Here is a 128,829-nt window from a genome sequence, read left to right as displayed (position 1 = left end):
AACAGTGTCTATTGAGGAATTAGTTTGTGATGTCTGCAGCAGTAGTGCTTATTGTAGTCCCTTTAACAGTGTCTATTGAGGAATTTGTTTGTGATGTCTGCAGCAGTAGTGCTCTCTAGATTCATTAAAGAGAAACAAAATTCATTGTCCCACTTAGAAGTTGTTTCTGTTGTTGTTGTTGCTGCTGATGTTGTTTCTGTTGTTGTTGTTGCTGAAGTTGTTGCTGTTGTTGTTGTTGCTGCTGCTGTTGTTGCTGTTGTTGTTGCTGTTGTTGCTGTTGTTGTTGTTGCTGCTGATGTTGTTGCTGTTGTTGTTGTTGTTGCTGCTGTTGTTGCTGCTGTTGCTGTTGTTGTTGCTGTTGTTGCTACTGTTGTTGGTGTTGCTGTTGTTGTTGTTGCTTTGTTGTTGTTGTTGTTGTTGCTACTGTTGTTGTTGTTGTTGTTGCTGCTGTTGTTGTTGTTGCTGCTGTTGTTGTTAATTTTGTCGTTGTTGTTGTTGTAGTTTTGTTGCTGTAAAGGAAAGTCTGCAATATATATGATGTGTTAAAATATGTATCAAAGAAACCAAGTGGAACTTTGTTGTTTAATTACAAATCCCCGTATTAGCTTGCAGACTCTTCATGGTTGAAGTTGAATTTCGAAAACGGCTCTGTTTTCCTAGAAATTGAATGAATAAATAGACGAACATATTGCGCATCGTCCTATGTAGAAATGAGCTGGACTGTACTAGAAGAACTTGATTGTGCAATGCTCACTGGAAAGATTTCTTGCAACATTGTGCTATAGTACTATACGGTTATTTTGGCCAATCAGCATCCAAAAGGTTTGGCGATAAAGGTATTCATTTTTATCCAATTGGCTACTAGGCATATATATACATCGGGTGGAAGTAGGAAAACAGGTATTCAAACAAAAACAAAAAAGAAAAAAACAAAAAAACAAAACAAAACACGGGAGTATTATTTTTTCGTTATTTATTTTGAAATGTTTCTTTTAACCCGTGGTATAACCCTTCCTCAAAAGTCAGATCTGCGAACGTCAAGGGACAACTGTAGCTCCTATCGCACACCTTGTTCTTAAAGAGACAACTGTAGCTCCTATCTCACACCTTGTTCTTAAAGAGACAACTGTAGCTCCTATCTCACACCTTGTTCTTAAAGAGACAACTGTAGCTCCTATCGCACACTTTGTTCTTAAAGAGACAACTGTAGCTCCTATCGCACACTTTGTTTTTAAAGAGACAACTGTAGCTCCTATCGCACACCTTGTTTTTAAAGAACAACTGTAGCTCCTATCGCACACCTTGTTTTTAAAGAGACAACTGTAGCTCCTATCGCACACTTTGTTCTTAAAGAGACAACTGTAGCTCCTATCGCACACTTTGTTCTTAAAGAGACAACTGTAGCTCCTATCGCACACTTTGTTCTTAAAGAGACAACTGTAGCTCCTATCGCACACTTTGTTCTTAAAGAGACAACTGTAGCTCCTATCGCACACTTTGTTTTTAAAGAGACAACTGTAGCTCCTATCGCACACTTTGTTTTTAAAGAGACAACTGTAGCTCCTATCGCACACCTTGTTTTTAAAGAACAACTGTAGCTCCTATCGCACACCTTGTTTTTAAAGAGACAACTGTAGCTCCTATCGCACACCTTGTTCTTAAAGAGACAACTGTAGCTCCTATCGCACACCTTGTTTTTAAAGAGACAACTGTAGCTCCTATCGCACACCTTGTTTTTAAAGAGACAACTGTAGCTCCTATCGCACACCTTGTTCTTAAAGAGACAACTGTAGCTCCTATCGCACACTTTGTTCTTAAAGAGACAACTGTAGCTCCTATCGCACACCTTGTTTTTAAAGAGACAACTGTAGCTCCTATCGCACACCTTGTTTTTAAAGAGACAACTGTAGCTCCTATCGCACACCTTGTTTTGAAAGAGACAACTGTAGCTCCTATCGCACACCTTGTTCTTAAAGAGACAACTGTAGCTCCTATCGCACACCTTGTTCTTAAAGAGACAACTGTAGCTCCTATCACACACCTTGTTTTGAAAGAGACAACTGTAGCTCCTATCGCACACCTTGTTCTTAAAGAGACAACTGTAGCTCCTATCACACACTTTGTTCTTAAAGAGACAATTGTAGCTCCTATCACACACCTTGTTCTTAAAGAGACAACTGTAGCTCCTATCGCACACTTTGTTCTTAAAGAGACTACTGTAGCTCCTATCTCACACCTTGTTCTTAAAGAGACAACTGTAGCTCCTATCTCACACCTTGTTCTTAAAGAGACAACTGTAGCTCCTATCGCACACCTTGTTCTTAAAGAGACAACTGTAGCTCCTATCGCACACCTTGTTCTTAAAGAGACAACTGTAGCTCCTATCGCACACCTTGTTCTTAAAGAGACAACTGTAGCTCCTATCGCACACTTTGTTCTTAAAGAGACAACTGTAGCTCCTATCGCACACTTTGTTCTTAAAGAAACAACTGTAGCTCCTATCGCACACCTTGTTCTTAAAGAGACAACTGTAGCTCCTATCGCACACCTTGTTCTTAAAGAGACAACTGTAGCTCCTATCACACACTTTGTTCTTAAAGAGACAACTGTAGCTCCTATCGCACACTTTGTTCTTAAAGAGACAACTGTAGCTCCTATCGCACACTTTGTTCTTAAAGAGACAACTGTAGCTCCTATCACACACCTTGTTCTGAAAGAGACAACTGTAGCTCCTATCTCACACCTTGTTCTTAAAGAGACAACTGTAGCTCCTATCACACACCTTGTTCTTAAAGAGACAACTGTAGCTCCTATCACACACTTTGTTCTTAAAGAGACAACTGTAGCTCCTATCACACACTTTGTTCTTAAAGAGACAACTGTAGCTCCTATCGCACACCTTGTTTTTAAAGAGACAACTGTAGCTCCTATCTCACACCTTGTTCTTAAAGAGACAACTGTAGCTCCTATCTCACACCTTGTTCTTAAAGAGACAACTGTAGCTCCTATCGCACACCTTGTTCTTAAAGAGACAACTGTAGCTCCTATCGCACACCTTGTTCTTAAAGAGACAACTGTAGCTCCTATCGCACACCTTGTTCTTAAAGAGACAACTGTAGCTCCTATCGCACACCTTGTTCTTAAAGAGACAACTGTAGCTCCTATCGCACAACTTCTTCTTAAAGAGACAACTGTAGCTCCTATCGCACACTTTGTTCTTAAAGAGACAACTGTAGCTCCTATCACACACCTTGTTTTTAAAGAGACAACTGTAGCTCCTATCGCACACCTTGTTCTTAAAGAGACAACTGTAGCTCCTATCTCACACCTTGTTCTTAAAGAGACAACTGTAGCTCCTATCACACACCTTGTTTTTAAAGAGGCAATTGTAGCTCCTATCACACACCTTGTTTTTAAAGAGACAACTGTAGCTCCTATCGCACAACTTCTTCTTAAAGAGACAACTGTAGCTCCTATCACACACCTTGTTCTTAAAGAGACAACTGTAGCTCCTATCACACATCTTGTTCTTAAAGAGATAACTGTAGCTCCTATCGCACACTTTGTTCTTAAAGAGACAACTGTAGCTCCTATCGCACACCTTGTTCTTAAAGAGACAACTGTAGCTCCTATCGCACACTTTGTTCTTAAAGAGACAACTGTAGCTCCTATCTCACACCTTGTTCTTAAAGAGACAACTGTAGCTCCTATCTCACACCTTGTTCTTAAAGAGACAACTGTAGCTCCTATCGCACACCTTGTTCTTAAAGAGACAACTGTAGCTCCTATCGCACACCTTGTTCTTAAAGAGACAACTGTAGCTCCTATCGCACACTTTGTTCTTAAAGAGACAACTGTAGCTCCTATCGCACACCTTGTTCTTAAAGAGACAACTGTAGCTCCTATCGCACACTTTGTTCTTAAAGAGACAACTGTAGCTCCTATCGCACACTTTGTTCTTAAAGAGACAACTGTAGCTCCTATCACACACTTTGTTCTTAAAGAGACAACTGTAGCTCCTATCGCACACTTTGTTCTTAAAGAGACAACTGTAGCTCCTATCACACACTTTGTTCTTAAAGAGACAACTGTAGCTCCTATCACACACTTTGTTCTTAAAGAGACAATTGTAGCTCCTATCGCACACCTTGTTCTTAAAGAGACAACTGTAGCTCCTATCGCACACCTTGTTCTTAAAGAGACAACTGTAGCTCCTATCACACACTTTGTTCTTAAAGAGACAACTGTAGCTCCTATCACACACCTTGTTCTTAAAGAGACAACTGTAACTCCTATCGCACACCTTGTTCTTAAAGAGACAACTGTAGCTCCTATCGCACACCTTGTTCTTAAAGAGACAACTGTAGCTCCTATCGCACACCTTGTTCTTAAAGAGACAACTGTAGCTCCTATCGCACACCTTGTTCTTAAAGAGACAACTGTAGCTCCTATCGCACAACTTCTTCTTAAAGAGACAACTGTAGCTCCTATCACACACCTTGTTCTTAAAGAGGCAACTGTAGCTCCTATCACACACCTTGTTCTTAAAGAGACAACTGTAGCTCCTATCGCACACTTTGTTCTTAAAGAGACAACTGTAGCTCCTATCTCACACCTTGTTCTTAAAAAGACAACTGTAGCTCCTATCTCACACATTGTTCTTAAAGAGACAACTGTAGCTCCTATCTCACACCTTGTTCTTAAAGAGACAACTGTAGCTCCTATCGCACACCTTGTTCTTAAAGAGACAACTGTAGCTCCTATCTCACACTTTGTTCTTAAAGAGACAACTGTAGCTCCTATCACACACCTTGTTCTTAAAGAGACAACTGCAGCTCCTATCGCACACCTTGTTCTTAAAGAGACAACTGTAGCTCCTATCTCACACTTTGTTCTTAAAGAGATAACTGTAGCTCCTATCACACACCTTGTTCTTAAAGAGACAACTGTAGCTCCTATCGCACAACTTCTTCTTAAAGAACACCCATTTGGCTTCGGCATTCGGACCGCGCGTCGGGAGAGAAGATACATTCTATTATTATCAGTGCGACAACTAACTTAATCAAGTCAGGAAAGTTCCGTGACTGAATTCTGTGACCGTCTAAGAAACTATTTGGTTTTTGAAAGTGTTCTGGTTCTCCTCCGTAATAAGTACTTTCTGACTCCATAGAGCTCAGCAGAAATTACTATTAGGCCTATCTAGTGGGTTGATTTTTCATGCAAAATGTTTCTGAATCATTAGTTACATTTACGAACCTTAAAAGTCGAAATCTTTCAATTACAATAAAGTGTGTAATTAGTGAAAGGTCTAGAGTACAGTACCTACGTAAGGTACTATATTTAGAAGCGCAAATGTTAGTGGCGGCCGAGCCCGTTAGCATGATGTGGTACGGTATGTATAGGCTCAGGACACTCGCCCAGGGCCCCGCGTTCTGCTAAGGCCTCCTCTGACAGACAGAATCACAGATAGAAAGACACAAAGACAGGCTGAAAAAATGAAACGCCTCTCTCCCTGTATGGAAAAGCCAGCATTCCTTTGAAACATTGCATATTTTTTGGCATCCTGCAATAGAAAGCCCTCAATCCCAACAACAAACTTTTAGGCCGACCCTCTTTTTTTGGCCTCCCTCAAATGAAAGGCCAGTAAAGAGCAGCTTTAAACAAAGCATAGGGCCTACACGTCTTTGAATCCTCCGCTACACCCTGGCATATAATAATGCACTCCGCACTTCATATATTTTTACCCGCAAATTAAATCTCTCATCTCATTGGTCCCTTGACTTTTGTCGTAGGGGTGCTGTGACAGTTCACATAACAAAATCCCTACTGATAAATACTGTTTTGGAGATTTCTCTTTTCGCGGAACAATTTGAAAGGAATATTATTATTGGCAACTTAGTCCACTGATTACACATAGTTTTATTTTATTTAGATCTAAAGACGTGCATGATTTAGAACATCTCTACAAAACGTATCACACACTCCTCAAAACACACAAACACAAGCACACTTTTAATAGGCATCTTTATTCAGTGACTATTTTTAGGACTTAAATTTTTTTTTATTTGGATTAGAGTCCTACTCGTAAAATGATGCTTCAAATTATCGTTAACCACAGTCGCACACAAACACTCGCGCGCGCACGCTTGCGCTTTTATACATACAGATGTATCGTGTTCTTTGTAAAAATACATTTGAAAATCAAACACTGATCTCAATAAAATCCTTCACATTCACAAATTATTTAGATCTAGAGGAGAATTAGATTGAAGATCTAGATCTAGATCATTGAATAAATAGACATGAGTTGAAAAAAAAAACAACTGGAGCAGAAGAAAGTTAGGCACCAGAAAATAGTTTTCTAAGGGCCTAAAGAGAAAGGAAGGATTGGTTTGTACTGAACACATTGATATGTGGACTTTTAACATCATATTATGATGAAATTGCGAATAAAAATTGTTTCTGGTAAAATTAATAAAAAATTTCTATCTTGAAAAGTCTTAAGCGTTCTAAGATTTAGTTATGTAATAACAGGTTAAATTTTTGTATCGTATCGTCCACGGGAAGTAGGACAATTAGAGATAATCAGTCATCGGGCAGAAGAATTTTATATTGTAGATAATTTGTGTTAAATCAATTTTTTTTTATATAATTAATTTTTTTTTTATTTGACATAAATAAATGTCGTAGATTAATTGTGCAAAATAGATTCATAATTCATGAGCTACATATTTTCATTTCCGCTGTTTCTATTGCACTCAGAGATCATTATGATGAGAGATAGAGAGAGAGAGAGAGAGAGAGAGAGAGAGAGAGAGAGAGAGAGAGAGAGAGAAAGATTTAAATTTAAAATAGAAAGTCATTCGTAATCTAGGCTACACGTTATCAAAAAACACACACACACACACACAAACATTCACAAACAGACATTGTAGGCGTATTTTAACTTTGTAATCTAATTGTTTACTTTCGAAAATTAATACTAAAAAAAAAAAGAATCAAATATTTGAACATTTGTGAGTTTAATCATATTTAATGATTTGGCCTTGCATAGACAAGTAAGGACAGCTGCACTGACCCCAATACACCCACGACATTCTGACATAATAGAAACTGGAATATTAATTTGATTTATTCCATAGTATCTCAAGTGGATACAAACATTCCTGGCAACATATTTGGCTAGCATTAAAATTGCTAATCATATCAAATGTCTTGTTCATAATGTTGAAACGGAAGATATTCCTAAATGGCGGCTAAGCTATAAATAGCTTTCATTTTTTTTTGTATTTGGTGGGATTGTTGATAAGCAGAGGCGTAGTGAGCGGGGGCAAGGGGGCACGATGCCCCGGGCGCCCCCCTCAGGGAGGAACCACACTCAGTCTATATTTCTATGTGATTTTCAAGGAAAATCGTTTGTGTGTGTGTGTGTGGGGGGGCGCCAATAAAGTACCTTGGCCCGGGCGCACGTTTTGCTAACTACGCCTCTGTTGCTAAGCAACGTATTTCAAAAAGTACATGTAAGTTTGTGTGCACATGAAATCACTGCAGAATCAAATTTCTAATTTCCTGCCACTTGTGTCACGGCCTATTGTTTAACGATAAATGGGTTCCCGACATTCGGTACAGCACAATTCGCCATGTGAAACATTGGTCGAGAACGCAGTGTCGTGAAACCAGTTGTATATGAGTCACTTGCTATGGAAAACCTGCCAACTCTTGTAAACAATGCTTTCATATTACTTTTAAATTACCAACTGCTTTCTTTTTTTAAAGTTATCAATAACGAATGACTTCTTCTAGTTTTAAGGAGTATATCAGCAGTTTATTATATAGTCATGTTTCTTTTATTACTATATTTATTAATCACTATAGTAACTTCCTCATGGGCGCCCGCAGGATTTTTCGCAGGGGGGTGCAAGTCGCCACTCATGGCTTAAAGTCGTAACTGCAACTTTTTTAGGACAAAGAATATTAAAGACAAGAACTAGTGCACCACGCCACCCCCCATATCTATGCGATATTAAGTTCACTGTAAATACTTGGTTCATGAACGTAAACAAACAACTAACACGTGAACAACAACCAACTATTGACTGTCCACTTTGGTCACTTTACCCGTGCGGTCCGTGCATCCCAACGGTTGATCAAATAAAAAATGCAAACGCTGCCAAAACTGTCAATAACTTTACTATTGAATTGCTTCTCGTCGCAATGGACAAGTCGACGATGAATGTTTATCTGCAGTGCTGATATTCTTCATAATGTTGCAGCTATTGTATCATATTAGGATGTAGACAAAACAAGTTGAACTGAGCATTATAATTGCTTGAAATGCGAAGCGTTAATGAAGAAACTAACGAACAACCTGCTATGCTATTTTATATTATTGAGCGCCAACACTGACCGCAACTCCGCAAGACGTAAACACATTTACCAAGATAACTGCACTCTTCAATCTTGTTTAAAGAAACTTTCACATTTATCAAATCAAAAGACAGCTGGCAAGGTTTTTTTTATTCCAAGGCAAAAAATAAAAATACTTTTAGCATATTCTAGGTCTTTACTAAATATAATGATAACTATAATTTATATGCAAATAAAAACAAATCGTTACGACTAACGTGCTATAGAATATTGAGTTGCAGGCAAACATGGTCAGACATGAACTACAGATGAGCTTGTTACAGTTTATTACAATAATAGATCATCCTTATTAACTTTATTTTAATGCTAAGCTGCTTCCTAGAAGAAGTTAATTGATTAGAAGTTGTAAAAAACTGGCTAAAAGTTGGCTACCCAGAATTCAGAGGGCGCACATGAATGTTCAGCCATCAGTGCACCATAGGCCTAGGCTAGTCTACTACAACTGTACTTCAGTCATCAGTGCACCATAGGCCTAGGCTAGTCTACTACAACTGTACTTCAGTCATCAGTGCACCATAGGCCTAGGCTAGTCTACTACAACTGTACTTCAGTCATCAGTGCACCATAGGCCTAGGCTAGTCTACTACAACTGTACTTCAGTCATCAGTGCACCATAGGCCTAGGATAGTCTACTACAACTGTACTTCAGTCATCAGTGCACCATAGGCCTAGGCCAGGGGTCGGCAACCTTTTGAGTTCGAAGAGCCAAAAATTAGAATTTACAAAATTTTAAAGTTTTTAAAGAGCCACAACATTTACATTTTTTTCTTACCAACAATAAATAGTACTCACACAATATTTAATGGAAAAAAAAAGAATATATTTATTCATATATTATTGGTGTTTTCACAACAAATTCTATAATATACATATGGCATTATTAGATAATTATTTTTTTTATTTCGGTAGTAACTAAAGAAGTTAAACATTTACTTACAACACTAAATTGTACTTCACTAACAAACAAGTGAGCGAACAAATTCATGGGGGAGGGGTGTGGTGAAAAGTGAGTAAAAGTGGCCCAGAGATAAAATCGGCACCTAATTTTCGTTAAATGATTCAAAACTATTTTTAAAAATGTTTCGATAAAATAAATAATATTTGCGTATAGAACTTAAGAGCCGCAGCTTCACACCCAAAGAGCCGCACGTGGCTCGCGAGCCGCAGGTTGCAGACCCCGGGCCTAGGCTAGTCTACTACAACTGTACTTCAGTCATCAGTGCACCATAGGCTTAGGCTAGTCTACTACAACTGTACTTCAGTCACCAGTGCACTGGCGGATCCAGGGGGGGGGGCGGTAGGGGCGATCGCCCCCCCCCCACTCGGCCGACCCCCCCCCCCCGAAGGGGGCGGACGAATTTTAGTATAGAATTCACACAATTTGTATACGAATTTATTACTTATGTTAATAATATATACTAATTATTTATATTTCAAACTATTTTTTAGATTATTTCGCCCCCCCCCCTCTAGTATGTTGGCCGATTTGGTGGGGTCGGGAGGGGGCGATGGTATCAATCCCGCCCCCCCCCACCCATACACTTTCGAGTGGGGGGGGGCGGTCCAATTTATTTGTAGAAATCACAGCTTGCTAACAGAAACAATTAAATATATATATATATATATAGGCCTATATGATTAAAACTTGTTATTAATATTTTAACCGATCTTTATATTATGTCGTTCCCTGTTTGCCGATTGGGGGAGGGGGGGGGCGAATACCTCTACTGCCTAAACCCTTTGAGTGGGGGGGGGGGCGGTCCTACTTTTATGGAGAAATCATAGTTTGTGAACAAAATTAATTCAATTAATATATAAATTTTATATTATGTCAATCCCCTTCTGGTATCTTGGCCGATTCGGTGGAGTTGGGGGGAGAGTGATTGCGTGTACTGCCCTCCCACTCTAGCCCTCTGAGTGGGGGGGGGGGCGGTCCTATTTTTATGGAGAATCATAGTTTGTAAACAATATTAGTTGAGTCGCCCCACTCCTATTCTTTAATGCCAAATGCAATCTTTAGCAGAAATTATTAAAGGAGCGAGGATTAATCGTTTTCACTCTACCGCTCTCTCATTTCCAGACAAATTTTATGTAATTTCACATGAATTTATCATAATTATTTTAAGAAAGTTAGAATTCAAACGAAAATTTTAGTATAAGAGTCATGATTGAGAAGTTCTAAACTCAAATAATGTGAAACATAGTCGCCTTTTCCCAACCTTTACTCAATCTGAAATTTTTCTAGTTAAATAAATTTGAGACTATAATTCACAATTTATACTTTAATTTTATTGAATATTATTTATCGAATAATTCTTTTTTCGGCGGCGATCCTCAAAGCCAAATCTAAATATGTGGGGTATCATATCTTCTCAAGGAACAAATCGGTTTTATTTGCAATGTATTAAGGGCCTATAAATTCATATTAGAATATTTTTCAAGTACAACATTATTCGAAAGGTCCTTTTTTAATAGTATGAAAAATGAGCTTTAGGTCAGGAGAATGCGTTTCTTCAATGAAGTATGCAAGAAAAGGTTTTTGGCGTCGGAACCCCACTTATGAATAATGAGCTGTAGTTGTCGGGAGAATGCGTTTCTGCAGTGAAGAAAACGCTTTTGACGAACTCCATTGATAAATAATGAGCTGTAGATGTCAGGAGAATGGGTTTCTGCATTGAAGAATGCAAGAAAACGCTTTTGACGAACTCCATTGATGAATAATGAGCTGTAGATGTCAGGAGAATGGGTTTCTGCATTGAAGAATGCAAGAAAACGCTTTTGGCGTCGGGGCTTCGCCCCGAATTCTTTTTATGAATAATGAGCTCTATATGTCAGGAGAATTCGTTTCTGCATTGAAGAATGCAAAAAATACGCTTTTGGCGACGGGGCTTCGCCCCGAACTCCATTGATAAATAATGAGCTGTATATGTCAGGAGAATGCGTTTCTGCATTGAAGAATGCAAGAAAACGCTTTTGCATTCTTTTTTTAATAATGAGCTGTATATGTCAGGAGAATGCATTTCTTCAGTGAAAAAAGCAAGAAAACGCTTTTGGCGTCGGAGCTTTGCCCCGAAACCAACTATGGAACCTTATAGCGCTGCCCCAGTTGTTTTGTTTTTCGCCGAAGGTTGAGAAATGCTGCGCTTTTTATATATATATATGCTGTACGCACGTTTATGCATAGGGTTAGGGTTTACTGGGCTTTAGGGTTGGGGTTTGGAAAAAAATCGCCCCCCCCCACTCCAAAGTTCTGGATCCGCTAGTGCACCAGTGGATGCACTACTTGTTCAGTTGCTACTTAGATTTTAATTGACCTGATGGTGTAAGAAAGTGGCTAGAATTTGGCTACTCAGAATCTAGGGGGGGGGGTGCACTTGCGGGCGCCCATAAAATTTCTATATTACAACTATCTATATTTCTCTATCTACCAAAAATGTTACCAAAGTAACAGCAACAAACTACACAGGCCTACTTTGTTGCTAAGGTCAATCGGCTATACCAGTTATCTGATAAAAATAGGTTGCTTTATAAATCTTAGCTTTCCTATGCTATTTTTGTTTGTATGCTATAAGATATAGCAGGGATCAATGCTTGATCCGCCTACACAACCCACAAGATTTCGTCACATACATACTAGCAAGACTGAAGCCCTCACCAGCACTGACCTATTAATTAGTCATTGAGATATGAACGCAGGAGTGGTCAACAGTCTCATCTAGATCATATTAAAACGATTGTCAATAGCCAGAAGTTATGAATATTACATGAGTCTAGGGCTATTCAAACGTCTGCGGCTATTCTAAGACACACGCTCGATCAGATCAGAACGGAATCATTCCCTTACGTCGAGCATAGGTTGTCAACTTTTATAGACTTGAGGGCCACTTAGAAACTTTCTGTGCCAGCTGCGGACCAAAACAAACATTACAACTATTCACACAAACAATAGTTCTAGCTATGGCTTTGTAAACCTCCTAGCTTATAAGTTCAAATTTATATTTATCGTTGTTTATTTATGTAGATATGTGAGCTCATGCTTTCCTATAGGTCTCAATTGAAAACGAATCAAAGAGACTTTTAGTTTACAATTCGTACCATTACACTTTCTTCATGCTAAAAAAAAAGGTTAAGTTAGTTGGAAGCTCAAGTGCACAGCGTGGTGTGAATGTGGAATGGTGTGAATGCGTGTTGAATCATTTTATTACAACTATTAAGGTATATTTAAAGTAGATCTACGTGTATGATCTATTATGTTCATTAATTATATTTAAAAGTACATAAGTACACACTCCACCTAGCCCAAGTATTTTTCTTCTGTAAAAAAAAAAAAAAAAGTGCAAAATAGCTAGTTGTAAATAAAAATGTATAAAATCTGATAATCTGGGTATATTTAAAACTTGAATATAGATTTAGGCATTTTTGTTATCGAATATTGATCTACAGTGTTTACAATCAATCTAGATGCCTATTCTACACTGTCGTAATATATAAACGTAGTAATAATCAAACGATTATAGACTTAGATAAGAAAAACTTATAGAAGACAAACACTATAATTCACTAAAAATACATTCTATTTGTTTATCTTTGATTTCCTGGAGGGAATGTCCCATTAGGAACTACTGCATATACTTTAGACATCCTCACGCGTCATGTCTTTATTCTCTGATGTCCTCCCAATTTCAATTATTTTATCATGACAGGGACGGATTTACGGTAGTGCAGAAATGGCACATACCAGGACCTTACCTTAAAAGTGGACCTCCCCTCAAGCTAAAAAAATACACAATTAAAAATATGCATTATTATTATAGCTTTTATATAGCGCTACTTTCATGTTTATAGCATGCTCAGAGCACTAGCGGATCCAGAACTTTGGAGTGGGGGGGGGGGCGATTTTTTTCCAAACCCTAACCCTAAAGCCCAGTAAACCCTAACCCTATGCATAAACGTGCGTACAGCATATATATATATATATATATATATATATATATATATATATATATATATGAGATAAAAAGCGCAGCATTTCTCAACATTCGGCGAAAAACAAAACAACTGGGGCAGCGCTATAAGGTTCCATAGTTGGTTTCGGGGCAAAGCTCCGACGCCAAAAGCGTTTTCTTGCTTTTTTCACTGAAGAAACGCATTCTCCTGACATATACAGCTCATTATTTATCAATGGAGTTCGGGGCGAAGCCCCGTCGCCAAAAGCTTATTTTTTTCATTCTTCAATGCAGAAACGCATTCTCCTGACATATAGAGCTCATTATTCATAAAAAGAATTCGGGGCGAAGCCCCGACGCCAAAAGCGTTTTCTTGCTTTTTTCACTGAAGAAACGCATTCTCCTGACATATACAGCTCATTATTAAAAAAAGAATGCAAAAGCGTTTTCTTGCATTCTTCAATGCAGAAACGCATTCTCCTGACATATACAGCTCATTATTGATCAATGGAGTTCGGGGCGAAGCCCCGTCGCCAAAAGCGTATTTTTTGCATTCTTCAATGCAGAAACGAATTCTCCTGACATATAGAGCTCATTATTCATAAAAAGAATTCGGGGCGAAGCCCCGACGCCAAAAGCGTTTTCTTGCATTCTTCAATGCAGAAACCCATTCTCCTGACATCTACAGCTCATTATTCATCAATGGAGTTCGTCAAAAGCGTTTTCTTGCATTCTTCAATGCAGAAACCCATTCTCCTGACATCTACAGCTCATTATTTATCAATGGAGTTCGTCAAAAGCGTTTTCTTCACTGCAGAAACGCATTCTCCCGACAACTACAGCTCATTATTCATAAGTGGGGTTCCGACGCCAAAAACCTTTTCTTGCATACTTCATTGAAGAAACGCATTCTCCTGACCTAAAGCTCATTTTTCATACTATTAAAAAAGGACCTTTCGAATAATGTTGTACTTGAAAAATATTCTAATATGAATTTATAGGCCCTTAATACATTGCAAATAAAACCGATTTGTTCCTTGAGAAGATATGATACCCCACATATTTAGATTTGGCTTTGAGGATCGCCGCCGAAAAAAGAATTATTCGATAAATAATATTCAATAAAATTAAAGTATAAATTGTGAATTATAGTCTCAAATTTATTTAACTAGAAAAATTTCAGATTGAGTAAAGGTTGGGAAAAGGCGACTATGTTTCACATTATTTGAGTTTAGAACTTCTCAATCATGACTCTTATACTAAAAATTTCGTTTGAATTCTAACTTTCTTAAAATAATTATGATAAATTCATGTGAAATTACATAAAATTTGTCTGGAAATGAGAGAGCGGTAGAGTGAAAACGATTAATCCTCGCTCCTTTAATAATTTCTGCTACAGATTGCATTTGGCATTAAAGAATAGGAGTGGGGCGACTCAACTAATATTGTTTACAAACTATGATTCTCCATAAAAATAGGACCGCCCCCCCCCCACTCAGAGGGCTAGAGTGGGAGGGCAGTACACGCAATCACTCTCCCCCCAACTCCACCGAATCGGCCAAGATACCAGAAGGGGATTGACATAATATAAAATTTATATATTAATTGAATTAATTTTGTTCACAAACTATGATTTCTCCATAAAAGTAGGACCGCCCCCCCCCCACTCAAAGGGTTTAGGCAGTAGAGGTATTCGCCCCCCCCCTCCCCCAATCGGCAAACAGGGAACGACATAATATAAAGATCGGTTAAAATATTAATAAAAAGTTTTAATCATATAGGCCTATATATATATATATATATATTTAATTGTTTCTGTTAGCAAGCTGTGATTTCTACAAATAAATTGGACCGCCCCCCCCACTCGAAAGTGTATGGGTGGGGGGGGGGGGCGGGATTGATACCATCGCCCCCTCCCGACCCCACCAATTCGGCCAACATACTAGAGGGGGGGGCGAAATAATCTAAAAAATAGGTTGAAATATAAATAATTAGTATATATTATTAACATAAGTAATAAATTCGTATACAAATTGTGTGAATTCTATACTAAAATTCGTCCGCCCCCTTCGGGGGGGGGGGCTGCCTTTAGGCGCTCAGTAAACGCAACTCTGGCCGAGTCGGGTGTCTAACCTCGAGCCCCCTTCTAGGTAGCCAAGCCAAATTAAGTTAAAGCGCACTTGGCCTCTCGACCACGCTTCCCACCATAATATATATGCATAATATATCTACTTCATATTTCTAAGTTACCACTGACTGACTGACTGATTGATCAAGAAATCTCCTTAACTGTCGTACGGATTCGCATGAAATTTCGTACACAGATTCCTTTTATCTTTTAACAATAATAATAATCTTTATTATCCACAAGGACACAAAACCAAAAATAAATGTAGTGTGGGAAACGGGAATGGAGCATTCAATTAGGGCCTTCGAAAAACGACTTTATTTCTCTAGGCCTGAAACTGATGGTCTCAAGAAATGTTTGCGGTGTCTAATACTGTACATTGCTAACTAACCAAAGGTAATATGCATAGAAATCAAAATCAGAAAAGAGTGTGGTGAAGGGGAGATCAGCGTTAGGGGTTACCGGAGGGCTGGGGGTGGGGCGCTCATTAGTGATAGAATTACTAAAGTTTACGGACTAAAAGCGTGTGTGCGTGTGTGTTACATGTTGTGGGGGGGGGGGAGCGATATGAAGCGGGTCGTTCCAAATCAAGTCAAAATGTAGGGGGAGAAAAACAAAAAAGGGGCTTCTGAAAGAGAGAGAGAGAGAGAAAGAGAGAGAGAGAGAGAGAGAGAGATAAAGAGAGAGAGAGAGGGGGGGGGCGTTTCATTTCATTGTAAAAGATACACTAATTCACATCAACGTTTGTCAGGGGATGTGGCCTGTTTATTGAAATAAAAAAAAAAGGAGAGGACGCTATGTACATAATAAACAATATTAAACCTGATTACAAACCAACGGCCATAGCCAGTGTGTACTGCTAGTATTTATATATAAGAAAAGAAAAAATATATTAAAGGTATAAATACTTTATTCCATTTTTCAGAAATAGGAAATGCTTTTAGATTAATATTATCAAGTGCATTTGTTTTATTGAAGAATTTGAAAGAGATAGAGGCCTCCCCCAAAAAACCTGCACTTCACTTACTTAAATCCGGCCCTGTTATCATCTCCAGAATTTCTTTTCTCTTTTCCTTTTTTTTTAAAAAGTCTACCTTGCAAGACACATTCTTACATCGTTGTGAAATCACTTAACCAGATTAGCTTCAGATTGTTGAGTAGATTGTAGATTATACATTCTTCCTCATTAGTTAATTAAAGTTCCTACAAAATCACAGAATAATATCATCTATGCTCTAAAGTTTTGGGTATTTGTAACATTAAATCTGCTTCCTACATCCCATCATTCCCCCTCAAAAATGTATAAAGTAATTTGGTTCGTAATTCAGAGGCAAGTAAGCTGACTTTTCAAAGAAGTCTATCAATGCGTTATTAATTATTTCGTTTGTTGCAAGTTATGGGTGTTTACAGTAATCACGTGTCAGCATCAAATATTTCTGTGAGTAACATTAATGTATGCATTACATAATCCGAAAGCGTTGGTGCATTCGTGTGGAAGACCAGTACTGAATCTATTGCACTGTAATGTGCATGTGTTTGTAGGTTTCTCTAAGTGTAAAAAAAAAATGTGATGCAATGTGGCCTATAATATTTACGTATCACTGTCAAGCTACCAGGCAGATGATTATTTTTTACACTCTCCAGATGTGTGTGGGATGATAACATGTATAGGGGAGATAATTCTAAATCTATACGTCTTCGCCCACAAGGAAAAAAAAAGTTCCTAAAAATGTCTTTTTTTCCCCCGCTGACAAAATCACCTTTATGTTGACATGAGATCAAGTTTTTTGTGTTCTTTTTTTTTTCTGAAACTCTTGCTTGTCATTGACCTCATCATTGGTGAAGGTGTTCTCTGACTCCATTAGTGCCATTACTTCAGTTTGATTTGATCAAAGTCGAACTCAATCCTTCTTTTCTACTTCAACTGCTATCCTTGAAACAAGAAGTAGATCTACGTCCTAAAGAATGAACGAAACAAATTGAAACAAAACAGGGTTATACATAGACTTAGATCTACTACTAGACTGGAAACCGGAAATACATTCTTATCCGCGACTGATCGGTCGTGCACATTTTGTAGAAAGTTGGATCAAGGCGTTGTTTTGTCAAGTAGTTCAAAGAAGTAGAGTTTTTTTTTTTTTTTTTTTTTTTCAACCCTAACCTATGTAACATATAATTTCATTTTTTAGATCTAGATCTAGTAATTGTATATATATACAGAGAGAGAGAGAGACAGAGAGAGAGAGAAAGAGAGAGAGAGAGAGAGTTTAGCAATAATAAAGAATTGTCTGAAACTTGTTCCATTTGTTTCACACGCAGACTTCAAATAGGTTAACAAACGTATAGAGATATATGACCAATGTGTTAGTAACAAACTTATAGGAATGTATGACTAATGTGTTAGTAACAAACTTATAGAAATGTATGACCCATGTGTTAGTAACAAAGTTATAGAAATGTATGACTAATGTGTTAGTAACAAACTTATAGAAATGTATGACTAATGTGTTAGTAACAAACTTATAGAAATATATGACTAATGTGTTAGTAACAAACTTATAGAAATGTATGACTAATGTGTTAGTAACAAACTTATAGAAATATATGACTAATGTGTTAGTAACATTATCTTTCTAAATGCCTTTTGTATTTGTTTTGCATTTGCCATTTCTAATCTAGCTATTCAGATTTCATTACTATTTTCTTTTTAGATTTTCTGCTAAAATCTAAATTTATTAATTAAAGAGTAAAAATCCAAAACGTTCTTTTGGTCAAAGAGGCGAGTATATTTTTGTAACCATGTTCATGTGAATTGAAGGCTATTTCCTTTTCTCTGACCGGATCGAATCACCCAGTCCCTATTCGCAGCAAACATATGTTATTAAGCATTAATATAAAAGAAGCAATCCATCTGTCTTTCATATTACTTGTCTGTGCATGTTTCAATCGAGTGAAATAGAATGCTCTAACTATAGGAAGAATTTTTGGCAACTCTCGAAGACCCTCTGGGCTCTGTGTTTACATATATTGTGCTGGTGTCGGCTTGTAGCCCGCCGTTCCTTTGCTCTAGTGTTTACAGAACTGGACATAGAATGTAGAGATTGATCTAAAAATGGCGCACACCGCCCCCATCTTCAGAACCTACATGCAGATTTAATCTAAGCTAGATAACTTTGAACAGATTTTTTCAGCTCACATATTTCTCGGCCAGAGTTCGCTCCCACGAGGCCCAGTGCGCTTGTATATACATGTTTCTTTCCCTGCAATTCGACGGCCTCTTTGTTATGCACAGAACAAATGAACTCTCTAAACTTATGTTTTCAAATATTTTTTTTTATTTACTTTTGCTGTGTAAACAAAATAATTACGAGTATCTCAAAAAAAGTACCGACAAAAATGTGTTTATTTAAATAATGAGTCTATGTTTATTTGTGTAGGATACGTAAATAGATGACGTCATCAACACATTCCATGGTCTATAAAAGAAAGGGGGAAAAAAAAGGTTGGTTCATTGATAAGGAAAAAGCAGGCCTGGTCCAGAATGCCAGGTTATCTTTTGTCATAAACAAAGTTAGATGGTAGGTGCAGGGAAAGATACGCATCTTTGATGTACAGTATTTATGTGTTTGTAGAGCTCGGCAGAAATGAGTAAAAGCTTTTGTTTTCTTGGCTTATACATCGGGACAATGAAATAATGGAAGTCATCACTGGATGAACGATTGAGTTGAGCAGAAAATAAATCAAATCATCTTGTTAAATTTGTTTTGGATAGTCTAAAGTAGCCAATATCACTTCAGCATGTGTTTGCCCATTATGGTCCATTGAGTTAGTGACGCTTCATCAGACTCCCTATATAGGTTCATACACTATCCATCACTATATAACTATTCATGTTTACTGTTAAATAAGTTAGGAAGAATGTGACTATTCTTGAACGAGAAAGACCCACTTTTGAATGTATCCTAATTATTAAGAAACATATCAAAGGTTTGTTCTGTATGTGTTCTTATTGGACATCGTATAAGCACGAGATCATTTTTGAATACGAAGACACAGAAAAGGTCTCAAAGAATGCATCGATTTCTTGTTTAATGACAAGGTTCATAGATTTTTTTTTAAAGGGAGGTAACGAAGTACCCCAGTTGTTAAAAGATTAATTTAAATGATTAGATTGACCATATTCCAAGATAGAGTTATGCTAGCATGTCTGTGTCACGCATGCCTGTGTCACCCTTGTCAGTGTGATAAATATTAGTGTCACAATTGTCTGAATCACACTTGCCAGTAGTGCCATACATGCCAGTGTTATCCATCTCAGTGTTACCTATATCAGTGTCAGCCATGTCATTAGAACCATGTCAATATCATCTAACTCATACTTTTGAATGTCAATGTCAGTCATGTCAGTGTTATTGTCATCAATATAATAATTCCACTCATGTCAGCGTCATTTATAAAGAAGCTTTTTTTTTGTTTTTAATATATCAACATCTTTTTAGACTCTCCGTTATTTCTCCCTTATAAGTGAACAAACCAAGATATAATTATGCTATATTAGAATTGTGAACATTGTTACGTCTTATTATGTGATGAGACACTTTGGCGGTAAACCAACACCAAAACGACCAAATCATAGTTTAGAAATACTTTAATCTTCATGAACACTGTCAAAACTATTTGGTTTCTATTCCTCCATTTTGGTTTCCTTCTCCTTTCAACACTCATGCGCACCATCCCACATTTACACTAAGATGCGCTCGTAACACTTATGAAATGTAGACGTTACTTCCAAAAAGAAGATGATTGCATCCTACGCGTGCTCCTAGGTCAATCTAGTCTTGCATGTTAATCAATGACTTAAACTCTGCCAAGTCGTTAGTTTTCCTGGTTGAATTAAATAACAACAAAAATAAATTATAAAAAACATTATAGTTATTACAAATTATGTCCAAGAACCAATATCAATTTTTTTTTTAAATTAATAAAATACAAAAATATGTAGGCCTTCAAATAAATGAAACGAAAATGCATGTACCAGAAATAAAACAAGAATAATTGAAATAATAAAAACCACCATTTGCTAAACTTGTACAATGGTACTTTTCAAATATTAATAAATATTATATTATAAAAAGAAAATGGATTGGCAAGCTGAAAAGAGGAATTGTTAAAAAAAAATAAAACACAAAAAACATGTACCAGATTTTTCAACAGAAAACAAATACCATACAATCTGCCTTCTTTATAAAAATAGTCTTTCCGAGAACATTTTCCTGCCATAGAAATAGCAAAACCTAGTTTTGTTCTGGTCACGTCAGAAGTCAGAAGTTTTGTTTTCTTCATCTCATTAATGGATTAAATGCAGGAAGCGAAGGGATTTGTAGAAGTATACGCCCACATCCAAACAAAAAGGTTATGCTATTTATCAAAAACTGCTTCTCGTGTATGTTAACGAAACTAATCACATTAACCGCCCTCGCATAAGATCAAACAGTGTCAGGTCAAGAGAGAGGTTCAGGAAAAAATATAAAACTCTTATCTAGGTTTGAAAAAAAAAAGTTTAATGCACAGATTGGATTTGGAAGCCACCCCCTCCCGAGTCCCACATACTCCTATAATTTTAAACTTTAAAAGAAAAGGTTGAAGCCCGGAAGTAACAAAGATTTGCAATTTTAGCTAAGTAGCAAACCATCAAAAAAATGTGTTCAAATAAGAATAATGGCATCTCAAATGTAACAATTTTTTTTTTAAATGTCTGACAATTCAAATGATTTTCTAGTTAATTGAACATTTCCCTAGTTAATCGAAACATTTCCCTACTTAATTGAAACATTTCCCTAGTTAATTGAAACATTTCCCTAGTTAATTGAAACATTTCCCTAGTTAACTGAAACATTTCCCTAGTTAATTGAAACATTTCCCTAGTTAATTGAAACATTTCCCTAGTTACTTGAAACATTTCCCTAGTTAATTGAAACATTTCCCTACTTAATTGAAACACTTCCCTAGTTAATTGAAACATTTCCCTAGTTAATTGAAACATTTCCCTAGTTAATTGAAACATTTCCCTAGTTACTTGAAACATTTCCCTAGTTAATTGAAACATTTCCCTAGTTAATTGAAACATTTCCCTAGTTAATTGAAACATTTCCCTAGTTACTTGAAACATTTTGGTTGAATTGTTATCATTTAATCATTTTCTTTCTTTTACCTTTTTTTTCCCCATCAAAGTGTGTATGCAATTAAATCCGCAGGCTGACGTCATAGAGAGTCCGAGCTCAATGTTACATAGGGTGATACTTACTAACACATCTCATACATGTCTATGCAATGGGTAAACTAGGGTAAACCTTGTCCTTTATGATTTCAAGTTACCAGATCTAAAAGCAAATGTTTTCAGTGTGTATGACTTCAGAATGCCGCCTTGGCTGCATTTGTGGACGCCTCTTCTTTGGGTAGGATGTATTAACGTCCGTAGCTGATTTTTTTATTGATCTTAAAAAGTTGTTTATACTTGGAAAAAAAACAAAAACAAAACAACAAATAAAAACAAAACAAAAAGCAAGCGTAAATGTTTTTTTCTCACCAGTGTCTCTTATCTTGTCACATAGTATATCTTAAAATATCTTTTATCTTGTCTCAGTCTTTCATCTTGTCTCTTATCTTGTCTCGGTCTTATCTTGTCACATAGTATATCTTAAAATATCTTTTATCTTGTCTCAGTCTTTCATCTTGTCTCTTATCTTGTCTCGGTCTTATCTTGTCACATAGTATATCTTAAAATATCTTTTATCTTGTCTCAGTCTTTCATCTTGTCTCTTATCTTGTCTCGGTCTTATCTTGTCACATAGTATATCTTAAAATATCTTTTATCTTGTCTCAGTCTTTCATCTTGTCTCTTATCTTGTCTCGGTCTTATCTTGTCACATAGTATATCTTAAAATATCTTTTATCTTGTCTCAGTCTTTCATCTTGTCTCTTATCTTGTCTCGGTCTTATCTTGTCACATAGTATATCTTAAAATATCTTTTATCTTGTCTCAGTCTTTCATCTTGTCTCTTATCTTGTCTCGATCTCATTTCGTCTCTTATCTCGTTCCTTTCGTCAATTTTGTCAAATCAGATCGACCAAGGCTGTTTAAAGTAAAAGCTTTAAATATGATTTGTGTCTTTAAAAAAAACCCACTAAATTTAAATACACATGCTAAAACTTGACTTCATGTAAACTTTGTTTATATTAGTTACTATTATCTTGTCTTGTCCATGTAGACCAGCAGTTCTCAACATTTTTAGCTCCGCAACCCCCCTAATACAATTTTCCTCTAGGCTGCAACCCCCTACCACTAGCGGATCCAGGACTTTGGAGTGGGGGGGGGGGCGATTTTTTTCCAAACCCTAACCCTAACGCCCAGTAAACCCTAACCCTATGCATAGACGTGTGTACAGCTTATATGTATATATATATAAGAATGACAAAAAAAAAACAGTGTTTCTCAACCTTCGGCGAAAAAAAACACCAAAAGATAGTCATGTTGAGGCCTTTCTCTTTTTTTTTTTTTTACATAATTCACTGCAGAACCGCATTCTCCTGACATCTACAGCTTATTAATCATTAGTTGAGTTCGGGGCGAAGCCCCGACGCCAAAAGAGTTTTGTGACATAATTCACACCAAAATCTTTTTTTTTTTTTTACATAATTCACTGCAGAACCGCATTCTCCTGACATCTACAGCTTATTAATCATTAGTTGAGTTCGGGGCGAAGCCCCGACGCCAAAAGAGTTTTGTGGCATAATTCACTGCAGAAACGCATTCTCCTGAGATCTACAGCTTATTATTCATCAGTGGAGTTCGGGGTGAAGCCCCGACGCCAAAAGCGTTTTCTTGCATTCTTCACTAAAGAAACGCATTCTCCTGACCTTAAGCTCATTATTCATTCTATTAAAAAAGGACCTTTTGAATAATGTTCAAAAATATTCTATTATAAATTTATAGGTCCTTAATACATTGTAAATCAAACCGATTTGTTCCTTAAAAAGATACATATTTAGATTAAGGCTTTGAGGATCGCCGCCGAAAAAAAATGTTTTCGATAAATAATATTCAATAAAATTGAATCAAAAATTGTGAATTATAGTCCCAAATTTATTTAAGTATAAAAATATCAGATTGAGTAAAGGTTGGAAAAAGGCGACTAAGAAAACATTACCTGGGTTTAGAACTCATCTCAGTCGTGACTCTTATACTGAAAAATTTCTTTGAATTCTAACTTTTCCAAAGCAAAGTCTTTCTTTAAAAAATTATGATAAATTCATGTGAAATTACATAAATTATGTCTAGAAGGGGAGCTGCGGTAGAGTGAAAATGATTAATCCTCGCTCCTTTTTATAATTTCTTCTAATGATTGCATTTGGCATTAAAGATTAGGGGTGGGGCGACTCGATATAAAAATTTTAGTTATAGCATATATAAATTATATTAGTGACAGATTTTTTTATTTTGTAATTTCTTAACTATAATACAAAAAGCAAAATTCTTGGTTTGTCTCATGGGGGGGGGGGGAGGGAAGCGATTGCATGTATCGCCCCTCCCACCTGGTCGGCCGAGTGGGGGGGGGGTCGATCGCCCCTACCGCCCCCCCCCTGGATCCGCCATTTCCCCCAACCATATATTCTTTTTCGTTTATTGGTTTAGCGTAGTGATTAGATCTTCTCCCTAGAAATGTTTCCTCCCCCAATGGCGTTGTTGATAGACAATAATTTCAGTTGTGGAAAAAGTATTCTGCTGCAACGAAAATGTGGTCTGCAACAAATATTTTCGAATAAAAATTATATATAAAAAAAGAAAAAAGTAACTACCAATTAAAATAAGATATCCGTTCAATGATTATTCCTTCACTTAAATTGTCATTCGTATCCGCTAGCTATATGTTGAGAATCCCTAATGTAGAATAAGCATTTTCCCCATATCATAATTAGCGCACTAAAAATGTGAGATATCAAGTCTCCTATTCTCTGTAACACACAAAACAAAAATAGAATGTAGGGCTTGATAGTTTTCCTGTGGGTGTCAGTAAGAAATATTTTCACATGAAATATTAATTCAGGTCAAGGAAGTTTTTATTAATTCAGTTAACTGATATTTTAGATTTTGTCACGAAGTTTCATTATCAATTTGAAGTTCATCTATCTGTCACATTAGAGCAGATATCTCATTTCTTCTTCCAAATGTAAATGTCTAATTGAAATGTCTATTAACAATTCAGTTATATATGCCTCATCAAAATGATTCTCTAATAGAAAGGGATAGATCATGTGTACTCATACAGATTTCTCGGTGTAATGGTAGAAAACAGTCTTTTGTTGGAGGACCATCTTGAGAACTAGCACACACAAAAATTCACTAAGCGGCTATTTTTCATGTACAAACTGATCAGCTTAAAATTACAAAAAGAAGAGCTTTTTTTTATTTGAACTGTGTAACTAACATATGCAATAATGTGTCATCGTAACTGTTGCGTTACTTGGTCAGTCTTATAAAAGAACGCTAAAAACCAAACGCATAATTGTACAATACCTGTGGGAACATTTTCAACAAAGACGCCCAAGCAAAGTCGTAAAAAATATGAAAAAACAAAATTAAGTTTTCGCGAAGTTTGCGACTTCTGTTCACTAAGGCATTAACCTAAAACGTATAGAGACTATTTTGTTTTTTACTCGGTCAGTCTATATCAGATCGACTCGTTGACTAGGGAACGTAAAGAAGGAATAAGGATCTATTTACAATTTACTTTCCAATGTGTTTTTTTAAAACCATAAGCCCACAGTTACCGATTTGGTTTAATTTAAGTTTTTATTTTCAATTTACTTTTTTCTTTAAGATTTACTTCTGCGCATTTAGACCTCTTAGCAACTTAGGAAATAAAACACGGCTAATGTATCTAGGTCAACACCTTACACCTACGTCACAGTGTTTATAGGCTTTTACTATAATAGGCTCGAAGTTTTTATTTATTGACTAGACTACTATGGCATTCAAATTGTTTAGATTCTAAATCTAGAGCTACATACAATTAAACTAACAATGTTATATAAACAATTACATTCACGCGTTCGATTTGATTATAAAATACTAGATGAATTGATTTATTTTTTAAATTATCATCTTTTTGTTCACGTCATTATTGATTATTCAAACGGAATCAATGCATGCTATTTGTAGAAAGAAAAACCCGAGCAAAGCCGGGTAAAATTAAAGCTAGTTCAAGATAAAAATACATAACAGCATAGGAATACTCTTAAAGTGCTTTGGAGAAAAAGAAGGTTGTATTTCATAATTTGAGGACAGCTGATAATTTAGCCATGTTCAGCAATGCCAACACAACGCTGTGAAAGAGAAAGAACCCAACTAAAGTGTTCTCCATTAGTTGACCGATGTAGCTGCCACAAGATAGTATTATAGAACGTACACATTGGTTTGGACTGACACTTCTCACTAGAACCTAGATCTCTCATGAAGATGTGAAAGTTTGAATAGAACTAAATGTTAGTGAATCAAGAGTGTCTATAAAATCTGTAATTCTTATTAAAACATTGACTCTAATCAAACGTATACATTTTTAAAAAAATTCTCTCGGAGATTCTGAAAACGCAATGTAGCACTAGACATTCGCTACATTAACTTGACAATTAAATGAAATAGAAATATTTTATATCCTTAAAATATACTTGCAGAGGTCTTGACGTTTTAAGAAATAAAATTCATAGTTATCATTTTTTTTTCTTTATTTTCTCCCCCCCCCCACATCCCCCCATTTCTTTAATAATCATTTCGCTTGAATGTAAAAAATAAATTTTAAAAAATGTTCTTTTCCAATTCCTCGCCATCTTATTTCGTCTGTGCTTGTGTTCCCGGGGCATAGGCCGCCATCTTATTTCGTCTGTGCTTGTGTTCCCGGGGCATAGGCCGCCATCTTATTTCGTCTGTGCTTGTGTTCCCGGGGCATAGGCCGCCATCTTATTTCGTCTGTGCTTGTGTTCCCGGGGCATAGGCCGCCATCTTATTTCGTCTGTGCTTGTGTTCCCGGGGCATAGGCCGCCATCTTATTTCGTCTGTGCTTGTGTTCCCGGGGCATAGGCCGCCATCTGGCTTCATCCAGGTGTCTCTCTGTTCTGGGTTGTTCTCCAACTGTCCCCAAGTCTTGCCCATCTTATTGGCATCTGTTTCCAAATCTCGACACCATATATTATTGGACCGTCTCGTCTTCCTCTTTTCTTGTTTTTTTTTTATATAGATCTGAAGTTGTCATTATATGGCAATGACAGATAAGTAATTCTAGACGTGAATCTAGTGTCACAATACACAATATCAACTCACAGCCGAATATCGGCCTATAATCTTCAGCTCGAAGACGTGGTTTCATTATTAGTTTCAATAAGTTTGCGCAATGAGGTCGTGTTTGTTGCATGTTCGTCCTAAAAATGAGCACCAGTTCTTTGATCTTAAATTATTCTAGTATTTTACATTTCGTTATGGTGAACACATGCAACAATAAAGACAAATATTTTGTCTCATAATTCTTTTTGACTTGGATGATGTCACAGAAAACAATGACGTAATCCACAAACATGCAAGAGAGATAACATGTTAACCTCAGGGAATGTGTTGTCTTTTATTCATAAAATTTAGAAGGGCATAGATTTAGTCACGTGTCAAATTATGCCACCAAAGATTTATTTTGGATTTGCCCAATATCTGCTTGAGTATGTGGTTTGTGTTTAGGTGTGTGTGTCAGCACACATGGTTTGAAATTAATTATTCGCGAAAAATAAAACAATCCACTCTTTACAATTGCGGGAACAGTTTATTCTGAGATAAGAAAGTAGGTCATGGATCCGAACGTCACCGCAAATAGATTGTAGGCCAGTCTAATTTACAAATAACCGTGTGGATCTATTCCTAGATTTGAGTTACTGCCAACAACAAACAAACTGACATAAACTTCATTTGCAGCCAAGTGTCAATGTATTTGACCTACATTAACTAGAGCATGAGTCGTTGTCTATTTTTGATCGGTTTTTTGTATTTTTTTTGGAAAAAAAAATTGTTTGGATTCTGTCTTTTGTCTGGACCAAAGACCGAAGTAATAGGGGAGAGAATATTGAGCGATTTTGTTTTAAAATAACTGATTTCAGGAATTTCCGTGTCCAAAGGAGAAAGAAATTAATTATATATAAATGATGTAATGTAATGTAATGTATAATTCATTGTTTAATAAATTATATCTCAATTGAATAATTAAAGATTAAAGAGTCTTATACTTAAAACTTGTCCTTGAAACAAAATTATAGTTCACTTTTGGTAATCTGTGTTCTATATTCAGCTATTTCGTAAGTTTTCCCGACACTTCTTAGCGGCCCCCGTTAGGGGAAAAGCCGCTATTAGGTTTGTGCAAAATGTCCGTCTGTCCGTCACACTCAGATCTCGAAAAATAGAAGAGAAACAAAAAATATTAGTTCACCATGCGATGCAGTTTGGAAAGTTTAGGTGCAATGGCTACTTTTGGTTTTCTAAAAGCAAACTGTTTAATTTATTAAATTAATTATGCAAGCGATTTTTTCATAAAAATACACCTATTCTAAAACAATACATAAACTTAAGGGTGATAATGTTACAATATGTTAACAGTGAAGACAATAATTTGTGTATTTTCAGTATCACAAAGTCTAATATGTTTATTAAATCTACAAGAAATGTTCACAACAAATATAAATATTAGTTTATGGTGTTTTATCTGTTCAATTACTGCTAAAACTAAATGAAAACATTTATGTTTGTTTATAAAGGCTAAGAATGTACTTTGTATGTAAATATCACGCACATTTTTTAAGATGCACTTTTTATGCAGCAACTTTCGTGCAGTAGCGTGACAAGCAGTCGCTAAACATAGTGCTATCAGTTCCCTCAACATTTTTTAAATAATCCGATTTTATTTATTTTTTGTTTAGTGCCCCCTTCATAATAAAAGACGCTTATTTTTGTGCGTTTTGTCTGTCGGTCGTTCTGTCCGTCACGTTTAGATTTAAAAACAACAACTCTAAAAGCTATTGAAAATCTGATTTAACCTTTTATGTTCCTCCCTCAACATCTGAATAGTTTTAAGTATCTATAATATAGTGCTCCAGATGTTTCTGTGCAAAACAAATCAATGCCAACGAATGTTTTTTTGCCATTCTAACTTATATTGCATTTAAGTTCCATGCTTAAACGTTGCAAAAACACATTATCTATAATAAGTTGTTCCGTTTTTTTAAATGTAAATAGCATATAAATGCTAAATCAAAATCTCTATACTAACTTAGATTTCATTAACTGTAAAAATGTTCCGGAAATTGTTAAAAAAAAATAAATTATGTCAAATGAATATTTTGAAATCGCACAATTGACTAATATTACACTTATATTTTTTGACACTACGTCACTATAGTTTAATTGTCGATATCACATTGTTCCGTATTTTTATCTTAAAACAAATGTATGTCAAATGACTTAATTTTTTCAAAAATATCGACAACGTTGTTCAGGATTTTAAAATAAGAAAGTAATTTACTAGAAACGATTATTAAAAATCACTTTTTAGACTTTTTAGACTTATTTTACATTTAATTTTCTTTAATCGATAAAGAATGTTCCGGATTTTGTTTGGAAATGAAATCGACCTACATTGCTTAAATTTTCTTACAAATCGTCGCCAAAAATTTCCGAATTTTCTATGAAAAATCTACTATCGCCAAATAACTGTTTGAAATCCATTAATAAAACAAATAATCTTCTCATTTACGAAAATAGGTTGTTCCGGATTTTTTCCTAAAATATTTTAACTCTATTTATGTAAAATCTCACTTCTCTCTTACAGTACATTTAATTTTCTAGCTAAAACGTTAGAAAATCTAATTATCGTTAATATTATGTTCCTATTTTTAAGGAAAACAACTTCCTAACACCAAAGTATGGTATGAAAATCTCTCCACAAGGCTGTCGTGCATCTAATTTTCATAAGAGACGATCCCAAAAATTTAATTAACGGTATTACATGTATCTGGAATTCTCTTTTTCTCTTACTATTTATACAAACATTCGAAACAATCTATTATACATACTAAAATCTATTGCGTACATACTTAAGACTATTGCGATGTTTTGAAACGAAAATTAAGGGTTAATCAAATTTTCAATAGCTTTTAATTGTTTTTTATTTTAACATGACGGACAGACAGACAGACTGACAGACAAATGCGGCTTTAATCCTCTTTAAATAAACTCTATTAGAGCTCAGTGCACCAATGTCTATGAACGTTCGTTAAATATCTCGTGTTAATAAAGACATTTTTGGTACTAGCCCATTGTGACGTAATGTAATTTTTTTCCCTTGACGACATATGAATGAATTCTTTAAATATAATGCTAATGTCAATGTCTATGAACCCTCGAAACCTTGCTCGTATTGATGAAGGCATTTTTAGTCTAACTAGGCCGTGTGACGCAGTGGACTTTTTTTCCTTTGACGTCTGGTGGAATGAATTCTTTAAATGAAATGCTAAATCAACTCGGTGTAGAAATGTTTCTTAAACCTCGTTATCTAACTCGTATTTTAAAAAGACATAATAGCTAGATTTAGATCATATCTAGATTTTTTAAACTAGATCTATATTTTTTACAGTATATCTAGATTTTTCAAACTAGATCTATATTTATATTTAATTAAAATCACGATGTATTCTAGATCTATTTCTGGTATTGAAAGCCAACAAAATGCATATTCTGAGGTATCTACAGTCCATTTTAATGCTATTAAAAAGTTTTATTTCAAAAACCTAATGTGCTATTCTTACTGACTTAGACCCTCCCACGCCGTTCGGAGCATTTGACGTCAAGCAGTTTCCATAAAAATCTGTCACTGGTAATGTCTGAAGCCTCTTCCCACCTACCATGAGGACCTCCATGAATGAGTGGCGTCAAGTTGTACTAGGATATCATTGCAACTCTTCTTATGCGTAATTCATTTTGTCGGAGAACATGTCCCGCAAACCTCATGCGTCGTTCTCTCACAATCTTACTAAGGGGTCGACTCCCAGTTCGGCATAGGATTTCCTTGATTTAGATCCGATCTCTATAACTGACTCCTGAAATCTGTCTTAGCCATCTTTGTTGAGCTATATTTAGTGTTTTTCGATTAATTTTAGTGTGTAATTTGCTTTTTTTTTTTATGTTGAAGATGTATTTTTAGCACCAAACCCCTCTGAATGGGAGTTTAGGTTAAACTCAAAACCCCTTTCGGCAACGCTCATAGCATTTTGAGTGTGTAATTTGCTTTTTTTCTTACACTGAAGATGGCGGGGGGTTTAAACTCTAAACCCCTTTGACTACGCTCATAGATTTTAGAGTGAGTAATTTTCTTTTATTTATATTGAAGAGGTACTTTTTAGCTTCACACTCCACTGGAGGGGAGTTTAAATTCAAAACCCCATAGACTACACTCATAACATTTTTAGTGTATACTTTGCTTTTTATTTATTATTAAAAAGAGGTATCTTTTTTACCTTCAAAACTCAAAACTGAGTCAAAACCCATTTATCTACGCTCATAACATTTTGAGTGCGTAATTAGCTTTTTTTTATATTAAAGAGGGGGTTTATCGTAAATTTTAGACGGGGTTTTAAAATCAAAATCTTCCTTAACTGTGCTCTTGGAATTAGGGGATTTTCGTTTGCATTTTTTTTTGTTTTGTTTTATAGAAGAAGGGGAGTTAACTGCAAAAACCCCAGGTAGGGGGTTTAAAACTCAAAACCCCTGGTAGGGGGGTTTAAACTCAAAACCCCTAGTAGGGGTTTTTAAACTCGAACCGCTCTGGTAGGGGTTTTAAACTCGAACCCCCCTGGTAGGGTTTTTAAACTCAAAACCCCTTTGGTTGTGATAGGGCAAGTGATGGTGTAGTATTAAAATCTTACCTAAAATAAACAAAATCAAAGCAAAAAATCAGTCACTAAATTCCGACTCCCCCCCCCCCTAGGGGGGGATTTTATTTCGGGGGGGGGGGGTTGAACCCCAAGAAGCCCCCCCCCCCCCTGGCTATGCCCATGAGTCTTGCACTATCAAGTTTTATTTCAGCCCAGATGATTTCTACATCAGACGATGCACTAAATATTCATGAACGTCTCTATTTTAATTCAACTCTTTACCGAATACAAAGAAAAATTGCAGTCGAGCGATGGAATACCCTCAGAAGCGTATTCAAAATAGTCACATTTACATGTAAATTATAACGGTCTAAATAGCTTACACTGTGTAGCATATTCTCTAGCATTTTCCCCCCAAAACTTTATGAAAATTGTTAGAGCCGTTTTCGAAATACCAGGCTAGTGTCCAGTTTCCATGAAGAGTTTGCTATATTCTTCAGCAATATTTTTTTAGGCTGAAAATCAGAATTCTATGTGTTACACTCTTAAAACCATGTCTATAGAATTTAGAATGTACTTAAAACTACCCGAAGATTTGTGATAGGGTCAAATAAGACTGACCAATAGAGTAGCTGTCTCACAGAGTCAATTGACGTTAATCTCTCTGGTTTGTATTTCCATTAAGCCAAAACAAAAGAAAGTATTTTATACATTACTTTTAATTTTTATTTCGGGGTCTTTCGGGCGCCTCTGAGTCCACCCATCGCTATTAAGTACCTGATATTCATTGGGTAAAAGTAAAGGTGGCTGATCGTTGTGCTGGCCACATGACACCCTCATTAACCGTGTGCCACGGAAATAGATTATCTTTACATCCTTATAGACCACGTAGTCTGAAAGGGGAACTTATTTTTTTTATCCCATTGCCTGGTCAGGTCACACACACACACACAAATCCATATTGTTCGCAATATAGATTATTTTTCATTGAAATATCTATATATATAATTTTTCCTTCAAGAGTTTGGACGAGAATCAAGAAGTAAAGGAAAGATCACATGTAAAACATTTTACAAACAAACATTTTACAAACACTAAATAGCAGCGCCGGACTTAACCATTGTGACCAAGAAGTCATGGAAAGAGAACAGGTAATCTACTATGTATATTTACAGGTCAGTAAATAGCAGGGCCGGACTTAACCATTGTGGGGCCCTATGCCAAACGGATTTCGCGGGGCTAAATTTGGGTAGGGAAGCGGATAATAAGTGAAATTTAAGAGTTTGTATTAGAAAATAAATTCGTCTATGCATTTTATTCATTCTTTACTACGTACAGAATTACTTTACGAGCCTTGCGTGTAGCAAAGTCATACAGTATAACATAATAATTCTTTTTCCTACATAGATCACGCTCAATAGCAAGAATTACCAAATGTTTCAATCTCTCTTTGAGAATTGTTGACTGCAAGTAATTCTTCATTAGTTTAAGGCGCGAGAAGCTTCTTTCACCAAATTACACAATTACAATTGATGCATAATGCCTTGCGTAAGATTGGCGTTTTCCATATTGAATGACACCCCAAAATGACAATTTTTGTATATATATTTCCGTATATTTTAAGGACTTTTTTGTATATTTTGCGATTTCGGGAGATTTTCAGGAGCTCCTGGTAAATCGACAGGAGGGCGCGGGAAATCTGTTTTAAGTTATAAAATGGTTTAATTTAATAATTTTTACACCTTGAATTATAGCGGGTGTTATGAAAGTGCGGGTCCTATGAAAGTGCGGGCCCACTGAGGTCGCATAGGTTGCAGTGGCCTAAGGCCGGCCCTGCAAAATAGCGGCGTATGTTACGCCGCCGGTCGACTAGTAATTTATAGAGCAGATTGTAACTTTAAGGAATATCATCTAGATTATGGAATAAAATGTGTTATCTAAATTCTAGAGTAGAAAGGATCATTGACAATTATGGAACAAATTGTCAACAATTGTTGATATTACGGGAACCATGATTGTATCACACTACATTTGATATGAAATTCAACTTAATTACTTGTATTCCAAGGTTCTGTTTCAGCAAAAGACGGTTTACGAGTTTGTTATGTAGGCAGCACAAGGACTAGGATACTTGACATGGCGAGAGTCTATTACATATTCATCTTTTTACTATTTAACTTCGTATATATAATGGAGTGTTCAGACAAGTAATCCTATATCTGTGATGAAACTGCGCAGTGGTTTCCACATCTGGCAGCTCTCCATATAGTTTTTGTTATATAGGGGAATTTTGGGTCTAGTGTCTGGTTCGAGTATTTAGCTCTGAAGGACTTAGTCGGCATTCTCTGGTATCAGGGGGATGTCAGGAAAAAAATGAATGAAAAATTCTAATATTTTTTCAGATGTTTTCAGGGATCAATCCAACACACCTCGGTTCAATATATGGCTGACAATTTCATTATTTTTCAGTCTCAAAACCTATAAGAAAACAGACGATTGATACAAAAAATTAAAAACGAATACATTTTTCTTTGTTTAAATTGAGTTTATTGTAGCCTTTCTCCGATAGAATAGTTTAATATATAAAAACAAGTTATTGAAAGAAACCATAAAAACAGGTTAAATTCCATTACAATGTAAACATGTCATAAATACAACCGTTCCTTTCAGAGTTTTGTCAGTATAACCTTGCAACAAGTAAATCTGTCTGAGGTTGTCATTACCTTGAGGTTGTCATTACCTTGAGGTTGTCATTACCTTGAGGTTGTCATTACCTTACAAGATGCTAACAGTGCCCCCCCCCTCCCCTTGTCAGCCCCCGGTATTTGTGAAGTGGCAAAACTCAAATGATTTGGTCACAAGTTGGTGACAAGTAGCTGAATAATTTAAGAAATCATCCCATTACTTGGATCATTAAAAGATGATTTAGTCATAGAGAAAACGTATTCCACTTCATATCTGCTAAAGGAAAAAACACAAGGTCTATTGTGACACGTATATATTGACTAGATTTGCTTTGGCGACATTGATATTTAAACTATTCTTTGGCCACATTGATATTTAAACTATACTTTGGGCACATTGATATTTAAAGAATACTTTGGCCACAATGATATTTAAATTATACTCTGGCCACACTGATATTTAAACTATATAGGTAACATTGACGAATATTTAGATTTCTTAAAATGATCTGAACAGATGAATAGGCCCAACTAGCTTTTACAGGCCTAAATAATGTGAAAATATATAATCTACCCCCAAGCAATGAATCTTTTCCATCTAAGAGTCCAATAAAAAAATAAATAAATACCTAGTCCATAATTGACCCAGCAGAAATATCTGGTGAACCTCAGCCCAAAGTAATACTGTTACCCGTAACATTTTGTTTTGTTTAATGGACAAAATGTGAAGTTGAAAAAAATTACAATAAGTAAAATGTTGAAAACCAACAACAACAACATAGATAAACAAAGTGAAACAATACTAGAGTTAAATACCACATCGGAGGTCTTCACACTAAACGTTAATCAGAGTACTATTCCCTTTGTTTACACTTCGATTTACATTAAGATCCCGCTGACGTTCTTGAAGCAATTAAATTCAGTAAGAGAGAAAAAGAAAGCAAAAGCGATATGAAGACATGCGGAGGTGGTATAATTGAATCTAAAGAAAACTGCAGAAAATTGGAAGATTTAAAGCGATTTTAAAATAGACAAAAAAATGTCAGGGTGACATATTGAAAGATCCCTTTTGTTCACTAAATAATATAATAAAACTTATTTGTACCCCAAAGGGAAAGAGCTTGGACATTTGATTCTACATTGCTAACAGGTGCACAGCATTGTTTTATTAAAATACTTCCCTGATCAATATTTCTGTATTCTGTACACCGGAAACACCATAAAGCTGGCGATTTGTGGATTTTCTTCATACATAAAAATCTCCATTAGAGATTCTGAGAGTTCCAAAAATCTGTCCTTATAGTGTGATGTGTGCCTAACTGGCAATACATGAGCTTCAATAGAGATTCTGAGAGTTCCAAAAATCTGTCCTTATAGTGAGATGTGTGCCTAACTGGCAATACATGAGCTTCAATAGAGATTCTGAGAGTTCCAAAAATCTGTCCTTATAGTGAGATGTGTGCCTAACTGGCAATACATGAGCTTCAATAGAGATTCTGAGAGTTCCAAAAATCTGTCCTTATAGTGTGATGTGTGCCTAACTGGCAATACGTGAGCTTCAATAGAGATTCTGAGAGTTCCAAAAATCTGTTCTTATAGTGTGATGTGTGCCTAGCTGGCACTATATGAGCTTCAATAGAGATTCTGAGAGTTCCAAAAATCTGTCCTTATAGTGTGATGTGTGCCTAACTGGCAATACGTGAGCTTCAATAGAGATTCTGAGAGTTCCAAAAATCTGTCCTTATAGTGTGATGTGTGCCTAGCTGGCACTATATGAGCTTCAATAGAGATTCTGAGAGTTCCAAAAATCTGTCCTTATAGTGTGATGTGTGCCTAACTGGCAATACATGAGCTTCAATAGAGATTCTGAGAGTTCCAAAAATCTGTCCTTATAGTGTGATGTGTGCCTAACTGGCAATACATGAGCTTCAATAGAGATTCTGAGAGTTCCAAAAATCTGTCCTTATAGTGTGATGTGTGCCTAACTGGCAATACATGAGCTTCAATAGAGATTCTGAGAGTTCCAAAAATCTGTCCTTATAGTGTGATGTGTGCCTAGCTGGCACTATATGAGCTTCAATAGAGATTCTGAGAGTTCCAAAAATCTGTCCTTATAGTGAGATGTGTGCCTAACTGGCAATACATGAGCTTCAATAGAGATAATATTGTTTCGAATGATACACGTTGGCTAGTTGTTGTTCGTTTGGTCTCGATCACACGGATTTCATTGTCAATACGAATATGTAAATCTTTTATAACAATCATTAAGTTAGAGCAAATAAATAGCTCTCATAACAAAAACAAAAATGCTATGAAAAATACAATTATGCATTTATTCTTTAATTAAAAATTAAACTAAAACTTACCACATCAGAGTAAGGGTAATTTTCTTTAAAATCCTAGGTTAGATTTTGTAATTAGGTCGTAGTCAATATTACACATTATCACAATGATATTTATAATATGGATAATATCTTTATGACAAATACAGGAAAGAGTTTCCTATTTGCCATTATTTTAATCATTCATTCATTTGTTTCTTTTTTTTTGGGGGGGGGGGGGAGGGGGAAGAATCGGAAATTCTGGTAATGGTATCTGAAGACTAGAAGACTTTAACAGTTAAAGAGAGATACGGATTGGATTGCTACAGGACATATATCGGATTTCATAATGAGTGAGACCGTGTTCATTTTACAAGAGATTTCCCTTTTTCGCTTATGAGTTTTAAATGGAAACTAATTTCAGGACAACAGAGATTATTAACCTAAATTGCAGTGGATGTCTAGAAAGTAGAATTACACAAGATCATATTGCACAAAGTTCCTTGCAGGTAGATCTAAAAAATGTTAAAGCTGAAAATGTGTATCTGAAGAATCGCATTGCACGAAATCAAAATGTTGTCTAGCTGATTTAGAAGACCTTGTAGCATTAAATGACGAGCATATTGAGCTACACAACTTAAAGCATTAAATGACTGACAAGATGTTCTATTAGAACATAGTGCACAAAATATGTAGCTGGAAGATCTACACGATTTTATTGCAGAAAATGCTTAGCCTATTGACCTGCAAGACAGTACAGCAAGTAGACCAACATCCCTTGTTGCAGACAACGTCTAGCACGTCGATCTTTTATCGTCATCATCAAAACTCCAAGGGAGTGAGGTCTTAAAAGACTCTAAATCCATCTGCGAAAAAAAAACCTGAAGAGAAACCTTGCGGGTCAAGAGCAAATGGCTTCCCAGACTTATAGTTCCACAAGAACTTTTGTTTGTAAAATGTTTGGCAATAGTTGGACAGACAAACAGAATGAACTCTTTAATACTGTGAAGAAAAAAAATACTGGTGGAATTAGCATTGTGTCCTTAGATCACGTTTTTAATAAGAAGTAGCAGATGGAGACGCAGTAAAGGTGGACTGTCTGGAAGCTGGTCGGGCATCATGAAGGACAGGACCAGCAAGTTTCTTGTTACATTGATAGCTGATTGAAGAAACCTGGTTGATTTCAATGTTATAATCTGAGAGTTTAGTTTCTAATAGATTGACAGGGTGAATCACAGATAAAGAATAACAATAATATAAAAAAAACTATAGAAATTCTCTCAGATTTAAAACAAAGGATTTTAAAGCTTATAAGGAAACAAAGTGGACGAACTGCTACAGGTTAAGCCAGCTGTTGCTTAACCTGTAACTTCTGTAACCCAAGGAAAGAGAGGACATATTCCGATGTGTTTCAATCATGTAGTTTAAGAAACGTTTATTAATAAATAGAGTAACGACATGATCTTTGTTAATACACGAGTCACAGACTCGTCTAGGCAGGAATGAGTCAATAAATAGAGTGGCAGGTCAGACAGTTAACGTAGTGAGAGTACAATGATGTGACAATGAGAGAATCAAGACACATGGCTCTAGCTTGTTGAAAATACTTCTGACACCATTGTAAAGTTCTGCTTCAGAGCGTTTTCTTATGACGTCACCACTATAGTATAAGACTTAACGTTTATAACAGAATAATATTACTGCTGATTATCAATATGCTAAAAGAATGAGCATATTTTGTGTGTCGTATGGCAACCCAGAGGTTGTCCTGTGAGAACCCAGAGGTTGTCCTGTGAGAACCCAGAGGTTTTCCTGTGAGAACCCAGAGGTAATCGTGTGAAAACCCAGAGGTTTACATTTTTTTTCTGTATTTAAATTAAGTTTTTCTTTTCAAAATAAACATATTATCACGATGAGCAGTCACAGAAACCGTCTGTGAGGTCTTCGATTCTTTTTGGAATGACGGAGCGAGTTGCATTATTGTAATAGAAAACCTCTAGAGACGACCTTTGTATAGGATCACATGAGGAGTCAGAGCGTACTATATCAGAACTAGGAGCTCTTGTTGAATCTGGTATCAATGCTCCATTGGAAGCAGCCTTATCAAACATCTTACACTTGTCTAAGCATTGGACAACAGAGAACCCTCTTGGGTACAAAACAATGTCTTGCAGACCCATCTGCTCAAAAGTTACATACACTGATACAGAGCAACAGGCTTTTATCGCCTCTGTACCCTGCAGAAAACTGTCATAGGTCATTGCACATGGTCCAATGATACTTGCTCTCTTGGCACGGCTTTCTGGAACTTCTGTTTCAACACGATTGGCTGAGGAAGAAGAGTCCAGAGTGATGACTAAATAAGGTCTCTGTGGGTTCAAACGTCTGGGGCTGGGGCCGTTTTTCTTGTTTTTTCGCTTGGGCGTTTTGAAGACACTCTCCATCTGCACCCTCCTCTTGCAACGTTTGCAGGTGACCTGAAGGGTGAGAGTGTGATCGGGGGACTGGAGCGCCTCTACCACCTCTTTCATTAAGTTGACCTTCATCATAGTGGACCTCTCCACTTGGATATTTCTGTCTTCTATCCTCTTCCTCTTTCCTGTGGCCTCATCTACTACCCGCACAACCACTTTGACCACCGGGGACTCATCCAAATTTCTCACTCTAGTTTTGGGCTCGCCTTTGTTGTCTTTGAACTTTTTAGCAAGCCCAGACGTTGGTTTGGTGGTGTCCTCCCCTTTCTCAGAGTTCCCAGCGTTCGCCTGGAGTTGCTTCAACATTTTTTCTTTAAGCTTCTGTTTCTTGGTCAAGCTACTAATTTTCTCTGCCAATTCTGTTTTATCTTCAATCTCGGTCTTCACCTTCTGCTTCTTATTGTGCACAGTTTTCAGCCTGACCACCAGAATGGCCGACTGGATGTCTTCAATGGGAGATGTGATGCGTGAAGCCAGTTTAAACGACATAGTGTCGAGGCGAGGAGAAGCTGAAGAAAAAAAAAAACAACTCCGTCAATAATTTCAACAAAGTGAATTACAAAATTAATGTCAGTTTTAAATAGAAGTAAAGCTTAAGAAGAGATTGATTAATAATGTATTTAAAAAATCACACGGACCCATATTTGTCTAGTTTATAAAGTATACATAACAAAAAAAAAAAAGGGGGGGGGAGAGACAAACAAAAAACAAGCTAAACTGATTAATATACATTTATTGAACATAACCTGTTTAGAAAACTAGTCTCCATGTATGTAACCTGAACACTAATCTCATCAGATTGTAACTTACAAGTTCAAGAAATTAGAAAGACAAGATTTTTTTTATGGGGGGGGGGGGGGAACCGTGGGGTGAGTATATTTGAAAGGAAAAAAAAGGAACAAACAAATACTAATAAAAAAAACAAAGCTTATATAAAGGAAAGAATTGTACATTTACTGTCATATCTCTCAGAACTTATTTCCCTTTTCAATATCCAAGAAAATTTAATTTATTACCACTAAGCATTTAATGAAGTGGTTAATATTGCGACTGATTCATGTGTTGTTAGGGACAATGAATAGTTGTGCAAAGTCTCAACGTGATCCTGAGACTGGGAAGTGGGAGAGATAACGTGCTTACAATTTAGACCAGACAGACAGACAGACAGAGTTGGTGTAAGCTTTGTAATACAAAGCGATAAATACATAAAGATAGTTAACTAAAAGATACGGCACGTAACCAGTAGTGAAAAGCTACTTCATTGAAAACGTGTGTTTTAACGAGCTGTTGCACAAACCTGATGGTTCAGAGAAGATGGTCGTTCTGTTGGGCATCTGCTGGACGTTGACCTTTTTATAGGATTTTTGGTCAATAGCTTTCATTCGTGGTGGTTCTGGTAACTTGTCCATGTCGGACTTGGTGGTCATGTTCAGATGACGTAATATTTTCATTTTAACCTGTAATCCAAGAATATCATAATTGTTTGAGAGAGAGAGAGAGAGAGAGAGAGAGAGAGAGAGAGAGAGAGAGAGAGAGAGAGGTACATTTCATTGGCTTCAGAAATACAAGGTAAATCATGAATTTAACATTTTAATAAAGGTCTATTTTTAGCTGTTATCCTATGATTCTTGGCAAAGCACACTAAGATAGTGTGGGGTCATCACAGTAAAATATACCTTTATGTGATTGCCATGAGACCTGGGTTCTAAATCTCAAAAAGGCCCTAGGCGAATGATAAGGCTTCCCACCATAAGTTTGAATGAAAACATTGTTTTTTTCTGTTTGAGATCCAACCAGATATAAATGTATCAAACTTGTTGTTTTTTTTTCTCCTAAAGTCTCAAGCCCTGGGTCAACAGCTTAATTTTCGTTCTATGCACCACTACTAACATTTGGGCGGGAGGAAAGAGGCCCAGCTTTAGGGAGAGGGCTCTATTAAGAAACGGTTGTGAATCGTGGACAGATTTCTTTCATTCCCACCAATTGTTATGAACTCACTCTTTTAAGACTCTCCAAATTCAGTCCTCCCCCCCCCCCAATCGACCTAAACGTATTGACGTTTAAATGTTGGGCCTGGGAAATGTATCAAGCGCTCAACTTCTTTCTGGATTTCTTTAATGGACCTTGTGTGAAAAAATACAAACTTACTTCTAGTAATTTAAAAGCATTCTCTATGTCATTGCGATTAAATCTGGGTTTTTTCTGTGGTTCTTTACATAAACCTGAAGTAGCTAACACGAGCAGGACAAGGAGGTGGCTCATTCTCACGTAGACGTCCATGGCCACAACTTTGAAGTGAATCTGAACTGGAAAAGAAAAACACATGAACAAAAAATGAATGAAAACAAAAAAGCTAGATATTTATAGTTACCAGTCATAGATACAATTTCCAACAGTGAAAAAAATAAATAAATAGGAAATATAAACATGTAACACACAAAAAAGTTTTTTTGTTTAAATCAATTCTCCTTTATGAAGAATTACAAAGCACTTTATACCTCGTCCGTTTATTTCTTGTAAAGCTTTATTATTGCAAGGAGTTTTTTTCATTGAGCTTTGCACTATCAAATCCTCCTATTAAAAGTTCAGCCAATGATTTCTACAAAAGACGATGCGCAAAATGATTATGTGGTCACTTTAAAATTTCGAAATTCCTTACATACAAATTGTTCCAATATTAGAACAAGAGGCCACCAACTCATGCTTTGCAATCTCTATCTCGCCATGCCACCAGTATGCCCTGCTGTTTACGACAGTAGAAAATTTTGAAGATTAGGTTTAAAACTTTCAGATCTTCAGTTGTGGTTATCAATCACGGCACTAAGACACAACACCAATATGAAGGAGAAACAAGTAATATACCTAATAAAAATCAATAGATACTTTATGTTCATATACTATTGTAACTATAGTAGAAGACTCAAAAGTAAAGTAGCATTTATACATAAAACACTGAACCATAATCTTCAAATACAAAAACAAAATCTAATAAAATACTCAGAAAGACACAAAGATAAAGGCACATTCCTCGTTCCATATGCTAGGACAAATTTGTTCAAATACTCCTTCTTCCCTAGTGCTATTAGAGCATGGAATGGGTTGACTGAGCCAGCCAGGAAAAACAGAATCTATGTCATTGGTTAACATGCATGACTATATGCATGACGTGTAGACGTAATCTTCTTCTATTTTGAAGTAACGTCTGTATAATATAAGTTAAAATAGTAAACTAAAAATTCATATTTAAAGAAACGATTTGGCGGTTATAGCTTTTTTTTAAAAAACATTTCTATCAAAGAAGAAAGTATAAGCTTATAAAGTGAGGAAAAAGGTTGGCATAATTAAAGACAAGTTTTTAATGTTCTCCCCACACACACACACATCTCTAGGCTCATTTTAGTACGAGATGCTTGTGTTTCGCTACGTCGAAATAGTTGATAGGATATAGTTTGGCTGGAACCCCACATTTTTTTTTCACCTTTTAATGGAACGCCTGCATTGTAACGCTCCGTAACACACATACTTTTGGCCCGCGCTCTACATACCTCCTCTGGCTAGACTTCGTTTCCCCCTTTCCATATCTAGACGTAGGATCTAGTGCATAGAGATTTCACTTTCACAATTTAATAAATGTGTACACACAAACACACGCATTTTCACAAATAAAAGGCAGATATTATTCATTTTTTTTACTAAGCTTGTAACAACTGAGGGCGCTGTGGCTTAGTTGTTAAGCGCTTGGCTTCCGAACTTGCGGTCCTGTTTTCGAATCTCGTTGAGGACTGGGATTTTTTAGGGTGCCCCTGAGAACCAAGAGTCCACCCAGCCAAAATGGGTACCTGATTTAAGTTGGGGAAAGTAAAGGAGGTTTGTCGTTGTGCTGGCCACATGACACCTTGCTCGTTAACAGTTGGCCAAAGAAACAGATGACCTTAACATCATATATCCCATAGATGACAAGGTCTTAAATAGGAACTAAAAGCATGAAATTGCGCTAAACAAAAACAAGTCAAAGCTATCAACAACATGACTTGTAGCGCCAAACTGCTGGTAGACAACCAAACCACTGTAGGCATAATATATCTTAACTTGCAAAACTTGAAATAACTTCTTTTATCAACAAAACTAAACATAACTTTTAAAACAATATTGACAAAATCAACTTGATATGGAATGAAAATGCATGTAATAGACTTTAGTAATACTATGAAACGGTATTCTAAACAAAATCTAACTCACTACAAAAACACATCTTTTCAGTCTCACGTTTTGGAGTCGTCTGTCCTTTCTAAGACCGCTGATGACCATTCCGCCTATCTTTCATCATTCTTTCCACCGTCACCATGGAAACACACAAACGCACACACATACACACACACTCCATAACGCTCCAGAAGAACATGTTTTTATGAGGTAGCCTTGCCAGCATATATACATTATGGACTTAGGGTAACCTTGGTGGAATCACTCGAGGAGCCCTGATAGCTCTTATAGAGGACCCATGTCTCAAAGCCATACAAAATAAGGTGAGAACCGCTGCTTTGTAGACGTTGATTTTCCTTGAGACGTATTCCGCTATAAAAATCAAATCAGGCGCCATTTTGCTCTTTCTGGAATAGAGGAAAACTGCTGGCAGCGGATGACCTCTGAAACAGCTGGAGAGCTCTCAATAAGGTAGCGGGACACATCAAGACTCATAGAAGGTTGCTTTTCACTAAGACAGACGCAGACAAGATAATTTAAGTAGACCCCCCCCCCACCCGCAGACAACGGCTTTGTCTGATTAGGTGTAGCAAAATATGTAACTGGGTTTACATGGTTATGGGAAATACTGCATTAATTCTCAATCTTCGAAATCTAAGGCAATGCCCAGATATAAAGTAACGAAATAATTCTCATCAAAATATTGAATAACTTGAAATAAAATTATTACGAGTAATGTATACAATGATATTAATCTCATCTGTAAAATGAGTGTAACAGACAAATCGTTCATGTACGTATGTCAGTAAATGTCATTATAAAATGTTTTATCAACCCATATATCTGTCCTAGCAATGAGACAGAATGTCAAGGACCATGACCTGGTTCCATCTAACTCAACTCACCTACGCCTCGGCATATGAAGGACCCTGACCTGCTGAACTTATGCAGCAGCATGCCAATGACCATGACCTTCTGCACTCATGTAACAGCATGCCAAGGACTATGACTTGATTGCACCCATTTTACATTCCGATCTGTATGGAGCTTTTCCTAACCTTGCATGAATTTGTAAGTTTTGGTGCAGAGCTGTTTCTACAATCATTGTGTTCTCTGGCTTCTTCTCGTGTGGCTTACTATAGATGTTCAGGTCTAACTCCTAGTTTGTGCAAGTCCGCTATCTTGTGGCATTGTGATCCATTGAATCAAAATTCTATTTGAATCAAATTTCTTGGGATGTAACAATTGAACAGGCAATGCATTTATTGGTCCCTTCTTGTATTACCTAGGCCGTTAACTATAGTCTGTAGTAGGTATATTAGGTATATAATTATACTGACAGATGCAAATACGAAACATACTTAGCCAAGCCGAAAATAAAAAAAAAAATACAAAAGATTTTATACAAATATCATAAATAAAAATAAATAAATAAATGAACAAAGGCACTAAGTCCTAAGGTCATATTTGTAAAAAAAAAATAAAGAAAATCTACAACAGTAAAGAGGCAGCGAGAAATACACTTGGATAAAATGAAATTACATAAGACGAAATATACAATCTATTGAATTACAGAACAATACAGAGTAGTTAAATTTCTAGTAAAAATAAAAAAAATAAGGGCAATTTTCTCTCATTAGAATTGGCAGTACAGAAAAAAAAAGGGCATGTCTATTTTTAAAACAATAAGCTGATCAACCAGCTTCCTCTAGCCTGAATACCGGATACACCATAAAAAGATGTATCCAAAAATGTTCCTAGAGGTTTCTGTCAGCCCGTATTTCTCCAGTTTCTCTGTTTTAACGTCCTACCTATAAGTGTAGTCGGTAAAAGACGTCTATTGGTCTTGTTCTTACTGTTTAGTCTCCAGAGAAGGAGATATCTATCTTTATTTTTAGTTTGGCGATTATGAGTCTTATGCTGACCATTGACAGCTGTAATCTATGATGACGTAATCGTGGGTGAGAACAAGTATAGTAGCCTACATAAAGTTGACTAGGCAAGTTGGGATACCAATGGGAGGGAATGTTGTCGGCAAGATAATATAGCTCCGGTCTTGTTTAGTAACTCAAGAAATGTCAAACAAAATGTCAAAAAGAAAAAAAAAAAGAAGGTTCAGATACTCGCAAGGCCGAACTTAACTACATACAACAAAAACTATAAGCTTAGGCCGATTAAGAAATATTTAGCACTGGCATATAGTATCTGGACATATTAAGAGCCCCAAAAGAAAGCCATATCTTAAGGAACTTAGGGTCCCTTGAAGTCTAGATTCAGCTCTAGATATTCGTGACTCATGAAATCCAAAGTTTCTAAAGTATTTAGATGTATAAAGTCCACAGTTCCCTAAGACAGTATTGACATTCCAAGACCGAAATTTCATATAAGATATTTGTAACCGTTGATTCTCGGTTGTTGGCTTACAGCTGTGCATCTAATCCGGTGTAGCTTTACTGAATTCTCAATGCACGCCAATAAACTACCCATTGGGCCAGCGAAGTGCTTATGAGAGTAGAGGTTTCATAGCTGTCTATTGTTAGTTTCAACCTTCTAACCAACGACCTAGTTCTTTACACAAAATATAAAGGGGACTCATTCAACTTATACCGCCACATCTATGAAGTATAAGTTCTTTCCCTTGTTTGATCACAAACAAAATAATTAATTACCAATAATTAATGAACTAATTTTGTTATATTTTTTTTTATTGATTCTTATTTTGACAGCTACAAGAAATAATTGTGCAAAGTTTCAACTTGATTCGAGAATAATAATAATAATAATAATAACAATAATCTTTTATTGTCCGTAAGGAAAGTCGTCTTACAATTTGTGCATTACACCAAACAAAAAAACATTATAATTTAGAACTATAACAAACCAAAATGTACATTCACACCAGACTCACTCATAATTTACATGCGAAAAGTTTATATCAGATTGTTTCTATTTAATGATTTGATTACCAGGGGAACAAAAAAGTGTTTGCTATCGCGGTCTTGTATCTCTTTTGTGATGGTAAAACCACAAAATGCAAAAAAGCCCCCACCTTTTTTTTTTCAGGCCTTGCGATCCATAGAGCAGATGAGGTAGATGTCTACTATTGCTGCGGCCCACGGTTAACGAGAGTGTCATGTGGTCATCACAGCAACGAACCGCCTTTACTTTTTCACAACTAATTTCAGGTACCCTTTCGACCTGGGTGTATTCAGGTGCGTCGTAAAGATCCCGAAATAAAAAATCACAGAATTCATACCCGGGACCCTTGTTTGGAAGCCGATCTCTTTACTTCTGGACCACCGCTTCTCCAAGTAAGAGAAATAACGTGTTCACGTTTTTTTTACCAGACAGACAGACTGACAAAGTGAGTTAATGTAAGCTTTGTAACAAGATACAACTCACTAAAAATAAGCATTTTTTTCTGTCTGACGTCTCTCGTTAGTCTCCCTTTCTTCAACTTTCACACCAATATTATTTAGCTTAAACCAAGACAGACCACCTCGTGAATTCATCAGAATTCATTTAGCCTACACAACCAAACATCCGCTCACTTTTTTTTTACAGTTACATCAGTAACTTGCACACATTCCATAACGATATCCAAAGTTTCTTACATGAAGTCTAGATCTGTATTGATTTATCGAGAAAAAAATATTTAAATGAACTAGGAGTATTTATTTTTACAACTGGACCTAGCTAATCTACATTAAACGACAAGGTAAGTCCATAAATGTAAGCTGTTTTTTAAATAGGTTATACAAGAAAATATTCGACCTTCGAGTTCTGACAAACAGCATGTTAGAGTTGTCTGGAACACAGCCCCATAAAATATATAGGGCAGGGATGTCTAGCAAATGTATTTAGGGCAGTGTTGTCTAGCAATCAATGTAACAGAAAATTAAACCACGTTATTTTATAATCATTATTATTATTTTACATTCTTGAGAAAACACATATGTGAAACTGTTGTTTTTTTTAAATGATAAAGCTATTATGTACATGTGCACAGGTCTAGATAAATAACACACATCCAAACTATGAAATTGGTCATATAGGAAAGTGTCTGACGAGTTCTGAAAATAACTTAGAGACCAATGTTGTGGTTTTCCTTATTAATTTCGAGTTTAGTCTTGTTAGTAGGAGAAACGTTCAAAGCTGGACATTCAAAAAAAGCCAATAACAGATGCTTTATAATTTCAGATTTTAGAGTTACACTTCAAACCAATTTTATGTAAATCCTGTCAGCCAATAGCGGTCGTGATGGCCGTCTGGTATAGCGCTTGCCTTCTGGACTAAGGGGTCTTACTTAAAACTGAAAAATAGGATTTTGAGCTTTCTAGATTTTTGGAGCGCCCCTGAGTTGAGCTAACTCTAATGGGTATCTGATCTAGTTGGGGAAAGTAAAGGTCCTGAGGTCATTGTGCTGGCCACATCACACCCTGTTAACCGATGGGAGCGTGAATTGCAATCCTAAATGAATAGATCTCAAAGTTGGAAATAGGAAAATTAAATGCTATCAATTTAGTCTTACTAATTACAGTGATATGTATTATTATAAAATTATATATTGGTATTATTTATCTATATTCTATAACGGTGATTAACTATTTTTCAATTCAAGCCAAATGTCAAAACGTTACCAACAATTGCTACCCAACAAATGACATTTTGTTCTCGTTATTATCCCTTGTTATGTGAAATGTAGAACTGTAAGATAAATGTCAAGAAATATTATAATTTTTATTGTTATTATTACTTATATATATATTATTACTTTTCATTTCTAGATCTATATTAGCAGCGATTCTTTGCGCATGCAGTAATACACACACATATCAAGTATAGCCTTGACCGCATGCCAGTGGGGAAAGTGAATTCAATACAATCACGTCGAGTGGAGCTTTAAACTGGCTGTAAATGTTGGAAGTCGCGGCAGATCATTGCCACTTTTTGTCATTATTCACAGATTTCAATCTAACAAGTTTCTCGTTCAGACGAGTAAACTCACTTCTGGAATGCAGGCGTTTGAGAACGCCATGTTTTTTTGGTTCCTAGTTTGTAGAAAGCAAGCTTACCGTTCGACCCCAGGAACTCTATATAGATCACCACGACCTGTCAACTTCTGTTATATAGAGGTGTACTCTATCTCGCGACTATGCCGCTGGGAATTTTGCGTCGGAGTTTTTAGCATCTTAGTTAGAAAACTGACCTGACCTGCTGACCTCTTCTCCCAGAAGTCATGTTAATTACTACCGTCTGCAAGTGATTATCTTCCCTTATTCTTCCTCATCTTCATTACTTATTCCACCAGATGCAAGAACACTATGACCTACATACATTATTTCACACACTGAGCTGTTTTGTTTCAACCACTTTGTAACTGACCGACCAAAAGTGACATGTGCGCAAGCAGTTTATCAGATTGGGTTCAAAATTTCGACCAAAATGCGAAAAGGCTGGCTGAATGGTTAACCTCTGACACTTCTGTCTCTAGCCTTGAATATTTAGAAACTCGCAGTATAAAAGAGCTAATGAAATCTATTCATATTTTAAGTTTGTTTTTCTCACTTTATCCTCCCATTTCTATTGGAAAGGTGTCGCGGGGAGATCTACAACTCGGTCTGTCACAAGGTGTGATGCTTGATGACCTTTTTTATTTCCTTGTAGAAATGTGATTCTTTGTTAGGTTTTCTTGTTCCATCTAGATCCTGATTAAGATTAAATTATGATTAAATCTGTTAAATTGACTGGCCCGACACTTTCGTAGCTCTATGGTGTCTCCTACAATTAGCTGTATGATCTGCTATCCTTCTAGCGTCCTTATTTCTTTAATGATCTACAATTTGAGTCTATAGTTTCTCATTGATATTTCGTTACCACTCTTAGTCTCTTGGGATTGTTCGCTTTCTACACTTGTGTAGCGATTTGTTTTGTTTTGTCTTAGGTTCCATCCCAGTCAGAGTTGTTTAGTTTTGTTTTGGTTTTGATTTGTTCAAAATGAAAGTAGAATCTGTTCATAAAACATTTCATTCCTTGTCCTTTAATTTTAAAAGATGATTTGTTGTTTTTTTCTAAAGAGAATAATCAAGCAGGCAGAGTTTCACCTCGATGTGGCTCATATGTTCAAAAGCATTGCCGCCCAGTGGTCTTTTTAACACAACAAAAATGTGGAATTCAAGAAGTATTTCTGTGCTAAGTTCGCTCCCTTTCTGTCAGTCACATCTTTGAGTTACATTTCTCTCTATTGTCCGCAACACTTCTACAACTACTTGGACGACAAGCTCACACATTCTCGCTTTAAAAGACAGTCTGTGTCTGTATTATTTAATAGCCTCCCCCCCCCCCACACCGGCTTAATTTTTTTAACAATTTTTTTTATGCGAGACAAGTGGGTCTTAAAAAAACATTACAACTTTTATAACAGTCTGAACCTGCAATTTTTTTTCTTTTTGGTTACAAAATGCAGACGTTTTCCGACTTTATGAGTTACGAGCGATTCACGTCCCGTAACACGAGTCTAGATTGTTGAGGCGTAGTGAGCAGCTCCCGTTGCACCTCACTTCGCTTCTGCAATATCAACTAATTAATAACCTCAAAGGAACAAATATGAGGAACTTTTATGACATTTAACTTGTTTAATCATCCATCTAGAACAAATGTTGAAAGTCTTTAAGAAATGTAGATTTCGCGTTTACCAACAGAAATGTTTTAATCAAGGAATCGTTTTTATAGTTTATTGATATGAATGCTTGAGATGTAAATTTTATATCATATTTCATTAATGAACTGTAGATCTCAATATTATTATAATTCTATCTTGATTTATAAAATGTTTACAAAAGCAACAAGGTTACAAAGACAGTTTGTGTGGAAACACAAACTCTAAATCAACCCCCGAAGTGTTAGTAGTTAGTATGACAGAACTTATATAACTTAGCAATACAATTGTAAAAAAAAGAAAATTTTGTCAAAAAATCTAAAACCGTTTGCATAAATGTGCTAAAAGTTTTGCAAATAATTATCTCACTTACTAAAATAAGTGTAAATGTTTGTTCTTATCAATAGTGAATAGTTGTAAATATTGTGTATTTTTATGAAAAAAAAAACTGGTTGCAGAATTGATTTTAAAAATGAGATTTTTCGCTTACAGAAAAGAAAAAAGTAGCCGTTGCATCAGAACTTTGAATGTTCTATATTCTAAAATACTATTTTGTCGGACTTTTAATACCTTTTCTAGTTTACGAGATCTAAACGAGACGGACAGAAGGACAGACAGACCACACAAAACTAATTTCGGGGGCAGCTAAAAAAGAGTTTCAATAGTGCTTAAAAACGGAAAGAAGAAAAACATTGGGTCAAATTGTTTCGATCGTTAAATGGCTTTTAGTTGTTCTAGACGTGAGGCAACTAATAGGAGATGAATATAAGCCAATGCAGTAGTTACACAAGAGTGTATCAAAAGTCGTCAATTTCATTATTTAAGATTTGATCTTCATTTAGCTTTTCTTGCAGTGGTCACCAAGAGTGAAGTGCTGAATCAGCAGTAAGCTAAGCTGATTGATAAAGAGCAGATTTCAAATAATGAGGTCAATAGAAGCTCCAGCTTCCTAGAAATGAACCGTGTGTGTGTATGTGTGATGTGTATGTGTGGTGTGTGTGTGTGTGGTGTGCTGCACGTGCGTGAAAGTATCTGATATTTATATGAAAACTGATGACGCAAGAGGAATGATAGTACTAGATAGATAAAGAGAGAGAGAGAGAGAGAGAGATTCCATGATATAACTAGACTTATTTTGTAGTTGTTCTGCCTACACACATTCATTTCAGGATGATATCCTCCACTTAAAAAAAAAAGTTTAATAAGCGCCAAATTACTTTCAAAAAAGTTTTAATAAGCGCCAAATTACTTTCAAAAAAGTTTTAATAAGCGCCAAATTACTTTCAAAAAAGTTTTAATAAGCGCCAAATTACTTTCAAAAACGTTTTCTATTGCGATGTAAATAACCTTTCTTTTTTAAAAAAAGAAATCAAAATCCAATATAAAGTTTAATAGAAATTAACTAAAATAACGGAACGTAGTATTCTTCTGTAAATGAGAGAGAAGGAGAGAGAGAGAGACAGAGAGAGAGAGAGAAGGAGAGAGAGAGAGAGAGAAAGAGGGAGAGAGAAAGAAAGAGAGAGAGAGAAGGAGAGAGAGAAGGAGAGAGAGAAGGAGAGAGAGAAACAGAGATCGACAAACAGAGAGAGAGAGAGAGAAAGAGAAAGAGAGAGAAGGAGAAAGAGAAACAGAGAAAGAGAAAGAGGAGAGAGAGAACGAGAGAGAGAAAAAAAGAGAGAGAAAGAGAGAGAGAAAGAAAGAGAGTGAGAAAGAAAGAGAGAGAGAGAGAGAGAGAAGGAAAGAGAGAGAGAGAGCACGAGAAGGTAGTCTACGAACAAGGCAAATATTTACTTAGACCCAGAGAAAGACTTGCAAGTGATAACTACTCAGAGAGATGGTGAGTGAAAACAAAGTCGAGACGTCATGGAAATGTGAGGGTTAAAAAAAAAGGGTCAAAGAGTAAACATTGATTGCACTATACCAGTTAGTTAGAGTGACTTCCTTTCCTAGAGCCCCCCCCCCCCCCCGAAAGGGTAAAAGCCGGTATTAATTTTGTGTAGTCTGTTTGTCCATTTGTACGTTACATTTTAAATCTCTGATATTTGAAATTAGAAAAAATATTGCAAATCCGATTTCATGATATTTATGAGCTTCCCAATTGAGGTGTTTTATGTTTTAAAAGCAAATCCTTAAATAAAATATGTAAGCAGTTGTTTTTTTCTATAAAAATATACCCTTTTAAAAAATTTTGTTTACTAAAAACTATTTAGTAAAAAAAAAAAAAAAGGCTGTATTAAATAAGGGAGGTGATTTTTGTTTTTGCATATTTTAGAACCACTTATGTATATGACTTTGTTATTATCCAAAATCAAGTGAATGATTGTTGTTGTTGCTGTACGGGGTGAGTACACGCTCTACTCATAATTGATATATTTCTTTTATTTTTGTTTAAACATGAGAACTAATTCATTTTACACAGAGATAATTGTGCGCATTTTTCAAAACAATATTTAATTAACAATGTTTAATGTTATGTATTGTATGTATTGTGTATCAAAAGATAATATCATCATATCTAAACACTCGACCAAAACAAAGGAATTCGATGAGTGGCCATTCACCCACCCCTTGTCCATAGGTAAATCATCAATTTAAATTAATTAGAATAGTAGAGGATCATCACTTTCACCCGTTAGGCCAATCTACCACTGTACTATATCTTCATAACATTGAGTTCACTGAATACTTATGAATAGATTAACAATGTAATAATACTAACATCAGCCAGCCAAACACTGCTACCAGGTTGTCAACACGTCAGTTTTGTAGGGGGTGGCTAGCATTGTAGTTCTTGAGAGTTTGTTCCTAAAAGCTTTATAGCATTGTGCTGAAACTATTGAAAGTGCCTTTTACATGCAAGCTTATCAAAAAGATGAACCATGGGTAGAACTCTCGGAGGTCACCTCTGAGTTTATATATATATATATTATATATATATATAATCTTGTTTTTTTTTTTTTTTTGTTCTTCATGGTTTCAGGTGAAGCTCATTTTCATTTGGCTATTTCTTGAAACTTAAGATCCACAATTCGTTCTAAAAAAATTATAAAAATAATAACAAATAATGACACCTGTTATACACATTTATTTTCTATCTCTATTGATTTGTATAAATATTAAAGTAGTTTCTTCGACCTTTAAAAAAAGAAGAAAATTATATTGTAAAAAAAAAATATATATCTTGCATTGATGATTTTCTAAAAAAAGAAGTGTTTTGGCTGTAGTATATTTTCTACAACAGCTTTTTTTAAAAATATGTCTTTAATTTTCCCACCCCTACATTTTCGCCCCCCCTCCCAGCACACATACAAAACAAACAATCTGAGCTCAGAGGAAAAGAAAAAAAAAGATGGCTTCAACGAAATCTAGAAACGTCTACAATTACAGGTAATGTGAACACTGAAGTTTGAATTGAACTCGACACGTTGGTGGGGTGGGGGTGGGGAAGCGGTTTCTTTTAACGTGAGGTAGAGCAAGAGAAAGTTTTAAAGGTACACGCAACCTTGACCTTCATCCTCCTGACACAATTAGAGCAGACTTAAACGTGCAATAGAGACCGAGAAGTGGACGTGATTCTAATTTATCAGCAAATAACTTCAGCAGGAATCTATCTGACGAGTTCACCTTCCAAACACTTTCAAATCTGAGGGGCGAGACAATGTTTCTCGTTGCTTATAAGAAAGTGCAAAGACTTGCCCAGGACATCTTAAACCACGTAAGGCAGTCATGCCCAATCTACGAGCCAGAGGCGTCCATTTGGAGAGTCGTATTGGGGTTTATTTCATTATTTTAATATAACTCAAAGAGCAAAACACTTGGTGGCGGCCTAGTCGTGTGTGTAAACTGTCGTCTCAAGGGTCCCGAGTTCTATCTATGCCAGTTAAACACTCCTCCCCGCCCCACCGGCCATCCTGTAGGATGTTTGGACTAGTTTGAAGTAACAACCAAAATTTATCGAAACATGTAAAACAAAACAAAGCCAAAATTTGAGAAGGAATTAAAGTGACGACGTGCTCATGTATCCCCATTCAAGGGGTAAGAAATGTTACGATAGATACTTTATGGTGTGTATACTTGAAATTAGAACACTTTCAGATACTTGAATGTGTATAGACTTGAAATAAGAACACTTTCATATACTTGAATACAAATAAACTTGAAATAAGAACACTTTCAGATACTTGAATACAAATAAACTTGAAATAAGAACACTTTCAGATCATAACAAATAACCAGAGTAGTGTCCCCTATGCATGGGCACAACTCTTCCCACCCTATGACATTCCATCAACCAGAAGGTTCCACATCAACAAACTACTCTTTTCTAATTATAGAAAACATGCTAAAAACAAAACAAAAAACTGAACCAGTTGGCACTTCCACATGATCTATCTCAGAAAAATACTGATTGTTAAAGGGCAAAACAAAATCCCCGATGCTGAGCGGGCCTGCAAAGCATCCATACAATCCTGATGCAGCCCCAGCTATGATGGGCAGAACACATCTGCAAAATGGAAGACTCCCGCATCCCTAAAAGACTCCTGTAGTGCCAAGGGAAGAGAAGCGCTCACAAGGTGGACAAAAGAAGACGCTTCAGGGACACCCTCAAAGCTTCTCTGAAGGCGTTCAGCATTTCTGAAAGCCTCCAGCATTGATCCTGGCACCTGGGAGTCGGAAGCACATGATAGAGCATCATGACGTCGGGCTTTGAAAACTGGCGCACACATTGCAAAGTACAAGAGAACAGCGCTGGCAGAAGAAAAACGCAAGAAAAAAAAGCAAGTCTAATAACACTAGATCCAACTGGAATAGCCTGCCCAGTGTGCAGCAGAACATTTCGGGCTCACACATGTCTCACCAACCACATGAGGAGGCACTAAACCCCAATGCAAAGCCCTCAGCTGCTTGGATGACAAAAGTGGTGATAAACGCACCACGGTGGACGAACTATAGAATATATAGTCTCGCTTACAGATAGTTACTGTTTCTGTCCAAAGCATCTTTTATTCCCAGCCTTCAACATGAAACCTTACAAGTGTTCTTATGTCATGCTGCTTTTCCGCGTATTCTTTACATGCAGAAACATACACACGGTGCATTTCTAGGAATGTACACAATTTACTTACGAATATTACAACAATAGCACAAACTGAAAAGCCTGGCTGATAATTTCAAAGTATTTCCCTCATTATTAAAGTGTGCCATCAAATCTTTAATACCCATTGAGAAAGTTATTGGGTAGGCCAATCATGTTTTCGGGACTTTTTTTTAAATATGTGGCCCATTCGGCAACCCACCGGCCTATGTAGGGACCGGCCTACAAGGCATTTACCCGATTTCCCATAAAGCCAGCCCGCCCCTACTAGACATCCTAGAGTATTAGACTCTACTCTTACCACAATCAGGAAGAAGAGCTACAAGCCAAAGACCGGGTATTAACAATGATATAAATTGAAATACAATGTGGTAGATTTAGTCTCATACAGTTCTAAATAATGACTGGTTATCTAATATTTTTGAAACCGTTCCGGCATCTATATCACTTAAAATGAACACTTTAAAGGAGGATATTTTGTTTTCAATTTATGGTTAGATTCTGCATAAGACACTCCTCCCCTTTAGGCTGGACCTACTGCTAAGGCCGCTGTTGCATATAGTCCTAGGCGTGGTGCAAGATCTCTTTCAACTTTCCACCTCAGTGCAAGACACAGACACGTTTGAAAGACAAAAGGAAGAAAACGACTGGATTGTGTCATGACCTGAACGAAATGGCTGGACACTGACCTACGGTGTCATCCAAGATAGTGCTTCAGTAAGCACATCCTGGGTAATGATGTACAACTTTTCTAAGCTTAAAAGTATAAGACCGACAACAAACAATTTTTGGGGGGTTATAGACTAAAGAAAATAGAAAAGGAAACGCTGTTAAATTGGTTGCTCATAGTCTAATTCTCTTCTTCCAGTAAAGAGAAGGGGGGGGGGAGAAACAACCGCCACGAGATATAGAGAAATAAACAAACTTTCATTATCAAAGTTTGAGACTATCAACACATGGCTCGCATGCACGCGATTCGCCTGGCTAGAAGTTCATGGCGAGGTCTTAAGATGCGCATGTAATCTTATTGAATTCTGGAGGTGGCAAGAGGTCAAGGGTGCCAGGATACATGCTACTCTAGAGTTCAAGGTCACACACACTTCAAAGTACTCACCTTTGAAGCGTAATTCTTTTTGCTTCAGAAAGAGATTGAGAGAGAGAGAGAGAGAGAGAGAGAGATAGAAGAGATAGAGAGAGGAGAGAGAAGATAGAGGAGAGAGAGAGAAGAGATAGGAGAGAGAGAGAGAGAGAGAGGAGAGAGAAGAGAGAGGAGAGAGAGAGAGAAGAGAGAGGAGAGAGAGAGAGAGAAGAGAGAGAGAGAGAGACGAACGACAAAATAATAAAAAGAAAGAAGATGCAAGTGATTGAAACAGAGACAGACAAAGAGAAAAAAAGAGACAGAAAGATAGAGAAATATTAAAAACACGACTAAAGATTGAAAGAAAGGGAAAAAAAGGAAGGATACTTAAGAGTAAGCGAGAGAGAGAGAGAGAGAGAGAGAGAGAGAGAGCGTTAATTAACTCTCGACATCCAAACATTCACAGATTAAGATGCTGTCAGAGTCAAACGAAAACAAATTTGTTGTTTAGGCAATGAATAGAACAAAATTTTGTTTGTTACTTCACGTCTGCTGGTGTTGCACTTCAACACATACACACACACACACCCAAACACACACACACACAAACACTCACGTAATCTCGTCCATCGTCTGTGACTCTCTAGAATAAATACCCCCCCCCCAACACCTTTTTATACTTTGTTGTTGTGGTTGTTTGTTACCAAAACTAAATGTTGAAATGTAACTCATAAATCATGACCGAAGACAGACAAAATGTAAGAGTCACTCGATGACATACAAGTGTTTAGGGCAATCTAACTTTAAAAAGCACACTAGCGGATCCATAACTTTGGAGTGGGGGGGGGGGGCGATTTTTTTCCAAACCCTAACGCCCAGTAAACCCTAACCCTATGCATAAACGTGTGTACAGCACACACACACACACACACACATATACACACATACACACACACACACATACATACATACATACATACATACATACATACATACATACATACATATATATATATATATATATATATATATATATATATAAGAATTTTAAAAAGCAGCATTTCTCAACCTTCGGCGAAAAAGTGGGGTAGCGCTATTAGGTTCCCTAGTGGGGTTTGGGGCAAAGCCCCGACGACAAAAGCGTTTTCTTGCATTCTTCACTGCAGAAATGCATTTTCCTGACATCTACAGCTCATCATTCATCAATGAAGTTCGGGGCGAAGCCTCGACGCCAAAAGCGTTTTCTTGCATTTTTCACTGCAGAAGCGCATTCTCCTGACATCTACAGCTTAATATTCATCAAGGGTGTTCGGGGCGAAGCCTCGACGCCAAAAGCGTTTTCTTCCATTTTTCAATGCAGAAACGCATTCTCCTGACCTAAAGCTCATTATTCATACTATTAAAAAAAGGAACTTTTGAATAATATTGTACTTGAAAAATATTCTAATATGAGTTTATGGGCCCTTAATACATTGCAAATAAAACCGATTTATTCCTTGAAAAGATAAGATACCCCACATATTTAGATTTTGGCTTTGAGGATCGCCGCCGAAAAAAAATTATTCGATAAATAATATTCAATATGATAAAGGAGAAAGTTATGAGTTATAGTCCCAAATTTATTTAACTAGATAAATATCCGATTGAATAAAGGTTGGGAAAAAGCGACTGTATATTAATTTTTTCGGTTTAAAACTCATCTCAATCATGATTCTTATACTGAAAAATTTCGTTTGAATTCTAACTTTTCCAATTGCAAAGTCTTTCTTAAAATAATTATGATAAATTCATGTGAAATTACATAAACTCTGGAAATGGGAGGGGCGGTAGAATGAAAACGATTAATCCTCGCTCCTTTAATAATTTCTGCTAAAGATTGCATTTGGCATTAAAGAATAAAAAAAAAAGTAGGGCGACTCGAATTTCATTTATAGTATATATATAAATTATATTAGTGACAGATTTTTTAAATTTTGTAATTTCTTAACTATAATACTAAAAGAAAAAGTATTTTTTTCCGATGGGGGAAATGCGATTGCATATATCGCCCTTCCCACCTGGTGCAACCCTTTTTCATTTAAATTTACTAAGGAAAAAATTATTTGAGATTAGAGTGTGGTACGACATAATATACAATGGGTTCACATATCAATATGTAGTTTATATTATATAGATATTCAACTAATTTTGTTCACAAACTATGATTCTCCATAAAAATAGGACCGCCCCCCCCGCCATTCATGGGGCTAGAGTTGGAAGGGCAGTGCATGCAATCGCCCTCCCCCAACCCCACCGAATCGACCAAGATACCAGAACGGGAGCGACATAATATAAAATTTATATATTAATTCAACTAATTTTGTTCACAAACTATGATTTCTCCATAAAAGTAGGACCGCCCCCCCCCCACTCAAAAGGTTTAGGTTGGAGGGGCAGTAGAGGTTTTTGCCCCCCCCCCCCTCCAAACGGCAAACAGGGAACGACATTATATAAAGATCGGTTAAAATATCAATAACAAGTTTTAATCATATAGATATTTAATTGATTATGTTATCAAGCTGTGATTTCTACAAATAAATTGGACCGCCCCCCCCACTCGAAAGTGTAGGGGGGGGGGGGGCGGGATTGATACCATCGCCCCCTCCCGACCCCACCAAATCGGTCAACATACTAGAGGGGGGGCGAAATAATAAAAAAATAGGTTGAAATATAAATAATTAGTATATATTATTAACATAAGTAATAAATTTGTATACAAATTGTGTGAATTCTATACTAAAATTCGTCGAGTGGGGGGGGGGGCGATCGCCCCTACCACCCCCTCCCCTGGATCCGCCAGTGAAACAGCAACAATGACATCTTAGTAGGAAACTATTCTGATATTTCTTTAGGGAGTGGTACCTATGTATTTATTCTAAACTTATATTCGCATGTCATGGTAACAATCATTGGCGTAGCCAGGAGGGGGGGGGGGGTTGGGGTTCAACCCCACCCCCCCGAAATGAAATCCCCCCCCCCTGATTTTTTGCTTTGATTTTGTTTATTTTAGGTGAGATTTTATACTAAACTATCACTTGCCCTAGCATAGCAAAGGAGGTTTTGAGTTTAAAACCCCCTACCAGTAGTTTTTGAGTTTAAAACCCCCTACAGGGGGTTCTAGTTTAAAACCCCCTACCAGGGTGGTTTGAGTTTAAAACACCTCTACCAGGGGTTTTCGCAGTTAAATTCCCCTCTTCTATAACACAAAACAAAAAAAAATGCAAACGACAATATCCCAAATTTCACGAGCACAGTTAAGGAAGATTTTGATTTTTAAACCCCCTCCAAAATTTACGATAAGCCCCCTCTTCAATATAAAAAACATAAAATTACACACTCAAAATTCTATGAGCGTAGCCAAAGGGGTTTTGGGTTTAAACCCTCCGCAAGCGGGGTTTGAAGCTAAAAAATACATCTTCAATGTAAGAAAAAAGCAAATTACTCACTCACCCCCTGAGCGTTGCCAAAAGGAGTTTTGAGTTTAAACCCCCCTCTCCAATATACAAAAAGCAAATTACACACTAAAATTATTTGAGCGTAGCCAAGACAATTGAGGGTTTTGAGTTAAAACCCCTCTCCTACAGATGGCTTTTTAAAAAGTTTAAAACCCCTCCAGATGGTTTTGAGTTTAAAATCACCCTACAGAGCGTTTTGAGGTGGAAAATCTCTATCTTCAATATTATTCTAAAGCAAACTACAATTACTAAATTCTATGTTCGTAGCTAAATGGGGTTTTGAATAAAAAAAAAACACCATAACTCCAGAGATTTTTTGGTATAAAACCACCAACAGATGATTTAGACGATAAAACTTCACTTTTCGATATAAAATCTAAAGTAAACTACAGTCACTTAATTCCAAGAGCGTATTCAAGAGAGGTTACACATTTCTACCTGTGGCGGGGCTCATTTAATAAAGTGCAGTGAATAGTCATCTGCCGAAATTGAAAAACACTAAATGTGGCTCATCAAAGATGGCTAAGACAGATTTTAGGAGTCAGTTATAGAGATCGGGTGTAAATCAAGGAAATCCTATGCCGAACTGGGAGTCGACTCTTTAGTAAGATTGTGACAGAGCGTCGAATGAGGTTTGCGGGACATGTTCTCCGACAAAATGAATTAGGCGTAAGAATAGTTGCGATGACATCCTAGTACATCTTGGCGCCACACATTCATGGAGGTCCTCAGAGCAGGTGGGAAGAGGCCTCAGACATTATTAGTGACAGATTTTTTTTTAAACAGCTTGACGGCGAATGCGCCGGGTCTAAGACAGTAAGAATAACACATTGGGTTTTTGAAAAAAACTTTTAAATAGCAGGAAAATGCACCGTAGATACCTCAGAATATGCATTTTGTTGGCTTTCAAGATCAGAAATAGTGCTCCCCCAGACCACCTTGCTGGCTATAGCGGGGAGTCTACAATTTTCCCACTAACTCCAGGAACCTATTCTAGGGCACAATAAGCGTCTTCCTAAAGAATGATGGGTCAGAATGTAATAAAGATTATACACACACACACACACATACATATAAATATTTTTTTCGCGGGGGGGGGGGTGGTCGGGAATTTCATATTTCCAGGAGGCCCAGGAAAATCAGGAGGCCGCGGAAACCCTTTTATTATATATAAGATATAATTGTTTAATTGAATAATTTAAAACTAGAATTAGCGCGGGCCAATGAAAGTGTGGGGCACACTGGAACCGCATAGGTTGCAGTGGCCCAAGGCCGGCCCTGAAAGTAGATTTAAACTGGAAATAAAAATAGTTGGACATTTTAAGATGCAATCAAAAGAACAATATCAAACCTTAATGAGACAAAAGAATCAAACGGATCCGATGACCTTCGTGTGTGTGTTTGATCTAATTAGAGAAAATGAATGTCCATCTCGATCTTGACATTACCACGTTACCTGGTCCTACTCACTGGATACCGTTGGCGCACTGCCCTGTTGGTGCTTATTTTACCCGCTTCCGGTCAAATTTTGATGCCCGAAGCCGACACTGTGGAGAGTCGGTGGAAACAGTGGTGCATATCTTGCAAGAGTGTCCGCAGCTCCGAAAAGTGTGTCTGCAGTCACTTGACCTGTTTGGGAGCTTTAAGGCAATACGCCTAACAGCAGAGTTTCTCGCCAAGGCTCTACGGGAGGACTAATCCTTCCAGCCTTCCTACCAATTGGAGTTCATCTCAGGATACCGTTGGCCGAGCATTCGCTTAAATGCACATATAAAGAGAAAGCCGTTGACAATATCAGAAATAAATGTGTTTAGAAACTTTCAGGTATGCAAAGAAGCTTCAGAAGAATACCATATTTCTGGAGTATGCCACCCTTGTACTGTTAGTTGTTTGGTTTCCTAATTCGTTATCAGATTATTCAATTGTTGCATTTTGCACTCCTACAATCTAAAGCTACGTTTTAAAAGAGGTGGGCTAAGTGGAGGAGTCTGGGCACGATGTACACTAGACATTTTTAAACGCGATTTGACTTCAGTTCAATTCTGTTGGCAGGTAGGGAATTCCCGCAAGTACCTCCACCTCACATGGACCTGCGCGCACTGAGCATTCTACAAGACCGACCATTAATAAAAATAATATATCTCCTTGATAACTTGAATGTACCAGTGTCAGACTTGGGTAATAAAGATAAATTAGTTCTACAAGGCTAATACGTTTTAAAAAATGTAATGTGCATTCCTATTGACTTTATATCCAACTTTTTTTAAACGATTTCAATTACATTAGAAGTAAAATTTTAATGTTAGAATTAATATATCCAGATGTCATGGGAATTATACGCCCTCGATTTGTTTTTTTTTCAGAAAAAAATCCTTTGACTAACCTGACGAAATATTTTCTATCAATGACCGGACCTTAAAATGGAAACTAAGAGACAATTACTAGAATTAACGTGATTATGTGAATGCTCTTTAAAGAATGGGAAATGGTTTTCCATAAATCAACATTTTGAAATAACATTTTTGATGATCTAGAGTTGGTGTTGTGGTGCACAACCTATTTCCGGTCTGCTAAACCGTTATTTCAGCCCGCATGTCAGTGGGCGCGTTGAAAAAAAAGTCCAGTGAAAGCCTCTAAGGTTTATTATTGGGCCAATATTTCGAGGGTCCGGACAGCGCAATGTCACTTGTCTGACGTGGTCCAGAGAAATCATTGGTTAGGCATCACCGGGTTGGGCATCACCGGGTTGGGCATCACCGGGTTGGGCATCACCGGGTTGGGCATCACCGGGTTAGGGAATTTATTTTATTTCATTAGTTGTCACTGCAAATTATTTGGCGCTAATATATTTAAAATTGCTGTATCGGCATCGTCTCGTTCCTAAAACCAAAGATAAGATTCAGTGGTGAAATGATATAAATATTATCTAACAATGAGCCTTCAGTTTTTTAATTAGATCAAACGTATCAGTCGGACAGACAGATAGCACAAAACCAATACCGGCTGTATTCCTTTCTGTTGATGTTATATTTGTAGATAAAGTATTTCTTGTTTGTGGGCACGCTGAAGCTTTTTGGAAAATTCTAGAAAAAAAATGAATGAGTGACAAAGGAATAAATAAGACAGAGGTTAAGAAGAACATAGCCGTGATTGCCTAGCTGTGTTACACTCAATCAGGAATTCGTTACACAAAACATTTTGGTGGTCGAAAAACAGAGGGTAAGTAGTGAAAGCTTGGATAGCAATTTCGGCAGACATTTAGTGTATAAAACATTGATGGTCATCTTCAGCTTCACTTATCCCGAAGTCTTTTGGGCCGCTGGGGCACCACACAAGATCTGTTGACCGTCGTTCTCCATTTCTCTCTATCTTTTGACTTCGATTGAATCTATTTCAATGACAGGCCGTTCAATTTTTATGCTGTCTTCCCATCGCTTTCTCTGTCTGCCTCTTACTTTTTCCTGCTACTGTTCTCTGAAGAAAGATGTTTGCGAGCCCTGAGGACCTTGTGTTATGGCTGTAGAGTTTTAGTTAGCGTTTTTTGACAGTAGTTAGCCGGTCATCGTGGGGTCCAATCTCTGAACTGATCCTGCCTCTAATCTCTTCATTTGTGATGCGGTCTTTGTATTTAATACCTAGGATCTTTCTGTAGCATCTCAATTCCATCGTTAGGATCCTTCTCTCTAGTTCTGAAGTCCAGGATTCACATACACATAGGTATGTTGCCATGACCAGGCAGACCCCTAAGACATTCAATCTATGAAATAGATTAGACATAATGTGTATTGATATTTTAACCATAGAATACTTGTGGCCAATAGACTGAAACATGATCCAGGAGATTTCACTTCAGTATTAGAAAGTTCTTGAAAAGTGAATTAAGAAAAACAAGGTTACAAAGACAGTTTGTGTGGAAACACAAACTCAAAATCGGCCCCCGAAGTGGTCCACCCAGGCAGGTAAAAAGGCAGGTTTCAATATTTTTAGAAAGAACATCAAAATTAAAATTGTTCTGATGATTTCAAATTCTGCATTATGAAAATGTTAAAAAGTAATTAGTTCCGTGCATCCGAACGCATATGACTACGCGAGAAATAAATATTGAGAAAAAAGCACTGCTACGTTTTCTGGCGAAAAACTAAGACAGAGAGCACTGCTACGTTAGTTAGCACACACAGCTGTGACAGAAAGCAAAAATACGATGGTTAGCACACAGCTGTGACAGATAACACTGTCACGTTAGTTAACAAACAACTCTAAAAAAAAGGCATTGCTACGTTAGCTAGATAAATTGTTTAAAATAAAACAAACATAAGAAAAAAAAAACTAGATAGAATTAAAATGTACAGTGGTTGACATCTCTGATGTCTTAAGAATCGACTTTTCCACCCACACATCACAGGAGAGCGATTGATGTTTTACTTGAAGTGTCTTTAGTCCAAACAAAACAAAAGCTACGCCCACGCGTTTGCTTCCATTGGTACCAGACTAAATGACTTGAACAAATCGATCAAAGTCATTCTGAATTCCAATGATGCGTTACAGAGGTCAAGGACAAAAAGCACATTAAAACAACAACACAGAGACTCTTAGTGTTTCTAATTCGAGAGACTTGACTCCAGAGAAATATTTCCTAGACATTTTGGCACCATTCGGTAGCAAAAAACAGAACATCTTTAATTTGTCTATTCTAGACTCACGGGATACAAACAGATACAAGAACAGAATACTCCAGAATACCTGAACTATTTTGAGATGCCTGCACATACTTGACATTCCTAACATATATGCCCTTATAACTGTGTGTGTGTATATGAATGTATATAGCTTATGTCATACCAATAACAGCAGGGCTTTCATCTGATATTAATCTGACAGGTGATCTCTAATGTTTGAGTACATTAGTTGAAACGTTTAAAGGAAGCGAACAATATTCGTAGATGTTTTTCTATTTCTATGTTGATATAAATTTTAATAGAACAAGTTCTTCGTTACCTCACTCAACTTGCAATCATCTCTTTCTTTCTCTCTCTCTCTCTCTCTCTTCTTTCGTTCTCTCGTATAGATAACTATTCTACTTGCGTTTACTTACTCTCCCTACATATTTCTTAGCTTACCTGTAAATAATTATCTTTAATATTTTTTTTTAAGGAAACAAATCTGTTCATTTGACGATTAATTTGATGAATTGATCGCGTTATTAAAAGATGCACTTTTAGTAGAACGGAAGTGATTAACATTAGTTGACAAAAAAAACACACTTTTCTTTTGACTCCAAAGAACTCATCTCAGTGCACGAAAAAGGTGTTTCTTTTTTCGGCTGATGTGTTCCAAGTCAGTGTTGAGCTAAACACTCAGATAGAGATCAAATCTTGTGTGGCCATTGGCTGTACAGAAAACGATTAGCAGATAAGGAAAGGTGCCGTAGTTGTAACCGAGTTAGACACCTGTTGCTTGGCAACACATGATAGCGTAGGAGGTCTTAAGGCAACACATGATAGCGTAGGAGGTCTTAAGGCAACACATGATAGCGTAGGAGGTCTTAAGGCAACACATGATAGCGTAGGAGGTCTTAAGGCAACACATGATAGCGTAGGAGGTCTTAAGGCAACACATGATAGCGTAGGAGGTCTTAAGGCAACACATGATAGCGTAGGAGGTCTTAAGGCAACACATGATAGCGTAGGAGGTCTTAAGGCAACACATGATAGCGTAGGAGGTCTTAAGGCAACACATGATAGCGTAGGAGGTCTTAAGGCAACACATGATAACGTAGGAGGTCTTAAGGCAACACATGATAACGTAGGAGGTCTTAAGGCTTGACAAGTAATTCCCAATGTTTCCGAAATAACAAAAAAGTTTCGAACAATCTTCCAAGTGTCTGACGCAATCAGTGGCCCAGACAAAGGAACCAATGACACATTTCAAAGAGATAATAACAAAATAAATAAAACAAAGACGAGGTGTGAACATGTACAAGATAAGCTCCCCCCCCCCAAAAAAAAATGATGCAATGATTCAACCGCCCATCGGGGGCTGGCAGCGCCCCCTTGGCTCAAAAAAGACTTCCTGAAGTGCCCCGCACAGAATGAGATGGAAGGAGTGGAGATACTGTTTTCTCACTGTCTGTAAAGAGACAAGGTGTAAGAAACACGATACACAAATATATGAATCAGCATTGAGAGGCTCGTTACACAAGGAGGAAGAAAAGAAATGCAAGTAAGATTTGTTTTCTTGACCTCTGAGCTAAAGGTTACAATACAAGTCACAATTCATAAGATCTATTGCATCTTATCTTATATATATTACAGAAAATATAGGTTCCTGTACTCAGTGATGGATTGCCTAACTTTTAACTACCAATAAATTAATAATAAACGTTAAAATGCAAGAAAAGTCATAATATTTTCCCCACATTGCAAAAGGTACCGGCACTCTGTACCGGTGCGTACGGTCACTGAGTATAGCCAATTTTTACTTTTCCGCAATAGCATCTAAGTGTGTTATTTTGCAGAAAGCTGTGTAGTCAGTGCAATTAGCCCTTAGAAATTATTAGCAACACTCTTTTACAATATTTGCTTTCAGAGAAAAATAGTTTTTTTTTTCTTTTTCAATTGCATTTGATTCTTAATTTAAGACTGAGCTTGACTCGTGATTATATGCAATTGACTTCTGATTTTTTATTGTGCACGACTCCAGATTTAGACAGCACTTGACTTCTGTTTATTGATTTCACATAACTCTGGTCACTGAATTGTACCCTAGTTCCTGATTCTACTATAAATATTTATATGAAAATTAGTTTACCAAAATTAAAATAAAATATTCATTTCTTTACATTAATAAATTTTACTTTTAAAGGTCAACTATTAAAACGGAAGATTGGTATTCGCTTTTACCATTAAGTACTTTAACATCCCCTAAATTTTTTAAACCATAAAAAATTTTATAATGATATTAACATCACCAGTCATATTTAACGACATTGTGCTTTGATCTGACCCCAAAATGAGAAGCTGCCATTTTATGGTGAGAACTCGTCTGCTCTCTAGAATCGAACTTTTGGAATGGCTCCCTGATGTGGTCTTAACAATATCAACTCCTAAGATCCCATCGTGTGACCAAGTCATTAGAGTTGCATACTTAACCCTTTCGTCTTCATTTAGTGCAAGTTTTTGGAAAAAAAAAGAAAACTACAACATCCCAGATACATCGTCTGCACATCGTCTTCTGGGGATAGCGGCGGGCAGGTTCGAACATGGGACAGTCGTGACGAGCATATTTCATGATCAGGCCAAATAGACGTCATGATCTTGACTTTAGAATGCCCAATCTTCAGGAAAGTGAACAGAGTGCAGCATTTCTTTAGGCGCTCCTTCAAAGCATTCCTTCCATTACCATCCTTCTATTGATATGTCTCTAATCAAAGTACTCTAGGTACTCTACTACCTCGCACTTGACTTGATGATTTGTTCACGTGACCCTTGACATTTTTATTTGTAAATACATTGCGCTATTTTTCTTTCAAGAACATTGTCCAAGACTAAATCAACAAGAACATTGTCCAAGACTAAATCAACAAGAACATTGTCCAAGACTAAATCAACAAGAACATTGTCCAAGACTAAATCAACAAGAACATTGTCCAAGACTAAATCAACAAATCTTTCATGTTTCTTGGACTGGATCTATGCACCAGAGACTAAATCAACAAATCTTTCATGTTTCTTGGACTGGATCTATGCACCAAAGACTAAATCAACAAATCTTTCATGTTTCTTGGACTGGATCTATGCACCAGAGACTAAATCAACAAATCTTTCATGTTTCTTGGACTGGATCTATGCACCAGAGACTAAATCAACAAATCTTTCATGTTTCTTGGACTGGATCTATGCACCAGAGACTAAATCAACAAATCTTTCATGTTTCTTGGACTGGATCTATGCACCAAAGACTAAATCAACAAATCTTTCATGTTTCTTGGACTGGATCTATGCACCAGAGACTAAATCAACAAATCTTTCATGTTTCTTGGACTGGATCTATGCACCAGAGACTAAATCAACAAATCTTTCATGTTTCTTGGACTGGATCTATGCACCAGAGACTAAATCAACAAATCTTTCATGTTTCTTGGACTGGATCTATGCACCAGAGACTAAATCAACAAATCTTTCATGTTTCTTGGACTGGATCTATGCACCAGAGACTAAATCAACAAATCTTTCATGTTTCTTGGACTGGATCTATGCACCAGAGACTAAATCAACAAATCTTTCATGTTTCTTGGACTGGATCTATGCACCAGAGACTAAATCAACAAATCTTTCATGTTTCTTGGACTGGATCTATGCACCAGAGACTAAATCAACAAATCTTTCATGTTTCTTGGACTGGATCTATGCACCAGAGACTAAATCAACAAATCTTTCATGTTTCTTGGACTGGATCTATGCACCAGAGACTAAATCAACAAATCTTTCATGTTTCTTGGACTGGATCTATGCACCAGAGACTAAATCAACAAATCTTTCATGTTTCTTGGACTGGATCTATGCACCAGAGACTAAATCAACAAATCTTTCATGTTTCTTGGACTGGATCTATGCACCAGAGACTAAATCAACAAATCTTTCATGTTTCTTGGACTGGATCTATGCACCAGAGACTAAATCAACAAATCTTTCATGTTTCTTGGACTGGATCTATGCACCAGAGACTAAATCAACAAATCTTTCATGTTTCTTGGACTGGATCTATGCACCAGAGACTAAATCAACAAATCTTTCATGTTTCTTGGACTGGATCTATGCACCAGAGACTAAATCAACAAATCTTTCATGTTTCTTGGACTGGATCTATGCACCAGAGACTAAATCAACAAATCTTTCATGTTTCTTGGACTGGATCTATGCACCAGAGACTAAATCAACAAATCTTTCATGTTTCTTGGACTGGATCTATGCACCAGAGACTAAATCAACAAATCTTTCATGTTTCTTGGACTGGATCTATACACCAGAGACTAAATCAACAAATCTTTCATGTTTCTTGGACTGGATCTATGCACCAGAGACTAAATCAACAAATCTTTCATGTTTCTTGGACTGGATCTATGCACCAGAGACTAAATCAACAAATCTTTCATGTTTCTTGGACTGGATCTATGCACCAGAGACTAAATCAACAAATCTTTCATGTTTCTTGGACTGGATCTATGCACCAGAGACTAAATCAACAAATCTTTCATGTTTCTTGGACTGGATCTATGCACCAGAGACTAAATCAACAAATCTTTCATGTTTCTTGGACTGGATCTATGCACCAGAGACTAAATCAACAAATCTTTCATGTTTCTTGGACTGGATCTATGCACCAGAGACTAAATCAACAAATCTTTCATGTTTCTTGGACTGGATCTATGCACCAGAGACTAAATCAACAAATCTTTCATGTTTCTTGGACTGGATCTATGCACCAGAGACTAAATCAACAAATCTTTCATGTTTCTTGGACTGGATCTATGCACCAGAGACTAAATCAACAAATCTTTCATGTTTCTTGGACTGGATCTATGCACCAGAGACTAAATCAACAAATCTTTCATGTTTCTTGGACTGGATCTATGCACCAGAGACTAAATCAACAAATCTTTCATGTTTCTTGGACTGGATCTATGCACCAGAGACTAAATCAACAAATCTTTCATGTTTCTTGGACTGGATCTATGCACCAGAGACTAAATCAACAAATCTTTCATGTTTCTTGGACTGGATCTATGCACCAGAGACTAAATCAACAAATCTTTCATGTTTCTTGGACTGGATCTATGCACCAGAGACTAAATCAACAAATCTTTCATGTTTCTTGGACTGGATCTATGCACCAGAGACTAAATCAACAAATCTTTCATGTTTCTTGGACTGGATCTATGCACCAGAGACTAAATCAACAAATCTTTCATGTTTCTTGGACTGGATCTATGCACCAGAGACTAAATCAACAAATCTTTCATGTTTCTTGGACTGGATCTATGCACCAGAGACTAAATCAACAAATCTTTCATGTTTCTTGGACTGGATCTATGCACCAGAGACTAAATCAACAAATCTTTCATGTTTCTTGGACTGGATCTATGCACCAGAGACTAAATCAACAAATCTTTCATGTTTCTTGGACTGGATCTATGCACCAGAGACTAAATCAACAAATCTTTCATGTTTCTTGGACTGGATCTATGCACCAGAGACTAAATCAACAAATCTTTCATGTTTCTTGGACTGGATCTATGCACCAGAGACTAAATCAACAAATCTTTCATGTTTCTTGGACTGGATCTATGCACCAGAGACTAAATCAACAAATCTTTCATGTTTCTTGGACTGGATCTATGCACCAGAGACTAAATCAACAAATCTTTCATGTTTCTTGGACTGGATCTATGCACCAGAGACTAAATCAACAAATCTTTCATGTTTCTTGGACTGGATCTATACACCAGAGACTAAATCAACAAATCTTTCATGTTTCTTGGACTGGATCTATGCACCAAAGACTAAATCAACAAATCTTTCATGTTTCTTGGACTGGATCTATGCACCAGAGCCACTCAGCATCAAATTAGCTTTTAGCCAGAATGCCATTTTAAATATGTTCGCATTTATACCAATCATAAATATGAAATTTGAAATATGAAATATGAAAAGCTGAAAAGAATTCGTTTGTTTCAAAACATTTCCATTGGCTGAATCACTTTGTCCAATTATTCTCCTGTCATTAAGTCCTATGTTCTTTCAACTGTTCACCGACAAAAGAATTCTAAAGTTAGGTTCGTACAAAACTCACATGCATTTCTAATGCAGCTCTCTTATGTAACCCCTTCAGTCTTACATTCACATCTCTCTCTCTCTCTCTCTCTTTCTTATGTTTTTCTTTTTACTTACATACACCTCTCTATCTCTCTATCACTAGTAAGGTATACGAGAAACGCAACATTCCATTGGTTCTGTGAGCTAGAAATGATCCACCTGTCTGGCTTCCTGGAATCTGTATCGCGATATTTAGTAGTCCAAATACTAGATCTAGCACGACCGACTCAATGGAATATAAAGGTTATAAATATTCTCGAGTGCCGGGAATTTTTAGACTTCACTTGTCAGCAATCTATTTTTTTGTTTCTTATACGGGAATTATTGATTGAACATAATGTGTATGCTGAAAGAGCATCCAAACTGTCTACACCTATACATACATCTGTTTCTTGAACTACTTTTGATAAACCTGTTTCTCTTGGGACCTACTGTATACATAGAGGTAACAACAAAAACATACACTCAGTTATATGGCACAGGGCCGCTTTATCTTTACCTATGCAGTGTAAAGTATCAGTCACTCAGAAGAAACATAATACGTTTTGTTGGCTAAATGGACTTATTTATTATTGGTTTACACCAAGGCTGCCAAAAGCATTTCTACCAATTAGGCTTTGGGTGGTTGGGTGAAGTAGGGATTAGAAATGTAAATTAATTGAAAGTATTTCTTTGTCTGTTAAGAAGTAAAAAAATGGAACATTTGATAGAGAGAGAGAGAGAGAGAGAGAGAGAGACAGGAGAATATGTGAAAAATACTGGCACCCTGTTAAAAACGTGTAGCAGAGACCTAGAGAATAGACAAAACTTACTAACATAAAAAAGCACAATATGGTCTGTGTGTAAAAAGCACCTTAAAAACTTGACACTCAATAAACCAGAACAAAATTTAAATCTAATTCCTTAGTAAGTATAAAGTTATAAATAAGTTCAGTTAGCTATAAACTTCAAATATAATGTAAATAATCTATAAATAGCTAGTCTTAGGTTATTTATACATGACCTAAATAATGTGTATTAACAGCCACACCTAAATAAAAACAATTCTTATCTTTGTGATTTAATTCAATGAAAGTATCAACTCTGAGTTACAATCTGCTGACAGAGTTTCGAGAGATACCAGAAATGTTCGTCTTCCCGTCAGTTTGGGATAGGGAGGCTCGTGCCGATACTCTCTGACAACCCGCTCACAAACTCTGATCAGTGTTGGCACAGTTTGTGAAAGGCATGACCTACAGCAATCAGCCAGACTCAAGTGGTAGTTATCATGACGTTGAAGGGACTATGGAGTGTAGGACGTGAGCGAAATATCTGGCGAGATAGATGCACTTTTTAAGTGCATGAAATTTCCCAAACTCCTAATATTAATATTACGAAAGGAAAATATTTCCCCTTAGCAACCCTTTAAGTGTATCTTCGCAAATGTAGGGAAGTCCAAGCATCTTGAGAGTCGCGATCATAAGTACATGTATATGTTCTAATACAATGCCGGATTTTAACTTTGCTGTTAACATATTTACTTTTGTGCTTTGGTTTACCATCTTCTGTAAAACTCTGAAAATAATGGCATCATAATGGCGCCCCCCTATCTGACCACAATTTTTGTTCATGTCCCCTTAGCCAGCTGGGTACCGGAAAACTGCGCTTTAGGCTCCAATAGTGAGTCATAATAATAATCAAAATATAATAAAAAATACGTATTAACCAGATTGTGTTTGTATTTTACATGAATATTTACACTCAGTTAAGGATCCAGCAGGTGCCCTCTTCAGTAAAGGGATATAGGGGAGCGATGTGAGCTAACGCAGCGGGTTCAGAGGCAGAGCTCCTGCGCAAACAGATTTTCTGAGTTCTGAAATTTTGTAAGTCATCCTTCAGGCGTCTAGATTATTCTTTGTTTTATTATTAGTAACGAGAGAGCATGTTAAGAAAAAAGGTTTAAGTTCAAAGAGGTGGGGCGGGTTCTGGCAATTAGAGCACCCAATTCATCCTATCAACAACAGCAAAAACAGTATTCTGTATTCTAGAAAAAGAAATGATGCTGTAGTATGAAGTAATTATTTTCTTTGAAATTATTTTGCCAAGTTTATAAACAAGTGTCATGTTATATAGCATTGGTTACCTCCCTTTCGATACATATACACTATAGTGGAGATAGTGGGTACACTTTGTACAACAGTTTATGTGATGTAACTAGAACTAGGCTGCTTGGTAATTGAGAGAAAAAAACCAGAACAAAGCAAAGTATCAACATTACTATAAAGGGAAAACAATATAAAGGAAAGAACTGCACATTAAAAACAGTATATATATCAATAATGTAAGATTTATTTCCCTTTTCTATATAACACAAAATTAATTCCTAACCGCTAATTATTTATTATTGTGTTGTTGTGTTTTTCATATTTTGTTAGGAACAATGAATAATTGTGCAAAGTTTAAACTTTGGGAAGTGGGAGAAATAACGCGTAGAACGTTTGTACTACATGGACAGACAGACAGACAGTCGGAGTGAGTTGATATAAGCTTTAAATTAATGTCAAGTTGTACCAGTTACATCAATGAACCTTCAGACGAGGTAGAGAACTTTCGGTCTGAATAATGTTACAAGATAAATATTGGAAGTGTATTCTATTGAACAGGAATCGCAAATCTAGATATACACGAGTTGTTTCCCTTTAATGATGTTAAGAGCATGAATCTTCCTCTATATGAAAACTACTTCCCAGATATGTTAATGGTGAGACAAAACACATTTTGCTTCTTATTGAACTTTGACCCCTTCTCTTTCCTAAACCTTGCTGGAACAAACAAAAAATATGAACATTTAACATTCATCTGGACACAATAAAAAATGACTAGGTCCACTCACGCCGCCCACGCAAGACTTTAATCGATCGCCACGTGGTGGGTGAGCCCAGGTTTCAAGGTCGACGTGGGTGTGAAAAAGTTAGTCAACGACAAACAGTTCGAGTGTGTAGCGGAGAGGGGGGTGGGGGTTGTGAAAGCCGAGATATATTTTAAGAAGAACTGGACGAATCGAGAAGGTCAATGGGAAGGGGAGAGAACCAGACTTTAATCAATATGCGATAAGATAATAAAGGGAACTTTTGTTTTAATTAACATTACTGGCAAAAGTTACACCTCAAAGACAGAGGGCAGACTGCAAACATTAGTTGGCGAGCTCTATAACATATTAATACTACATTATACAAACAATGCTTGGAAGGCTCTATAAACATGATGTATGTTGAACCTTTTTTTTTGGACTGTTGAATGTGTAACCAAATGACTAAGAACAGAAAGGAGAATGCACTTCCAATGCACTACATGCACAATGTTTGACGCACAACTACTAGCCTGCTCAGAGGAGCACCAACGTAATGTTTTGTTCTATGGGGGTGTCACAACTAAAAGTTTGAGAAACATTGGCTGCAAAAGTGTTTTCAATTTGATCAACTAGAGATAATTTTTTGTGTGCTTTAATTGGCTGATTTTGAATTTAAAAAAAAAATGGTTGGCGCTTGATTTTAATTATAATTTTTTGGGACGCATAAATTTCAATTATGTGTTATTTTTTTTATATTAGTGATATCTCGTAACGAAGAGAGACAAAAAATGAAAAGTAATAATAAATAAAGTAAGCTTTGATCTGTGTCTGATGTAATGTAAGCTTTGCACTCGTCCTATGATGTAGCTCAGTTTTCTGAGATAAGTATTGCGGTCATTCATCAGCACCATATGATTGTCCTGGTGTAAGTCTAATATTGCTTCTCATTGTCCAGTTTAAAGCGATTGTCAAATGTCACAATGAACTTAAAACAAATCTATATATATATAATTATATTCATTGCTCAACAGTTTTGACACCAAGAAGTAAAGAAAAGATCACTCTTTTATTTCTACAAATAATACCAACGTAACTTTAGTGGCCTAAAATAAAAGAGGGGGGAGAACAAGTAGTATTCACCCGTCATTAGATAGCAGGGCCGGACTTAACCATTGTGGGGCCTTATGCCAAACGGATTTTGCGGGGCCAAGTTTGGGTAGAAATACGGATAATAAGTGAAAATTAATAATTTGTATTAGAAAATAAAATAGCAGGGCCGGACTTAACCATTGTGGGGCCCTATGCGAAACGGATTTGGCGGGGCCAAGTTAGAAAATAAATTCGTCTTTGCATTTTATTCATTCTTTACTACATACATAGCTACTTTACGAGCCTTGCGTGTAGCGAAGTCATACAGTATATCATAAAAATTCTATTTCCTATATAGATCACGCTCAATAGCAAGAATTATTAAATGTTTCAATCTATCTATGAGAATTGTTGACCTCAAGTAATTCTTAATTATTTTGAGTCGACAGAAGGTTCTTTCACCAGATTCCAAGATTACGTGTATTGGATACTGTCGTTTTTTTATTGCGCTTAGGACTGGCGTTTTCCATATTGAATGACACACCAAAATTACAATTTTTGTCTATATATTTCAGGAGATTTGTATGAGTTTTCAAAAGATTTTATTAATTTCCGGATATTTCCAGGACGTTTTCGTATATTTTGGAATTTCAGAAGATTTCCAGGAGCTCCTGGTAAATCCACAGGAGGCTGCGGGAAATCTGTTATAAGTTATAAACTGGTTTAATTTAATAACTATGAAAGAGCGGGGCCCATCGCGGTCGCATAGGTTGCAGTGGCTTAAGGCCGGCCCTGCAAAATAGTGGCGTATGCTACGCCGCCGGTCGACTAGTATTTTTTATAATGCTGATCTGTGTAAATCTACACCCACATTCAATTCTTTTTTTTATTATTTAGATTCATTTCTACCATGCAATAGACACAAACAAAATACAAAAATACTAAAGAGAAATAGAAGAAACTTGTAATTGCAATGGAACAGAATGTTGCTTGCAAATGTCAAACTGTCTCCAAACTAAACATGATAAGTCTATCGCATGGTCATGGCCACATTCATTGTAACGTTTCAGAGCAATAGTAAGAAGCTAGATCTATAGCTAGTGGCGCAGTAACCATTGCCTGATTTGGGGGGGGGGGGGTCAAAGCCCATGACTAGTAGGGGCCTTAGTCTATTGAACCAGAGCCGTTTATTACTTTAAAGTAGCTAACAAGTATAGAGAGACATGACACTATGCCATGTTAAAGTTAGCGAATTGAGTCTACGGATGCTATTAATTACATTAACGTACAAAGCGGTATATATATATATATATATATTAGAATTTTAAAAAGTCAAAACATTATTCAAAAGGTTCTGAAAAATTAGACATTTTGCGCGAGTCAAAACGGTCGAATATCCAAAAAAAAAGCGTCTAACCATTGTTCTGTTGGCGTCTTATTTTGAACAGGCCAACTATAAAAGATCTCGCTTCACATACAGATAATAGTACAATGACTAACCTTATAAAGAGATAAAGATATAAAGAGATAAAGATCTACTAACGCTACTTTTTGCCTCGATTGTTAGTCACATTTCAGTATCGGTCCTTGCCCCGCGTTACTTTATTCTTATTAATTTCACCTGCCTTCTTTGATAGGATGAATAATGAGCTTTAGATGTCAAGAGAATGCGTTCTGCAGTGAAGAATGCAGGAAAACGCTTACTTACAACGCTTCCCCCCACCACCAGCTGTCATGAGAAAGGCCACCAACGTAACTGATTTTTTGTTCCCGAGAAGCATTGCTCAAATAGTAATATATACCACTTTATGTATGTTAAGTATTCACGGAGTTTTGCATTCTTAGAGCTTACAGGTGCTATTTGAAATATGTAGACACATTCGCAAATAGTTCCCTTTAGAGATAGTGTCTAATTAATCTTTTTTTTTAAGCTTATAAAAAATTATGCATAAAAACATTATTTATAAGCAAATCAACGCAGTCCTGGTTGAAACAATTTAACGTTATATATACACTTTTATAACCTGAGCAGCAGCGTCATATCATCAAATACTCATTGGACGCATTATATCATCAAAGACTCATTGGACGCATTATATCATCAAAGACTCACTGCATCAGATCATCAAAAGACTACTGCAAAATACATACGCTCACTGGAAGCAGTTTATCATCAAAGAATCATTGTAAGTATCATATCATCAAAAGACTCTTTGGAATCATCATATCATCAAAGACTCTCTGGAATCATCATATCATCAAAGTCTCTGGAATTATCACATCATCAAAGACTCACTGGAAGTATCATATCATCAAAGAATTACTGGACGTATCATGTTATCAAAGACTCACTGAAAGCATTATATCATCAAAGAATCACTGCATCATATCATCGAAGACTCACTGGAGGCGTCTAATCATCAAAGAATCAATCACTGCATCATATCATCGAAGACTCACTGGAGGCGTCTAATCATCAAAGAATCAATCACTGCATCATATCATCGAAGACTCACTGGAGGCGTCTAATCATCAAAGAATCACTGCAACTTATCATCAAAGAAGCACTGATGCTTATTTCTTGGGAAATAGATTTTAAACGTGACTTTGTCATTTAGATGAAAAGGAAACTTCTGAAAGCGACAGATTAGGACCAGGAGCTGAATAATGGGAAATACATTTAATCGTATGATATAATGGCCTATGAATAATAACAAAAGGACAAATGGGTTGCAGTGTAGCTAATAAATATAGGTAGCACAGTCATGTAACTAAAGGATCAATGGAACAAAACAATTGCCTTTATAAAGATACTTCCACTTCCAAGTGTAGGTCAAATATAGGTCTATTTATTATATTTTAGTCATTGGTAATTTGCTTAAGGACAAAACATTAAGTCCATTGTACCAAGTTTCCAGGCTTGCATTAATTGAAATGAGTCTGGGAGATACACTTGTTTGTCTTAGAATGTAAACCTTGAGTCTGAATATTTTAGTAGAGATTATATTTCTGTATACGTTGGCCCCAGTAAAGTATATAACAAATCTATTTTACTAGTTTATCATCTCTACATTAATGATTGGATCGTCATTGGGATCGTATAGGGATCGAACCCATGATATTCGCTTTATTAGCTCAACACTCTATCAACTTCGCTACCACTTTTGGGGAATTTCCCACCCACCCAAACAACTTCCAACCTTTTCTGATGAAGAGATTGTAAGCTAATATTAGGGACTGAACAAGTTATTTCTTAAAGACTGCACCTGTCAACAGAGAATATAGGATGAAGAGACAAGAAGTCCCACCCGAAAATCAGTTTGTATAATGGACAAAGAAATCATCGAGAAAAGTCAAGAGGGAAATGGAGCGACACAAGACGACGTGCTAAAAGATTGATATTTGCATGGTGTCTACATTGGTGTCTGGAAGTGGGATTATAGGCGACTCAACGAGAGGAAGTAGGATTCGATCACAATGGCATCTTTGAAACAACTAGACCAACTCTTAGTTAAAGAGCTTAAGCAGGAACTTCGTTACCGTAGTCTGAAGCTTGGTGGTACCAAGGAGGCGTTTACAGCTCATCTCCGGTAAGCCCTGGTTGAGGAAGAAGAAGAACCGGAGACCTACCTATTTGAAATTGAGCCAGAGATTGTTGAGCTCATTGGCAAGATACAGGAAGATATTGATGCAATGCATGAACAAATTAACAGGATGGGGAACAAGGTAGTAGATAGAAAGTGTATTGCAAGTAGAATGACAAACAGATCAATTTGATAAAATGGTGTCTCAAGCGAAAGGAGGGATAGACTCGTTGGTGAAGGAGCAGTTGCCTGTAGACTGTAGACTCTTTGGTGAAGAAGTTGCATGGTCATGACTGTGGCTGCACAAACAGTGGTGACGGAGACGCTGTGGATTGGAGCGCCGTCTGTGACTGTGTTGTTGGAAAGACTTGTGGGTGTGACTTTAAAGACGAGAAACGTGACAACGATTGCTGTGACGATCTCAACGGTATGTACCGAATCGAACGAAAGAGACAAATGAAGAAACTGAAGTCTGTTATGTGCCTGAAGCGTTTGCTCTTGAAACTTTTACCAGTACCTCAATGAGCCGGACAGATCAAGACAACGTTGGGTCTGCGTACAAGCCTGTTGATGTAGATCTTGACCTCTGTCTATATGTCGGTGCTCACGAGAGAAATGTGAAGTTCGACAAGTGCATCCAAAAGTTTAGCATGAACTGTTACGTGTGGCACATCACACAGGGAATGTGGATGACAAGAAAACCATCAACAAAGCATGTGTACTTCTGCCATCATCTTCGACGTTAGCATAGACGAATGTCAATCAATCCAGGCTAAATCTGAGCTGGCAAGAGGAAAACATCTATAACTTGAACTTGAGGAGATCTATCTCCTGGACGTGAGACTGCTACCTGAGGATGACCGCGGCGCATTAGACTTCGTTTGTAACGTGGCTGCATGTGAACCTGAAGCTTCCTTGGGAGGCGTCAGTCGGAAGAGTCTGCTGAAACAGCGTGTCCGAGCAACGGCTGTGTTGAAGAAAACAGTGATCAACACAATCTCTTTGTGTGTTGAACGGCCACGCCATCGTCTCAACAACAACCTGGTCAACTGGAGAAAGAGAAAGCGGCACTAGAGGAAAACAGTGCGAATGGCTTCGTGGGGAACACGCTCCCTGCCTTCTGTGACTCCCATCGATCGACCTCCACCTGAACTGTCAAACGTCTGCTGCATTGTCTCTTTTCAGGACGAAAAGTGCTAAGAAGGGGGAAATGCACACCGCCATCCAAGAAAGTGCAGAAGGTGCGCACTATTAGTGAGTAGACTAGGAAGGATGTTGACATTAAAGAGGAGAGACCGATTTCCACCCAAGTCTAGAACCGATATGAAGATGCTGTGCTCAAGGCAGATGTCCTATGTGTTTGTCATGTCATCCATATCTCGTTGAGTTGCCTACCTTCAGTTATTGCAGTACTTTACTAAGTGCAAAATCAAGATCAAATTGACTTTACGAGCCATCTACAATAGAAGGTAGATTTCCAACATAAAGCCGATAAACATGCAGATTTGCCTTTTAGATTTTTTTCAGAACATGTTTTGAGTTTTCAGGATATTTTAATAATTCCAGGAGATTTTCATGACTTTATTCGTATACTTTGCAATTTCAGAAGATTTCCAGGAGCTCCTGGAAAATCAGGAGACCGCGGAAACCCTGCTATAAGTTAAAATGGTTTAATTTAATAATTTACAACTAGAGTTGGCGCTGGGCCTATGAAAATGCGTTGCCCACTGCGTCCGCATAGGTTGCAGTGCCCTAGGACCGGCCCTGCGTACATGTGTTTGTTTTATATATAGCTGTAAAGTTTAAAGTAATAAAAAACAACAACATGTATTAGAGAGAACGAAGTTTGCACTTTAAACTGGAGGAAAGAAGTTGTAAAAAGCACACACTCTAAGCATGTCTCTGGGAAACCTTTCAGCAACGCATCACTAAACAAAAGATTACGAAACGATGTGGCTCTAGATCTAGACCTTTCCTGACGTGGGAACAATCTGTGTTTATAAGCAAAAAAACAAGCTGGGTTTCTACATTTGTAAATCATTATATCTTCAAACACTAGCAGCCACTTGACAACCTCACCAGTTCATCTTGAAGGTACTGAAGCAATGATGTCTTTATAGTTTTTTAAGACCTAAATAGTTTGACCTTGTCACGCGCTGAAGCTAAGTCCAAGTGAATTGGAGACTTTTGACATTACAATTTGTGTCTGTGTGGCTGAGTGTTATGAACACATGACCAAGCGACAGATAGTGCTAAGATCACATTTATTTAAACAAAAAAACATATGATACTCAAATTAGTTTTTATGATGTCTGAAATACAGCCGTAGTATAGAGTATAGACACTTACAAGTTTAAGCATTTATCTACTGAAGGCGTAGATGTCTCTAGTAACAAAGGAGATGCGTGCACGTCTCGGCTGTATTTCTGAACATCACAGCATTGACTGGCTTGTTACTCTACATTATACATTTTGTTTATAACGACATCAGCAAGCTTTGTTACACAATACAAGATAACGTGTGCAAAACGGGTCAGGAAATCATAATGATGGTACATCACCATTATAAAATGAAATGATGTTCGTAGTATTGTTCCATCAACATCATTAAACTGGTTAGGAAATCATAATGATGACACATCAACATCAAAGATTTGGCTTTGGGTGTTCTGCCCTTCTCTGGGCTTGCCATTAAAAGGATCTGGCACCGCGCACCTCTACCATCTTCATTGACCGTCACTGATAATAACGCATATATAACACTACATTCTATGTAACAATATTTTCTTTATGAGGTCAAAGTTCACTTCGCTAAAACAAATTTAAAGATGCATTATGATATATAAAAAATGCAGCATAAGCAAAACTTACCTACCAGACGAATTAGCGCACGTAGTCTTAAAGATGTATGCGGTGTTGTTCTTTGATAATAGGATGAGTTTGAACCAATGCAGGACTCACTATTAGAACCAAGAGAATGAATAGTGACACGAAGATTTCTTCAGGTCATCGGTTTTCTACTACCTCACTGACTGCACACAGGACTTGGCTGGCAGAAGAATACAAAAAACAGTTTACATACACAGGTAGAACAGTTGATTGTGATCTGTGGAATTATTCAAAGTTTGTTGGGTTAACGTACGTGTGTGTGTGTGTGTTCGCGCGTGTGGGTGAGTACATTGTGTGGAAAAACAATAAAGACAGCCTGTCTTTATAACGGTGGAGGGGTGGAGGGGGTAGTACGCCGGTAGGAGGCGGTAGAGAGGGGTGGTGGTGAGAGACACGTGGGCACACCGGCGGTGATGTAACAAGCTCGGCCGCTCTCACAGGTGGGAAATAAAGCAGGTCACGACAAGAGGGGGAGGAGAGAGAGAGAGAGAGAGCGAGAGAGAGAGAGAGAGATTACTAAAAGCTGAGTAAGTTGGCAGATGAAGCGAACGATGTGAAGGTCACAGAAGGGAACAACAACAGTGCTGAAAGAAGGAGAAAGATGCATCATCAACTGCAGACGACAAGGCAAGTAAAATGAGACTTCTTCTTCTTCTTCATCGTTCTCATTGTTATGTTGGAGTGTTCATATGACTAGACCAATACATGAGATGAACTGCGCAGTGGTTTCCAAATCAGGGAGCTCTCCATATAGTTTTCTTTCTATTGGGGTGATTTGGGGCCAATGTCTTATACGGGCCTCTTGGTAGAGAGAGCAGTTTTGGAGGACGTGGTCGGCATTTTCTGGTGATACTCCACATGGGCAGATTTCACTGGTTCCAATTTTGAGCTTCCGGAACATGTGTTGTCGCATTCTGTTGTGTCCGGTCCTGAGTCGAAAGATTAGACGTTGGTCTTGTCGGGATAGCTTATAGTAAGCATCATCTTTCTTGTGATTTGGATGGGAGCTCGTCCATTTCTCATTTATTTTATCTACAATTAATTTCTTCATTTCTTCTGGATAGAGTGCAGAGTTTACTTGTGAGTTTGTTCTCCCACTCTTGGCGAGTGTGTCAGCCTTCTCATTTCCTGCTAGTTGTATGTGAGCTGGTATCCATTGAATAACAGTTTTTTTGCTGTTGTGGTTGAGCTTTGTGAGTGCTGTTCTGAGGTTTTTAATATAAGGGGAATCAGAGTTTTGCAGGCTTTGGAGGGTTGTTTTTGCGTCTGTTAGAAAGACAATCTGACTGTGAGGGGAACTTGGATGATTTGCTAGCATGGTAGCAGCTAGTGCTAGTGCTTCCCTTTCTGCTCTGTGACTGTCAGAGAGCTCTCCAGTTGCAAAGGATTTTTCTAGTTTTTCTCCTTCTGGCCATTCGATAAGTATTCCAGCTCCTCCATTAGTGGTGGCTTTATGGGATGAGCCATCCGTGTAAACTCTGATCCACTGATTGCTAGGGTAATTGGTATGTAGAAAACAGTTCACTATTTCCTTGAGCTCTGTTGGTCTGTAATCAGATTTTCTTTTTATGTTTTCAATATGGTCCCTTATAGTAGGAAGAGGGCTTTCGTCCCAGGGTGGAGATTCATTATAGTGTATCGAGGATTCCAGAGTAATTTTTTCAAGTTGGTGTTTCTTTTTTAGGTTTAGAGATTCCTGTATAAAATTGGTCCTTTTGAGACGGTTTTTTGTGCCAGTTTTGTGGATTTTTGTTCTGAGTGGGTGCCTCTCCAAGGTTTCCAATTTAGTGAATTGGGAAAGGATTTTTATTTCTCTTCTTTCATCCAGAGAGATCAGGGCAGCGGTTTCCTCCATAGCTCTTATGGGTGTTGTTTTGATTGCTCCTGTCATTATCCTAAAAATGAGACAATCTTAGCAATTTACAGAAAGGAGTTTTTTTGTTTTGATTGAAATCTCAACAGAGCCTGACTTGAACAAGATCTAGATTTATTTATCCTCCAGGTATTGAAGAGCTTAATCATCTGTGTGATACAGGATTGATTGATTCACGTGTTGTCATCGACTATGAACAATTGTTTCAACTTCCTCCAAGAATGGGAAGTGGTGTAAACAATGTGTACAAAATGTGTACCAGACAGACAGTGAGCTGATATATCTAATAAAAACTGCAGATACAATTAGAACACTGTGTGTTGTACATTGAAAGATGGCTGATTTTAGTGCGTGCTCTTGGAAAAATGTTCCACGTTTGGAAACCCATTCTCTGTTCCTAAGAGAGGCGCACTGACCTGGTGGAGATATTCTAATAGGTTTACGCTTTTAGCTCAGTAGTTTTTTTTTTTATTTTGTTTTGTTTACAGATGTAGACAACTCTTTACAGTTCTTTTCACTACAGTTGTTCTTTCCTGGATGCACTTTTTATACACTTTCTGGAGGGCTTCCCATACTGGTAAATACTAGATATTGTTGTACTTTAAAAGTATGTTGGAATCTCTTCAATGTCTTAACTCCATTGGCGAAATAGAACACTCTGGAAGTTTTCAATTTATTGCATTTCTGTTTTCTCGGCCTCTCACGCACACAGTTGACTAGCTAATTCTAGTACGACAGTAGCCCTCAGTTTGGTTTAGTGTGTCTAACTTGTATATGATACAACTTGTATATGATATGATCATATGAATCAATCAACTTTTGACATCGTTTTGTAAGGATTATTTTCATAAATGGAGGAGCTCTATAAATCGCTGACTTGGTGTATTTGATGCACAAAATGCTGACGTCTTAAAAAGCTAAATATTTTGAAAAGAATACAGATCTAACAATTTTAGAACAGAAGAATTAAATTTTTAAGCATTTTCGATAGGAGCTTAAAATAATTGTTGTATGTATGGCGTCCTTCAGTCGCGAAATGAGGATGAATCATCTCCTTAACAATAGCCCTCCCCCCTCCAGGCAGCTGTTTTATTAATAGGAACAGAAGTGCAAATAGTTTGGAATCAGTGGCAACGTAGGTTCTATTAGGGTGTAGCACTCTGTGCTTCCACAAGGTCATTGCTTCCTGATTTTTGTTCTCTGAGTTCACTCCCGAAGCCTTTCCCTTGTTTGGGTAAAGCTGCAAGGCAGCAGTAGTTTGGGTATAGCTGCAAGGCAGCAGTAGTTTGAATTTGTCCTTTTCCACATCGCTTTCACTTCTTTTTATTAACAAGCTCACTCAGTCTGTCTGTCTGTCTGTCTGGCAGGATTCTTTTACACGTTTTTTTTACACTTGCCATTCTCGGATCAAGTTGAAACTTTGCACCATTATTCATTGTCTATGACAATACATAAATTTATTTAAAAAATCAAATCATTTAGCGTAATTTAATTAATTTAGTTTTTATTTAGAAAAGGGGAAATAAATCTTGCAGTATTGATAGAAATAGCAGTGATTGCGGTTGAGCGGTTCTTTCCCTTATGTATATGCTTTGGTATCTAAAAAGTATTTTGTATATTTTGCTTGTATCTGACTGTATTTCATCGCTAAAAGAGATGAACAGAAAAAAAATATTGACGCATATAGAAAGTACAAATAAAATGTTCAAGGATTTTCCCCCAGATCTCTGAATTCACTTCAATTTACAGTTTTCTCTTTTCACTATTTACACATGTCTCTTTCCCCCTTTACATCAGCCATTTTCCTCTTCTATTACAAGGCACACGCAAAGTATGCTTCTAAAAATAGCATCTTTGTCAAAGTACATCACATCGGTCAATGTGCACACACACATCCTTCACATCCACAAATGCACACATACCTTGACAGTGCTGTATCCTAGAACTTTGACAATGTCTGCTTTCTTAAAATACTTTAGTTTCAACTAGGACGGAATGATGACATAATGCTGTTAGTAGGCGGTGAAGAGATAGGGAACATGCGAGACAGAGAGAGAGAGAGAGACACAGAGAGAGAGAAATAAGAAAAGATATAATCAGAATGTATGACTGCAATACAAGGACAATCTTTCCAGGTAATAAGCCACTAAAACCTGTCCAGGACACAATGTACTCTCCGTGTTACGTGTGGACGCCTAATAAACAAGACACAAACCTGGAAACTCCATTCGGAACTATCGGTTTCCCAACGGGTTTTTGTCCCTACTCTTCCCCCTCCCCGCCCCTCTATGTTTTTCCCCCTTCATTACCAAACGTTTCGTTCGACAGACTTTGACATGCGGGTCAGTGACCCTCCCTGAACGCTCGATCAGTGGTTGTTAACCCCACAGCATGCATTCAGTGCAACGCAGTTTAACAAAAATAAGATTGAGGAATAACCTTACCCCCCCCCCACCATGCACCCCCACCCAGGGAAGAAAATAGACAATCTTCAGCCCTCCCCCCTCCCCTCACTCAACGGCCGTCGTCTCTTATAACAAATCAGAGTTAATTTTTTTTTCTTTTGAGTACACTTACGTAACATGATACATGCGTTCTGTAACGTTTATATTACCGTTTATATTACCGGACGTCTGGTAACCCTAAGTGTGAGGCACTTGGATCTACCGGACGTCTGGTAACCCAAAGTGTGAGGCACTTGGATCTATCGGACGTCTGGTAACCCAAAGTGTGAGGCACTTGGATCTATCGGACGTCTGGTAACCCTAAGTGTGAGGCACTTGGATCCTATTCGTTATTAAAGCTAATTGCGTTTTAGTTGTTTGTAAAAAAAAATGTTTGCATGTGTATGTGTGTGTGTGTGTGTGTACGACAGGGCCATGTGTTCAGGTGATCATATGAATGGGTGTGCTGTACCGAATATCCTTTTTTTCACCTGCAGGAGAGAGTGTAAAGGTCAGAGGTCACGGGATTCGAATGACCTAATTAAAGTTCAAGGGAAAATTGTCTTTGTTAAAATCGGATACAGATAATAAAAACGACGTTCAAATAAAGCACTCTTATGGAAAGAAATAATTACAGCGCTGTTGGAAACTCATTCATATTTTCGACCAGTGGAGTGTGCACTTATTAGAGTGACTGTACTTTGTTAGAAGAATGGAAGATAGCGATTGCTTCCCTTTGTTGAAATGAGGATCTCATGTCGGATCCAAACACTGGAATAGAAGAACACAATCCATTGAGTAACGTTGTTTAAAAAGAAAAAAAAAAGATCGTATCATGCACCAACGAAAAAACTAGAAGTATGATGGATAACAAGTACAATAAAAAAAAAACTTAATGAAAAATATGAAATTGAAATTGCTTCATTTATTTTGACCCAATAATGTGATTAATTTTTAATAGATCTAGAATCTAGACTAATAGTAATAAATGTGTGCGATTGGACATGATGTAATTAATTGTTTTTGTTTAGAGCAACTTTCATGCGTATAGACTGCTCAATGCGCTCTGGTCCAATCAGTTTGGTGGAGGGGTGGGGGTATCTGGGAGAAGGTTTCCGCGCTGCTTTATTGAAAGCTTTTTTTTTTTTTAAATAGTTGCTCGAGATTGAATTCGAACTCGGGATCTTGAGCCTCCATGAAGAAGGTCGACGCGTTAGCCACTGACCAGACTTATAATATTTAAAGATTTTAGAGTCTAAATAAGTCTATAGTGTAAAATGTTAAGCGAATGACCTAATTCTACACAAGCCTTGTCTCCTTTTAGCTTAGTACATCTCTAAGTAGGAGAATATTATTTAATTACAACTAACTGATTACATAATTAATACATTTTTTAACGAATTCATGTGTTGTCATTGACAGTAAATAATTGAGCAAAAGTTTGAACCTGGTCCGAGAAGGGAAAAGAAGATCAATCAGTTTGACACGATTTTGAACGACGGACTGAGTTCATTCATGCTCAGTAAAAAAAAACCAGCCAAAGTGTACAAATGACTATATAACAAATGACTATATAACAAATGATTATATAACAAAGACTATATAACAAATGACTATATAACAAATGACTATATAACAAATGACTATATAACAAATGATTATATAACAAATGACTATATAACAAATGACTATATAACAAATGACTATATAACCCTTTTCCCTGGTTGAATGCCCCTGCGAGCCCCTGTGATGTGCTACGCTTTCATGAAACTTGATAACAAAGTTGTATGTTTCATGTAGGACACAAGGTTGTATGTTTCATGTAGGACACAAGGTTGTATGTTTCATGTAGGACACAAGGTGATCTTATAACTCACGTACAACTTGTGTTTTTTTTTGAGGCTGTGCTAGTAGAGTCTCCAGGGGGAAATAAAGTTAATTAGGTAGGAAATGTCTGCGGAGTAACGACGGAAAGAAATGCATCGAGGCGCAGGGGAAGATTTACTGAAGAAATGTGCTCAATTAACTTCAAGAGAATTAAGTAGATACTTGTGTACAACATAACAGTAACTGTGATGTCAAAATGAAACAAACGACCGAATATATATCTATATCTATCTCTCTCTCTCTCTCTCTCTGTATATATATATATATAATATATATATATATATATATATGTATATATATATATATATATATATATATATATATATATATATATATATATATATATATAGAGAGAGAGAGAGAGAGAGAGAGATAGTTAGATAGATAGATAGATACGATGTTTGTTTGTGCGTGTATACATAGGTTTAGGGTTTACTGGGTTTATGAGTCAGGAAATCGTCAACTCCTTTCCAACCCTGTACGATATGTCAATATGCTTTTATTTTTTCCATTGAGCTACAACATAGGTGCCAACTTTTTCTCAGCATTTCGGGGGGGGGGGGGATGTACATTTCAAACACTCGTATCAATTCAATAAACGAGATCAATGAAGTCTGTGCAGCTTCATTCTGCACTGTAGCAATGCTTCAAGGGCAGGAGGATATGACCCGCTGGCCGTAGTTTGGGAATCATTGGTCTACAATGGTCAGTGCATTTAGGGCATGTGCAGAAAATGAGAATGTTTCCTGACGTACCAACAAGTTTTACAGCAGGGAAGTGAGAAGAGAGGAGTACTTAACATCAAGGCCGACCCGGGCCCCGTACGTTCATAGGCCCAGCACTAATTCTAGATGTTAATTACTAAATTAAGCCATTATAATTTATAACTGGGTACCCATGGCCTATAGATTTTCTAGGAGTTCCTGGACAATAGCTGAAAACGCAATATATACGAAAAAGTCCTAGGAATCGCCTGAATTATTAAAATCTCCTGAAAACTCATAAAAATGTCCTTAAAATTGAAAAATTTTCATTTTTGGGTATTATTCAATGCAGTAAACGCCTATCCTTTGCGCGATTAAAAAAACGCATTGTCAGCTTTCATTAAATAAAAACGTAATGCAAAGATTAATTTATTTTCTAATACTAAATTTTTATTTTCACTTATTATCCTTATCCCTACACTGACTGGCCGCGCACTATTCATTTCGCATAGGGTCCCGCAATTGTTAAGACCGGCTCTGTCAATGGACGCCGGAAGGTGACAGACAAGGCCCATGTCTTCGAATGGACGCCGGAAGGTGACAGACAAGGCCCATGTCTTCGAAAGGACGCCGGAAGGTGACAGACAAGGCCCATGTCTTCCAATGGACGCCGGAAGGTGACAGACAAGGCCCATGTCTTCCAATGGACGCCGGAAGGTGACAGACAAGGCCCATGTCTTCCAATGGACGCCGGAAGGTGACAGACAAGGCCCATGTCTTCCAATGGACGCCGGAAGGTGACAGACAAGGCCTATGTCTTCCAATGGACGCCGGAAGGTGACAGACAAGGCCCATGTCTTCCAATGGACGCCGGAAGGTGACAGACAAGGCCCATGTCTTCCAATGGAATAAAGATGAGGCGTACAGAGAAATGGCTTTGGTTACATCAACACCTGGAAGCAAGGAAGGAGACTTCACAGACTTTGGAAACAGTCCTGAATGCTGAGCGCTGAAAGAATGAGAATTACCTATAGTAAGTCCCATCTTAACTACATGTAATGGAGTCAGAGTTTACAAAGCTTATATTTGTCTGTCCGGGTGCATTCTTTTACACTTTTTTTTTCTTCTACTTCCCAATCCCGGATCAAGTTGGAACTTTACACAACTACTCGTTGTCGATGACAACACATGAAGCACTAAGAATATCAAAAAATTAGTTCATCAATTAGTGGTAGTTAATTAATTAATTAAGTTTTATTTAGAAAAAGGGGAGATACTTGCAATATTGAGAGATATGGTAATGAAGAAAAGGTGCCCTCCCTTTACAACCCTTGTTTATAATTTTTTTTTTGTATACTTTCCTTGTTTCTTAATTCGAAGAATCACACGATAAAAGTCATTGCACAGAAAGTAAAATATAATTATAAAAAACAAAACAAGTTGGAGTGGTCTTTTTCTGGTTCTCACATAGTCACGTTCCGATTTTTTCCCCAAAGAAAATTAGACTGCTGTCGTTTTGTTGTAACCAATGAAAAGAAAATTCCAAAATGAAGTAGAAGACGCGGCAAGAAATGATTGAACCTAATGTTTTATACTATGGTATCGATACTATGTGTAGAGTTTTTATTTCCATGTGAGTATTTTGCTTAAGAATGAAATGAAAAAGAACCCAAGCGAAGTATTGTTACCATAATGTTAAATTATTTTAGCAATTAAAAATGGTTTTGAGAAGTCGTTTAGTGCAAAAAATTGATGTGCCCCAGTAGAGTCCTTTTGAAAAACGCTTCCACGGATAACAGATGGACAAGAGGGAACAAAATATCCACGCCTGTGGCCACATTGTTATTGAGATGGACAGGAAAATGGAGACGCACGTGGGCAGACAAGATTGATCGAAATGGCAATGTCCAAGATATAAACTAAAAAAAAAACCCTGTTAAAGAAAGAAAGGTCTAATGATAAAAATGTGAAAAAAACAAACTGTTACAGAAAGCGACTCTAATAAAGATGTACAACTAATAAAAGAAACTATGCTAGGACGACAGCTAGAGCTACTAGAAGGATGTTTGTCTAAATCTGGTTAGGACGACAGCTAGAGCTACTAGAAGGATGTTTGTCTAAATCTGGTTAGGACGACAGCTAGAGCTACTAGAAGGATGTTTGTCTGAAAAGTGTCCATCGATCAAAGAGCACCAGGTGTTAAGATCTGTTAACAAAATAGTCGTCTTCCTTGTCGAGGTGACTGGGCCAGGGGAATTCACCTGTCTCACTTTAGTTAACAGAGTGCGGAAGTGTCATGTGGCCAGCTTGACATCCATTTTTACTTCCCTTTCCCGACATATATAAACTAAGTTCCGATTGAACGAGTGTCCACCATAAACCAGAACTCTTTCAGAACAATATATACATAGGTGAAGTACTTTGGCACCAATTAGGCTACAAGGTCGTTACAAAGCAAAAAAAATCAGAAGAAAAGACTAAGCAAAAAAAGATTACAAAGACAGTTTGTGTGGAAACACAAACTCAAAATCGGCTCTCGAGCGGGTCCTGTCAGGCAGTTTTCAATATTTCCAGAAAGAATATCAAAAACTATGAACTACACACTCTCAACCACTACAGCCATATCTCCGTCGATACAAAAACAAAAGACGTGCTCGTGGTGTCGATACTGTTGTATTGTTAGTTTGACTTACGATACCACAGGATACGAAGATATATTAATGTTATTATTATCACATGGATACTATTCATAAGTGTTCAATGGACCGATAGTTATGAAGATATTGTTCAATGTGAACTGGACTAACAGATGTTATTAAATAAATATCAAGTTGATTTTATTGTTTTGTAAAAAGTCAATCACTCATTCAGAGCCTCAATGATGCAGCCTGTCACCATTGAATTGAAAGTGGTATATACTATTTAACATTCCTGAGGGAAATAGGTTGCCCTCCCAAACTACTGAAGTTCATTGAGTGCTTTCATAAGGAAACTAAATGTACTGTCAAATTCAATGGAGCCCGATCAGCACCTTTTGAGGTTTGCAGTGGTGTCAAGCAGGGATGTGTGCTCGCACCTACTCTGTTTGGCATATTCTTCTCCTGCCTACTGCATTATGCGTACAACGACATAAACGAAGGTGTGTTTCTCCATACATGATCCTCTGGAAAACTATTTAATGTATCAAGGCTGCGGGCAAAAACCAAGGTTAGAAAGTTACTCATCAGGGAACTCCTGTATGCTGATGATGCAGCTATTGTTGCTGATTCTGATTTTCAGCTATAGTCCGTGGTTGACAAACATTCTGCTGCTTGCCAGAAGTTCGGCTTAAACATCAGTCAAAGCAAGACTAAGATACTTGTCCAAAACGCAAACACTGCACCTCAAGTAAGCATTAATGGCCAACCACTAGAAATTGTTGATCACTTTTGTTACCTTGGCGCCATCATATCCAACAACACTCTACTGGATAAAGACATTAACAACACGATAGCCAAGGCAATGGCCACCATGTCATGGTTGCAGAAAAGAGTGTGGGACAACATATTGCTGACTAACAGTACTAAAGCCCTAGTCTACCGGACCTGTGTGCTGAGCACCTTGCTATACGGAAGTGAAACATGGTCAACCTACTCATGGCAGGAAAAAAAGCTGAATGTCTTCCACCTCCAATGCCTAAGGCGGATCTGTAAAATAAGGTGGCAAGATAAGATAGCCAATGAGGAAGTGCTACGAAGAGCAGGGTGCCAGGACATCCGCTCTGTTATCAGCAGCAGACGCCTTGGCTGGCTTGGCCACGTTCGTAGAATGCCAGTAGGTCGACTTCCACAGGAAGTCTAATAGAAGGCAGGAGAGCCGCTGGTCGCCCACTTTTACGTTATACGGATGTATGCAAAAGCGACATGAAGCTCTTCAAAATCGACACTAGCAGCTGGGAAGAAGTGGCACTGGATAGATCCACATGGAGAGAGAGCATAAAGGAAGGGTCACGGATTGCAGATGTCTTACACAACAGAAGCAGAAAGAAGGGTGAAAATGCAATGGCACCTGGTGATTACATATGCCCAACCTGCGATCGCAGCTGTGTATCAAGTATTGGCCTCTTTAGTCACACAAGAAGTTGCAAAGAGAAAAGATCGTCTCCCGAGACGTAAAATGCCACAGATACTATTTAACACTACTTATTCATTGCAGTTTTGACTTTGACTTTTCTTTACTAAAAATCCTTTTGTTTTAAAATGTCTGTAATTAGTATAGGCCTAACAGAAAGTACTTAATTTAGTAATAATAAATTTTAAAAACATTTTTTTTTTACAAAAATCTAAAACCGTTTGCATAAATGTGTTAAAAATATGCGAGGTAATTATCCCTTTACTAAATTGTCTTATCCTTCATATAGAGTAAGTAGTTAGCAAGACTTTGACATATTCAAAGACACCTAACAACTTATCAAACAACATTCTGTTTCCATAAAAAAAAAATAGAGCAGGATTTTATTAGACAGCCCCCCCACTCTCAGTCGAAAATCGACTATGGATCAGTTCATGAAAATGAGAGCAGTTCCCCCCTCTCGACGCAGCTGATGTATCCAAAGGATATATATAAAAGACCTTGCGATCTATATGGCAGATGATGTTTAGGTCATTTGTTTCTTTTTCCAACGAGCAGGGTGTCATGTGGCCAGCACACGCCCAACCGCCTTTACTTTCCCCAACTAAAGTTAGGTACCCATTAGAGTTGGGTGAACTCGGGGGCGCCCTTAAAATTCCGATATTCAAAATGCCAGTCCTAACCGAGATTCGAACCCAGGACCCCAGATTCGGAAGTTAAGCGTTTAACCATTCAGCCACAGCGCCCCCTATATATATAAATATTCCATCTGCCTGGGATCCCGTTGTCGACCGGGTCCTGTACATGGGATCCTACTTTGGTAGGTGATCCTATGGATGAAGACTATCTTAGTTGAGGTCCTATAGACAGACCCTACTGAGGTTATAGAACTGAATGCGGATGCCCGCCAGAGCACGTGGATAGTGCCGCAGCTTCCAGACTCTGAGATAAACGTTGCACACTGATACAATCATGCAGGAGTTCAAGGCCTACCTGAGCAACTGTCATCAGCAGTGTAGGCTGTCACTGCAGTGTCACACAACAGCAGACTTGACACTAACAGAAGACAATTTTGTCGTGAAGCCTTATGGGTAAGTGTAATCCGAAAACAAAAGAAGATGAACAACTTTCCCACGTGAGATGTCTGTTTCTGAAACTTGACCACGTGAGACGTCTTAGACGAAACATAAAACTATAGCTTGACTCAGTCCGTTGAATGATATAAATAACTTTTACCTTCCAATCGTATTGGCATATCAATTGTTAAATATATTTGTCTTCTAGAAGTAACAATGAACAAACATTATTTGGTTTACAGCTAGCTACAAGAGGTAGGCCAAAGCGTTCAATGTACTCTGGTATTCTTTGGTTAACAACAGAGAGACCGACTCTAGACTTACTAGAAATCTATTTTGTTTTATGTAAAGGAAGATACTAGTCGTTTCGCGCCGTATACACCTTGAGAGTGAGTAGTCTTTGCTTCTCTTGCTGCTCATAGTCATGGTGTGCCTCCCCCCCCCCACACCACCTTCTACCATACCTTGGCTTTCACCATGCTTTCACATATCAGCGTTGAAAAATGATGTGGCTGTTGATGTACATCCAGAACAGCCTGTGTGGGTGTGTGTGTGTGTACCTGCGTCTACGTCCTGCGAGTGTGTTTGAGCGCGTGCGGGTGTATGTGTGAGTGTGCTTACGTAGGTGAGTAAAAATCAGGGTGTGTGTCACGCCTCCATGTTCCCTCTTTCCACCGTTATGTAATACTTTCTAAACAATTGTTTTAGTTTGAAACAACAGACTAGTATGTCATAAGTAAACCGGTAGGAGTGTAAGTACTTAAAAGCAAACCTTATGCTGCCCCTCAATCTAACCAAACGAAACGTTCTACCCAACATACTATCGTTACAGGTTTATAAACGCTGTGCAATAGTTAGATTTCATTCACCTCTGTTGCATTGACATGAGGTCAAGGTCAATAACCTTTGTACAAACTGTAGAAGTGAATCAGGTTTGTATTTAACGAGTTAATGACGGACAGCTTTGTGTGTGTGTGTGTTTGTGTGTGTGTGAGAGAGGAAGAGGATTTAGAATACGTGCTGCAGACACAAGACAATGTGAGACACTAGAGGTACACGACACTAGAGTTACACAACACTAGAGTTACACGACACTAGACACACGTGCTGCAGACACAAGACAATGTGAGACACTATAGTTACACGACACTATATAGTTACACGACACTATAGTTACACGACACTATATAGTTACACGACACTATATAGTTACACGACACTATAGTTACACGACACTATAGTTACACGACACTATATAGTTACACGACACTAAACAATAGTCCTTTATTACGTCTAGTTGCATGGCACTTCACCAGGAAATAGTTCCGGCGGTTAGAATGCAATGGGCACTGATACATGTATTGACCTTTTGTTAGAGGACGGCTAAAACCTATAGGCCATTAGATAAGTAGTTTGCATAGTCAGAATTAGAAGTGGGGGTGGGGGTAAATTAAACAGAATTAGAAATGGGGGCCCAATTAAACAGAATTAGAAATGGGAGCCCAATTAAACAGAATTAGAAATGGGAGCCCAATTTGTTTTTAATATTTTTACGTTTACATGCGGTCTATTTTGCAGATGATGTTAAGGTTATCTGTTGTTGTTTTTTTGCCAACAGTCATCGAGTAGGGTGTCGTGTGGCCAGCACAACGACCAACCGACTTTACTTTCCCCCAAATAAAGTGAGGTACCCATTAAAGTTGGACTCAGGGGCGCCCTAAAAATCACAAAATTCCAAAATTTCAGTCTTCACCGAGATTCGAACACAGAATCCCAGGTTCGGAAGCCAAGCGCTTAACCACTCAGCCACCGGGCACCCATTTTACTATTTTTAAGTTTGAGTGAATATTTTTTTGATTTAGTTCAATATTTAAAACTTTACACGGCTTTCTTAACAAATAAAGAATGATTGATCATCTTCAGGTCATTGCTGTGTATTTCTTCCTCCCTTCAAGAGTTGGATAAAAGTCTTAATTGGCAGCCATACGGTGTTGTGTTCTCCCCCGAACAGAATGTCAATAGCCAGGAAAACAGAGCTGTTCCTTGAGTCTCAATATATAAAGGCAGCTAAGCGATTAAAGTGGTCACATAGAGCTAGAGTAGTGTTAGTGTATGCAGATCAATAGAACATGTTTTCTTTAACATTCTATATCAGGTCTCTGTCATTATTCTAATGTTGGAAGTCAGCGCCTCTTCTTCGTCTGGGTTATAGCTTTAAAGTTATTTAATTTAACCATTCTGACAGGATACTCAATCTGGCAAGCATGAGTAATCATTACTTTAACCTACGCAACTATTCTAAAAATACAAAATACTTAATCATGTTTTAACATTTCACATACAATTTCGACTTCACAAAAATAGTTTTAAACTTTCAATACGCCATTGAGTCGAGGAAAAGGAAGATTTCATTTGTTTTCTTACACACACACAAAATGTACCTCAAAATACAGACAACATATCCGGATTTGTTTGTACACGTTTCCAGTAACATTCTAGACACAAGATTCTAAAGTGAACATTAAGATAAACAAAAGTATGCGTCTTTGTCTTGTTTGAAAATGTGAACTCGGTTTGGAAATCACATTACTCTTACCAACAAGAAACCAATTTGTTCAAAACAGAAGCTTCATTGTGATTAAACTAACAGAAGGGAATCTACGTGAACTAAGTGGATCCTGGCTGGGCGAACCTTCATTTAGGGCATTAACAGTGGCGTGACCCGGGGTTAGGATGCTTGGAGCAAACTTAACGAGTGATAAAAAACGGAATAAGAAAGACATATACGTTTTATTTTTTGGTTTTAACCAACGGAAACAAATTGTCAGACATCTTGCTAGAGTAAATATATAACATCTTGCTAGAGTAAATATATAACATCTTGCTAGAGTAAATATATAACATCTTGCTAGAGTAAATATATAACATCTTGCTAGAGTAAATATATAACACATTGCTAGAGTAGATATATAACACCTTGCTAGAGTAAATATATAACACCTTGCTAGTGTAAATATATAACATCTTGCTAGAGTAAATATATAACATCTTGCTAGAGTAAATATATAACATCTTGCTAGAGTAAATATATAACATCTTGCTAGAGTAAATATATAACATCTTGCTAGAGTAAATATATAACATCTTGCTAGAGTAAATATATAACACCTTGCTAGAGTAAATATATAACATCTTGCTAGGGTAAATATATAACATCTTGCTAGAGTAAATATATAACACCTTGCTAGAGTAAATATATAACATCTTGCTAGAGTAAATATATAACATCTTGCTAGAGTAAATATATAACACCTTGCTAGAGTAAATATATAACACCTTGCTAGAGTAAATATATAACATCTTGCTAGAGTAAATATATAACACCTTGCTAGAGTAAATATATAACATCTTGCTAGAGTAAATATATAACATCTTGCTAGAGTAAATATATAACATCTTGCTAGAGTAAATATATAACACCTTGCTAGAGTAAATATATAACATCTTGCTAGAGTAAATATATAACATCTTGCTAGAGTAAATATATAACATCTTGCTAGAGTAAATATATAACATCTTGCTAGAGTAAATATATAACACCTTGCTAGAGTAAATATATAACATCTTTTTTAGAGTAAATATATAACATCTTGCTAGAGTAAATATATAACATCTTGCTAGGGTAAATATATAACATCTTGCTAGAGTAAATATATAACATCTTGCTAGAGTAAATATATAACATCTTGCTAGAGTAAATATATAACATCTTGCTAGAGTAAATATATAACATCTTGCTAGAGTAAATATATAACACCTTGCTAGAGTAAATATATAACACCTTGCTAGAGTAAATATATAACATCTTGCTAGAGTAAATATATAACATCTTGCTAGAGTAAATATATAACATCTTGCTAGAGTAAATATATAACACCTTGCTAGAGTAAATATATAACATCTTGCTAGAGTAAATATATAACATCTTGCTAGAGTAAATATATAACATCTTGCTAGAGTAAATATATAACATCTTGCTAGAGTAAATATATAACATCTTGCTAGAGTAAATATATAACACCTTGCTAGAGTAAATATATAACACCTTGCTAGAGTAAATATATAACATCTTGCTAGAGTAAATATATAACACCTTGCTAGAGTAAATATATAACATCTTGCTAGAGTAAATATATAACATCTTGCTAGAGTAAATATATAACATCTTGCTAGAGTAAATATATAACATCTTGCTAGAGTAAATATATAACATCTTGCTAGAGTAAATATATAACATCTTGCTAGAGTAAATATATAACATCTTGCTAGAGTAAATATATAACATCTTGCTAGAGTAAATATATAACATCTTGCTAGAGTAAATATATAACATCTTGCTAGAGTAAATATATAACACCTTGCTAGAGTAAATATATAACATCTTGCTAGAGTAAATATATAACACCTTGCTAGAGTAAATATATAACACCTTGCTAGAGTAAATATATAACATCTTGCTAGAGTAAATATATAACACCTTGCTAGAGTAAATATATAACATCTTGCTAGAGTAAATATATAACATCTTGCTAGAGTAAATATATAACACCTTGCTAGAGTAAATATATAACATCTTGCTAGAGTAAATATATAACACCTTGCTAGAGTAAATATATAACATCTTGCTAGAGTAAATATATAACATCTTGCTAGAGTAAATATATAACACCTTGCTAGAGTAAATATATAACATCTTGCTAGAGTAAATATATAACACCTTGCTAGAGTAAATATATAACATCTTGCTAGAGTAAATATTTAACATCTTGCTAGAGTAAATATATAACACCTTGCTAGAGTAAATATATAACACCTTGCTAGAGTAAATATATAACACCTTGCTAGAGTAAATATATAACATCTTGCTAGAGTAAATATATAACATCTTGCTAGAGTAAATATATAACACCTTGCTAGAGTAAATATATAACATCTTGCTAGAGTAAATATATAACACCTTGCTAGAGTAAATATATAACACCTTGCTAGAGTAAATATATAACACCTTGCTAGAGTAAATATATAACACCTTGCTAGAGTAAATATATAACATCTTGCTAGAGTAAATATATAACACCTTGCTAGAGTAAATATATAACACCTTGCTAGAGTAAATATATAACATCTTGCTAGAGTAAATATATAACATCTTGCTAGAGTAAATATATAACATCTTGCTGGAGTAAATATATAACACCTTGCTAGAGTAAATATATAACACCTTGCTAGAGTAAATATATAACATCTTGCTAAAGTAAATATATAACACCTTGCTAGAGTAAATATATAACATCTTGCTAGAGTAAATATATAACACCTTGCTAGAGTAAATATATAACATCTTGCTAGAGTAAATATATAACATCTTGCTAGAGTAAATATATAACATCTTGCTAGAGTAAATATATAACATCTTGCTAGAGTAAATATATAACATCTTGCTAGAGTAAATATATAACATCTTGCTAGAGTAAATATATAACATCTTGCTAGAGTAAATATATAACATCTTGCTAGAGTAAATATATAACATCTTGCTAGGGTAAATATATAACATCTTGCTAGAGTAAATATATAACACCTTGCTAGAGTAAATATATAATATATAGCTTCTATGTCAGGGAAATAAAATAAATAATTGCTAAAAGTAACCAGGAATTTTGTAAGTCTTATAGCAACTGTATGATTTACTGTACTCGATTCTCAAACGAATCTCTAGGTAATACAAATACTGTAAATAAAGTTGAGCCATATAGATTGGAGCCAAAATGACCTATGATTTTTATCCATTTAATCAACTTTACCGAGGCTTATCAATGATTCATGTGTTAATTATAAATATAATGTACACATATTCACAAACAGGGCTACGTATCAAAAAAAGCAAATTTAAATTTATTTAATTCGTATTTTACAAATCCTTTTTTTTTTTTTAGAAAAGAGAACGTTTGTTCCTGAAAGCTGTTAACGAATAAATCTCTATTTTGTTTAATGTAATGATACTAGTAATGATACAAGTTGAAAAATCAGTAATACAGGATGAGTGTAATTAAACGTTGATGGATCGAAAAGTCAATGGAGCACATTGTTTAATGCTGACTACACCGAAACAAAAGAAAGTGGTAATATACCTTAGACTGATGCTGAGAGTTGTCTCTAACTGTGTATTATCTATAAGTCGCCTATTATGTCACCGAGGTAATAAGAAGAGAAGATGGCGAGTACTGTCCAGGACATGAACCTTTATAACATAAGCTGGCACTGGCGAAAAAATACCCATTGGGGAGGGGGGTTTTCTCCCTTCGTCGTTCGACCCCTCCCCAGTCCACGTTTACGTTGAAAGAGACGGTGGTCGTAGGGGCGCCCCCTTCTTTTAAAGGTCCTTACTGTAACTCCTCTACCACCCCAGCCTACCCCACTTTCGTGTCTAGCTAGTGCGTCATTTTTAGAGGGGGGGAGCAATAGAAAGACAGAAGGGAAAAGAGAGTTTTACCTAAGCACGCGAACACACGTTCAGAGTATTGATAAAAACTCACGCTTGGCTACACACACATGCATGAAGATACTCAAACACGGCGACACACACACACATCTACAGATGTATACCGCCCACGCCTTATCAAGGCTAAGTCGTCAGCTGTGAAGTTTTATGGACGGTCCCATGCGACCAGCGCACGTTCAAATACTCTCAGATAAAATGGAAAGGTACCCCTCTCCCCCACCTCCCTTCCGGTTGGCTTTTGGGGGGGGGGGGGGCAAGTCGAGAGTAAAAGAGGCTAGAGGGAGAGAGGGAGAGAGAATAAATCCGAAGGGTGTAGGGTGTGTCTATGTCTAGGGGAGGGAAAGGATAATACATCTAATAGACTTAAAGAAGGACGCATACATTTTCTAGCAGGGCTTAAAAAAAACAACAACTTCATAAACAAATAGACGTCAGAAAGAAAGAGGAAAATAGATGGTGGAGGAAAAAAAAGATTTTAATTTTTTATATATTTTGAGATTAAAGTAAAGATTTATAATGTCAATCAATAAACACCCCCGCGCCTGAGCACGTCATGTTATAGAATGGAAAGTGCTCTTGGAAAGAACAGCGTCAGTAATCACATTGATGTCATCTACATTTATGCGTGAGATATTCTTGTTGTATTATTATCTTGTTTCTTATCTAAAGACGTGATCTTTCTTTTGTGCAACATTTGTTTTGCGTTACAACGAACTAATGATGAGAATTTCTCTACTATAAATGTTCTCAATGATTCAATCTTTCGTTCTCTCTAGATATTTTACTCTCTCTTTCTCTTTCCAGATACCCCCTCCTTCCCTCCTTTACCAACTAGCCCAGTCAAGTGATAGGATCATAGCATATCGAGAAAACTGCATGAAATTGTGCTAACCAAAAAAATATTGGTAAACAAATTTCTTATGGCACAGATTTTTTATTGTTAGTTTAGATCTTGCACAAATTTAATGACAAGACTGATCCAAACTAATTGATACAATTACACTAAATATAATTTTTTTTGTAAATAGTATTTTTTATGCTTTTCTTGTTAACAAAATATGCTCCTTGCTGAGCGGTAAGAAAAAAAAAAGTAGTTTGAGTACTAGGTTACCATTGTCAAGTAGTACTTCTGGCATCTCACTGGCATCTCACTTACAGAGTTGCAGTATCACATACTATATATTAAATCTAATGGGACTATATCGTCCCAGCGACTGAACGAGATAGCACTTCATAGGGACACGCTACTAGTGATGCTCCGATAAAAGTCCCAGAGAAAAGCACACGAGTGGGTCTGCTGAGAAAATCCGCTGGAGTCGTCTCCGGAGGCTCGCGGGGATTCCGAGCTCCCTGATAGCGGAGGTTAAGAAACGCCAAGGCGACAATTGAATGGAAGGCTGCTAGCAGATAAGGCACGACGTGCTAGTGAAAGATGAAGAGATCTAGGTAGCCAGAGACGGGGGGAGATACAAGGATAAGACAATATGTAGTCGCGGTGATAGGAGTTTAGAACAGGATAGGAGCTCATCAGGTGAAGCCTTGAGATAGGCACACTGTCCCGTCACCTAGTTTAGATAGTCTGATATAGTCACTGTCGTGGTTGGATGACTAATTCGACAAAACCGAAGTAAATTAGAAATAAAAGTTGCTCTATCCCGAAATAAATGTACTTTTAGCAGACCATATCTCTCCCTGCCCCCTTTTCATGTCCTTTAAGGCTCTATCAAACCTTAAGTTTCTTCTTTGTGACAGTTTGTCATTTCTTGATAATTGAGCTCTTTCGATAGCTTGACGTACTTTTGGTGTTTAGTTCACTATTTGGATAATATATATAAAAAAACCACAACTGATAAAACTGAACGATAAGTCTACATAGACAACATAGACAACATAGACAACAACATAGACAACATAGACAACATAGACAACATAGACAACAACATAGACAACATAGATAAAAATCAATTTCGACTTCTATATTTATCACATGATTAAAATAGTCACATAATCTACTCATTTTACCATCACAATTGCAGTAATATAATGTGCATAATTGACACTCACATAGTCAGTCTACTTAGTCATATACTTAGTTGATCAAGAAGTCGAGTGTCTATATGTGCAGACAAAGGGCATGTCTTCCAGTCCGAAGATTGCAGTATTTTCCCTGGACCGGGGCGTGGTGTATCTGGTGTACAATAGAAAGGAAAGTTGATCACCTTTGCTTTTTAAAAGTTATGCGAGACTTTTTTGTGTGCATTTTTTAGCACCACAGAATCGAATTTCCCTTGTTCTTCTATTTCTCGCACAGAAACAACAACTCGTAATGGACAAATCATTATACTTTCACTGATCTTATCTTATCTTATGTTATAAAACACAGACGTTACTTCAAAAAAAAAAAAAAGATGATTACGTCCTACGCATCATGCATCTAGTGTGTAAACCAATAACTTAAATTCCGCCAAGTCATTGGTTTTCCTGGCTGGCTCAATTCCATGCTCTATAAGCACTAGGGAAGAAGGAGCATTTCTACAATTTTGTCCTAGTATATGGAACGAGGAATGTGAATTTATCTTTGTGTCTTTCTGACAGTGACATAGCTCAAAATTTATTAAAAAAAAACAAATAGGCTATTAAATAGCGATGATAATTAAACAGAGTTGATAAGATAAGAAGAATATCATTGCATTAAAAAAAAAAGATCTAGACATTTATTGGCATGTGAATACAAATTAGAATATGAGTTAAGTTTCACATCTTCGGCCTTATAAAATATTATTGACACACGGATGTGTATTAAAGAATTCTAGGCTTGAGTATTCAGTAAAGAAAACACAAAGAATTTGAGAACTTTTTTTTTGTTTAGTTGGCAACAATGAGGGTCAATTGAACGTCCTTGACATTTTTGTAGTTGAATTTAAAAGTCTCCAAATACGAAATTCTCATTAAAGATTTCCAATCAAAATTATGCTTTTGCACTACGTTATCTTTGACAGCGATTGCTGTCCGAACATTAAACCGTGCCTTTACAATGTCCACACCAATAGTCACGACCTAGGGTCAATTCAATATTGATATAACAAACCTTAGATGGTCAACGCTTATTAGCGAATTCAGCCATAATACTTGTAGCTTAAAGCAACACGTCCAATAGAATGGTTATAGTTTAAACTAAAGGAGGGTAACAATACTTGTCTTGGATTTGTTAACGCTATTTTTACAAAGCTTGTATCAACTCACTCTGTCTGTCTGTCTATTTGGCCAAAAGTTTGTATACGTTATTACTCCGAGACACACTCTCGGATCAAGCTGAAATTTGAATAAATATTTCTTTTACCTGACAACACAAGAATAAAGTAAAAAAACAACAACAACAACAAACAATTAGTTAATTAACTATTGACAATAAATTACTTTGATTGGTATCCCAAACAATGGAAAAATAGTGCTGAACTGAAGTGGTGGTATAAGCTGAATTAGTCCTGTTTATAGAGTGTCGTTTGAGGCGTCTTACATGACTGATCCAAACTAATTCATACACTTAAAATACGCTTACTTTGTAGTTTGCTTGTTACAAAACTGATACCAACTCTGTCTGTCTGTCTGTCTGTCTGGTACAAATCTTGTAGACTTTATTTCTCCCACTTCCCATTCTCGGATCAAGTTTTGGTTTTCATTGTTGATGACAAAACATGGATCCATTGAAACAAAATGTAACCAATTACTTATTAATAAGCGGTAATTTATTAATTTTGATTTAATACAAAAAGGTAGATACAATTGAAAGTATTGAGATAGACTGCAGAAATTGTGCAGTTCATTGCCGTCTTTCAACTTTCCTTGAAGAAAAATATGTTCAATAGTTTGCTTGTTAGTTTTCTGTTTCTTTCTGCCCTGATTTGATTATTTTTATGGCTGCTCATGGAATGTCAACGTAATATTTCTTTACAAGACTTTAAGATGTTTTTGTTTTTTTCAAAGTATGTTTAAAATTATAGATTGTTTTTTTTTTAGATGAATCCCAGGAGGGCACATAGAAAATAACTGAACGGAATGTTGTATTTAGAAGCTACGGCTGAAAGAAAAGAAATGTTCTAAAGTCTATAGATAATGATAAATGTTGACTCACTGGAAATAGCAATTCATTTATCACAGTACACAAAACGGTATGGCCAATCTCTCTATCGTTAAAGCATTCAGCATTGATCTACTACAAAATGCTTGATAAACTAACCCCACGTTTGAAGGGATACCAGGCTGTCATGAGCATGTTATAGAACGATTAGGAATGAGTTATGTGTTTCACTGAGTGGAAATGTTTGGACTGAGAGACAATGATGCGGCTAGTCAATACAAGACTAGGATTTGAGGGAGAATAGCGAACAGACTACTCTTGAAGACTGTAGAGACAGGCAGGTTTTTAGGGAGGTAGAGATGTAGCTTGACCACATTCGACGGTTCCCTTCGTTATTAGTAAACGTCTCGTTCGACATTCGCTATCAGCGTCGACTAACTTCTAGTGTTGACCTTTCGCCTGCGTTATTTGATTTCGTTATTTTAGTGTTACCTCCGTTTGACTTCTCTGCATATATGTGGGCGCGGAACAAGTAGGAGCGCCCTTGTTACTGTTGCGGCGCCATACTAACTGAAACACCTAAACTGTCAAGTACGGCTGCTGCCACAGTCTTATTCTGTCCAGCATGGCACCATCTTACTTTGATTAAGCCCAATCGCCTTCTGCCAGAATAATTTCCATTCTTATAATTATTTTATAAGATCATTTATATACATGGGTGTCTTGCTTCCGATAATTTCTGGGATAGAAAATATATTAGCATCGTTATGGTAGGAAATAATATCAAGCTTTACAGAGAGTTAGGAAAAAAACACTGCGAAACAAATACAAATATGCCCTATAGCCTAAAGAAGCATGCAAGGTCAAGGTCAAGCCAAGATTGTTTTGTTTGTATTAACAAGAAACAGAGTGTTTACATGGCGAGAAACAATAGTCAATTTCCCATAGAACTAAAAATAGCTACGGGAGTTAAAAATAAGTAAGGATGTTTTCAATAATTCTCGTTCTTTCCTAAGTAATTTTAAAGATGATATTTTAACAAATGAACATAAAAAGTGGAGACCGGTTAAGAAGTTTCAAGCTTCATGTCAAATGTACCTTTTGTGAATCAATGATTGTATTATGTTTTTACTTAGGAAATTTCAGATTTATTTCATAAAGAGCAATAATGCATAACAAATATCTCCAGCATACTTCAGACATTGGATCATCAGCCATAACTTCTGAAGACAGTATCTATCATATATTACATTATTAAATCTGTCAAGATTCATTACGATGATACAGTATGTAGATATTTTAATACTTATTTTAATAATAATATTATCATTGCAACAATAAACAGACTTGAACTAAACACGCTGGCATGTTGGATTTTATAGTAGCATACATACATAGCCTATACATGATGTACATATATGAAAAACTGTTAAAAAACTGAAGTTCATATATTCTCGAGGTCTCTGAGTAAATACACTCTGATGCACGAACAAAATGTACACATCAAGACAAGTGTTAGTATCTCACGAAGTTTGCACCATATTTAATTTTAAAAAAAAAGGAAAGGTCAAGTCTCTACCTCATAGTAAATGACGTCATTTGCTACGTATGTATTGTCTAAGCGGACTCTCCGTTTCGTGTAGGCGTTGATTGCTTCAGGCTGGCACTGCGTTATTTGCATACGCATAGCAGACGTCTGAGTGGCTTTTCATTGCGCGCCAACCCAAATGCTTATTGCAACTCATAAATCAGTGACATGGTATGGGCTATGTTGAATACATTGCCTGAGGCATGGTGTAGGAAGCCCAGTACGAACTCTTATGTAAATCCCAATTTCACGGTAAGAGATAATGCGTACGGGTCTAAGATCTTAGAGTACACGAGTTTATTTAGATCATTTTTGAGAAACTGGATTCGATTAAATATGTTGAAACATCCAACGTTAGAAGGTTATTGATTCTGATCGAGTTTATAAACAACAAACATGTGCACCATTTCATTTTCATAGTATTCTTTCTTCTACACTTTGAAATTCACAATGACTAAAAGCAACAAAACAATAGTGAACAAAGAGTAAAGTTGCCCTTTCAGACCTTGCGATCTATAGGGCAGATGATGTAAAGGTCATCTGTTTCTGTAGCCCGCGGTTAACGAGGATGTCATGTGGCCAGCACAAAGACCTACTGTCTTTACTTTTCCCCAACTAATGTCAGTTACCAATTGGAGCTGGCGCCCAAGGATCCCGAAAATAAGAATCCCAGTCTTCACCAGGATTCGAAACTGAAACCCCAGTTCGGAAGCCAAGCGCTTTACCGCTCAGCCACCGCGCCTCCAAGGTAACAATAAGTAATCAAAGAAATTGGGACTATAAAATATATTTTAAATGTATCTATTACGTAGTGATTAGAAGAATTAACTTTTGTTTAGTCTTGTTTTGAAACTTCTTTTAAGTCTAAAACTTCATTCTTTAGTTTATTGCTCTCCCTCCCCCTGCCAGGATGTGTTTATTTCTGTCATAATTCCGTGATTTGTAAAGAAACCTGTCAAGACACCTGTCAAGATACCTGTCAAGACACCTGTATCACACCTTTTGTCTTAATAAAAATGGGAATGTCTTTGATGTTGGTTCGTCGGAAGTAACATTTTCAACAAATGAATTACTGGCACACAATTCTTATGAAACAAATGAATTACTGGCACACAATTCTTATGAAACAAATGAATTACTGGCACACAATTCTTATGAAACAAATGAATTACTGGCACACAATTCTTATGAAACAAATGAATTACTGGCACACAATTCTTATGGAACAAATGAATTACTGGCACACAATTCTTATGGAACAAATGAATTACTGGCACACAATTCTTATGGAACAAATGAATTACTGGCACACAATTCTTATGGAACAAATGAATTACTGGCACACAATTCTTATGGAACAAATGAATTACTGGCACACAATTCTTATGGAACAAATGAATTACTGGCACACAATTCTTATGGAACAAATGAATTACTGGCACACAATTCTTATGAAACAAATGAATTACTGGCACACAATTCTTATGGAACAAATGAATTACTGGCACACAATTCTTATGGAACAAATAAATTACTGGCACACAATTCTTATGGAACAAATGAATTACTGGCACACAATTCTTATGGAACAAATGAATTACTGGCACACAATTCTTATGGAACAAATGAATTACTGGCACACAATTCTTATGGAAAATACTTTCGAGTGGGAGAATGACACTGAAGAAACACAAGCCATTAGTGACAAGAATAAATATGATAGTACATTGACATACATTTACTGTAAAGACTTTCTCTTTTTCACGCCCTCTATCCCTCTCACTCGTTCTATGCCTCTATATTATATTATAAAAATACTAATGACTGGTTCATTCATTTATATATATATCAAGAGCTCTCATCAACTGAGTAACGGATTTGCAAGAAACAGGTTCTCATAACCTCTGGGTTGTTTGCTAAGATATGGTTTTGACAAATTCTCAGCCTGAACGCCGCTATGCGCAAAAAAACGAAAACTTTCTATTTAACCTTTTTATTTTTACTTCTGGTGTTACGCTAAAAACCCCAATTATGAAAGTAGGAGTCCGATAGGGTTCCGGCCGAAAGGCAGCATAGAGTATATTAAATATATCGATACTCAATTGAGAAGCCGAAGAAAAGTCAGAGATAGTAAGTAGGACTAGCTTTTTTTTTGTTGCGGGCTGGGGGAGGAAGTGAAATAGTAAAAGTCATGCTAAAATTTACTGCCAAAATGCTTGGGGGGGGGGGGACGTTACAAAGCGAGTGTTCCAATTCAAGTCAAAAGTCAATGTCAGAAAACATAACAATGCGCAGGCGGAAAATGAGGCTCCAGACACCGAGAGAAAGAGAGAGAGAGAGAGAGAGAGAGAGAGAGAAGAAAATAGAATGACTAACCGTTCCAATTCACTATAACAGATACTAGATAGAATACACGGGTTAAACTGGGGATCCTTACATACGGTCACAGCTTATTGGAAGGTCAAATATAAACAAGGACGAGGTGTAAGGAAACAACGAGCGTAGATTTTTCTCTCTTTCTCTTTCTCCCTCTCTCTCTCTCTCTCTCTCTCTCTATATATATATATATATATATATATATATATATATACACACACATATATAATAAGGTTGTCTTCGAGTCCGAAGATTAATGATGAGTGCAGTATTTCCCTTGGCTACGCAGCACCAGCTGTGACCTACATAATTTGCCACATGCAAGCATAACCATCGTCCGCCGTTGGTCGATTAAGATTTTCTTTTCGCCGTCTCTAAGTAGGCTTTGTACGTTTGTATCTATCTATCTATCTATCTATCTATCTATCTATCTATCTATCTATCTATCTATCTATCGATCTATCTATCTATCTATCTATCTATCTATCTATCTATCTATCTATCTGTCTATCTATTTATCTATCTATCTATCTATATATATATCTATCTATCTATCTATCTATCTATCTATAAATGTATATTTTTTTAAATCTAGAGGGTGAGGAAGAGAGAGGATGAGAGAGAGAGAGTGAGAGATGGAGAGAGATAGATGGGGAGAGAGGAGAGAGGCAGGAGAGAGAGCTGGTTGAAATGCTATTTATTTTCTAAAAACGTCCAGAAAAGATAACTATCTGTCTCCTTCTTTCAACTGCCGTACTTCAAGTATGACAACAAAAATGTCTCCCATCTCTCCGAGTAACAGATCTAATTTCTTTGGACAAGTTGATGTACTCATACAAGACTTGCGACCTTTGCACTTTAAACTAACAGATTGTGCACGTATTCTGTCTTTTGTCTGTCAGTGTACTCTTCAAACTAAAATGAATATAGAGTTCCGTCTGCTACTTAATGTGTGTCAGACGTATTTAAATAACACAAGGATCTTATAGGACAAAAAAAAACTTTATTATAGACTCAAATTTATGAGACACCATAACGTTGTCTGACAGATAAGATTGTTCAATATGTCTTGGGTTTCAAAAGTTGTACCGAAACTTGGTTGAGAACTGATACAAAACTAGACGATGGCATTTACAAGGACGTTTGAAATAAACGCATCTCTTGTTAAGGTATAGAATTATAAAAGTGCATGGAATTTTTTATAAATTAAAAAAAAAATTCCGTTCTTAAATTTTGCTGCAGCTGACAAAATCTCCCCCACCCCCTTTCTCTCCCTCTCTCTTTATGTCTCGGCAGTAAATAAAAGTTTGATGGAATCATTGCCTCTTCACTTCTTAATCTGAGGACATCAAGACTTTGTGGTACACAACACTTCATTAATCATACAATGTCCTAAATAGTTTGATAGCTCTGTTCACATAACGGGACAGTACATTTAATTGACTTTATGTCATCAAAGCCATTTGAATTTCAAGCGTTAGCGAACTGTTTTGCACTAATACTTTGTTTCCAACCAAAATAAATAAGGCGACTGTCTCCCCTTTCAATAATGTGTAACATCTATAGGTCGTATAGATCTCTGGAGAAGATACAGTGAGAATATTCATTAGTTTTAGTACGCGACGCTTTGGCGTCGCCGTTTTGGCGCGGGTTGTTTTGGCGCCAAAATTCAAGATGACACTATGATATACAATTATAACTCTAGAATATAAAGTATACATTCGTATACAATAACAAGATTACAAAGAGAGTTTGTGTTACACAAACTCAGAGGCGGCCCCGTCGAAGTCGGATCCCTGTCGGATCTGCATATTCGCAAATAATATTCAAGAGGTGATTTAATTTTGATGGTCAAAAGTAATAATGTTTCAAAGATTCATTTGCCGTAAATTTAAATTTAAATTAAATAAAAAATAGTAGATTAGTTTTAGTATATTAAAACATTACAATATTGATCAAAACGTTTGGAAATGAAAATCTACACTTTTTTTTACACTTTAAGTTTAGAAATTGAAATTCTACATCTTAATCAAGTCTATTTTAGTCTAAACTAGATCTAGAAATTCTGGATCTAGACTCTAAAATAATTTTAATTAGAATATAAATCCAGATCTAGATTTAGTGTAATAAAAATCTAGATCTAGTTTTAAAAAATCTAGATTAGATCTTATTCAAGATATCATTCTTTTTTAAACGCGAGTAACATAACGAGGCTTAATAAACATTACTATACCGAGTTCTTTTTTCATTTCATTTGAAGAATTAATTCCATATAACGTCAGAGGGAAAAAAACACTACGTCACACGGTCTAGCTAGACTAAAAATCGCCTTCATCATTACGAGCCATTTATCGAGTGTTCATAGACATTGGTGCACCGAGTGCGTTCTTTTAGCATTTCTTTTAAAGAATTCATTCCATATGACGTCAAAGGTAAAAAAAAACACTACGTCACACGGCCTAGCTAGACTAAAAATCAACTTCATCAATACGAGCCATTTATCGAGTGTTCATAGCCATTGGTGCACCGAGTGCGTTCTTTTAGCATTTCATTTAAAGAATTCATTCCATATGACGTAGAGGAAAAAAAAAACACTACGTCACACGGCTTAGTTAGACTAAAATATGTTTTCATCAATACGAGCAATTTTTTGAGGGTTAATAGACATTGGTGCACCGAGTGCGTTCTTTTAACATTAGCCTACATTTAAAGAGTCCATTCATATGACGTCAAAGAAAAAAAATTCCATTACCTCACAATAGGCTAATACCGGTACCATAAAAAATGTCTTTATTTACACGAGCTATTTAACAAGGGTTCATAGACATTGGTGCACTGAGTTCTAATAGAATTTATTTAAAAAGGATCAAAGCCGCATTGTTTTTGCGTTTTGTCTGTCAGTCGGTCTGTCCGTCATCTTGATATAAAAAAAGAACAACTAAAAGTTATTAAAAATTGATTAACCTTTATTTTACGTTTCAAAACATCGCAATAATTTTTAGGTATGAACACAATTGAAAAGTTTATATAATAGATTGTTCCGGATGTTTGTTTAAATATTAAAAGAAAAAGAGAATATCAGATAAATGTAATACCGTTAATTAAATTTTTTGGATTGTCTCGTATAAAAATTAGATGTACTACAGCCATGTGGAGAGATTTTCACACCTTACTTTGGTGTTTGGATTCTGTTTTCCTTAAAAATCGGAACATAATATTAACGATAATTAGATTTTTACATGTTTTAGGTAGAAAGTTAAATGTACTGTAAGAGAGTAGTGAGTTAAAATAATTTTCATAAAAATCCGTAAAAACATTATTTCGTAAATGAGAAGATTATTTGTTTATTAATTAGAAGAGGGATTTCAAACAATTATTTTAGCGTTAGTAGATTTTTAAATAAATTCGGAAATTTCTGGCGACGATTTGTAAGAAACAAAATCCGGAACATTCTTTATCGATTACAAAATATCTATGTTATGTTTCAGCAAGAAAATTAAATGTCTAAAAAGTAATGTTCAGTAATCAATTCTAGTAAATTACTTTTTTTAAAAGCCCTGAACAACCTATTGTCGATATTTTTAAAATTTGTTTAAAGATGAAAATACGGAACAATTTGATATTGATAACCAAATTATAGTGACGCATTGTCAAATAATATAAGTGTAATATTAGTAAATTATGCAATTTCAAACAACAATTAGGCATAATTCGTGTTTTATAAAACAATATCCGGAACATTTTTACACTTAATGAAATATAAGTCAGTATAGAGATTTTGATTTAGCATTAATATGCTATTTCTATAAAAAACGGAACAACATATTATTGATAATGTGTTTTTGCAACGTTTAAGCATGGAAATTGAATGTAATATAAATTAGAAGAGCAAACAAACATTTGTTGGGGTTGATTAGTTTTGCACAAAAAAATCCGGAACAATCAATTTTTAGATACTTAAAAATATTGAGATGTTACGGGAGGAACATTAAAGGGTAAATCAGATTTTCAATAGCTTTTAGAGTTCTTGTTTTTTTTAATCTAATCGTGACGGACAGACCGACCAACAGACAAAACGCACAAAAATAATCTTCTTTTATTCGGATGGGGGCACTAAACAAAAAATAAATAAAATCTGATTTTTTAAAAAAGTTTAAGGAATTGGTTTAGTACCTGATCATGTAGCGACGTTACGCTACTGCACGAAAATCGCTGCATAAAAAGTCCATAAAAAAATTTGTGTGATATTTACATACAAAATGCATTATTAGCCTTTATAAACAAACAGAAATGTTTTCTTTTAATTTTAGCAGCTAGTTGACCAGAAAAAACATCTTTAACTATTATTTATATTTGTTGTAAACATTTCCTGTACATTTTTAAAATATATTTGACTTAGTGATACTGAAAATACACAATAATTATCCATCTTTGTTAGCATATTGTAACATTGCCTCCCTCACATTTACGTAATTGTTTTAGAATTGGTGTATTTTTATGAAAAAATCGCTTGCATAATTAATTTTATAAATTAAACGGTTTGCTTTTAGAAAACCAAAAGTAGCCGTTGCACCTAAACTTTTGAAGCCGCATTTAATGATGAAATATTATTTTTCATATCTCTTCTAGTTTTCGAGATCTGAGTGTGACAGACGGACATACGGACAGACGGACAGACAGACAGACGGACAGACGGACAGACGGACATTTTGCACAAACCTAATAGCGGCTTTTTCCCCTTACGGAGGCCGCTAATAACTCTAGAATACAAAGTATACATTCATATACAATAATAACTCTAGAATACAAAGTATACATTCATATACAATAATAACTCTAGAATACAAAGTATACATTCATATACAATAATAACTCTAGAATACAAAGTATACATTCATATACAATAATAACTCTAGAATACAAAGTATACATTCATATACAATAATAACTCTAGAATACAAAGTATACATTCATATGCAATAATAACTCTAGAATACAAAGTATACATTCATATACAATAATAACTCTAGAATACAAAGTATACATTCATATACAATAATAACTCTAGAATACAAAGTATACATTCATATACAATAATAACTCTAGAATACAAAGTATACATTCATATACAATAATAACTCTAGAATACAAAGTATACATTCATATACAATAATAACTCTAGAATACAAAGTATACATTCATATACAATAATTACTCTAGAATACAAAGTATACATTCATATACAATAATAACTCTAGAATACAAAGTATACATTCCCCCCTTCCCTGCCTAGTCGTCCTGCGGAAGGTTTGGGCTAGAATATAAAAATCTTCACATCTGAAGAAACATCCGAAACATGCCAAAGAAAGAAACAAGTATCAAAGGTTCAAAAGAAAGAAACAAGTATCAAAGGTTCCAAAGAAAGAAACAAGTATCAAAGGTTCAAAAGAAAGAAACAAGTATCAAAGGTTCAATAGAAAGAAACAAGTATCAAAGGTTCAAAAGAAAGAAACAAGTATCAAAGGTTCAAAAGAAAGAAACAAGTATCAAAGGTTCAAAAGAAAGAAACAAGTATCAAAGGTTCAATAGAAAGAAACAAGTATCAAAGGTTCAAAAGAAAAAAAACTAGTATCAAAGGTTCAAAAGAAAGAAACAAGTATCAAAGGTTCAAAAGAAAGAAACAAGTATCAAAGGTTCAAAAGAAAGAAACAAGTATCAAAGGTTCAAAAGAAAGAAACAAGTATCAAAGGTTCAAAAGAAAGAAACAAGTATCAAAGGTTCAAAAGAAAGAAACAAGTATCAAAGGTTCAAAAGAAAGAAACAAGTATCAAAGGTTCAAAAGAAAGAAACAAGTATCAAAGGTTCAAAAGAAAGAAACAAGTATCAAAGGTTCCAAAGAAAGAAACAAGTATCAAAGGTTCAATAGAAAGAAACAAGTATCAAAGGTTCCAAAGAAAGAAACAAGTATCAAAGGTTCCAAAGAAAGAAACAAGTATCAAAGGTTCAAAAGAAAGAAACAAGTATCAAAGGTTCAAAAGAAAGAAACAAGTATCAAAGGTTCAATAGAAAGAAACAAGTATCAAAGGTTCCAAAGAAAGAAACAAGTATCAAAGGTTCCAAAGAAAGAAACAAGTATCAAAGGTTCAAAAGAAAGAAACAAGTATCAAAGGTTCAAAAGAAGGTTGTGACTATTTCATGAATAAATATAGGTCACTAGGTCAGATTCCTACCTGAGACTGTAATATGGACATGCTTTCCCTCCATAAATTATAGGCGATGTGTCGGAAACACTCAATGTTGCATACATAGGAGTTCTGTTTTTTTTTTACATTTTAATATTTAATTAAATAAACTATTTTCTGTGTAAACAAAAAGTTACTTTGATTTTTTTTCTTTGCTATTAATGTTTCACTTTGATGTTTGGACAATATTAAAACGCGCACAATAATAATAAGGCTTGTCTTCGAGTCCGAAGATTAGTGAAGAATGCAGTATTCCCCGTGGCTGCACAGCCCCAGTTGCAACCTACATAATTTGCCACATCCAGGACAAGCATAACCATTATCGCAGGTGGTCGATTTAGAATTTCTTTTCTCCATCTGCGTCTGTCCTCGGCAGCGGAATTTCTTTTGGTCTCAAACGCGCACAATATTATCATATTCATTGACTTTACATTAATTACGCAACAATCAATCCTAAATGTAATGGACAAAAATAGGTGTTGATCTAAACATAGGAAATATAAATACATTTTAAATACTAAAGTGAACATATGTCTCTTGAACATTTAGTGCCAAAATTTCCGGCGCCTAAACGGCAGTGCCGAAACGTCCACTGCGCCAAAATGTTATGCTGTTTAAAAATGTTTAAGTAGAAAGCGAGACTAAAACCTATTCATGTCACATTAGTAGCAAGTATGAAACAACAAAAACATAGTTCATGAATTGAACCATAAACTATGAATGATTAAGCTTCTGTTACTCCAAGATTCTACATGTTGTAACAGACTCGAAATAATGGACATGGACATGAAGAGAACCTATAGAAAAACTCTCGGTCTGTGACGTACTAAGGCCATGTTATTTCATGTCGCTTTAGTCTTTTTACAATTCTTTTGATTAGCTTGCAAACTCTTCATGTGATAATGGTGGACACGTAGTTCAAAAGTGGCTGTAATGATTGCCCTAGAAATGTGAAAGTTTGGGAACAGACCACAAAGTGAACCCTCTGGTTTTTACGTGATAATGTTTCAAACTATAATTATCTTCAAATGTCACTTTGGCTATTGTAAATACGCTTTCAACTGGAATTCCCGCACTCTCTTCAAATGTTTTGTATTTAGGAAAGAGGGGAATAAATAACAAGACGTTCATAAACATTTGGCGCACCGTCTCATGTCAAAGTGAACTGCACTGAGAAGAACCTGTTAGTGCAAGCCCACTGGAAATACTCCTTGCACTACGAACGTTTAATAGAATGAGAACTATTGACCACCATTAGCTAGCTAGGGCGAGATTATGTTACTACTAATAGCTTAATAAATAAGTAACATTTTTTTTTTTACAGTTATTTATTTTTTTTATTTAGAAAATTAGTTCGAGCTACAATTATAAAACAAATGACTTGAGTGGCTGACAAGTTTTCATTTGGTCATCACCTTGACATTGACTCTGTGGAACAAAATAAATGTTGTCAGTAGACAGTTTCAACTGGATAAATTAACATGTATGTTGTCAAGTGAAATGTTTTTATTATACCAATATACCTCACATGTTATATATTGACAAGCAGGTCAACAGCAAGTGACGTCATATTCTTCTTAAGTCAAAGTTATTTCAGTAATGAACGCGAAACGAGGAGTGACTCAAGCCGAGAATGAGCTTCTAATTATATACATGTACTGCTCGAATAAACTAAAAGGATATGCATGCTCTTTACTTGCGACATGATTCGACATGGCGCACTCTCATTGACCTGAAGATGGAAACATCAGAAATGGACCTAGTAAGTTATTTCGGGAAATTTGGAAGCACTGGAGTTCATGGTAGATAATGAGTTCAATAAGAGACATATTTTTTTGAAAGGAGAGATGAGAAACTTTGAAACAATGTTCAGGAAAATACTTTAAAAACATGTTTCATATATATAGTCTCTGTTTTGAGAAAATCTCATTTACAACAAAACTAATTAGGCCTACAATAATACTATTGAACTAACTTAGGCTTTGTAACCAGCATCTATTACATCAAATAAGAAAAGGGAATAGACATTAATGACACGACTGAAAATACATAGACTTACATATTCTTTGACATAATATTTTCAAAGCCATGTTATACAAATACTTTCTCCCATGTATGGTAAAAACACTTTTCTATAATCTTGTATTACATTTTTATGTTTTCTTTTGTTCGCTAACATGTTGAATTATTTATAATTGTTTAATAAAAAATACCATAGACAGCGAAAGAAACTAAACTAACACAATTTGCCATACATTCAAAGAAAAAATCACCCCATATTTTTTTAACGTAGCTATTGTGACCCGGTACAAGGTCGCAATTAGCAAATTGCACTGAAGCTTCTGTGACCCGGTGCCGGGTCGAAATCAACAAATTGGGAAACGCTACTTGACGTGCTCTTGATGCGCTACATTTGAAAGGTTATCAAGTACTAATGGGTAACCAACAAAACTTCATAGGGCTGCTTGATGCGCTACATTTGAAAGGTTATCAAGTACTAATGGGTAACCAACAAAACTTCATAGGGCTGCTTGATGCGCTACATTTGAAAGGTTATCAAGTACTAATGGGTAACACCCAAAACTTCATAAGGCTGCTTGATGCGCTACATTTGAAAGGTTATCAAGTACTAATGGGTAACCACCAAAACTTCATAAGGCTGCTTGGTGCGATGTAATGTACAACGCAATAAAGGCTCCATTTCTTATCCCTGACTCTTCAAGAGCAAGACTATTGACACTGTTCATTATTCCAGACATGTTGGACCACTTCGTACATCCCGATGTCTAGAATCTTGTATTTGCTATTCGACCAAGTTCATGGGCTTGAATAGCATTGGACTGAACGGCATACGTCATTTCGCCCCACATTTCACCCAGCAACCACTTCTGACAGTCAGGATCTTTTATTTATAAATCCGAGTCATTGGATTATTAATAGAAAGATCCATTCTGAAACAGTTAGGGGCTACTCGGCCAAGGAACGCACCACTTCGGACGTGTGCACTTATTCTCATCAGTCGTGTGACCCCAGAAGTCAAACAGGCGATCAGACTATGAGTCAAACAGGCTATTACTTGCACATTGAATTCACCTAAACATTCCATACCTAGAAGCCCATGATTCATTTTATACCTAGAAACCTATGAGTTGTTTTATGTTTGAACGCCACACAAGCTAAATTTTTAAAAAATCCTTTAAAATAAAAAACAAAGCTTATCTAAGAAAAATAACTCTACACTTAGAAGTATATCCCTCAATAATGTAGTTATTTCCCTTATTCGATGTAATAGAAAAAAATTAATTACTAATAATTAATTCACTAATTGGTTAATTTTTTAATTGATTCATGTTTTGTCAGGTACAATAAATAATTGCTTAAAATTTTAACTTGATCCGAGAATTGGTGTGGGAGAAATATCGTGTTAAACTGTCTAAGGAAATGAAACCCTACTTATTTAGTCGTATCAGTGAATACTGAAAGATTAATTTCCCTTGTTGGTATCAAATAAAATAGTTAATAACTAGTAATTAATTGACTAATTGGCTATTTTTTTATTGATTCATGTCTTGTCTATGTCGATGAATAGTTGTACAAAGTCTCACTTGATCCGAGAATGAGTCTCTTAGAAATCACGAATACAATAATTTTACCATACAAACAGACAGACAGAGACAGACAGGCAGACAGAGACAGACAGGCAGATAAGATTTGTACAAATATTGTTCTTCGAGCTGGAAAAGTCAAACCAAAGCTTATGAAAACTTACTCCTTCCCCCTTCCTCTCCATATATACCATTGTAAACAGAAACATCTACACTATTTCAGAACATATATAGTGCAGTTGTAGATCTGTGGCAAGCAACGCGGTGAAAGGGAATAATAGAGGACGATGCTTATTGACATTTAGAATGCATGGGATGGCGAACAGAACCAAATCTAATGTTATATTCTTATACTCGCGTATACTATAAGTGATCTCATTGACTTAGGCCAATACAATTATTTTGTTGGTAAACCAAGACTCCCCCTAAATAGAAAACATTGTAATGATTCGTGTTCACAATTTATATAACTAGGAACATAAACGTGTGACAGCCCCCCCCCCCCCCCCAATGGGCAGTTTGCGTTTTTTAAACCAGATGTAGCCATGAAAGTTCTTAATAAAACAACGTTGTAATAAACTAAACCCTAGAAAAATGTTTGGGAATTGTTTTGTAACAGGGCAGACGACAATGTGAAATTCATTTACGTCTTTGGTGGAGACTTTTAGAAAACGTTTAAAGCAGACGTCAGGACATTCAAAAATAACAAATTATTCAGTAAGATTAGAAGTTTAACAAAAACTAACAACTTTTAAATTAAATGTTGAAAAATAACAACAACTAATAGACAAAAGTATGAAACTCTTAAACAATCAAAATTGAAAAAAACAACAACAAACAAACAAAATAAAACAAACAAACCAGAGTTGTACTAAAACACAAATGGAACCAACGTTTCCCAAGAGAGATGTTTAACAATGTACACGGACACAACTACCTGTAATGTAGAGGCAATAATTATCATGAGGAAATGTCCAATCAATAGTGCGATCTATGGATAGATGATATAAAGCCTATATATTTTTATGTCTGACGCTTAACAAGGATGTTATGTGGAGTGACCAACCGCCTTTAATTACCCAAAGTATGTAAGTTACCAATTAGATTGGGGTAGACTCAGAGGCAAACTAACCCAATCAAATCTCAATCTTCACCGGGATTTGAATTTGAGACCACTCGGTTCAGAAACTAAGCATTTTATCTTTTGGGCACAACGCCCATAGAATAAATAAAAATGATTCTTGTGGCAAACAAAAAGAGTATTAAATAGATCAAATATATGGATGTTGACTGTGCTGTACTAGCCATGCAGTCTATTCATAGCATGGGCGTAGCCAGGGGGGGTGAGGGTTCACCCCCCCCCCCCCGAACGAGGGGGGGGGGGATCGAAATTTAGTGACTGATTTTTTGCTTTGATTTTGTTTATTTTAGGTGAGATTTTAATACTAAACCATCACTTGCCCCAGCACAACCAAGGGGGTTTTGAGTTTAAAACCCCCTACGAGGGGGGTTCAAGTTTAAAAACCCCTACCAGGAGGGTTCGAGTTTAAAACCCCCTACCAGGGGTTTTCGCAGTTAAATTCTCTTCTTCTATAAAACAAAAGAAAAAAAAATGCAAACGAAAATCCCTTAATTCCAAGAGTACAGTTAAGGAAGATTTTGATTTTAAACTCCCTCCAAAATATACGATAAGCCCCCTCTTCAATATAAATATAGCAAATGACACACTCAAAATGTTATGAGCGTAGCTAAATGGGTTTTGACTAGTTTTGAGTTTAAACCCCACTTCAGCGGGGTTTGAAGGTAAAAAATACCTCTTTAATAATAAAAACAAAGCAAATTATACACTCAAAATGTTATGAGTGTAGTCAAAGGGGTTTAGAGTTTAAACTCCCCTCCAGTGGAGTTTGAAGCTTAAAAGTACCTCTTCAATACAAACAAAAGCAAATTACTCACTCTAATATCTATGAGCGTAGCCAAAGGGATTTTGAGTTTAACCCCCCCTCCAGGGGGAGTTTGAAGCTAAAAATACATCTTCAGTGTAAGAAAAAAAGCAAATTACGCACTCAAAATGCTATTAGCGTTGCCAAAAGGGGTTTTGAGTTTAAACCCCCCTTCAGGGGGGTTTGATGCTAAAAATACCTCTTCAACATAAAAAAAAATGCAAATTACACATTAAAATTATTTGAGCTTTTTTTTTTTTAAAGTTTAAAACCCCTCCAGATGGTTTTGAGTTTAGGATCCCCCCTATAGAGCATTTTTTGGTGGAAAACCCCCAACAGATGATTTTGACGATAAAACTTCTCTTTTCGATATAAAATCTAAAGCAAACTACAGTCACTTAATTCCAAGAGCGTATTCAATAGAGGTTACACACTTTTACCAGTGGCCGGGCTCCATTAATAAAGTCCAGTGAATAGTCATCTGCCGAAATTGAAAAACAATAGATGTGGCTCAACAAAGATGGCTAAGACAGATTTTAGGAGTCAGTTATAGAGATCGGGTCTAAATCAAGGAAAGCCTATGCCGAACTGGGAGTCGACCCTTAGTAAGAATAAGAGAGAGCGTCGCATGAGGTTTGCGGGACATGTTCTCCGACAAAATGAATTACGCATAAGAAGAGTTGCGATGATATCCTAGTACAACTAGACGCCACATATTCATGGAGGTCCTCATGGCAGGTGGGAAGAGGCTTCAGACATTACCAGGGACAGCTTTTTATGGAAACAGCTTGACGGCAAATGCTCCGAAAAGCGCGGGAGGGTCTAAGTCAGTAAGAATAGCACATAAGTTTTTGAAATAAAACTTTTAATAGCAAGAAAATGCAGTGTAGATACCTCAGAATATGCATTTTGTTGGCTTTCAATACCAGAAATAGCGCTGGGGCAGCTCCTAGCGCTCCCCCAGACCCCCTTGCTAGTAATTGTGGGTAATCTACAATTTTTCCACTAACTCATGGAAGAACCTATTCTAGGGCACAATAAACGTCTTACGAAAGAATGAAGGGTCAGAATGTAATAAAGATTATGTACAGACACACACGCATAAATACATATAATTTTTTTTTCGCGGGTGGGGTAAAAGGGGGTAGGGTGAGGGAGAAAAAAAAATCCCCCCTAACCCCCCCCCCCCCCCGAAAAAAAATCCTGGCTACGCCCATGATTCATAGTATATTTTGACTCGTATTTTACAATCTTAGTTCTCAAGTGCCAATAGCTAACTTCGTAGAGTACATTAGAGGCTATGAAGGTCCTATGTAAATATGTTGTTATGGTCTACGTTTGATAAAATTGGGAAGATCAGAAATTGACGTGTTGGTTTTTTTTTTAATAAATATTTATCAACTACATTCCGTTCTGATAGAAAGTGTATTTAAAAAAAAAAGTTGTATAAACGTTTGCGTTGTACTTCCAAGCATGCACGCACGAAGTCTTGCACGAGAACGCAGAACTTATCTCTTTCTCTCTTTCAAAACACACAAAGTTTTTCGTGATACGTGAGCGACTGCCTACATCCTCGCGGTCCGAGGGGCTTCGCGTCTCGAAGGTTGCAGAGCAGAGAATCTCTCAAAACAGGCGACAGTACTTGGAATTGTAGACTTAAATAAACGGATAAACTACGTTTCAGGTTAAAGGTCACATGATATTGAGATGCATCAGTGCTAAACAGCTTCATCTACGTCATTCTCTAAGTCACGACCTTCAAAATACATTGATTAGATTAATGTCGTAAACAGTTCCCGATATAGTGATTCCAAGGGGAAAAGAGGGAAAAAAGTATTATTTTCCAACTTCATTCTAGCTGTTAAGAAGCTTCTTCAATACATAACAGAAACAAACTTGAAGCAAAAATATCACTGAAATATTTATACTGTCGTTTGAATATTTTTAGAAATACCGATTAGCAGAGCCTTCGCTGAAAGAAGCTTTTGAAACTTAAAACTAATAAAAATGATTAAAGAAATATTTTTAAAATATAAAAAAATATATTTAAGAAATACGATAGACCAGCACAAATTCTCAGCTTTGGCAATTATTTTTATCTATTGAAGCATATAAAGTGTCTGAGATGAGAAACTAAGCTTTGCAAGGAGGTACTTTCAGGTAAGTACGGGTATACGCAGGGAATTCTTTTTTTTTTCTTTAATAGCATAAAACATATAAATAGTTTTCAATTGTTTATTAAGTTTATTATTTTGTTATATCCATTATATAGGGCCTCACAAAATAGCCTCCAGCAGAACATGGTTATTTATTTGTCTTTCCAGCTTCTGCCCAGTTGAGCGAAAGCACCTTTGATAGAAGCGTTCGTGGAGTTTAGATGCCTCCTATAGAGTACCAAGATATCAGAAATGTACAATAGTGTATTGAGAACAACAGAAATGTACAATAGTGTATTGAGAACAACTTCTTTATAGATATTGACTTTTGTTGCTAGGCGAAGAGACCTATTCCGCCATACTCTCAAGAGGAGTAGACCAAATGCGTTGTTGTCTTTACTTATGCCTAAAGTTCGAAATACCCTCGTACCCCAAACTTTACATTGGCACACCCATGCAGCCGTTAGGGATGATGCTCACTATACACATTAAAGAAATTTCGAAAGTATTTTTAGTTATTTGTTTGTAGAAGGTTCAGTTTCTTAGATTTCTGAAAGCTATTTCAAGTCAGTGATAAGAACAGTCTGCACGAAACCTCGATGTATTTCCTTTATTTTATCGGCATGCTAGGAATAGAAGTGTACATACTTTCTCTAATCGAATTATCAACAACATAACAATCATTTTCAGCCGAGTCATAATACAGAGCCAACGTGCTTAGATGTTGTTCTCGCCATGATTCCCAAAGTGGTCGACATAGACCCCGAGGGGTCTAAGACGACTTCAAGGGGTCCATGTAAGTGAAAAAATAAATTGGGGCGTCTATGAGATGTAAATTGGGGTCCACGAGAGTATTTCATTTAAACACGTCGTGATTCTAATTTTGATTTTCCATCAATGGAATTACCTTTCATACAGGGCCGGCCTTAGGCATAGGTAAACTAGGAAGCTGCCTAGGGCTTCCAATTGGTGAGGGATTAGCACATGAAAAAATTTGTCGATTAAAAAAAAATGCGAAATTTGGATCGAATCTCAAATCTAGCAGAGAACTATGTCTACCGGGCTCTACGTCTCTACTATAACTCATGCTGCATTCGTCAACGTTCAGATCTACTTGTTAGACTAGCTATGCTAGAAGAACCTAATTTATTCCCATGAGCGTAGCCGGAACGCCCCCCTCCCGAAATGAATTCCCCCCCCCCCCGTGCGGAGGGGGGATCGGAATTTAGTCACTGATTTTCGCTTTGATTTTGTTTATTTTAGGTAAGATTTTAATACTAAACCAACACTTGCCCCAGCCAGCGCAGCCAAGGGGGTTTTGAGTTTAAAACGTCCTACCAGGGTGTTTAGCAGTCAAATCCACCTCTTCTATAAAACAAAACCAAACAAAAAAGAGAACGCAACAATGCCTATATTCCAAGAGCTAAGGAAGATTTTAAAACCCCCTCCGAAATTTACTATAAAATCCCCTCTTCAATATAAGACTATCCATTCATCAGTCACCAGATTCTATGAGCGTAGCCGAGAGGGGTTTTGGGTTTAAACCCCCCCTCCACGGGGTTTAGAGCTAAAAACCACCTCTTCAATATTAAAAGCAAATTACACACTCAAAATTCTATGAGAGTAGCCAAAGGGGTTTTGAGTTTAAACCACCCTTCAGTGGGGTTTAAAGCTAAAAAATACTTCAATATAAAAAAGCTAATTAAACACTCAAAATTCTATGAGCGTAGCCAAGCCAAAGGGGGTTTGGTGTATAAACCCCCTCCTTCAGAGTTGTTGTTTTTTTAAGTTTAAAACCTCTTCTTATGGTTTTGAGCTTAAATACCCCCATACAGAGAGCTTTGAGGTTGAAAACCTCTCTCTTCAATTTTATTCTAAAGCAAACTACAGTCACCTAATTCTATGAGCGTAGCTAAATGGGGTTTTTGAATAAAAAAAAAAAAAACTGCACAGATTTTTTAGATTTAAAACCTCCCTAAACATTATACCAGTATGATCTTTAGATTTAGTATACGTGTTGTTTTTTCTTAGTGTTCATTTTTTGCTCTTGATTTGAGATATAATTTTCTGATGCTTTATTTTGCTGATAAGACCTATCATGAAGCTTTGTTTAGCTCTAATACCAGGAAGACTCTGTGGAAGGTATACTAGTGTATCTCAGTATGTCGTATAACAGGATGACGTATCTTAGGATATCGTATCTCAGAATTTATCTCAGATTTTAAATCTATGATTTCGTAACTCATGATTGCGTATCTCTGAATTGCGTATTTGAAGATTGCTTATCTCAAGATTGCGTATATCAGGATTAAGTATCTTAGGATTGCGTTTCTCAGGATTGCTTACCTCAGAATTGCGTACTTCAGGATAATAGGCACCACTAACCTATGAAGCCTTTCGACTGTGGACAAACCATTAACCATTTAGCATGCTAGAAATCAAGCGAGACCTGACTCCACATTCTATTCCATTGTTTCAACCGTACGTTAGAATTAGGCTTTCAAACGAACACATTATTTGTCAGTGCAAACTTCTCATTACGTCTCTCTCTATTTCCAGCAGTGACCAGAACGAAAGAGTTCCTCCCACGTGGTATGAACCAGTGGCGTAACTAAGGGGGGGGGATGGGGGGGGAGAATTTTAAAATCCCCCCGGGCCCCCACCTGGGGGGGGGCCCCCAAATGGGTGTCCGAAATTTATTTGTAAATACATAAATTAATATATTTGATTGACAAATAGTGTCAACGGGTGTCTTTTTTATTTTCAACATTTATTGATTAAATTTATCACAAAGACTAAAACTAGATCTAGGTCTATCAGTACGTTGACTTTGTTGACATTTAAAAAAAAAAAATTTTCCCACAGAGATGAAAGTTTTTTTAAAAAGTTATTCTTACATTTTAAACGTTGTTGCCACGAATAAAACTGCATGATATACAGCGAGTTCCAGGTATCTTGTTACCTTTACTAATAATAGATCTAAATGGCAAGTATTGTATGGCTACACTAGTTAACATTGAAGCAAAATTTACAGAATCGAGTATAACAGATCTAAAAGTTATTCTTAATAATGCTAAAATAGTCCATTATTCGGGTTTGGCGTCTATAATTTCAGAATTAAACTTCACACTCGAGTTATTACCCCTCTATTCATCTTTCCACAATCCAATGGAAACACTTTTTTTTTTACATCTAATCCTTTTGCTTTTGCACAAAACATAAACAAAAAACAATGACGTAATATCATATAATGTTAGCACATCCTTCCTTTTGAAGTTATTATCACACCCTTCCTTTTAAGTTCTTAAGAGTGATATCTACTAGCAGGGCTTAGCATTTGCGGGGCCCTATGCGAAACAGATCGCGCGGGGCCTAGTCTGGGTAGGGATAAGCATAATGTCAAAATTATTTTTTTGAATTAGAAAATAGGCCTACTTTCGTCTTTGCAATTAATTTTCATCTAATGAAAGCTCGCAATGCCACTTTTTATTTATTGGCACCCCAAAATGTCAATTTCGTCTATTCTTCAGGAGATTTAAATAAATTCAAAAAAAGTTCAGGACTTTATCGTATATTTTGCCTTTTCTTGAGACTTCCTGGAGGCCCTGGAAAATCAGGAGGTCGCGAAAACCCTGTTATTTTATATACTGTTATAAACCTGGTGGTGGCACAGATGGGGGTAGTGGTGTGAGTGTAGTCAGCCGACGCAAATCGCCCCAGGCCAGCGCTAGACGAGCGGTCAGCCGTGACAAGTTACGACGATCGGCCGAGTCGAGTTAACAACATGAAGGTTCAAGTAGGATCGGCGTCGTGAACAGAGCTCAGGAGCGTCCCAGAATGGTCGAGCGACGTTCTGTCCGGTTCTAGAAGGCCAGTAGGGACCCTATTTAAAGAGCGGAGGTGTCGCAGTCAAGACGGTTCAGAAAGCGGGTTCACGACAGGAGTTCAGAACACGGTCGACTACAGCACAGTTCAACGGTGTGGTTCTGTACGGAGCATTACGACGGTTCAGTGCGGAGTACTGGCAAGTACAGTTGAGACGAACGGCGTCTTGATCTTGGTCTGTGATCGAGTCCGACACAACGAGCCCAAGTGTGTGAAGTCAGTCCCGAACTGTTGAACCAGTGCAAGCCCGGAACGAGACGGAGAGGCCAGTGCAAGACTTGATACGGCGGAATGGTGTTATCGGAGAGATATTTGTTATCGCAGAGCTATTTGTACTGTTCTACGTGCTGCCAATTGTACAGTATTGGCTGTTATTTATGGACATTAAACCTTTACGTTATTTTGGAGCCCTGACTTGTCAAGTTCTTTAAGTTGGTGGTGTATGGTGCAGTTTGCAGAGAGCCTGGATAGTGAGATTCGTAACAATACGTTATAATGGTTTAATTTAATAATGTACACTTGGAATTAGCGCGGGGCCTATGAAAGCGCGGCGCCCACTGCGACCGCATAGGCTGCAGTGGTCTAAGGCCGGCCCTGTCTACTATACATAGGAACTTTTACAATTCGTCCACTTCTGGTTGTCTTGACTGGCACAAGTTCTCTAGACGTTGGTCTATAACTGTTTGTTTCGTTTGTTCCAACAGTTTGCAGTTCATTGTCTTCATCGGTATCATAGCACCCAGAGATGTCTTCATCGAAACTCTTATTCAAAAAGCATTGATTTCTTCTGTATGTTTTTCCATCGTTTGTCTTTATGATGTAAGATCTGGGTGCTGAATGTTTTTTATGACAGCTGCTTTCTGCCATGTTTGACCTAGACGAACTCTCCGACAGAATAATCTTTAGGTAGTCTTGCTTTTGCATCGTATTTCACTTTGCTTTTCATCTGTCGTTCGTTGAGTAATGTCTCTGCATTTTCAGCTACCGATGGTTTCAATAGTTTGGGATCAGTTGGAATGATTCCCTTAGTCTTCTACTCGTCAGCAGTTGTCAACTTATCGGAGTATTTCTATTTTCGAGCATAACGAGATATGGATCTTTCCCACTTTTGTATGCTCGGAATCCTTTTGCTTTCGCACAAAACATAAACAACCAACAATGACGTAATACCATATAATATTAGCACAGAATCTTCTTCATGCAGTGGAAAATTAAGAATTTTTTGCTTATCTTGAATTCTGGTCAAAGCTCATGCGCCCAATTAATATAGTTCAGAAGAAACTACAAAAGTCTGGACTGCTTATACGGGAAGCTGCTAAAGAAATTAGTACCCTTTTATGCTTTCTGCAAAATGATGAGAAACTGACAAAAACCCAATCCATCGAAAAAGCAAAAGAAGGTAGTGAATACTATGGATTCCCTGTAATCAAAACAACCAGAAGAAAGAAAAGACTTGATGGGAAGTTGAGTTCTAATGTAGGACTGTCAAAAGAACTGCAATTCAAACGTGTTGCGACAGAAGTGCTGGACAGATTTCATATGGAGATGAAGGGCAGATTCCAAAGGCTGGAAAGAAAATGGATACCTTTGGGTTTCTTCTTGAACCAAGACACTTATTAGATGAAGACCCGCTTATGACAAACTGTGCTACTTTTCCTGTTTGTATGATGAAATAAATGGCAAATTGCTTTTTCAATGATGTCATTGATGCACGAGCACTTTTCATCAACAAACCAGTAATACAATCACCAATAGACATATTGAGGAAACAGGCTTTATATGGGAATTACGTGTGCTCAAACTTTGCAACTTCCTCCGAATTCTGCTAACTCAGGCCACTTCCATTACGTCATGTGAGAGATCATTCTCAAAGCTCAAGTTCATCAAAAACTATCTCATGAGCACAATGACGCAAGAAAGGCTTATCATGGCTTTAATGTCAGTGAAGTCACAAATACTAGAAAGTATCGATGTAGTTGATGTTATAGATGTCTTTGCTGCACAGAATGCACGACGTGAAGCGATATTAATTGGGATTTCTCACTTGTGCATTATTTAACTAATAAACAACGGTATTATTCATTAAAAGAGTCTTGATGATTACTTTTTGTTAAGTTTACTGATATACTGAACCAATTTGATTTGGGGCTTATATATTTTTGCGTACATTAGCTCATGTCATATGTCGAATGTCAAAATGCAAGGGGCCCCCCAAAGAGGTCAATCCCCCCGGGCCCCCAAATCCCTAGTTACGCCCCTGGTATGAACATGTGCACACAACAACAACATGAACTTTTCGCCCTTTCCTAAAGCCGTCTCGACTCTGCCAGTTGAATTGTTAAGGTGAACCGTACAGGAGGTGAACGTCGTACCATTTTTACCTTAGGTCGAATTCGATGTGCACTAAAATTTAGGCTAATCTTGTAGTGGTTTACCTCTATCCCCCCACAAACATGCAGTTCATTGTTTCATCCTGAGTCAGAAAATGAATTAGAGGGGTGGTTTATCGCATCACTACACTGTCCATTTAGTGCAGAAGCCTGACAACAATGGTACACCTATTGATTTGGCAGGTCAGGAAAGCTGTTAATGGCAAGTTTACTAATCCAACCTAGAAAAAAAACAACGAAGAGAGTTTGTGTTACCTCACAAACTCAGAGACGGCCTTCATCAAATTTGCCAATGAGCAAGGAATATTCAAGCCATTTTTTTGTTGTTATTGTCTAAACTTGTAAAATAAAAGATTTTTTAAAGTAAGAAAATGAACAACTTATTATCGATAATAAGACATCTTGACCTTTTTGATATTTCCAACTTATAGTATATTTATTTATTTTTTTATTTTTTGTTAAAAGAAAAAATCAGTGTTTTAATAGCTTTTCTAGTTTTTCAATCTAAACGTGACAGATCGACAGACAGGCAACGCAAAACTAATAGCGGCTTTTCTTCTTAAGAAGGCCGATAAGCACACACAAACACACACACACACACAAAGAGTATTTGAGAATTTCTTTTTTTTTGTGGGACTAAATTGTGGGAGATTTCTTTATCCTGCTGCTTTCCTAAAAGCAAGTAGAACAAAAAATTTTCTGTTCACGACGAGATATAACTTGTCCACAACTGACCACAACATCTGTTGATTCAGTGGATTTCATGATAGGGAAAGAACAAACTGTAATAAGAAATGGTCCGAATCAACACCAACAACAGATAAATCAGGGTGTACCTTTGGCCTTAGGTCCATTACTCTTTCTAATTTACAAAATGACCTTCTGAAATGCATTAGTTCAGGAACAATAAAAAGACAGAAGATAATGAAATTTAAAATAAGAGAATTAGAAGAATTACAGAAATAGGAGCAAAATTGCAGCATGTTTTTCCACCCAGAAAAATGGCAAATGTTAAAGAGTAAAAAAACAAAAACAAATTAAAAATACTTATTTTATTCATAGTTAACCAATTACACAGCCTAAAAACTCAAAATATCTATGTGTTATTAACGAAAGTATTACAGAATCAAAGCATTATGGTTTTCAAACAAGTTTTTACAAATCAAACAAGAACATAAATTTAAA

At 36.6% G+C, this 128,829-nt stretch overlaps 1 protein-coding gene and 1 long non-coding RNA gene across 5 annotated transcripts; one reads left to right on the top strand and one right to left on the bottom strand.

Annotated features, from left to right (window-relative positions):
• The first annotated feature begins 16,208 nt into the window (after positions 1–16,208).
• On the top strand, positions 16,209–25,602 carry LOC129926795 (uncharacterized). Its single transcript, XR_008778538.1, has 2 exons — positions 16,209–17,623; positions 25,380–25,602. It is a non-coding gene; the product is annotated as an uncharacterized LOC129926795 (long non-coding RNA).
• An 11,094-nt stretch (positions 25,603–36,696) lies between these two features.
• On the bottom strand, positions 36,697–99,148 carry LOC106060676 (uncharacterized). 4 transcript variants are annotated; one of them, XM_056031942.1, is made up of 6 exons: positions 99,011–99,139; positions 92,737–92,893; positions 80,708–80,885; positions 41,083–41,240; positions 40,232–40,391; positions 36,697–39,443 (listed from the first exon to the last, which is right to left on the bottom strand). In XM_056031942.1, the coding sequence occupies exons 4-6, from the start codon at positions 41,212–41,214 to the stop codon at positions 38,368–38,370; spliced, it is 1,368 nt and encodes a 455-aa protein (XP_055887917.1). In that variant the 5' UTR covers positions 41,215–41,240; positions 80,708–80,885; positions 92,737–92,893; positions 99,011–99,139; the 3' UTR covers positions 36,697–38,367. The 4 variants fall into 4 exon arrangements, with proteins under 4 accessions (XP_055887917.1, XP_055887940.1, XP_055887937.1 ...); XM_056031965.1 differs by having other exon boundaries at positions 41,083–41,235; XM_056031962.1 differs by having other exon boundaries at positions 80,712–80,885.
• Positions 99,149–128,829: the final 29,681 nt, after the last annotated feature.

Source organism: Biomphalaria glabrata, chromosome 1 (genome assembly GCF_947242115.1).
Source record: "Biomphalaria glabrata chromosome 1, xgBioGlab47.1, whole genome shotgun sequence".
Taxonomy (NCBI): Eukaryota; Metazoa; Mollusca; class Gastropoda; family Planorbidae; genus Biomphalaria; species Biomphalaria glabrata.
Note: the sequence above shows the minus strand (reverse complement) of the source record. Positions and strands in the feature narration are given on the sequence as shown.

Coding starts and splice junctions, on each gene's coding strand:
- LOC106060676 (XM_056031951.1), bottom strand. CDS start 41,214: ATGGACGTCTACGTGAGAATGAGCCACCTCCTTGTCCTGCTCGTGTTA. Junction 40,392..41,082: donor ATGCTTTTAAATTACTAGAA/GTAAGTTTGTAT, acceptor CTTGGATTACAG/GTTAAAATGAAAATATTACG. Junction 39,444..40,231: donor CATCTTCTCTGAACCATCAG/GTTTGTGCAACA, acceptor TTTTTTCTTCAG/CTTCTCCTCGCCTCGACACT.